This window comes from Gavia stellata, chromosome 21, assembly GCF_030936135.1.
Source record: "Gavia stellata isolate bGavSte3 chromosome 21, bGavSte3.hap2, whole genome shotgun sequence".
Taxonomy (NCBI): Eukaryota; Metazoa; Chordata; class Aves; order Gaviiformes; family Gaviidae; genus Gavia; species Gavia stellata.
Genome location: NC_082614.1, coordinates 15890879 through 16022754, shown reverse-complemented (window position 1 = coordinate 16022754; position 131876 = coordinate 15890879). Strand labels below are relative to the sequence as shown.

General features: G+C 58.9%; 8 protein-coding genes across 8 annotated transcripts; 4 read left to right on the top strand and 4 right to left on the bottom strand.

Annotated features, from left to right (window-relative positions):
* Positions 1 to 32034: 32034 nt before the first annotated feature.
* Positions 32035 to 33291, bottom strand: CRYBA4 (crystallin beta A4). The gene is made up of 5 exons (XM_059827848.1): positions 33253 to 33291; positions 33008 to 33126; positions 32641 to 32782; positions 32355 to 32497; positions 32035 to 32182 (listed from the first exon to the last, which is right to left on the bottom strand). The coding sequence occupies exons 1-5, from the start codon at positions 33289 to 33291 to the stop codon at positions 32035 to 32037; spliced, it is 591 nt and encodes a 196-aa protein (XP_059683831.1).
* A 4973-nt stretch (positions 33292 to 38264) lies between these two features.
* CRYBB1 (crystallin beta B1) lies at positions 38265 to 42127 on the top strand. Its single transcript, XM_059827746.1, has 5 exons — positions 38265 to 38405; positions 39334 to 39452; positions 41259 to 41391; positions 41524 to 41666; positions 41947 to 42127. Exons 1-5 carry the CDS (start codon positions 38265 to 38267, stop codon positions 42125 to 42127), a joined length of 717 nt encoding a protein of 238 aa, XP_059683729.1.
* An 11050-nt stretch (positions 42128 to 53177) lies between these two features.
* On the top strand, positions 53178 to 62988 carry TPST2 (tyrosylprotein sulfotransferase 2). Its single transcript, XM_059827770.1, has 6 exons — positions 53178 to 53201; positions 56226 to 57133; positions 58742 to 58940; positions 60346 to 60396; positions 61482 to 61530; positions 62557 to 62988. The coding sequence occupies exons 2-5, from the start codon at positions 56298 to 56300 to the stop codon at positions 61509 to 61511; spliced, it is 1116 nt and encodes a 371-aa protein (XP_059683753.1). The 5' UTR covers positions 53178 to 53201; positions 56226 to 56297; the 3' UTR covers positions 61512 to 61530; positions 62557 to 62988.
* Positions 62989 to 63336: 348 nt separating this feature from the next.
* Positions 63337 to 72124, top strand: TFIP11 (tuftelin interacting protein 11). The gene is made up of 12 exons (XM_059827728.1): positions 63337 to 63533; positions 63983 to 64136; positions 64819 to 64975; positions 65494 to 65621; positions 66099 to 66251; positions 67065 to 67574; positions 68299 to 68405; positions 68633 to 68801; positions 69006 to 69249; positions 69905 to 70047; positions 70327 to 70492; positions 71709 to 72124. The coding sequence occupies exons 1-12, from the start codon at positions 63337 to 63339 to the stop codon at positions 72062 to 72064; spliced, it is 2484 nt and encodes an 827-aa protein (XP_059683711.1). The 3' UTR covers positions 72065 to 72124.
* An 899-nt stretch (positions 72125 to 73023) lies between these two features.
* On the bottom strand, positions 73024 to 74882 carry SRRD (SRR1 domain containing). The gene is made up of 7 exons (XM_059827491.1): positions 74755 to 74882; positions 74638 to 74678; positions 74415 to 74551; positions 74241 to 74339; positions 73980 to 74134; positions 73707 to 73752; positions 73024 to 73410 (listed from the first exon to the last, which is right to left on the bottom strand). The coding sequence occupies exons 1-7, from the start codon at positions 74880 to 74882 to the stop codon at positions 73204 to 73206; spliced, it is 813 nt and encodes a 270-aa protein (XP_059683474.1). The 3' UTR covers positions 73024 to 73203.
* A 182-nt stretch (positions 74883 to 75064) lies between these two features.
* HPS4 (HPS4 biogenesis of lysosomal organelles complex 3 subunit 2) lies at positions 75065 to 90381 on the top strand. Its single transcript, XM_059827490.1, has 13 exons — positions 75065 to 75105; positions 76095 to 76185; positions 76729 to 76872; positions 77891 to 77998; positions 78390 to 78506; positions 78635 to 78729; positions 80378 to 80450; positions 81162 to 81195; positions 81831 to 81927; positions 82410 to 83340; positions 86483 to 86615; positions 87531 to 87639; positions 89125 to 90381. The coding sequence occupies exons 1-13, from the start codon at positions 75065 to 75067 to the stop codon at positions 89294 to 89296; spliced, it is 2145 nt and encodes a 714-aa protein (XP_059683473.1). The 3' UTR covers positions 89297 to 90381.
* Positions 90382 to 94181: 3800 nt separating this feature from the next.
* On the bottom strand, positions 94182 to 99189 carry ASPHD2 (aspartate beta-hydroxylase domain containing 2). Its single transcript, XM_059827869.1, has 3 exons — positions 98304 to 99189; positions 95516 to 95629; positions 94182 to 94291 (listed from the first exon to the last, which is right to left on the bottom strand). The coding sequence occupies exons 1-3, from the start codon at positions 99187 to 99189 to the stop codon at positions 94182 to 94184; spliced, it is 1110 nt and encodes a 369-aa protein (XP_059683852.1).
* A 10843-nt stretch (positions 99190 to 110032) lies between these two features.
* On the bottom strand, positions 110033 to 128138 carry SEZ6L (seizure related 6 homolog like). The gene is given in 16 exon segments (XM_059827615.1): positions 110033 to 110062; positions 110391 to 110493; positions 110752 to 110866; positions 111006 to 111038; positions 111762 to 111956; positions 112195 to 112386; positions 112511 to 112705; positions 113995 to 114191; positions 116336 to 116474; positions 116566 to 116760; positions 117829 to 117995; positions 118895 to 119060; positions 119500 to 119685; positions 120261 to 120453; positions 126861 to 126994; positions 127265 to 128138. Coding segments are annotated over 16 exon segments (3114 nt in total).
* Between the last annotated feature and the right edge of the window lie 3738 nt (positions 128139 to 131876).

Below are 131876 nucleotides of genomic sequence, written 5' to 3'. Positions count from 1 at the left end.
TCATGTCCTCGGGCAGTGGCGGTGCCAGCCAGCAGCGTGCCAGTAACCATCCCTCGCCCTGCGCTGCCACTCTGCCCCGCTTCCCACGGCAGCCGCGGGTTCTCTGCTCCGGCAGCAGGGCTGTCCCACCGAGCACAGCCTGTGCCATCACAGCCTGTGCCATCACAGCTCTGGAGCTCAACAGGGGCAACATGCTGTTGTGGTGCTGAGCAAGGCACCGCGCCACCGGGGCTGGCCCTCAGGTGGGATCCTGCACAGACCAGATGCCAGTACCCGGGGCCCAGGCTGGAGCATCCTCTTTGGAAAGTGGCTGTGCACTCTCCCCAGCGTGCGGTGGGCTTTGGCCCCACCTTTGTACCAGGAGGTTGTGCCAGGGCCCCTTAGAAACCGCCCTGCCATCGCTCAGCCGTGCTCCTGCCAGACCTGGCAGCAAGGGTCTCCTTTCAGCTGCCCTTGCCCCCTCTCGCTGGCACTCATCATCCTCTCGGCCCCGAGACTCCCCTGGGAGCAGACAAGAGATGGGGAAGAAACCCTGTGGAGAGCTGCCCGTGCCGCTGCCGTGCCCTTGCACGGGAGGAGGGTTCGATGAGCAGAGCTGGGAGGGATCCTGCAACACAGGCATCACATTTGGTGTGGTTTTGCGGCCAAAAGGAGATGCAGGGTTTGTGTTAGACCCCACCAGCTCTGGAGAAGAGGAGCCGTGGGCACAGCCAGCTGCTCGTGCAAGCACTGACCGGAGGGGAGAGAGGCGTGACATTGCTGGTAACGGTTTTTTCTCCATCTGAATTTGTGCGGCCTGTCCTCTAATCATTTGTACGTTATCCATCATCCTCTGCCTCCCCATCCCTGCTGTCGCACAGCTCCAGGCAATCTATCTTACAGTTAAAAAATTGTCTCTCTTACACAGGGGCTTTCAAACAAGACAAATAGAAAGAATAAGATCTGGTATTGAGATGCTGTGTACAGGGTGTGATACATAAAGCGTCGGGTAAAAGATCCCATCTGATTGCTGGAAGCAGATCTACGGCGCTGTCAGCATGGCACAGTCCCTCCGGAGGGGGACGAGCAGGATTCGGCCCCAGCTGAGCGGCAGCATCTCCTCTCCGCCGCAGCTCTGGGGGCCCGAAGAGCCCAGCTGGACCCGGCGCAGGCACCGCACAGCCAGACCAGCCATCCTCGGCGGCTTTCCGACACCCGAGGACAGAGTCTGGCAGCCCAGCGCAGAGCCCTCCTGCACGGTCTACCTGTGGTTCCCAGTCTGCTGGGACTGACCCTATTGCTGTAGCTGCTGTTGTTATTCAGCCTGTGAAACCACTCACGTCTCGGGGGTTTTGAACTTTGTTAGCGGCTGGTCCAGGCCGTGGTGGGTGGGAGAGGCAGGGAGGGCAGCAGCACCGCCGGCTGAGCCCACTGCAGCTGCTCCAGGAGTCGGAGGGAAATCTGAACACAGAGAACAGCTCAGAGCTGACAGTCGGGGTAAAACTACGTGTTTCTGGTACCAGCAGAGATGTACCTGGTCTGCGTTAGACTCTGTTCCTGCAGCGGCTGGGTGCTGCCTTATAGGATTTCCCTTCTTTCTGTCACGAAGTTACTTTCATCCCTGTGCTCTTCCTCTTCCCTGGGCAGAGCTGTCCAGGGGTGGTGATGCCACGGGGAGCGGTGCCCTCAGTGCAGCGGCTGTACCAGGGCTCCGGTGTGCAAAGCTGATGGCGACCAGTGCAAAGGCTGGGTGTGACCCCAGGGAGCCGGCCTGGGGCATCGAGCTCCCTCGCCGCTAACTCCATCGTCGACAGGCCGTGGCAGGTAAGAGGGGTGCCTGCCGAGCACCCCGCCTACCCCGAAGGTTTTCTGCTAAAACACACCTGCTTGTGAGGCGGAGTGAATAAATGTATGCTGAGAGCTGTCTGTCTGCGCAGGCTCCGAATAGCTAAGGAATCAGGATGAAACACTACGTGTTCCCCTTCCGGCCTGGTTCCTGGGGGTGCAGAGAGCCCGGGGACCCACGGCTGCCAGCGGGAGCCGTGCCGGTGCCGGGCTGTGCGGGCGCTTCCCGAGTTGGCGGGGAGCAGGGAACACTGCAGCTCGGTTGCGATGCAGAACCTCGCTTTTTCCTTGCTCCCTAATGAGACAAAATAAATTCACGTGGTGCCGGATTCCCCCCCTTCCCTCCTCTCGCACTAAAGCAAAGGCAGTTTTACGCTAGTTTAGACAACCTCCGCTCTCGCCTGAGCCGCGAAGCTCGCAAGCTGCCTGCATTTTTATGAGCTGACTTGTTATATGCGGTGGAAGTATGCAAAATATGTCAAGCCCAAGCAGAGATTTGAATCGAAATGACTCTAATTACTTGTAATAATTTTTGCATTCCAACATAAAACAATGTTAAAAAAATTCCATTACAATAGTTAAAAGACAAATCATTTAGCGAGTCCCTTACTTTATTGCTTTATTAGACAATTTACTTTGCAACATTTTGAACATGCGATTGGGTGATCGCCCAGAGCTATTCCACTGTAAGCTGCATTAGCAGAGTGTTCATCCCTTGTCATTAGTCAAACAGTCAACCACCATCACTGGAGGACCAACGGCCTTGTCAAATTAGCCACCACCTCCGGTTGTTAGCGTGGCACCAAACTGGGAGAAAAGCTGGCTCCTCTTCCTCCTCTCCTCCCTTTCTTCATCTCTAAAATAAGCCAGGCTGATTCCCCTTTTGGCAAGACCGGCTGACGAGGACCACGGCCACAGGAGCTGCCCGGCCCTCGGTGAGCTCCCAGCGCTGCACAGCCCCAGCGCAGGACGTGTGAGCTGGGATGTTGTCCCTAAATCAGGGTTCCTCGCCCGGTGTGCAAAATGCCAATCAACACACTGAGTCGAGATCTTTGTCTTTATCTCCAGTCTGCAGAGAGGGGTGCCGGGCATTTAACATCAGCCAGTGCACCTCTTGGAAACACACAGGGTCTTTTATACCAAACAATAACAAAGAATCACATTGCAATAACTGACTGGTCACTCACACTAAAGTCTATCTGCACATGTCTTAATTTTAATGGAACTCATTATACTAAGCTGGACTTATATTTGCATCTAAAATCTCCTCCCAGGGGTGCATTTTTTACTATTAAAATCACCTGAGGTTAGTTTAGGATACAAGTCTTGATTAAATTCCAGACTACCTCTCTACAGCAAATCATGTATCACTACACACCGTTACACACACTAAATAGGTTATTGTCTACTCGAAGGCCCTTGTACAGTAGCGTTGTCTTGACCAGGACACATATCCTAGTGACCAGGGGGAGTCTCCATCCCCGTCCTCAGGGATACCTGAATTCCTTGCTATAATCTGATTCCATATACAGCAGGGATGGACCACATTTATTTTAGCTGGTACGAATATTCCTGGGGGATTGATTGCAGCCTTCAGCTGGAAGCTGACGTGGGCGATACCCGGAGCCCCAGCTGGAGAGCGGGGTGAGCGAGGTCAGGCGTCCCTCACCGAGGCTCACCGGTGGCCCAAAATTTTACTTTTTCTCAGTGGGAAACTTCTCTGAGCTGGTCCTGCTGGCTACGCGATGGGTTTGCAAAATCTCATAATGATGCTAAAGCAGAAGGTGTCTCATTATCTGGAATAGTGCAGTGTTTTAGCAGCAAGAGAAAGTAAATAATGTCTCGTTGCTGCAATGAAACTGTGTCCCCTCCAGTCATTAGTGTTTGGGAGTAACCGGGGCTACCGGGGATGACTAATTCGGCTGTAAGCACCAGCTGATGGCCCTTAGCTGGTTTTTAGCACTTTTGGGTAAATGATGCCGTAAAAATAAAGCGCTGCCTGTTTTCTTTTTCTTCCTTTTTTTCCTTCTCTTTTTAAATTTCTATCAGGGCACTGGGAAGGCTGTTAAGTCTTCCAAAGCCCAGCACTAATCTCTTTCTCGCTCACCTTGCCTGAACTAGGCAGTTTAGAGCGCAGCTTTTCCCTGTTCCCGCAGGCACCAGTGCCTACAAGTCCAGCACCCGCTGCAGAGAGCCCAAGCGCTATTACCTTCGCATTCTGGCAAATGTTTTCCATGTTGCTGCTAAGTGTGGGGTGCGTGGCCGGGGCAGGGGCACCCTCTCCTCGCCCAGAGCGATGCTGAGGTGGAGGCAGGAGGGAGGCAGCGGGGCTGGCTGGGTGCAGCAGTGACCCCCGGACCCTCCGAACCGGGGCGTGGGGAAAGGCTCAGACCTCCCCGCGCTGCCAGGCAGAGACGTCCTCTGCCCGGCTGCCGCTGCCTCTCCTGCACACGTGGGGTTTCACCTGCTTGGATGGCGCAGAAGGCCTTCATTTAGTCCTGGCACACCTGGAAGCCCTTCCCCACGCCTGCTCAGGCTTGGAGCCGCTCTAACAAGGCGAGGCTGCCCGAGCGCCGTCTGTGCGACCGACCCGCCGCAGGGACCGTCCCCTCAGGAGGGCAAGAGCGGGGAGCAGTGTGGTTCAGGGTAAGCAGCCGGACTTTGGAAACCCCCTCTCCTAAGAATCTTATTAATTGTAAGCTTGCGTTCTCTCTAAATATTAATAAACACAAAAGAAGACACAGAACAAAGAGAAATAAACACACATCAGGAATGCCCATTATCACTAGTATTTAGGAAAATTTAGCATAAACCACAAGTGCGATATGAAGAATTTACATAAATATGAATTATATCGTGCATCTCTTTTCCTTATACATGTAGTTTCCTAACTTCTTGCAACTGCGACTGCAATTCGACACTGTTATGATGGTTTCAGTGTTCAGGTCCTCGTTAATCTGCATTCTGCACGCGGTGCAATGCACAGCTGTGGCACACGTGGCCCCCACGCACCCCGGGGCTGGAGCTTCAGCAGCTCCATCGCTGCGTCCTGGCCTCATCATGTCTTGCTCCACAGCTTCTCCAGACAGAGCTTGCTGTCCTTTGGTATGTCTTTGCACAGCACCTAGTTCTTCAGGGAACTGGTCCCTTCCTGGGCCTTGGCACTGGGATTGTGGAAACAGTCCGTGGAGAACCTGCTCCCAGTCCCAGCAGTGGCCGGCAGTAGTGCAGTGTCACACCTGGCACAGCCGGGCAGGGACGCAGCCTCCTGCGTGCCCCGGATGAACCTGGGATTTGCAGCTCCCACGTCCAGACCTTGTTCCTCTGCAGCCTCCCATTCCCCCCAGTCCCTGTACTGCCACTGGAAACCACTGACTGGGGACGCTTCTCGCTGGGCTGCTCCGCACACGCTGGCCGGGGACGCCCAGGGATCCTCAGCCACGAGTGGGAGACCCCTGCTCTGTGCCTGCTGCAGGGCCAGAGCAAGCCGTGGTTCGGCACGGCCACTCATGCCACCGAGGAGCATTCGAGCCCGCATCTCATCTTGTGTTTGTACAGCGAGGGAGCTAGCACGTGTGACCCGTCCCACCGCTTGCCCCTGCGCCAGTGACACAGTGCGGCTCTGCGCGCGGTGGCGGGGAAGCTTGCTCCGGCAGCAAGCTCCGGCTGCTGCTCTCACCGAACCGTGCCATGGAAAAAACACCTTGTGCTGTGCTGCTGGTGGGTTTCGCACCGAGAGAGGACTTGTGTGTGAGGGGAACACCCGCACTCGCCTTGGCAGAGGGTCTGGCTGGCCCTTGGAGCTCACACACACAGGAGCAAGCCAAGCCCGGGCGTCTCCCCTGGCTCTGCCGGCCAGAGCAGCTGGTGTGGACGGTGGAGAGGTGCAAGGTGTTTGCTGCTGGTGAGATCTGCCCCCGGACTTTGCATTCAGAGCCTTGGTGCAGGCAGCTGCTGAGCTGGAGATGCAGCCTCTGGGTGCATGCAAAACTGCAGGCGGCTCTCTGCGTGCCGGAGCCAGGGCAGGAGCACTGCACACCGCACGCCTGCCCGTACCCGCGTCCGTGTCGGCAGCACCCACCCCGGGGGCTGGCACCCACCCTGCACCCCGGGAGCCGGTCCAGCGGATGTGACTGCAGCCGCCCCGCTGCAAGGTGCTGCTGTGGGGCGGCTGGGCAGGAAGCCCTTACACCCGGGGGAGTTTGGCCCCGGCACGGCACGGCGCCGTGCGGACAGGGGCTGTCGTCGGGCCGTGCTGCCGGTGATCGTGAGGAAGGGAGCGTTAAGCACGTGTCAGCAGCAGCCAACCCGGCCCTTCATTTAGACAGATTAAGCAAGTTGCTTATTGCCTGTGACATAATTTAGATGAATGGTGCGGGTAATCCATCAGGCAGACCCCTGCGCAGGCCCTGCGAGCAGCCGGTGGGGATCCCATTACCTTACATGTGTTAACAGCCGAACTCCTTTGTATAAACAACAAAGTGGCTCTCCTGAAAAGGCCGATTTTTCCCTCATTGTCTGGGAGAGGACCGGCGGGTCGGCAGTGATGGATGGCAGCCGCTGGCAGGGCAGGATGCAGCCGTGCCGCGGGTGAAGAGGGACATCGTGTGGGGATGCGCCGATGCACCGCGCCGTGCCACCGCACTGCCGCACGCCGCACCGCTGCATGCTGCACCGCTGCATGCTGCACCCCCTCACACTGCACGGCTGCGTCACTGCACGCCGCATGCTGCACACTGCATGTAGCACTGTGCCGCCGCATGCTGCACGGCTGCACACTGCGTCACTGCACACCTCATGCAGCACACTGCACACAGCACCACTGCCCTGGCACCCTTGAGCACCCCAGCAACGCCCTGCCCAGGCTGTGCCAGCAGCGCCCGCGTCGCTGCCGGGCTCCCCGGGGAGCAGCGGCTGCACCAGCCCCTGCTGCCAGCACCTGGCTGATGGAAGCCGCACCTGAGGGAAGCTCAGCTGCTCCGTGGGGTGTTTCCCCCCCCTCACTGTTGTTGCTGGGGTACAACTGGGCGAGTTGTGCCCTCGTTCCCTTCTGCAGTGGCACATCAACAGATTTCTAGCTGCTTAAGCACAGTGACTTGGGGAGAACTTTTCTGGCTTGCTCTTCATAAATTCCGAGGTGAGACCTGACCAGTGCAGTGCTGCGGGTGGGGAATCAAGAGCCGAGAAGTCACAAACCCGGCACATTGGGGTGTCCCCAGAAAAATTAGCTGGGCTGCGGGACACCCCTTGCTTGCTCTGCTCTCTGCAGGGTGCAGCGAGCGCTGAGACCAACGCGTCAAGACACGCAGGTGATATGGGAAAACACGAGCTGTAGTGCTGGTGGGGAAAAACTGCAGGAGAAGTGGCAGCTTTCCCTCTCCCGTCCCCTCGGGTGTTCGGTTTGACAGCCCCACGGCTGCGTGCCCCGGGGAGGCTCGGCGGGGGGTCCCGCAGCCTGGCTGCTGCAGCCTCTCCTCCTCCCGCTCAATGGTCCCACGGAGGCTGAGGTGTCCCCGGGCTGCAGCCACCCTCGCATTAGTTAAACGAGGTTTGGGGGGGGGGGTCAAACCCCACAACTGGAGCTGGCTCAGTCCCCTGGCAACAATCAACATTAAAAATCTCATTAGGCTTTTATTAGAGGCACAGAAAAGAAGGAAAGCAGTCAGAGCATCTTAAACATTGAGTATTAAGCAAAGCTTTCAATTAACAAATCGTTTATTTCCTTTCCCCTTGGCAAGAATGAGGCTTTAAAAAGGGGAAAACCAAAATCTTTCAGCCAGCACTGGAGTTGGTGACTCCGCTCTTGGGGCATTAGCTGAGACTGGCTGGCGGTGCCGCCGCTGCTGCCGCTATTGTTGGAGCTGATCTCTCTTCCTTGGAGACAAAGTAAGAAAAACACACACAAAGGGGAGACAAACAGCAAACAGAGAAACTGCTGTTTCGGTGTGTGGCACCAGCCCTGCTCGCTGCCTTGGCGAGCGCGGAGGGAGCAGCACGGGGACCCTGGCCCGGGGCTGCCACAGGAGGCAGTGGGGAGAGGAGCAGGGGCGCTGGGTGGCAGGGGACGAGCCACGGCCACAGGAGCCATCGGACTGGTCCCCCGAGAGCCAGCGGTGCCAGGGAGGCATCCCTGGGCACCCCTGTTCACAGGCACCCCCCTGGACAGGCACCCCCCTGCCCACAGGCATCGCCCTGGACCCGCATCCCTGCTCGAACCACCCCACCTCCAGGAGCTGGGGTCTCTTTGGGGTCTCGGGGCAGTGTGATCACCATGCCAGAGACCCAACGAGGAGGCTTCCCCGTACCGAGCCCTCATCCCCTGGCACAGCTGGCAGAACCAGCACAAAGTGCCAGAGTGCACCCAGCAGTTGAGCCACCAAAGGTCTTCTCCATCAGGGAAGTCCCTGCCTTACTCCAGCCTTAAAACCAGCCACCAAAGTCATTTCTTGCTCCTCAGCTCCCCACCAGGAACATTATCCCTTAATTGCTGCATTTATTCAGACTTATTCTGTATATCTAACAATAATGAGGATATTAGATATGTAATTATTACTGTCATAAATGTAATAGTGACAAAACAATAATTGAAATAGTGTCTATGAGGATAATTCACCATTGCAATTAATACTGCCCTGCTTAGTTAATATGTCACAGTTTAAAATAAATGCTGTCATTACTTCATTACTAATACTGTGTTATAATAATTATTGCGGTAATAATTAAGTGTCTATAGTGATCATGGATTGCCATAGATTGGAATAAAAATCACTGTAAATAACGCAGGAGAAATAGCCACCAGAGGAAGAAGTGAGTTTTAGCAGAGAGCTTGACGTGGGGATGCTCTTTGTCTGCACCGGCGCGATGAAATTCATGAGCAGCGGCTCTGCTCACTGACCCCTGCCCGCCCCGGCATGTCAGCCGCCTCGCCGTGCCGCTCCGGCAATCCAGAGGCAGCCCGGCGCCTGTCGGCATCATCCCCCAAAGAGCTTGAGCATCCTTGCGCGGCATGGTGCTGGGGAGACGGGGGGATTTGCTGGGTGGGATGTGCATCTCATGGGGTTGTGCTGGGTGGGAGGATGCACAATGCCCTCAGCATCTTCGCTTTCCGGATGCCTGGGGGGCAGACGGACAGCCGAGGCATCCCAGGAAAGCATCAGCCATGCAAAGCTAACACCAACCCTTGCTAACTCCCCCCCGTCTATGCTGCATGGGGTCCCTCTCCTCAGAGGGGTCACCCACAGCCAGATCTCTGCCATGTCCCTCCTGTTGCCAAAGCATCTGGGACGGGCACATGTCTCCAGGGAAATGTCACCCAAGCAGCAGCTCTTGTGCAGAGGAGGCTCCTGCATCGTGGCTTTGTGACTTTTTGCCCCATTGCAAAAGATGGGAGGATGAAAGACCACCAGCAACAGCAATAAAAGGCAGATTGCCTAAGCGCTGGCGAGCAGGAGCGAGGCGCAGATTCTCGTGAGCATCTCCCGGCTGCAGCACCTACACTCGTGCACCCGAGATGCCCGCAGGCAGCAGCAAGCCTCCGCAGGGATGCCCTGCCCATTGGGAAGAGTTGGGTGAGACTGGGTTAGCTGCCAGCTTGGCAGGTTGCTCCCAGCACCTGCGAGGAGGCTCTAAAGCGCCTGGTGCTGCCGGCATCATCGGTTGCTGCACTTCAACCTTTCTCTTTGGTCCAGAAACTTTTGCAGTGCAAACTCTCCTGGCCAGTTTGCAGCAGGGCAGGGTTGCTGGAGCCCCACAGCGGGGTCCCCTTCCCTGCTTTAGCCCCCTGCCCATGCTTCCCTCCCGCGCCTTTGTCGAGTGCATTTTCTACCCAATGCAGGTACTTCACGATAACTCAACTTTACTGGAGTTCAACTCAATTTTCTCAGATTAAATAAAATTTCAAAGTGTCACTCACTAGCAAACTATCAGTTGGAAGGTGGTTGATTTTTCTAACCCTATCTCTGGTCCAATTACAATTTTTAATCTATATGTAGATAATGGTGAACAAAACCCCTGTAGAAATGTCAAGAGTGAGGAGGTTATTAGTTTAGTTTTAATTACTGTCTATCATTCTTAGAAAACTGCAGTAACCTGATAAATTAGGTGACAGCTCCGGTTGTAGGAGTTTAGGTGGGCTTTAAAGGCAGATGATTGTTTTAACCAGAGGTATTTGGGGCTGGGCTGTCCTTCCAGGCGGGCAGCGTTAATGTTAACAGATTTTGCCGGGTCTCCTGCCATCTCCCTGTCCCCGGAGCGATCACCCGTCCTCCTGCAGCACCCTCCCCGGACACAGCACCCAGCCCCGACGGCTGGGAAATCCCCCACGTCTTCCGCTGGGAAGAGGCTGGCAAGACGACTTGTTTGTTCAAACCATCATTTGAGGTGAGTTTTGTTTCTAAATGAGCAGGGGACAGCACCCAGAGCTTGTCTCATTGACAAACAGTGTGTCCATCGCTTTTAAGGAGACAAGCTGCCATTTCGCTCCCCTGAAAAGCACATAATATGACAGGTGAAATGTCAGAAATGAGACTAAAGGCTTGGGGAAAACATTCTTCAGCTGTGAAGTATTCCCGCTAGGAATGTTAAACCGTAGATTAAACGTAAATGTCTCTAAAAGCCTGGAACGCCACACACTTCATCAGCCGTGGCCCCTGACGTGTACACACACACATTGCCATGCGTGCGCACGCGGGGCTGTTTGGAGTTGGACTCAGCGCCCACGGAGCTCCCGAGATGGGCCCTGGCCGAGGGCAGGGCAGGGGATGGGGAAACGGCATCGACATCTGCCTCCACGCTCAGGGCAGGGGCAGGTTTCGGGCAGGACAGGGCTGATCCCCCCCCCCAGCTGTGGCCAGCACGCTGCCCCCAGGGTCTGCTCTGGAGGGTTTCCCAAACCTTCCTCTCCAAAGATGCTGCCGGGCGCACCGCACAGCTTGGAGACGGGCTGGGGCCGGGCTGCTGCACTGCTGCGGGATGCCGGGGGGATGCTCCAGCCACGGCGAGGGCCCCCCGCACTCCCGTCCCCGCCCAGGGACTCCGCGGGCTCGCAGGTCTGCGGGGATCGCCCTGCGTGACAGGGCTGTATCCATCAGCCAATAAACAGTTCATTGCACTGAAAGAATTATCTTTGCTGGCATTAAGGTCGGCTGTAACACAGACATTATTACTAGCGGGAGGCATATAAGTAGAGCCTGTGGCAGATAGCAGCCTGTAACTCTTTATTATTTATACCGAAGCTCCCGGGAGGCGGAGGCGCGGGTCCCCAGAGCCCGCAGGGACGGCTGCGTTCACCCTGTGCTTCGTGGGGACACCAGGGACAGGGCACCTGCCAGCCACAGCGCCTCCCGCGTGCTCCTGGCGATGGGGTCCTGCCCCCGCCAGGTCTGTGCACCGCCCGGAGCCCTGCTTCAGCCGTGAATAAGGTGGGAGCGCATAAAACCTGGAGGACATTTAGGGACCCGGTGGGGTTTTGGCTGCGTGCTCGGCTGTGCCAGCCACGTGTCGGTTCTGCTCGCCGCGGCCCGCCGCTCACGATGCTGCCGGTGCTGCCGCGCAGTAAAAAGCATCCCGGGGGCAAAGCACACCGCTGGCAGCTCGGGCAGCCGGCGCGGGTGTCTCGGCTCGTGCTCAGTGAGCTGAGAGCCCTTCAGGAATTCACTAGCCACATCCTTTGTGGCATTAAGCTCAATTTTTCTCTAAGTAAAACTCCAAGGAACGCGTGCATGCTTACCTGCAGCACGCTGCCCGGGCTCCGGCAGCTCCCGCCAAGCCCCGGGGCGATGTTAAATGCCAACGCGGCTCAAAAAACCACCGCCGGCCCAGCCACCTGACATTGTCATGGAAATCCTGGTGCCCTTCCGCACTTCCCGAAATTAAAATGTGCCTCCGCTATAAGTTGTTGTCAAAAATAGAAGCATTTTGTCTGTCTTTAGTGCAGAACACAGATTGCATGGAGACATTCAATTTGGAGTCAATTTAAATTTCAATTGTCTGTGAAATCTAAATCAATAGGCTATAGTTCAATGGCGCTTTAATAAAACAGGACATAACAGAGAAATCATTAGGGATTACATATGATAAGAGATTGAAAACAGTGTCTGTGTAATGGTGGAGGAGCCATTAGAGAATTACCTCAAGCATTTGCAAGTAAACCAACAACCTCCTTCTCCTCCTGAGACTAACAAGAAGACTTAATTGTGCTGCAGCGGCTAAAAATACATCTCTGTCAGCCCTTGGATTGGGAGACGATTTACAGGGACATAAAACCATCAGGGTGCTCTGCGGCTCCTCGGCACGGGTCGGCTGGCTCTGCTCCCCGGCCACCTCTCATCCCCCACTGCCGTCCCTCGTCCCTCTGCCCGGCAGCGCGCCGGGAGCTGCTGTGCATGGGGGTGCGGCAGAGCTGCAGCTCCCCTTCACATCCCCAGCAGTGTAACCCCTGTCCCCAGTTAACAGGAAGGTAATTGAGGGTCTGGGCAGCACTGGACACGCAGCCAGGTATTAAGAGGCGGTAACTACCTGCGGTGATATATTACCCCGGGTTAAACCTCCCCCTGATTTATGGGGATGGTGCGACATAGAACAGCTCCCAAACAGCATTATTTAACTTTTATTTGCATTTAATAATAATTCAGTTTTCCTTAGCTCGTTGCAAATTATCACAATCAGGCTGAAGATGAGATTGGATTTCATCAGCCTTGGTTTCTCACTCCTAGATCAGAGAATCATCTGCATAGAAATGGCATTCTCGGGGTGGGAGGGGAGGACGGCGATCACTCATCCGCTGTGCAAGCAGCGTGGCCCTGACCTGGCTGTGCCAGGTCTCCCTGCGAGGCACAGGAGCGGGGGCGGCCGTCCCGGTACCGCATGGGTGGGTGACCCTCGGGGACATCAGCCGAGGGGCTGGCCGGGGAGAAAGAGCTAATGCTGAGCGCAGGGAAGGGGCATGCCACGGCTGTGCCGGTCCCAGCTGCTGTAAGAGAGGTGGTGGCAGCGAGGGGGGAGGAAGAGAGGAGATTGGATGGGATGGGATGGGATGGGATGGGATGGGATTGGATTCAATTCGATTGGATTGAATTGGATTGGATGGGATGGGATGGGATTGGATTGGATTCGATTCGATTCGATGGGATTGGATGGGATGGTACTGCACAGCATTGCATCGCATTGCACAGCATTGCACATCACTGCATTGCACAGCGCAGCACTGCATTGCACAGCATCGCACAGCATCAGATGTGGTTGCACGCACTGCACAGGCAGCTGGAGGTGAGAGCGGGCCCTCCCCGGGCCGGAGGATCGTGTCCCTGCTGCTGGCAGGGAGATGCTCCGGTGCCAGTCCCCGGGGCTGGTGCTGTGCGTGGCTTTGCGAGGGGACATCCCCATTGGCAATTAAACTAAAAGTAGTTTTAATTGCTGCGAATCCCATTTGCACCAGTCTAGGGGGGAACCGAGGCAGCAGAAGACATTGACATAATCGTGAGAGTTTTGCAAGGTTGTCAGAAAAGCCTCAACGGCCAAACCCAAAGTGTCCCCGGCCACCGCAGTGGGACACAGCCAGGGCAGAGAGGTGTGTGCGTGCGTGTGTGGCTGCACGGAGGAGTTTGCTAGACAGAAATTAAACACGGAAGTGCAAGGACTGAATTGACACGGCAATCTCCATCCCTCCTGGGCGGTGCGGAGCGGCTGCATGGCCCCGGCACTGCCCGGGAAGGCACTGAGCTGCTGCTCGAGCCGCTGCCGGGGGGCAGAAAGCTCGGCAGTGCCGGAGAAGGGCTGGTTTTGCCTATTTTATACCAGCACGACAGGGAAAAAAACCTAAACTCAAGATTAACAATTTCAATAACAAACCAAGTGAAGTTAAGGACATTTGAAAAATGTTTTTACAACCTTTGGTTAACCTGCAGTAACAGCTGTTTGAGTGCGTATAAATAAGACTATTCTGTGGAGGAGACAGGAAAAATTGGTTTTATTTTAAAGGACACTGTTTGGCTCCTGCGGTGCAGTGGCATCTGAGGAAATATTGTGTAGCAGCGACTGCGCGTCATGTTTAATACTCAGAAATGCAGCCATGGAGAGCAATACATTTGCTGGCTCCTGACAGCTGGAAAGCTGGGGTGTATTTTAAAAGCAGCTTCTCTCTCGGAAGGAAAATTTTGAGAGGGATGCAGATGAAAAAAACCTTCAAAATAGCCAGGATGCTTTCCGGCTGTGAGGCGCCCAGCCCAGGGAGGCGAGGGTCATGGCTTGGGGATGCTCGGGGGGCGCAGAGGCGGCTCGGCGGGGGCTGTCCAGCTCTGCCTTGCCGGCAGCGCTGTGGCCGTGTCCCCAGAGCATCCCTGCCACCCATGCCTCGGCTCAGGAGCGAGGTGCCCCAGCCCTGGGTGCTGCCACCCACCCTCCCGTCACTGCAGGGACAGGGTCTGCCACCTGCCACGGCCCTGGGAAATACATCCCCTGGAATAACAGCCATAAAATACAAATAATCCCCACTGCCCCTTTTGTTAGAAAAAATCATGGCTTGACTTGGAACCAGAGACGTTCTTTTCTCCACCTGAAAATAAAAGTGTCACGCTGCTTGCCACTTCAAACCCTGCCAGAAAGGACTCGGGAGTCCACTAAAGAGTGAGACTTTAAGCCTCGCCGTTAAGAATTACAAGAGATCCGCTGGGCAGCGTGGAAATACAAGAAATACTACAATGCCAGTGCTAAAACCTAATGAGAAATGGAACAAGCTGAGACAGAAGCTTAACAAGAAATACTGGACAAGTCCCCCAAGAAAAACTACAGGCAGCAGTGGAGAGGAGCTGCCAGCCGGCTCTGCAGCCGTATTGATCAGGGCCGGAGAAATAAGAGGAGGCCTTTGGAAAGTAGATAAACAGGGAGATATACAGCGGGAGAGGTCCAAAACTGATGAAAACAGGAGAAAACGCAGCTTAAATCAAAGGGCAAATACACAGAAAGAGAAAAGGTAATAGGATTTGTGTTTATGGCTAAAGAGGAGAGTTGTGGGGAGGTGATCAGACATGGTGGTAATTGAAAAGAAATGGAAAATGGAGCTCAGTATAAATATTTTCTTGGGAGAAAGTGGGCTGAAAACTTGAAATAAGCCATTATTAATATCAGTTCTAGCCTGAATCTGGGAAGAATACTCAGGGAGGTGGGAGGTAGGGGGGTGTGGGCAAGGGATGGAGAGCGACAGTAAGCGATTACAGTGCAGAACGGCTTCTACCTGCCTGAGGTGGCCCATCTCTCAGCTGTGCCGGGGGTCAGGTGAGGAAGATCTCCTCCGGCTGGGCAGAAGGCTGAGGATCTCCCTTCCTCGCCTGCTCAAAAGCCGGTGGCGATGTCCCCCTGCCCCAGCCTGGGGCCTCCCCGGCCCCTCCTGCCTGCCCTGCAGCGAAGCAATGCTGCTGCAGCCCTGGGGCTCCTCCATGGGGAGTGGGGCTGCGATGAGCTCCTGGGCCAGGGACGGCATAGTGCTGGGATGGTGTGGGGCAGGGATGGTGTGGGGCAGGAGATGGGCACGCAGCGTGGTCCACAACCGCACTGCCTGTGCAGGGGGACACTGCTGACTCCAGGGACAGCACGGCGTTAACCCCAAAGTCATGGGGGTCCAAGGCTCAGGACCAAGCGGAGGCTCCCTGTCCCTCACGGCCTCGGATCGAGGGGTCTGGGACATGCGGCGTGGCCATGCGGGGCCAGGGGACCACGTGCTGCCAGCTGCTGCCTGCCGCCACCTCCCCGACTCCAGTGCCATAAAGCAGGGAGCCGATACACAAATTCTCCACCTCCTGCCTACTAAATCTCGCCTGTCTCTGACTTGCTGCAAGACGCACTCACCAGCATGCAGAAAATATGTGCTGGGTGCAGGAATTTGCAGCCGCCTTGCTCGTTCCGTCAGCACAGGGCAGGGGCTGGAGGCTCCCACGCCGAGGGGCCGGGGCGCAGGGCAGGGGGACGGGGGCTCAGCCTCCCGCGTGTGCACCTTGCACACCCGGGGTCTTTCCCAGGCGAGGGCAGGAGCAGCCAGCTCTGCCCACTGTTCGGGGGGGATGAGCCCCACTGCATGGGGGAGAGCTGGGGCTGGATCTCTGCATCCCACCCGGCTGCAGCGGGTCTGGATGTGTGCACGGGGCCCTGAGCCCCAGGCAGGGTGGGGACCGGAGGGGGTCTGGGTGACATCCCACCGGGTGCAGCCCATCCCTCCCTCTCCCAGCGGCGGATTTTGGGGGTGGCTTCGCAGCCGCCCCAGCCGGGGGGCTATTTACAGGAGGGATGCAGCCCCCCCGCGCCCCTCGCAACTCTCCAGCCGCTCCACCACGGTTGCCATGGCAATGAGAGAGGAAGGTTCCCCTTCGCCTCCCGTGATGCTCGGCGCCAGCATTCCTCCGCATGGCCATGGCCGCGCTGCCGGGCCGCCGCTGAAATATTAATCAGGGCTAATTGCCAGGAAGCGACCCCATCCTCTGTGCTGAGCATGGCAGCTGCTGGCACAGCATTGTCCCCAGCCCACGGCTTGCCCTCCATGGCACTGCGCCGTGGAAGGAGTCCTGGTGTCCCCAAACCTGGCCCGGACCAGGGCCAGCCGTCCCTGCAACAGCAGAGCATCATCAGGCTGGTCCCCCACTCCTCCTAAATGCCGCCAAACCTCCTCACACCGCACTGCTGGAAAGCCAATCTATTCCCCACATCTAAAAAAAGTAATTAAATGGAAAGGTCGTTCTTATTTATTCTTTTGTTAAGCAAGCCCCAAGCTATCGAATAGTCAAATTAAGTCTCGGAAGGGTTTAATGAAGGCTCGGGGATGGAGGCAGGGGCTGGGCGGGGAGCGGCATGGGGCTGCCCCGGGGCTGGGCAGATGCTGTGGAGACCCTTCCCAGGGCGAGGGGAGGGTGGGAGGGTGGGGGGCGGCAGCCCCTCTGCTCTCCCCGGCCGGGGGTTTAGCGGCTGCTGCTGCTCAGAAAGAAACTTTTGTCTTATCCGGAGGCAGATTTGGGAAAAGCAAAGCAGGGGCAGCGGGTAGGCTCTCAGGAAAACAGCACATTGGTTCAAACAGCTGTTTGCATTGCAAAGACACCCACATACGACGGGGCTGCCCCAGTGATGGCAGCGTGGGGTGCACCCTCCGCGCTGCACCCGGCAGTCACTGGTGCTGCCGGGCAGGGACGGGGCGGCAGCAGCACCGCAGCTGCAGCCCGATGCGTTACCCGCGCAAGAGCGCAATATTCACAGGGGAAGAATTTTTTTTAATAGGGCCCCATGGAGACATCAGAGCAATTTTCAAGGAGGTTTGAAGCCACCGGGAAGCTTATTAGATACGTTCTGCAGAGTTAATTTGATGTTGGTAATCAGTGAGCAAGTTAAGCAGTTAAGGAGATGGTGGCTGCTGAACGGTTTGGCTGTTTAGCCTGCTTGTAAGCAGTGGTTACTAATGAGTGGTTCATGAATATGAATGAGAGATGATTACAGTGTGGAAAGGGCAGTCAGCAAACCATAAACTTAATTTTAATCTTTTTATTATCAAAGTCACGTTATTAATAATAGACTTTACATTAAGACCAAGCTTCACCAGCCAATTACGGCGCTCCCTTGCATCCCCCAGCAGCGCTCAGCACCGGGCTCCGCAGGGGGCAGAGGACGGGACCCGCTGCGCTGTGACGTGCCCATCACCAGGGCATCTGGTCTCTTCCATCAGCGCAAGCCAGACCACTGGCGACCCTCACCCGCCCCCCTCCCCGGGGCTGATGCTTGTAGAGTGGTACAAGGAGCCAGGCGCTGAGTCCCTCTCCTCCCCAGGGAGCACAGCAGCCCTGTCCCGCCAGCCACGAGCATCCCGGTCACTGCTGCCGCCACGGGGGTGGCACATTGCAACTGAACACTGTCCCTCGCTCCCCGAAAAAGGACGGTCCTATTGTCTCCGTGTCTGATTAATTATAATTATTTTCTCATGGCACTATCGATATGGGCTGCTGGTGTAATGAGGCAGCAGTTCCTGTGTGAAATGCTGAAGCAAGGAATGTAGAACATGTTAAAAAATATTAATCTACAAATGAAAATGATTTTAATTGGATTCTGCCTTTGGGGTCGGGTCACTGTTACATTTTCAATCAGAGTTGTCCAGTCAGCAAAGCAGCTGCACAGCCCTTTCAAATGGAAACGGCGAGTGGCTCGCAGAGGTTAATAGGAATGTTGGAAAATAAATAGGTTATTGATTGATAATAACAATAAGCTGACTCCAGTCCTACCTTGGTGACCTTCCCTCACCCAACTTAGAGAAAACTCAGTTAGCATCTAATTATGGATCGCCTTACAATCCCGCGTATTAATGAGAGCACGTGGCGGAGCGGAGAGCCCGAGTGCAGCCGGCTGGTGCAGCCACGGCCGCTCCCGAAGGCACCGTGCCCCAGGAAGACGGCGCCAGGAACCCCACGGCTCGGCCAAGCCTGTTCACCAGAAATCACCCTGATCCCTGACCCTCCCCAACCCTCCCCGCCGCTCCGCAGGCACCGCTGCTGCCAGGGCCACCCGTATCTGCTGGGCGGGTGGGAACTGGGTTTTTGTCTAGTGGGCTTCTCACCCGGGAACAGCCAGACTGATCTATCAGCACACCGCTCACCCGGCTGGGCGGCCGGGAGGCTTTTCCTTTATAAAGCATCCCTGCCTGCCGGGAAGGCGAGTCCCCACGAGGTGCCGCGGGGTGATGCTCGCCCGGCTGGGGCTGCTGCCGGCGCAGCCATGGTGCGCTTTGCTCTAGGCAGGACTTAAATATTTACCCTGGTGCCCAACCAAGTCGCAGCCACTGCCTTGTTCTGCGAAGGTGGAAGAAGAAAGGATGGTGGCTTTGCACCCGCGGAAGTTTGTAACTGATTATTAATTGCTTCAAGATGTGCCAGGATCTCCTGTCTTAAGCTGCGGCTTTACTCGTTATTCTACACATGGCTTTTGGCTCTGTTTGCTTCAAGATATGAAATAGTCATAACCAAAGTGGAAACAAGTGGATTCCAGCCGGTCAGCATGGCTCTTCCTTGCCCGGAGGCGAGCAGCCACGCCGACCGCCCCGGACAGCAAGGCACCCACTTAAACCCTCCCCACGGGGAGATGCCATCGCTGCCTGCACAGCAGCGTGCGGCAGCAGGGTGATGCCTGCGGCTAACAACATTTCCCCTTTCAGGTGCGTCAGCCGTTCCCTGCTTTCCCCGGGTTTGTAGGGCTATTTCAGTGCAGACCCTCCCCATACGGCGAGCAGGGCGACCCGGCTGTCCCAGCACAGCTCCCAGTGGTGCACGGCTCCTGGCAGTGCGTGGGTCTCTGCAGGGCTCACTCTGAAATGGGGCTTGGCGGTACAGGAGGCAGAGCATTAGCTGAGGCAAATGTGGTTCCCTGGCTGGCACTACCACAGCCCTGGGTGTAAATGCCATTAAAAGGCACCCAGAAAGTCCCTGAAACATGGTTCAGTTTGCACTGCCCATCTTTTTATCATTTTCAAAATATTAACTCAGTGGAGCATTAGTTGTGGGAATGCGAAGTGGACAGAAATAAATTAAACCAGGAGAGAAGCGCAGTTTGGGACTTCATGATTTTAATTAGTGTTACTTCCACCTTCCTAATGAGGTTAGGTCAAGAGGCCGCATGTGCAGCCGCATTTCAATCCACACTGCAACACTCGGGCCAGACACAATCCCCCCACGGTGTCCCTGTGAGGAGCTGGGGACGCCAAACACTCGACACTTCCCAGGATCAAGCTCCAGGACTTGGGGAAAAGCCTCCCTGAGGGTCAGTGTGATGGGTGCGCTGCACGGTTACAGCTCTGGCATTGCCAGCCGCCTCCAGCGCCCGCGGGGTGAGCACGGCTCCGTCTGCTTCCCGGAGTGAAGGTAGGGAGGGGGAAATGGAAAATCAGTCATTTTTTTTAATGTTTTTGCAGATGTGGGAGCAGAGGCACTAAACCTCTTCATGCAGCGCGGTGCAGCTGGGACTTGGGCAGAGCTGTGGGCACTGGGATGTTTCACAGCTCCTGAGCTACATCCACCCCCAGCGAGCATCCCGTGACCCCTCCGGCTCTCTGTGCACCCGCTCAAGGGATCAGTGCCAGTGCAGGCCAAGCCGGCCAGGGTGAAGAGGGAGAGACCTGGGGGTGGGGGTGTCTGGCAGGGCTGAGCCTCCCCCCGCGGCAGCAGCAGCCTCCCGCACTCTCGAAGCTCCGGACACGGCCGCTTTGCCCCGTGCTGCCCCAGGACCTGCTCACCGGGCTGGCACCCTGCCCGCCGCCCCACGTCCCTCGGCAGCTCCCCGGCCAGCGCTGGGAAAGGCGGTGGTGCTCGGGGCGTTCACAATCCCGCTGGCGAAGCCCTTCGCGCCGGGACCCTCCGCGGCTCCCCGCCTGCGGTGGCAGAGGCACCCACGCCACTCGCAACGCTGGTGGAAATGCCACGTATGGATTCCACAGAACGGCTTCGCAATCTGGCGCAAACGAAGGACGAAGGACACTTCTCTCGCCGGTCCGCGTGTTCTGTCAGCGCGTGGCTGAGAGGCGGGCTGCGACGTGTCAGGACGCTGCTGTCGCGGGGGGGGACCCACGGGGGCTGGCTGCGGCCTTCCCGACCCGCACGCAGGGGCACGGCGGGGCAGGGCCGGAGCTGGGCCCCCTCCCCGCGGCCGCGGGATCTCCACCCCCCCGGGCAGCAGCCCGCAGGCGCGGCTGGCGGCGGCGGGGCCGGCGGGGCACGGGCCGTCAGCCCCTTCCCCGGGGGGCTGGGGGTGCCCCGCAGCACCCGGCATCAGCGGCCCCGCTCCGCCCGGGGCTGGGCTGGGCCCTCTGCCCTCGCTGCTGCCGCCGGCTGCCGGGGCAGCGCTCGGGCAGGGCACCGCCGAGGTGCGGGCAGGGGTGCGGGCAGGGATGCGGGCAGGGCACCGCCGAGGTGCGGGCAGGGCTCGGGCAGGGGTGCGGGCAGGGCACCGCCGAGGTGCGGGCAGGGGTGCGGGCAGGGGTGCGGGCAGGGGTGCGGACAGGGCACCGCCGAGGTGCGGGCAGGGGTGCGGGCAGGGCACCGGCGAGGTGCGGGCAGGGCTCGGGCAGGGGTGCGGGCAGGGCACCGCCGAGGTGCGGGCAGGGGTGCGGGCAGCGCTTTCCTGGAGCACGAGCTCCACCTGCCGCCGCCCTCCCGGGCCGGGCCCGGCGGCCGCCCAGCGCCCCACAGGCGGGGCCGGGCCGGGCAGGCAGCACCCCGCACCCCGGGCCGGCCCCCCCCGTCGGGAGACGCGGCCCCGCGGGGGGGAGGCGCTCCCCCAGCCCCGGCCCCGCGCTGCCCGCGGCTCCGCTCCGCCGAACCCCCCCGGGACCCCGGGCACGTCCCCGCCGCGGTGGGTCCCGCGTGTCCGCGCAGTGCGGGGACGGTGCCCGCCGGCGGCTCCAGCACCGCACCCCGCGCTGCCCGGGCGCGCTGCCGGCGCTGGGTGATGCCACCTCCCCGCCCCAGGGCCGTCCTCCGGCAGTGCCCGGGGAGCTGACACCCCTCCTGCCCCGGCGGCCGCGGGACGAAGCCCCTTCCCCGGGCCGGGCACCCAGGGACGGTGGCATCTCTGTCCTCTCCTGCCCTGACACCCCGTCGGGCGGTCCTGGCTGCTCAGTGGGATGCCAAGGCGGCCTGAGGCGAGAAGCACCTGTCCTGGCCCCCACATGCCCCACACTGTGCCCCACGGCATGATGCACATGGGAGCTGGGGCACCCCCAGCCCACCCTCGCCCGGCTCCCCCAGCCCCCCGCGCCCCACAAAGACACCAGACTGCGGGGTGGTTGCACACTTGCCATGTTCACAGCAGACATTACAGGCAGTAGGGACATCCTCGGGGCCGCGGGGACCCACGGGACTCCCACTCGCACTGGCTGAGGCAGCCCCAGGCCCCCCTTCCCCAGAGCATCCTCCCCCCGTGCCAGCGCTCAGCCCCGCTCCTGCACCAGCCCCACCGCGGCCGTGCCTGCTCCCACCGCGCCGGGCGAAGGGCAGCAGCGGGGTCCCGGCAGAGCAGGGACAGCCCCGGCCAGCTCGGGCCGGTGTGCCCTGGGCAGGATGGTGCACCCCAGGGCTGAGCGCCATCCCTGGACCTCTGCCATCACTGCTGGGGTGACCTGGCCCCACGCCCGCCGTCGCTGCAGCTGGTAAAGGGGGATCTGCACATCACATCCCGCTTGCGCTGCCACCTCCCCTCTTCAGACAGCTCTGGGGCGCAGACAGACAGGCTGACCCCTCTCCCAGCCAAGGGAAACGGGGGGCAGGGGCGGGGAGCCCTGATGTGCTGGGGCAGAGGGAAGGAGCAATCCGGCTGTTTTGTGAAGCCTCTTTCAGCCCCCGGCCCTCCTCTCTGTTCAGAAGGGGTGGCCCTGCAGGGGGGAGCAGCCACCCGGCGGGTGCCGGTGGCCTGTCCCCACCAAGGGGTCCGTGGGCAGCACTTGCTGCCTGAGGGGGCTGCACTCGCCCAGTCTATCCTCTGGGCCATCTGGGTGACTCGTGGTCCCATCACTCGCCCCCGTGACCAGCCTGGGGAGGTGACCCCTGGGCGACAGGCTGGCTGGAAGGCTGCTCTGGAGCTGAAAGGGGGGGCCATGGGAGCAGGGAGGACAGCCCCTTGCAACGGGTGGGCTCCAACAACGCCAGCCCAATGCTCATGGTGCTCCTGACCTGGGCAGGAGCCCTGAACCTGCCTGCCCCAATGGGCACCCGCCTGCCCTGTGCCCAACCCAGCTTGTCCTCCCACCCCCGGCTCCCTCCCATCCCCACACCTCTGCTTGACCCTCTGCCCCCAGCCCGCAGCAGGGCCCTGCCTCCCCCTTCAGTCAAACACAGGAGCATCAGCCCAAAAATCCCCCCTGGTCCCAGCCCTGCGAGGAAAGGGAGTCGCGTGGTTAGGGGGTTAAGGCGGAGGTCGGGCAGCCATGGAGCTGGGTGGGGAGGGGAGCCCCGTCAGCGTCACAGCCCGGCAAGACCCCCGTCCCAGCTGAAGGACCAGGCTGTGGTCGGTGCGGACCAGGGATGCCAAGGGGAGGCAGGCAGGGGTTCTGCATGAACCTGGGCACCTGGGACACCCTGCTCCGGCTCTGCCTTCCAACAGCAGGCAGGAGAGCTGCTGTCGGGTAAAACTGAAGCCGGCCAGCGACACTGGGTTATTGGGGAGGTCCTTGCCATGGGGTTAGTGAGCACAAGCCAAAGCCATCGAGGACAGAGGAAGAGAGAGCAGCTCGAGCTGGATGCTGGCCAGATCCATACACCCCCCTGGACACAGCTGCCCTGACCCCTGGTTGAGGCAGCCCCCCCAAGCCACCCCACTGCTGTGTTCCCCAGCAGCCACGGTCTGGGATGCTCTCATGACCAAGCCCCTGTCCCGGCCAGCAGCACGGGGCCACCATCCTCTCCTGGCGCGCAGAGCTTGGTTCTGCCGTGCTGGGCATCGCAGCACTGCTGCTGGTACAGCCAGCACTTACTGCTGATGGTGTCTTACCACGAATCGCTAGCCTGCACGCCAAACCCATACAGATGGGCCACATCCTGGAGCCTTAACCCCGGCAGAATCCCTGCAGAGGCAGGGGACGTTTATCTGGCCATGAGACGGACAGAAAGCAAAGCATGGGCTGTGGCCCCGTCCCAGCCTTACGGCACCCTGGCTCTGCCAGGCAGCCGGCAGCAGAGCCACCCTCCACCACACGCTGCCCACTCCTGCCCGTTCGGCTCGTGGCCAGGGGGGACCCTGCGAGTACCAACCCAGCGGTTAGTGTTAGACGCAGCCCTCGGCGCCGTGCAGTTAGTCAGGACCACGCTGCCAGCAATGGCTTCCACATGCATCAGGGGTCACAAGATAAACTGTGGAGAGACAAAGGGAGTGAAGAGAGGAGCCCCGGAGCACCCTGCAGCTGCCCCGGCATCCATGTGCCGATGTGGGGAGCAGCACCAGACCATTCCCCATGACGGGTGAACTGGGGCCCCAGGAGAGTCCCAAGCTCAGGCTCCGGTGGGGCTCATGGCAATAGCATCGCTTTTTGGCTGAATCTCTTTGCAAACTGGGTTTGCTGGACCTTTACGGCCATTACTGATTGTTATTAACAGTTTCCACATTGTCCTATTTCCACTCAGCCTCTTTTCTTCATTTAGCCACATGAAATTTCTTGGAAAACACAAGGCCAATAGGGAAATTTTCAGAGCCCCCCAGCCTAGGCATTTCCTTTCCATCGTACCAAATGGGAGACAAAGATGCTCAGCAGCACTGAAGATCAGGCTGCTGCAGGTTAATAACCAAGAGTCCAAGAGGAGGCCACCGTTCATTTGTCATGGTGAATAGCGTCCGAGAGTTAAAGTGCAAAGAGAATTTGTTAGTAGCAATAGAGAAACAAGTCAGGAACGATTAGTACAGGTGGTTAGTAACAGAAGCACGGCACAATTGGTCTGACTTAGAGGACATAGATACTGGAAGAGAAACGAAGAGAAAAGCAGCAACGGTTAGTTTGTTTAATTCAGTTCAGGAATGTGTTAGTAACAGAGATCTACTGGCTTAAAAAGGAACTGAAAAGCTTCTGCTGATAAAACCATTTTAGGCTCCTAGTCAGCAGCAGGCTCCACAGGCAGACCCGGGCACGGCGTGCCGGGAGAAACCCTCTCCTCGTGCTGGCGAGGGCTGCCTGCGTGGGGCAGGGGCTACCGGCTGCCCCTCCTGCCCGCTGCGGGGGCTCGGGCTGCCCGGCCCTGCCTGTGCAGCCTGTCACCGACGCAGCAACACCGGCACTTACAAACGCACTTACCCAGCTTTTCCGTTCCCCTTTAAGGACAGCGCTGGCTGCCCGCGGTTAGTGGGAGGCGAGACAAGGCCGGTTAGTAGGGCATGCGCTGGAGCTGGTTAGTGGGTTAGTCCGTTTGCCAGGGGCTTCGGCACCCCTCGCAGAGGGGGCGGCCGGGGTCCCGCCAGGTTAGTAGGTTAATATCGGAGCACAGCGGCAGCATGCAGAGCCGGTCCCGGTCAGCCCCGCCGCCGGCGGAGGAGCGCTTTCCCAGGGAAGTCTGCCTGGCTCTCACAGAAGCAGCGGGGCTCCGGCTCGTGAGAGCAGGAGGCGTTTTTGGGCTTTGCCACTGGATTGAGATTTGGAAATGTGTTAGCAGAGGGTTTAGCCTGCGTAATATAACCTACTCTCTGAATTAAATGCTTTGCAGGGATCTGCCCCTATCATCCATGCTGGAGAGATACAAAATGTCCCGAGCAGCATATGCCCCCACACAACACATTGTTTCCCAGCCCCGGTACCGGTGACGACAAGATACAGGCTGCATGGAGGAGACAACCCTGGCAGTGCCGGACTGTGAGTCGGCATTGCGAGGCTCTGGGGTATGGGCACTAAAGGAGTGGAAGAAGCAGACAGCGGGAAGGGGTGAAAGCATCGCTGGCGGTGCCTGGGGCAAGGCTACAGGCAGCTCTGCAAGAGCAGGGCTTCTGCCGAGACAGCAACGCCTGCTCCAGGCCTCCACCGAGCTCCCGCTGCCCGTGGAGGGAGGACCAGCAGGGAAAACCAAGACGTGGAGCAGAGGAAAGGTGCCCAATAGCTTATCCCCTCCCCACCAGAAGCTGCCTCTCCACAGGGCTGCCCGCAGGAGCGGGCGGCTGAGCAGGGCTGATGGCCGAGGGGCGTCAGGAGCAGCGGCTCTGCACCGTGCCCCGAGAAATAAGGCTGGGAAGGGGCACCCAGGCCACCCTCTGCCCCGTGTTCCTCTGGGTCACCTCCTCCTGCAGCACTAGCTGCCTCTGGTCCCCACGAGGATGCTTCTCCATTTTGGACTTCAAGGGGCTGTAACGCCTGCCATGAGCTGTGTCTATCCTCAGCCCCCAGCCCGCTGCATGCCCAGCCCTCCTGCCTGCTTGGGGGACGCTTGCTAGAGCTGGCAGTGGGGTGATGGTCACACCCAGTTATGGGGCCACTGTCAGCCCCACACAGCCCCACGGGGCCATGCTACAGGCTTCTCGGGAGGAGGACACGCTGCCCATGTCCCGCCCTGTGCTCTAGGCTGCTCCACAAACCAGGTGTTTTCTCAAAGCAGAGTAGAGGCAAGGTCCCACCGGGACATGGCACCAGCAGTGCAGGGCACTTCCAGAGCAGAAAGCACCGGGCCTTTGCCGCCAGACAGAGGGATAGGCAGGATCAGTGGGGACAACCAGGATCCCTTTGGACTCTGGCCATCATGTCTCCTTGAGGAGCTGGCACGGCTCCACTCCTGTCCCCTTCCCCTTCTCCCTCCTCCTACATTGCATTCAGTGAAGGGGACAGGTCTCATCCTGCCCGTGCCCTGCCTGTCGCTAGAAACGGCACAGGGGGAGACCCACGCGCTGGGTCTGGCTGGGATGGAGCGGCAAGAGGGAAGAGGACCCCAGCACCCTGCAGGAAAACCGCACGCACAGGCAGACCCGTGTCCTCAGGCATCACCACCACGTCTCTTCGGCCGTGTCCCCCGCAGTGGCCAGGCTCGTGGCTCCGGCCCATGGCAGCCAGCACCGGGTCACTCTGCTGGGGCTGGCCCAGCTCTGGCATCCATGCGCGGGTGGCAGTGGCAGCTCCCGAGCCCGGCTCCCCTCTGGGCACAGCCAGTCTGGCTGGGCAGGAGCTGGGGCTGTGCCCTGGGGCTGGTGGCACTGGGGAGTAGAGATGCTGTGAGACCCCGGGCAGAGCGGTGGCCACCCCCTCCCCACCACTGTGCACATGCAAGGGACACGCTCCCTCATGCAGGTGGCCCTGGGGACGGTGTGACCCTGCGGACCCAGCTGGAGCCTGGGGAGAGCCCAGAGGGGATGAGACCCTGGGGAGGAAGGCTGGCTCCCAGCTGCCCAGAGCCCTCCCAGGTTGCGAGCGGTGGGGAGAGCATGGGGCTGGCACCACCCACATCGCCCTCCCCGGGGGTCCTACCTGTGGTCACCGGCTACGAGAGTGCCGTGCAATGTCCCCTTGTCCCGTCTGGCTGCTCCGCCGCCACGGCTGCGCAGGGGACTGTGTGTGAACAGACCTCAGGTCAGTCATTAGCAGCTGCAAAAGAAAGCAACCAACGCAGCAAAGGAGAGCAACGCAGCGCCGTCACCCCTGGGCAGAGCCGAGCCGAGCTGGTGGGGGATGCATCGTGCTGCTGGGAGCCTGGCAGGAGGGCCAGGCAGGGCAGGGCAGGCAGGAACGCAAGCAGAGCCTCCCTCGGCTCCCCTGACATCCCTGCTGCTCCCCCGACACCGCTGCAGGATTAAACCCCTGAGGTGACATCCTCTGCTCAGAACCCCACCACTGCTGGCATCGCTCCTTGTCCACACAGGGTGGCTGAGCACTGCCCAAAGCTGGGGGCAAAGGAAGGGCCAGATCCTGCGGGACTGGGATGTAAGACCTCTGCAGAGGTAGGTGCCATGCCAGCAGCTGAACCTGCCTTGCATGGCTTCCCCATCCCACGCGCGGCTGTCCCGGTGAGCGGGGACCGGCCCAGGCGTCCTCCCAGCTCAGGCAAACTAACACCCCTGTCCCGGCACTGCCTAAGGGCACCATGGCAATGCCCAGCTGCCTCCTGCAGCGGGTGCTCCCCGCGCCCCATGGGTGCCCACCAAAGGCAGCGCTGCCCCTCAGCACCCAGGTGCTCACAGCAGCTCGCGTGGCTGCGGGCAGCTGGTGCTGAGCTCGGCTGTGGGCAGCAGTGGGGCAGAGGCAGGCAGGGCAGAGGTGGAGGAGCTCCAGGCCACGCTCCCCGTGGGGACCCGCACTCGCCCCCTGTGCGGGTCCGCTCAGCAGCCCACCGCTTGCTCAGGGGCACCCACTGCCCAAGGAAATGCCACCTCTCCCTCCTGTGCCTGTCCCCGTGCAGAGAGAGCGGGACAGAGCCGGACCTGCCACCAGGCACGGGGGGCACTGGGAAAGGACCACGCCAGAAATGGTGGCAATGCCCAAAACTGTCTGTCCCTGTCTGCTGCTGGAACTGCCTGCACTGGGGGCTGGGACTGCCTGCCGCTGCAACCGCCTCTCCACTGCCACTGCTGCTGCCCCGTGGTTAACTGGGTCAGTCATTCCTGTGCGTGCCACAGGCGCTGGCTGTAGCGGAGCTGCAGGCGGTCACCGCCGCGCTGCGGTGGGTGCCGCTCCACCTCTGCAGGGGTGCGGGTGCACACGGCCAGCAGCAGCAGCCAGCCTGTGCCTGCAGCCAGCCTGCACTGCCGGCCCTCCTCCTGCCCTGCTCGTGTGGAAAAGCCACGATGGCAACAGGTCTCGGGGGAGCTGGACCGTGATGACTCTGCAGTTCAGCTGCCAAGCCGCTATCGCTTCCCGCAGTTCATTGCCACCGCATGTCGTAGGCTCTGCCTGCAGGACAGTCCCTCCCATGGGGACAGCGTGTCCAGGCAGCATTTGCAAACCAGCTGCCATGGGGCCGGGCAGCGGGAGCCAGGCTCAGCTCGGCGGGAGCTTGGGCAGCGGCCGGCACCCAAGATGCCATCAAGCATCTAGCGAGTGGATTCCCCGCCTGGATCGGAGCAGGAGGTGCCTGTGGTGGGGCAGGCGGGACATGTCCGCATGGGGTGACCGCTGCAGGACGGCCTCTCTCTCGCCCAGCAATGAAGCACATCCCAGGAGACACGGGGGCAAAAAACAACTCTGTGCGAGCAACACTTAACCGAACACTTGTCTTGTGCACGGCAGCTGTGAGCTCGAGCTGCCTCCTGCCACAGGGGGTTGGTGTCACCTACCTACGGTGACTGAGCACCCAGGTGCAGCGTTTGGGTTAAGCGGGGGCTAAAACCCCCCTCAGGCAAAGAGGAGGCTGGAGGGGAGTGCAAGCTCCGCCGCAGGCAGGAGCAGGGAGGTGAGGGCAGCAGGCAAGCTGCCCGCGCACAGCCGGCACGCCACCGCCGCGAGCTGCCCGTGTGCTGCCGCCACGCCGCAGGCGCAGCGCTGGCTGCTCTGCTGCCGGTGCCCAGAGAGGCGATCGCGGTGCGGCGTCTGGGCACCCCCGACCCCCCGGCTCCCATCAGGGGGGCCCACGCGCCCCTGCCCTCGGCCCAGCCAGCGCTGCCCGTCCCTCGCTGCCAGCCGGCAGAGCCCAGGCTCCCGCACAGCCCGGGCTCTGGTGCTGCCGCGGCGCGCCGGGCGCTGCCTCCCTTTACCTGCAGCTCCCGGGGCTGGGCAGCCCGGGCAGCCCTGGCAGAAGGAGGGGGAGAAAGGCTCCCTGCAGGGCCGGCCGCCACCGAAAACCTGGTTATTTCTGGGCTCCTCCTGGCTCCCCGGGGCGGGATGCAACTGCGCACACAAAAGGCGGCGAGACAATGGGGGAGAGAAAATGGCTCCCCAAAAGGAGCCCGAGGAGCGCCTGCCAGGTTAGCTCTCTGCAGGGGGAGGGCTGTGCTGAGGCACCCGGAGGGGTGCCGGCCCCCGCCTCTCCTTAACCCCCTACCTAAGATCTCCGGGTTTAGGAGAAAATGGTGGTTTCAAGACAAAGAAGTAAGCCCGCGATTTGGCTACGTCTCCTTCCAGGAGCACTGAAAATCAGGCAAGGATCCGTTTACCTGTCTCGAGCCCTATTCTGGATGAAGTTTCTGGAAGAAAAATACAGACAAGCGGTGCATGGGTTAATGTTAATTTTGGCGGGGGGGCTGCAGACGGTGCCGGCGGGGGCCAGGCTGCCGGGTCCGCCCCGGGCATCGCCCCCCGCCCCGCGCCGCGCCGCGGCTGCCGCCCCCAGCAAAGGGGGAGAAGGTGGTGGCTCCCGCCATTGCGGGGGGCTTCGCGGGGGAATGACCTGTAACCAGGGAACAGGAATATGCGGGGGGGGGGGGGGCAGTTTTTGGAGACGGAGCGGGCGGAGCAGCCGCGCCCGCCGGCCCCGCAGCCTCCCGGGGCGATGCCCGCAGGACCCGCCGAGTCCCGGGGCAGCTCCTCTCCCCGCTCCTGCCCGCGCATCGCGGCCGGGGCGGGGGGGGGCGGCCCCCGGGGCTGCGCCGGAGGCCCCTGCGCCCCCAGCCCCGCCAGCGCCGCACCGCCCTCCGGCAGGCAGCGGGGAGAAACGCGAGCGCGGCTTTACCTGCTTCCCGCGGCAGGGCTGGGCTCGGGGGCCGCCGGCTCCGCTCGCCCCGGGCCGCCGCGCAGCCTCCCCGTGCCGGAGCTCACCGGAGCGCGTCCCCGCGCCCGCCGCCGCCGCCAACTCCGCCTCCCCGCAGCCCGCCCGGCCCCGCCGCCGGCGCGGGAGGGCGCCGCAGCCCCCGCCGGTCCTTAGCGCCGCCGCGGCGCCCGGGCCCCTTCCCCTCCCCTCCGCCCCGCCCCGCGCCCCCCCCGCCGCCGCTGCGGGGTCCGCCGCCCCCCCCGCCGCGTGCCGTCTGGGGTGGCGCGGGGGACGTGGGGTGGGGGCTCGGGGCGGGGGACGCTGCGGGCAGACCCCTCGGGGACACGGGGCGCGGGATCCGGCCGCGCTCGGGGGGGGGACGGGACGGCAGAGAGAGCAGCCCAGCCCGGGGGGGGGGCCGGGGGCGCAGTGCCAGCACGCGGGGGGGGGGGGGCGGCAGACCTCCATCCGGGGGGCCGGCGGGGCCCCTCCGCAGCGCTCTGCAGCTGCCGGGCTCTTGCATTGTTCTCCGGGTCCCCGCCGGGTCCCCGGGGACCCCCCCCGTCCCGCCGCCAGCTGCCCGCCGCGCCTGGCTGCGCGCTGGCCCCGCTCCCGGCCCCCCGCGGCCCCCCGGGGCCCTGGGGCTGGGCAGGGGCGGGGGGGGCTGGCCAGGACCGGGCTCCCCAGCAGATGTGGCCGCGGAGGGGCCGGGAAGCTCCGCTCCTCCGGCTCTCGCTGACTGGTGGCCCCAGATGCGTTTGTCCTGGGGCAGCAGGAGGGTTTCACTCAGCCCGTCCCACAACTTTTTGTTCCTTCTTCTGTTCTGCATTTTTAATTATGATTTGCTGCGGAGAGAACCCCGTCCTGGGCAGCATCGCCTCCGACGGTGGTCCTCCTGCTGCAAATGTCAGGAATGGGACATTTTCATCACATCAAACCTTTTCTCCAGAGCTCTGCTGAAATGAGAAATTTTTCCAAACCAGCCTTTCCCTGTCACATTTTCAGCTTCAGTTAACTGCCGCTTTCTCACGAGCTGAAAAAGATGGTTTATCAGCACCAGCTCCTGACAGCTTCTTACTGCCCCAGGTTTCCTGCAGCAACAGCCCAGGGCCAGGCAGGGAGGAGCAGGCCCTGCCTGTGCCCACTGCGCTGCCGGGGCAAACGCCGAGCCACGAGCCCGCGGCATCACCTCGCTGCTCCCGGGCCAGCCCACGGCTTGGCCTGGTCCTCCGCACTGCTGCGGGCAGAGGGGCTCGCCTGCCTCTGCCCTGGGCTGCCCGCTCTGCTCTGGGCATGGGAGGTGCTGCAAGGCCGGCGGGTGCTGCAAGCTGGTGTGGGTGCAGGGGTGTGTGCATGAACGCAGGGGTGTGTGCACAGGTGTGTGCATGGGTGCAGGGGTGTGCACGGCGTGCAGCTGCAGCTTGCTGGATCCTGCAGCTCCTTCCTGCTCCCAGGCAAGGCTGAGGCTCAGCAGCGGCTGCGTGGTTTCTTCCTCAGCCTTCCTCAGCCTTCCTCAGCTGCAGCCGGAGCTGCAGCGTGGCCCCGGGCAGGTGCTGGCAAAGCCGATGGGGTCTGCGGGACGGCGGGGATGTGTGGGTCCTGCAGAGCCCCTGAGCTGGCAGCCGGGCTGGCGCAGGGACGGGACAGACAGACAGTCCTTGCCAGTGGGCTGTGCAGCTCTGTGCAAGGGCTGCACTGCTGCTCCCGCTGGCTCAGCACCCGGCTCCTCACCCCTGCACTGGGCCTGACCACCGTGCCCCGGCCCCCGGCCCCACAGCTCCTCGGGGGCTGGCAGGGGGGCCGAGGGCAGGCCATCGCACCGCATTGCTGCTCCATGTGTGAGCTGGGCCGGGGCTTCGCCTGCCTGCAACAGGGATATGTGGATGCCTGCGCTGGCTGCAGGGACAGAAAAGGACAGTCGTCCACCCCATCCTTGACCCTGCAGAGCCCCCGCCCTGCCCTCAGGCACAGCATCGCTCCCGGCCATGCACCCCCGTGGCACCCCCTCCCCAACTGCCAGCGCGCCGCCTTGGACAACTGAGCCTTTATTGAGCTTTGCCCCCGCCGCCCCGCGGGAGAGGACGGTGCCCAGGACGCACAGCCGGCGGCACGGCGGCTCCGGCACCGGCGGTTACTGCTGGACCCTGCGGATGGACTGGACCTGGCCCGTCTGCGCGTGGGAGCCCCACTCCCGCACGTGTTTGTACTCGCCCGCGCGGTTGTCGCTCTCCAGGAGGTACTGGAAGCCCCGGTACCCCGGGTACTGCGAGCAGACCCACCTGCGACAGAGCAGAGCGTGGCGGCGGCTCAGGGCTGGCAGCACCATGAAGCACCCTGTGCTGTGGGCGCTGGGCAGGGGGCAGGGTGCCAGCAGCTGCCAGAGCATCCTCAGCTCCGGTGTGTGCCCCTGGTGCCGGGTCCTGGCAGGGTGCAAGCCCCTGGGGTACTCACGCGCCAGAGCGGACGAGGAAGGAGCCCACAGTGCTGCTGCCCCAGCCCAGGGCAGGCAGCGAGGGGCAGTCGTCGCTCAGCTCCCCCCGCCTGCCCTGGAAGTTCTCCTGCTCAAAGAGCATCAGCCTGCTGCGCCCGTGGTCCTGCCGCCGAGAGGGGCACAGCGTTGGCACGGCTGCCCTGCCCAGCCCCCCGGCCGGCAGCCGGCAGTGGGCTCCAGGGACCAGCCCGGCGGTGGGCTCCGGGGGCCGGCCCCGCAGCGGGGAGCTGGGGCGGGGGCACTCACGGCGCAGGCGATGGGGCGGAAGGAGCACATCCTCTCCACATGGTAGGCGTTGCTGCCGCTCCACGCCTCCCAGCACGGGTACTCGCCACGCTCCAGCACGAACTGCTGCCCCTGGAAGCCACAGTGCTCGAAGCCTGCCCACCTGCCAGGGGCGGGAGGGGGGGTGAGACCCCCGCGGCGCCCACCACCCCACTCACACCCAGGGCTGTGCCTGCTGCGCCCCGTGGGGACAGGGTCATTTTCCAGAGGAGGCAGCCCTGTGGCTCGGGTGGCAAAAGGCACTGGAGACCTCCATCCTCCACCCCCCCTTCCATCCGTGGGGTCCCACAGCACCGTGGGGTGGCAGCTCCCTGTGACCCCCACTCACGCCCCGCTCTCGATCTTGCAGGAGCGGACGGTGCTGAAGCCATGCTCCGGGGTGCTGTAGCAGTCGGCAGTGAACTCGTGCTTCTTGCCCTGGAAGAAAGCCTCGTCCCACACCACGATCTGGGGAGAACAGAGCAGGTCAGGGGGCTCTGTGGGTGCAGAGGCCCCCAAGAGGACGCTGCAGGCCCATGCCTGGGCGTTCACGGGGCTCAGGCTGAGTCGCTGGTCCTCCCCAGGCTCCCGTACCTTCCAGAGACCAGAGGATCTCCTGCAGCGGTGGGTCATGGTGACTCTGCCGGGGCACAGGGGAACGGGACCGTTAAAGCCTTCCCTGGGGCTGGTGCGTCGCTGGCCCCCGCGAGCCTGGTCTCACCGCTGCAGCCTGGCCAGACCCACCAGCCCTGTGCTGGGGGCCTGGCCCTTCCCTGGGGCCCCCACGGCCCGGGACCGGGCTTTGGGCCATGCTTGCACAGGCAGCGCAGGCAGATGGAGGCAAGAGGCTGCAGCCACCCACCCCCTGCTCTGCTCTGTGGGACTTGCTCCAGCCTCAGCCCGGATGAAAATGTCCTTGGGAGCCCACGCACGTCCCTCCACCGGCGCGTGGGAGGCAGCGATGGGGTTGCTCCAGCTGGAGCAGGCGCAGAGCACGGGCTGGGGCTCTCCCTGCCACTCGGTGCTGCTGCCTGGGACGTGCGGAGCCCTGGGTGTCCGGCTGGGCAGCCTTGGCTCTGGCAGCCGTTCTGGCAGCACAGCACAGCACCTCAGCGGCATGAGCATGCTGCTGCCCGAGCACGGGGCTGCCCATGCCCAGAGAGACTCCTCCCGCAGGCAGATCCCTCAGCCAAAGCCCCCCATGCAGGCAGCCCCGGCGCAGGCAGCCCAGCGCAGGTCCCCAGGTGTGCTCACCGTGTGCGGGCAGGGCCAGCTCCCGGGGCTGCAGCCAGGGCAGTGCTGAGCCAGGAGTGCTGCAGAGGTGGCCACATGCCCACGCCGAGCAGCAGCAGCCTGCCCCGCTGCCACGGCCAGCGATGCCCCCTGAACCCCCGCCACCATCCCCCCGGGACCCAGCCGTGCAGGGCAGGGGCAGCTGCCGCCAGACTCCCACGCTTACCTGGGGTGAGGTGCTGGTGCCCGGGGAGGTGACATGTCCGGCAGCCCTCCGGATGGGTTTTTATAGCCTCCAGATAGAGACAGAGCCCAGGAGAGCATTACTGAAACCCCTAACTCAGCACATGGCTGGGAGGAGGGACCGGGCAGAACAAAGACTATGCTGCAGAGAAGCTGATGAGCCGGGACACCATGGCTCCCGCTCCCCCGGCCCACCGGGCACGGGCTCTGACCCCCGGTCCCGCAGCTCCGGAGCTGGGGCATCACCCCTGCGGTCTGCTGGCACTCCTGCCACGTGCCCTGCCCCAGCGTGCGGCTGGGCTGGGACCATGCTCCCCAGCTCTGGCAGCGTTCCTCCTGCCTGCGGGCAGCACTGCCTGCCCCGTGCCTTGGCTGGGGGTGCGGGGAGGTTTTCTCACTCACATTTCTGGGAAGTAGGAGGAAAGATGCATCTCCGTTTGCGGCAGCGTTTGCTCTCCCTGCTAGGGCAGAGCAGCTCTCCCCAAAAGCTGGGTCAGCTCTTATGCAGGTTGAGCACACAGCAACTGTGAAGCACGTAACAAGTGGGGACCAGGGGCACGGGAAAGCAAGGGGCAGGTTTGCAAAGGCATTCGAGGGACTAAAGATGCAGATCAAGACTTAGGGAGTGCTGCAGCAGCCTCCTGCCTCTGTGCACAGGGACCTGGGAAGAGCCTGCTGCAGTCACATTTTGTACCTAAATACCTTCAAGCTTTGCTCACGGTGACCCACACACACACCAAATCATCCCGGGATCATGCTGGGAGCATGCAGGGCTCCGAGGGCTGGGCACCTTGCAGAGGCACCCACACAGCCTGCCCCTTGGGGTGGTGAGCAGTGGGGCAGCAGCGAAAGGAGGCTGTTGGGCTGGGTGGCAAAACCCGTGTCCCTAGGTAGTGCTGTGTTTTGGGACAGCATTTGCCAAGAAACTGCTGGGTGGCTGAGCTGGAGCACCCTCCTCCGTGCAGCCGCAGCCCTGGCAGCCCCAGCAGCCCCGGGGCAGCGTGGGGGAGGCAGAGCAGGCGCGCACAGCAGTGGGGGGGCTCACACGCAACCAGCCGCTCCTGGGTCTCTCTCCCCGACATCTGCAGCCCCCAGGAAATGTGCATTTGGCACAAGTTGCCCCCAGCCTCTCGCTGTGGCCTGAGCTACACTCAGCTTGCTGCCAGTCACCAGCGCGGTGACCACAGCTCGCTCGCTCTCCGCAATGTGCCCCGGCACCAGGATGCGGTCGTGCAGAGCCTGGGCTGCGGCTTGGTGCACCCACGGTGCCACTCAGCACCGGGCAGGGGACGCAGCAGTGGGAGCTCCGTGTGCAGCAGGACTAACCAGGGCGGAACAGACCCCTCGCCCTGGGCATGTCCCCCTGCCTGTGCCTGCCGGGGCCAAGCTGGGTCAGCTCCAGCCATCCGCACCCGCGGTGAGGCTTGGGCACCTCTTCGTTGTGTTTGAGCTGTGCATCCCACGTGCCCCTCCGCGCTGGGGCAGGACGGTGCAGCGAGGGGATGGTGCAGGACAGGACGGTGCAGCAAGAGGCTTTCCAAAGCGCCTGCAGCTAGAGGCCGGGATGCTCAGTGGGGAGGGCAGAGACCCTGTGTCCGTGGGGCTCAGGAACCACCGAGGACAGACCCCTGCTGTCAGCCCTTCCACTGCACTGTCTCAGGGAAAAACACCGACTGCCGAGTCCTCAAATTAACAGCTAAAGCAGCGTGGAGCAGCTGTCAGGAGCAGAGCTCAGACCTTCTGAGCGCGGTTTTCCAATGTTCAAGTCTAAAGGTGCTGGGAGGGAAAGCGGAGCCAGGAGCAGGGCAGCAGAAGCTGGGGGGTGGCTGAGATGCCCAGGAGGCACAGGTGACGCAGCGTGGTTAAAAAACCTACCCTGGCTCTGAGAGGAAGAGAATGCAGCTTAAAATAGAAATCTGTCTAGCAAACATGAAAATAAATGCAAATTGAAAGCCATGAATCATAAAAAGCTGCCCAGTGGTCAAGGTGAGAGACCAGACTGCAGGGAGCGCCCAGGGGAAACGGGGCAGCAGCACCCGCACCCGGCCATGCCTGCGGTGCAGCACAGCCTGCCATAAAACCGCTGGAAAAGAAGAAGGGAATAAATGCTTTTTGTTTGGGATTTTGGGCAACAGCCCAGAGGTGCAGCCAGATCCCACTGCTGCCAGCTGACACTTCACACTCGAGGAGAATGGAAGATGTTGGCAAAACTAAGGGCTCTGAGCTTTCTGAAGGTGAAACCTTGGGTGATGTTATTGCTGCTGGTGATGAAGAGCCAGCCCAGGAGTGCTGGTGCTGGGTGCTGTGGGAGGCTGGGGGTGTTGGAAAGGATCGGGAGGAAACAAGTGTGCAGGTACTTACACAATCAACAGGATCACAGCGGGCAAACAGAGAGAGCAGCTGATCGGAAGCTCGGTGGGAGTCAGGGGAGGGCCCCCCCAGGGTGCCTCCCACTGCGGAGAGTGGCCGTGGGGTGCAGGAGACGCGGCACCACAGGCTGAGCCACCGCAGGGATCGGTGCCCAGCGTGTCCCCTGCCAGCCACCCCACAGCCCCCTCCGCCTGCGTCAGTCAGAGGCAGCACTGATGCACTGAAACCCCACGTGGGATTTGGTACCGTGCAGTGTGGTGATGGCAAAGCTAGGGATGGTATAGAATGAGCAGAGCATAGGTTAAATGGGGTAAAAACTAGCTAACGTCCACGCCAGTGGATGCAGTGAGCAGGGACATCCTCAAAGGAGAACACCATTTTCAGGGACTGAGATGGTTTGGAAAGTGTCAGCTTCGATTACATGTCATTTGGAAAAAAAAAACAACTCTTGAAGCATTTCAAAACACTTCGGTCTTGCACCCTGGCATCTTCAGGGCAGTGCACTCAGGCGTTTGCGGGCATGGAGCGATGTTTAAACAAGAGATTTAGTGTTTAGAGCAAAGACATGAGCACAGTGCAGCCATGGGGCTGGGCATCATGCAGCCACGGGGCACGGGGCTGGTGCACCCTCCCAGGCTGCAGCAGCACTGGAGCTGGGTGCCCGTGCGGGTCTGGCACCAGGGGCGGTGGGCAGGGGAGGGCGGTGGGCAGGGGAGGGCGGCGTGCCAGCGCCGGCCGGGCCACGCGAGGGCTATATATGCCCTGCCGGGGTGGCCGCACACGGGGCAGCGGGTGCCGCCGCGCGCTGCAAAGTGGCACGGTCAGGTCTTCTGTTGTGCCACGGGCACAAAGGAAAGTGCTGGGTTCAGCGGCTGGGCATGGGGCCGGGGAGAGGCTTCCAGCTCGCCCAGCGCTTTGCAGGATGTGATGACTGGGCGGCCGCGCAGACACTGATGAGCTGGCAGTTCCTTTGTGTGCCCGCCTGGGGGTCTGCCCTTGCCAGGCTATAAAGTGGGGGCCTCACTGCACCCCAAAACACAAGCCCGCTCACTCCAACAAGAAGCAGCAGCTGCCCAGGTAAGAGGACAAAGTCCCCAGGCACCAGTCTGCAGCCGGACCCGAGGGGGGGAGAGGGAAATGCAGGGTCTCAGCCGTGACCACCGCTGTGGCCACCATGTCCGGGAGCACCCCGATGCTCAGTATCCCTCTGCCCTCTGCTCCCCCCGCAGCCGCTGGTGACACCCACCTGTGGGGCCACCTGCAGGGTGTCCACTGGAGGACTTCATGCAAACTGGGCTGTCCCCTTCCCACGCCCTCACACACTGCCTCGGTGCCCAGCCAGGCTCCCAGGCACACCCTGTGCGGCCCCAGCACCCGGTGCAGTGCCGGGCCCCAGCCCGGCTGGGGACAGCAGGGAGCGGCTGGGCACCGGTGTTCGGGACTGCCCTGGGCACCCCTGCAGTGGTGGGACCATGCTCAGGGCTCTCTTGACCACAGAAGGAGAGTGTGGGCAGCTGGGACCTCCCGCGGTCCTCCTGGTGAAGACAGGACCCTGCTGACTGTGCCTGCCTGGAGAACCTCCCGGCAGCTCCTCTCCCGGCCCCAGCCGCCCACCCCGTTGCTGAGCCCCCCATCCCAATGCAACTGTCCCCGGGGCAGAGCGAGGGCGGGTGGTGGGGGCTCATGGCCATGCATCCCCTCTAACCTACTGCTGGTATCTCTGCCTGGTGCCCTGTCCCAGACTTCAGCCCAACACTGCGATGTCTGAGACCATAAAACCCGCTGCTCCCAGCCAAGCTGCGGAGGAGAAGGAGAAGGCGGCCCCAGCGCCAACTCCATCCTTTGACCCTGCTCCCATCGCAAACAGCAAGGGCGAGGAGCCCTCCACAGAAGCCTTCAGGGTAAGCCCTGCTGCTCCCCAAACGCAGGGACGCGGTCCAGGGGTGAGGGACGGTGTCAGCATCTCTGGGGCAGTCAGTCAGCAGAAGGAGATCGCAGGCATCCCAGGGGGAAGGACCCTTCTCCGAGAGCAGGAGGAGAGCGCAGACGATGCTGTCCCTCCCTGCTGTGTCCCTCCTGGGCAGCAGCTTTCTAGGTGCAGGATTTGGGCAGCTGCTTGCAGGGCGGCTGCGGGAGGGATGCTCCGGGTACCCCTTGGCTGGGACAGCTTGTTGGGGACCACAGGCTTTGGAAATGCTCTCCCCCGGGTCATGGCATCAGGGCTGGGTGCTGCCACCCGCTCCCTCTGGTTGCCCTCTGCATGCGGGGGTCCTGCAGTGCTGCAGGGGGGTGGAGGAGGAGGAGGAGGAGGCTGTGGGTGACAGAGCCAGCACCGAAACACCATGGTGACGCTGGGGCAGCGTGCCACTGAGGTGCTGCAGCAGGGCTGGGGACAAGGAGCGAGCGATGAGAGGGCTCCAGCAACACTTCTGCACATGCCAGGCAGCGAAGGCCACAGCACGGATGCAGCTCCCGGAAAAGCAGCTCCTTCCCAGCCCGGCTAGGGCCCAATGTGGGCACCAGCACAGGGACATGCGGCTTTGCAGCAGCAAAACCGGGGGCAGGATGAGGCCGTCTTGGTGCAGGGGTGGCTGTCATGGGGGGACCTTCCTGTGCTCAGCCCGTGTTGGGACACGGCTACTCATGCGCAGAGCCTAGCTCAGCTTGCCCAGGCATCAGACCTGAAAAACTGCAGGAAACATTGGAGAGCCGAGGGGGACGCGTGGGACAGTGGGCTCCCATGTGCGGGGTCTGTGCAGGGACACGCAGCGCCGCCCTGTCCTCCCTGAGCGTGCCTGTCCCCATCCGACGCTTTCCCTCTGCCCCCAGATCATCGTCTTCGACCAGGAGAACTTCCAGGGCAGGCAGATGGAGTTCACCAGCGAGTGCCTGAACCTGGCGGACCGCGGCTTCGACCGGGTACGCAGCGTCATTGTCACCTCTGGACCGTAAGTGACCCCAGCCACGGAGGGGACTGTGTCCCTGGGGATGACCTGGGGCGGTGGGGCTGCGGTCCTGGGGAGCAGCCCCGGGCGCAGCATGACGTGCGGGGGCATTTCCCTGCAGCCCGGGCAGAGAGCGGTGCAGGGCCAGCGCAGGAGCAGAGCTGCGGACCCCCGGTCTCCTTCGAGGAGGGCAGGAGGGCCCGGGCAGGTGGGGAGGCTGCCAGGGCCAACTGTAAAGCAAAGGGCACTAGAGGCAAAGCCGAAGGCCAAGGAAAGGTCTCCACCAGAGCTGCTACCTGAAGCTGTCCATGAAACGCAAGAGACCTGTAGATTTTAGGGAAGCCAAGGTGAAATGAAGCGGGTGCCTTGGACCAGGCGCCTTGGACCGGGCCGGTGGCCAGGGCCAACGCAGAGACAAGGCTGGAGCGGGCAGGGGAAGGCAGGCAGGCAGCACCGCACGCCTGCCCGCGCCCAGGCAGCTGAGCAGCCATAAAGGCACTGGGAAGGTCTGAAAGCCATGGGAACAGTCGACACAGGCAGGGACAAAAACCATCACCAAACTAGATGATAACTGCACAGACAGATGATCTTTGTGTTGAAAGGGCATCTCACCGCGGCCATGACTGGCTGGAAACGCCGTGCCCGGGAAGGCGCCTTGGCAGCAGCAGCGGGACAGCCGTGGGGGGGGGGACTGGCAGTGCTGCAAGGAGGATGCACGGGACACGGCTTGCCTTGACAGCAGCCTTAAGGGACCGGGCAAGGTGACCTGTGATCACCTTCTATGACACCACGTTGCACCGATGACAACTTTTTTATTAGGAACCCAGAATATCCAACTCTTCTCAACATGAAAGGGGGATGGAGCAGCCCCAAAGCAGCTCAGGTGTGATGCCTGGGAAGCTGCACTAGGTATAGAAAGGGTGAAACTTGGAGAATAGAGTATTTAAGTGCCATTGGGGTCCTAAATCCTCAGAGTCTTCTTAAGAGTCACTGGTGAGACTCTGTGCCCAAGAATTTACCTAGGGAAAGACAAAAGCAAAATCAACCAAGCTCAGCCTTAGAAGTCAGTGTAAGGTCACACTGCCTGTGGTACTCGAACATGCCTCCTGCCATTAGGAAAATACCTGTTGGCATCTGCAGAAACAGCCCCGTTCTGCAGGGAAATGGGAAGCAGCAAATGCAGGGCTGTTCTGGTGTCGAGGGCTTTTGGAGCCCTGAGCCTGTGACATTCACAGCACAGCAGCACCTCGCGGCATTGTTAAAGAGGTGACATTGCAGCTGAATAAGCCCTGAGCACCCGCAGCCTGGTAATGGGACGAATGCCAGAGCTGGCCGAAGCTGGTGCAACGAAGCGTGCAAGCGCGCCAGGGTTAGACAGCCTCGGCAGCCCTGGCCTGGCATCAGTGTTGCAAGAGGGAAACAGTCAAAGTCCCAAGATAACGCACGGACGAGTCTCTGGTGCGCAGTGTGCAGGGCTCGCCAGCTGCCTCGGGGTCCCGCGGCTCCCCGGGCTGAGGAAGGGGAGCACTGTGAGCATGCTGGTGTCTGCTGCAGGCCTTGGACGCATGCACCAGCAAGCACTCAGCTGAGAGCCTGCGGGCTCAGTGCTTCATGGCAGCTGCCGGCTCTGCGCATGCTGTAGTGCCTGTGCTCCGAGAAAGGTGGGAGCAGGATGGTGGGGCCAGTCCTGATACCCGCAGCCTTTCTGGGTGCTGGGAGCCCGGCTCTGGCACCCCGCAGGCTGCCAGAGCAGGAGAGGAGCTGCTGGGTGGCATCTGACCTGCTGTCTTGTCCTACCGCTCTTCCCAGCTGGGTGGCCTACGAGCAGGCCAACATGCGCGGGGAGATGTTCATCCTGGAGAAGGGCGAGTACCCTCGCTGGGACACCTGGTCTAGCAGCTACCGGAGCGACTGCTTCATGTCCATGCGTCCCATCAAAATGGTGAGTGGTCCAGGAGCAGAAAGCACCCAGCAGGATCTGGCCAGGGCCGGATCCGTGCTGCTCGATGCCTCGCCGCAGCTAGCTCTGGGGCTTCGCCCACACGACCCAGCTCCTTCCCTCTGTCTTCCCCAGGAGGCTGAGGACCACAAAATCTCCCTGTACGAGTCTGCTGACTTCAAGGGCAACAAGATGGAAATCCAGGAGGATGACGTGCCCAGCCTCTGGGCTTACGGCTTCCGCGACCGCGTGGGCAGCGTGCAGGTGCCCAGTGGAACGTAAGCTGGGCCGCGGCGGCGGCTGCCTCCTGCCAGGCTCCCCGTCCTCCCCTGCACCCCGGCTCGCTGCCCGCTGATCCCGAGCACCCGCACGGGGCTCTCAGGCAGCCAGAAAGTGCCGCATGGCTGTTTTCGGTGGTGTAGCCCATCACCCAGGGGGTTGCACCCAGCGCACGGGAGGCAGGGGGCTCTGCCAGCTTCCCAAGAGCGTGCCGGCCATGTCACTGCTGCCTGCAGTGGCCAACGCCGCTCAGGTGCCCTCTGTTTGCTTTCCCTGCAGCTGGGTCGGGTACCAGTACCCTGGCTACAGAGGCTACCAGTACCTCTTTGAGACCGGAGACTTCCGACACTGGAACGAGTGGTCTGCCTTCCAGCCCCAGATCCAGTCCATCCGCCGCATCCGGGACATGCAGTGGGACCAGAAGGGCACCTTCATCGCCCCCGACGCGCCCTCCGACTGAGCGTGCCGCCCGCTAGCTACGAGTCCCGGGCCCCGTGGGGCACCCCCGCCTCCCCTCGCGCTCGCCTGCTCAGCACTTTCCTTGTACATTGCACATTCCCTGGATGTACTCTACCTTGTGAGGCAAATTAAAAAACCAGAAGACTAGAGCTGCTCTGGAGCCTGCGGCGCACGAGCGCGGCCGTGGGACGCGCTGCGTTGGCCCTGCGTTTCCGCCCTGCTCCAGGCCGGGCGTGCGGGGGACGAGGCGAGGGCGGTTTTCCCGGGGGAATCGCTCTCAGGCAGGACCCCCGCGCTGGGGCTGCGGCGGGAACACGGGAACGGGGGTGGCCGGAGGCTCCTCGGCCTGGCCCGGCCAGCCGGGGCGGCTCGGGGCGCCCCGGGGGCGGCTGCAGCACAGGGGGGTCCCCGACTCCCTCCGTGCCTGCGGGGCGGGGGGCAGCGGGGGCTCCCGGGCCGCGCTGGCGGGCGGGCGAGCGGCCGCGCGGCCGCGTTCCCCGGCGGGTCGATCACTAACGGCGGCAAGGGCGGCCCAGCCGCGACCGCCTCCCCGCCGCGGCCCGTCCCCGCGGGCCTCGCTGCCCCTGCCCAGCCCCATACACCTTCGGGGGCGGCTTCCCGCGCTCCCGCCTCGCTAAGGGCGGCCGCGAGGGCGGCGGCGCTGCCGGGCACGGCGCGAGCGGCTCCCGCGGCTCGCGGGGCCCGGGGGCGGTCGGTGCCGGGGCGGGCAGCGCGCGCGCCGCAGCTCCCCCGCCCCGGGGCGCGGCGGGGAGCGGGGCCGCGTCCCGGCGCCGGCACGGGCTGCCGCGTGCTGCCCGCGGGGGGCACGCGCGCCCCCGCTCCCCACCCCGGTGCGGGCACGCGCGTGTCGCGTGACATCCCGCTCCCCCCCGCCCCGCTTCGCCGCCGCCCGCGCGCGCCCGGTGCCGCCCGCCGGCCACGGAGCGCATGCGCAGTGGGGCGGCGCGGGGATCCCGGCCCTTCGTGCGCGTGACGTCGCCGCGTCTCGCGCCGCTCCGGGCCGGCGGCGGCGGCCCCGGTGAGTGGAGGGGGGGTCGGCTCGGCTCGGCACGGCACGGCACGGCACGGCACGGCGGGGCCGCCAGCGCCGCCCGGCACCGGCCTCGGCACGGTGCCCCCCCCCCCGTGGTGCCTCCCCGTGGCGGCGCCGGCCGGCAGGTGACAGCGGCGGGTCCGCGCGGCGGGCGGTGGGAGCGCGGCGGGCAGCGCTCGGCGCAAGGTGCGCGGCGAGCGGCGCGCGGTGCAGAGCGGACGGTGCGCGGAGCGGCGTGGGATGGTCGGTGCGTGGGGGATGCGGGGCGCTCGGTGCACGGAGCGGCGCAGGCTGCGTACCGTGCAGCGCACGGCGTGCGGAGGGTAGTGCGTGGTGCAGAGCAGGCGGTGCAGGGCGCAGGGTGCTCGGCGCAGGGTGCTCGGCGCAGGGTGCTCAGTGCAGGGTGCTCAGCACAGGGCGCAGGGTGCTCAGCACAGGGTGCTCGGCGCAGGATGCAGGATGCTCGGCGCAGGGCGCAGGGTGCTCGGCGCAGGATGCTCGGCACAGGGTGCTCAGCACAGGACGCAGGGTGCTCAGTGCAGGGTGCTCAGCGCAGGGTGCTCGGCGCAGGATGCAGGATGCTTGGTGCTCGGCACAGGGTGCTCAGCACAGGGCGCAGGGTGCTCGGCGCAGGGTGCTTGGCGCAGGGTGCTTGGCGCAGGGTGCAGGATGCTCGGCGCAGGGCGCAGGGTGCTCGGCGCAGGGTGCTCAGCACAGGGCGCAGGGTGCTCAGTTCAGGGTGCTCGGGGCAGGGTGCTCGGGGCAGGGTGCTCAGCGCAGGGCGCTGGGTGCTCAGCGCAGGGTGCTCAGCACAGGGCACAGGGTGCTCAGCGCAGGGTGCTCAGCACAGTGTGCTCCGTGTACCTTTTTTCCCCTCGTTCCTGCCTTCCGACATGCTCCCCTCGCTCCCGGTCTCCCCGGCACCCCTTTGGGAGCCCAGCACCGGGCTGTGCCCTCCATCACCCCTGCGTCACCGCACAGGACGGTACTGTGGGGACTGGACTCGGGCACGGCACCCGTCAGGAGGCACCGGTGGGCCGGGGCTGTCTGGGCACCCGGGGCTGAGCCCGGGGCTCAGGGCTGCCCTCCTCTGCTGGGGCGAGCGTGGCAGCCTGCGTCGCGGTGGCCGGGGCAAGCGAGTGCTCAGTGAGAGGCTGCGCCCGCGGGTCTCACTTGGCGTTAACCTCAACTTTTGGGACAAAAGGTTTGGGAGCAGCTGAGGGGTCTGGGCGGCTGCAGCTTCTGCTGGGCGGCCACGGGGTGCGGGTCCCTTGCAGGGGGGTTGCAGAAAGGCTCCCGCGCAGCTGCGTTGGTGCCCCGCAGCCCACCCAAACATGGATGCTCTCCCTTCTGTGCCTGTCTGTCACCAGGTCGCTGCCCTGCGGTGCTGCGTGGTAGGGATGCGAGATCCACGCTGTTTCTGTAGCAAGCTCCAGTTCCTTGGGACTCGTGGCCAGAGTCGCAGTCCCTGGTGCCACTGGCAGCGTGTTCCCACTGCCGGCAGCATGAGCTGGGCCGCGATCTTCCCCGGGAAGGGTATGGTTTGCATTGCGCGGGCCTTTGTTCTGTCCCTCAATGTGTCTGTTTGCATGCTCGGTCTCTGTCCAAAAAACATCTCGCAGCTTGAAACCCCTTCACACGTCTTCCCCTGCAAGTCAGAGCCCGGCCCCGCCAGCTGCTTGTACTTAATACCCGGGCGGTGGGTCCCCCCTTCGCACGGCTGCGCTGCTCTCTCACGCTCGGGTACCGAGCAAGGGTGAGCGGGGAGATTAAAATTATTTGTGCTAACGGGCTTCCAAATTTGATGTTGCTTTTCTGGGAATGCTGCAGCGTGCTCGTGGGGAGCTTGTCAAGTGCCAACGCAGGTTCAAATGTTTCCTCTCCGAGCGGGGTTTTGTAACGGCACGCCTGACTGCAGCTTGTGCTTGGTGGCTGCCTGCATGTGGCCATCAGCAGGAACAGACGTGCTGTGCTGCCCGCAGAGAGAGCCGAGGGTCTGCAGGGTGCTCACGCAGCGGGGGAGCCCCTGAAATTGGGGGGTGATTTCCTTCGTAACTGCCCCACAGTCTGCGCACGAACCCGTGGGGGTGGAGTTCGAGGAGGGGGCTGGTGGATCTTGCTGGTGCGCCGACGAACGCCGTCCCGGCAGCCTGGTGTTTCAGCCCAGAGCGCTGGGCTTTCTCCATTCCTGCGAGTTGCCACTGTACCTGCGCGTGCGCTCGGGGGGCAATGCCGCTCGCCGGGGGAGCAGCGGCTGACTGCTGCCCGCGGCTCCACATTTCCCAGAAGACTGGAGCATCGCTGCTAGGACCCAGCCTGAGAGCCAGTTTCCATGCCTCGATACTTGGTGGCATGTCTGCTGAGATGGGGCAGCCTCCACCGTAATCCGGGTCCCCTCTGCCAAGCTGAAAGCCCCTCGCCTGGGGCGAGCAGCCCCGTGTCCTGCGGCAGCGGCTGAGCCAAGCACGGTGCCACACGGGTCCTTCCCAGCATTGCTCGGAGCCAGTGCTGCAGCCAGCGGTGAGGGGAATTGCTGCACGGGGGATACGGGCAGGGTTGTGCCCTCCACGCTGGCGAGATGCCCCAGGCTGGGGGCACGGAGGCGGGAGCTGCCGTGGGGTCTCTCCGGGATGTGGTTCGCTGGTGTGCTCACCAGAAGGATGGGCAGGCTCGTGCTGCTGCCGTTCTCTGCCTGTAGGTTTTAAAAACCATGTTAGTAATTTCTGTCGCTATTTTAGGAAGATACTTCCAAAGGCAGTTTGCATTACAGATACGCTGCGCCTTCAGGGGATGTGCGGGATGGCAGGAGTGCTATCAAATGCGGTGACTATGAGAACATTTTTGGAGAGAGAAAACAAACACCCAGCAGGTGGTTTTATTTGGCACTGTACAGATGCGTCTTCTGATGAATTTGTGATGCGCTTAGGAAGCCTCAGCCTCGTGCCTCAGCAAAGCACATTTCACTTTGGATTTTGCAGCCCTCCGAGCGCAGGCAGCGAGCGTGCGGGCCGGCAGGAGAAGCTTGCCTTGTCCTCTGCCTGCTTTGTTTCATACTATTTTGCAAGCCTTTCGTCTGTGCAGTTCTCCTAAACCCCTGTCTGCCTCCAGCAATGCAGGGATTCTCCTCAAAGAAGTCCTGTCTAATGGTGAACGATGCTTTTTTCCCCCCTTTTCATTCCCAGTCCATCCTTTTGTGCTGGCTTCGCAGTGAGGGTGCAGGCAGGAGCGTGGGCTGGCAATGCTGCGTGGGGCTGGCCCTGCCCGTAGGAGCCGTGCAGCGTGCGGCAGGTCCTGCCGAGGAGCCGCCCGGAGCCCCCTCGCCGGGTCTGTGAACAAGAACTGCTGATAGCAGCAGAGGGTTTGCTCAATCCGCAGCACTCGGAAGTTAAGCAAGCGGCTGGTTCCCATCGTGCGTTCCTGGGCGGGCGACCCCAAACTGAGACCGGGGAATCCGCAAGTGGCTGTGGCATCGAAGTGCTTCTCCATGGAGAAATGACTGCCGGCTCGTCGGCTCCGGAGCCGCTGCAATCGCAGACCGCTGTAGTGGGGCAGGGAGAGGCAGCTGGGGTTTTTCCAGTGCTCCTGTTCCTGCTCGGTTCTGGGGGTGGGTCCTACAGCGTGAGCGGCTGTTTCTGGCAGTGGCTGTGCTGGGACACGCTGTAAGGGGGGTGGGAGAGCACCCGTCCCCCCTCCCGCTACCCTGGGCAGCTGTGCTCACAGCTTCCCGCGGGCCAGCGCAGCTGCAGAGGTGGCACGTGGAGGAAGGACAGCACGCAGAGGAAGGACGGCACGCAGAGGCAGCCCTCGGTGACCCAGCCTTTGCAGATCTAAGTGGCAGCAGAGGACCCAGGGCTCACAGCTGGGCTTTGAAGGCAGGAACCAAGCCGTCAAGCGCTCGGATGTGCTCTTCAGGGTAATTTGTCTCAGGGGTCAGCCATGCCACACACAAAGCAGCACGTCTCGGAAGGACCCCTTTCCTTTCTTCCATCCACAGTTTCGCAATAGAGCTTCTCTTGCGCCGGGGCTTGGTGGGAGGTTGTTGCACGTCCTCGCTGGGCGCTGTGCAGGCACACGGGCTTTGCCATATCGAGTGGGAGGCCACGTATTCACACGCTGCTGAAGTCGGTGCTGGGCAGCGCTCTGTGCCCATCCCAAAATTACTGGCTTTGTGAAAATGCCAAACACTCTCCCTTGTGGCAGCCAATGCACTGAGCCCGGCTGGGCCGCGGTGGAGATCCCAGGGCCGGTCTGTGCTCAGGACCATGTACCCGCAGGGCTGCACCGCACCGGGAGCCGCAGGAAACGGGGGAGGGATGAGCAGAGAGGGGCTGCAGGGAGATGGGTACAGCAGCGTTTCCTCCTTACCTCGCTGCCCACCGGGTGTGCAGCGTGTCCCTCTGTCCGCGTTACTCTCTCCTCAGCCAGCGCCTTCAGCTCTGGAGACGCCTGGTGTTGCTGCATGGGGAAATAAAATATTTTGATTTTGTTTCTTAAGCAAATTTGAGGTTTTGGGGTTTCTCTTGCAGAAACAACCTTTTATTTGCAAATCCTGGTCTTTGGGCCTGCAAGAATGGAGCTTGTTGAGACTTACGGTTTGGCACACGGATTTGGAAAATAGTTTTTTGAAGATACTTAGTATTTTTTCTAGCAGTTCCTCTGACTTCTTTTTCTCCCTGTTGTATGGCGGGCTCTGACCGCCCACGTTCGCATGGGGAATCTTTGTTCAGTTTTGGGAGGGAAGAGTCATGTTTGCACCAGCCTGGTGAGTTAACGCGGAGGCTGCAAACTCCGGCTCCCCTCACCCTGCAGCGCTCCCTGTGCCCCTCTCCAGTGGGGTTCCCCGGGACCGACCCTGGGCCAGGGGTGGGAGTTGGAGGGACCCCGGTCAGAGGTGCGGGGAGGAGCGGGGGAACAGCTCCGTGCTTCCCAAGAGCCCCCTCACCCAGCTCTGGGGGGGGAGCGGGACAACGGGGCCGCTGGTCAGGGTACAAGGGCAGCGAGCGTGGGACTGTGTGTGTCTGTCACCATTCCTACAGCGGCACTTGCTCTGGCTTTGCCTTTGTCCCCCTGAGGCAACGACTGCAGAGTAATTAAGAAAAGGTAAAGCTCTGTGAATTGGAGCCGAGGGTTGATTAAAAGTCAGAAGCATCCCTTGGAAGCACAGAGCTCCTGTCCCGTTTCAGCGCAAGCGCTTCCAAAGTGAAGACCAAGCCGATCTGCTGGGTGGCCCCATCCGTCGCTGGGGGTCACAGACACCCCTCCTGCTCCGGCGCCCGTCCCTCGCAGCCCGCTGCACAGGGTGGCGGGTGGGTCTCCCTTCCCCACCTGTATCCCCTCACTCGGCTCAGTCCTGCCAGCAGCAGCTGCGCCTCCTGATCCTGCTCCTTGAGCCAAGGGGGGACGTGGTGAGCCCCTTCCCTCCTGGCTTTGCCGGAGCTTTGCTGGGATGCGGTGGGAACAGTGCCAGGTCGCTGGGGTGGGTACCTCCATCACCGCCTTCTGCCAGCAGCTTTCACTTCAGGCGTTTCATAATTAATAAACCAGTTTGAGAGAAAGGCTGTTGCCTTACGGAGAGGTTGGCAGAAGTGGATACTGTGGTTTCCGTCGCTGGACCATAAAATGCCATTGCTGTGCTTGGAATGAGAGGCGGGCAGAGTGAAGATGCTGTAAACTGGTGGGATTTTTATTATTTTGGGAACATTGTAGCATTGAGCAGGATAATAAAATGTTTTTCTAATCATAACAGCCTTGAGGCAATAAACAAACAGTACATTTGTGCTGTGAAATGTCTGTCGATTCTTTGTTGATGTGATTTAAAGCCTGTTAAAGCAGGCTGGCGTGCTGTGCATGCATCCCTGGGCAGGCTCTCCAGGGATGGTGTGCCGGGGTGCTCGGCTGGGAACGCGCTGCGTGGCTCGGGGCTTCCATGTCGCAGGCTTTTCTGAGTGAGGAAGCCGGCGTTTGAAGCTGGTGCGTGCTGCCTTAGTCCTGGGGCATCAGATTCTGCTAGGTTATTTTTCTAGGTACTCAGCAGCGAGAATAAATTCTCCCGTGTCCCCCCTCGGGAGGAGGGCTTTGGGAGAGAAACAGTCTTTTGTGAAACCCCCTTGTCCCCGCAGGTCCAAGCCAGCGACCTCCGGGCTGCAGGAACGTGGCAGTTGTGGTGGTGCCAGGGAGCGGGAGCTGCGCTGCGGTGGTGGGCTGTGCCGCCGGACCCTCGTGCCCAGCCGCTGGGGTGGCCTCAGCAGCTGAGCAGAGCTGCCAGAGCAACAGCGGGCGCCTTTTGCAGTGGAAGGCGAAGAGGGGATGTTCGGGAGCCGGCGTCGTTGCGGGGACTCTGGCTGGTGCATTGCACTGAGAGCACTCAACTGAAAGGAAACGGGGCAGGACCTACGAGTGCGGCAGTGTCGGCGTGCCCTGCGGCTGTTGTGGAGGTGAGCTGAGCCGGTTGGGTGCTAAGATGGCAGCTTAAACACCCTCCTTGTGGTTTGGGTGCTAAGATGTGTGCTTAAACGCTCATTCTTGCAGTCTTCTGACTATTTCTTCCAGTTTTACTTGGGATGATGTCGGCGGTGCAAATGCAAACCACGGTGCAGTTTGTTCTATTTGGGGATTGTCAAAGGGACACATAACCCTGAAGTGCTCTAAAAGCCGTGTATTTTTACTGGGATTGGCTTCTGATTCCTGTAGACGCGCCTGGGTTTGTGGCCTGCAGTGCATCTTCAGCTTTACTAAGCAAAAGCTGTTCCGCTGTCCATGTTGCTGTTCTCACCACTTGGTGGCCTGAAAGCAACTTCTTTTTTTTTTTTTTTTGAGCACTGTAGGTGCCGTTCAACAGCTTAATTTCATGCAGGTAGAAGCGGGCTCTTCTCTCACCGCCCAGAGCCTCAGGCTGCTGCTCACCTCCGGCACAGGTTTGTACAAAGCTCCTGTTCCGCTGCGAGCGGCAGCAGTATCGATTGGGGTGGGCAGCAAACCGCAGCGTAGGTTGGACCCTGCTCCCGCGGGCTGGCCGTCCCCACGGGGATCGATCCTCGCTGCGCTGGGGGCGGCCGAGCACGAGCCATGGGTTGTGCAATGGGGCTGACGCCGCGCTTGGGTGAACCTCAGCCTCTGCCGTCACCTCGGCTGCCTCCGTGGGCATGCAGCAGCAGGCAGAGATTGGTGCTTGCTCCGTGCTCGCTGCTTCCCAGGACCGCTCATTGACCTCTTGGTGAATGGTTTAAAATTCGTTGATCAGCTTTCGCTCGGGCTGCTTTGAAACTGGGATGGAGAAACACCCCATGTGTCTGTGTGCCAGCAGCCCATCCCTTCCCGCTCCTTGCCCTCAGCTGCCGGCAGCTCTTCCCGGCTTTCCTCTCCCGGGGCTCATTTGACCCCTCTCCTGTTTGCTGCTGCCTCCTCAGGACGTGAGCATCTCTGTCCTGCTAAGGGAGGTGCCTTGGAGTCATCGGGCGTTTTGAAACACGCGTCGCGAGTTGCCGCATCGCGAGTTGCCGCCCGGAGAGCCCAGGAGAAGCACGTCTGCCTTCGGCGGCGACAGCGCTTCTGGGCGCGTCCTTTGTCTGAGCTGGGGTTGGGACGGCAGCGGTCGCCTCCAGGCAAGCTGTGTTTATTTTTGTGTTGCGTGCCGTGTGTGAATTAACTGGAGACTATCAATTAAGTAATTAAATTTTGCTGATTTGTAAAGATGTGAGCTAGATACGTTAGGATATTTCTTGCTGACCACAGCTTCTGCTGCTGTTCTGCCACAAGGACATCTGCAGTTCCTCATCCTTTTATTAAGCACCAATGATTTGAGCTAAAATTTTCCAGGCCACACCTATGTCTTTTGGGGAAGTTGCAGTTAATAGCAATCATTTCTGGGAATGGTTTAAAGAAAAACGCGTTTTTTGATGGTATTGAGCTTCTCGTAGAAACTGGGTTTGTTGTTTGTTTGTAACACTTTGCTGCTTTAAAAAAATGGACTTGAGACATTGCTTCATCACTACAGATGGTGCACGGCTCCCTCGCTCCGGCAGCCCCGGCTGCACTGAAACCGCGCTGTGTCAGCACGCGGGGCTGCTCTCCGGCAGTGGTGGTGGTTTGCCCGTTTCACAGCAGCAGGTGAAGGAGGACGTGGAGGCTGCAGTCAGTTGGTGCTCACTGTTGGTCCTCGCTCAGCTGCGGCGTCCGCCCGGCCAGCACAGCAGCCGCACAGTGGCACGCTGCACAGCCCCGTGCTGCGGTGGGAGGCATCAGGAAGGAAGTCTGCAAGCGCGTGTGTGTCTCTGTGTCTGTCTGTGTGTGCACGGGCAAAAGCCGGAGCCGTTTCCGGAGCAGGGTGTCTTGGGGCTGGGCTGTTAAACCACCACCGCTCCATGCACCAGATCACTTGTGGCACTGCAGAAGTGCATCCAGGGATGCAGCTGCTGCTCCACGGACCTGCAGCCTTGTCCGGACCTGAAATCCCGTGGTTGATGGAGGCCAGGCCAGGGTCGAGCACAAAGCCTTGTAGGGAAGGAGGGCGATGTTTGGACTGTGGATAAGCTCTTGTAGAGTTCATGTTGGGTGGAGTTTCCCTCTGGTTTCTGATTAGTGCTAAAGTGGAGGGGCCGCGTGACGTTCAATGGCAGCTGGGCAGGAGAGGAGGAGACTCTTGGGTGCCTGGAATAACAATTAGTATCCGTACTTGAAATGTTCTCAAAAACATCCTCCGAGGCTAGGACGCCATCATGCATCAAGGGGGAGCTGGCTGCGGAAAGGGCCCGGCTGCAGCGGCCCTGCAACAAGCCGCTGGTCCCGTGCACATGCTGTGAGCCTCGGAGCAAAGTGCCATCCTGCCTGCCCGCTGGGTCCTGACCCCTCGGGGTGCTCCACTGCAGCACAGTCCCCGGACGGTGGCTTTGCTTGGAAACCTGCAGCCCTGCTGGGACAGGTCCCCTCTGCCGCTGCCTTCCCGTGCCTGGAGGAGCATGTTCTGCAGGGACACTGCTGCTGCACTGCCGGCGGGACGCGGGCAGGACCCCTGCACCGGCGTTCTGTCACTGGGATGCTCTGTGCTTGCAGGACAGCTTCAGCCAAGGCAGTGTGGGCGACTGCTGGGCTCCCCAGGATGGGTGCAGTACTCGTGGTCGCGGGTGTCGTATCCTTGTGGGATACCTGGTGTTTGGGCCGACGTGCGGGTTTTGGTTCCCTACCTGGTGGGAGTTTGTGTTCTGCGAGGGGCCGACGCTGCTGCCTCGGCGGGTGGTGAGGCTGGAGAGGGCTGTGTTCCTTGGGTTGGAGCTGGGGAGATCCCGGCAGCGTCGGAGCTCCTAAAGCAGAGGTTGGCATCCCCGTGACCCACCTGGAGGCATGAGCGTGACCTGCCAGACCTGGGGAGTCCTCTGGGCCCCATCTTTTGCTGTTACTGGTTTGGGGACTGTAACTATAGTTTGACTTGGGCCTGATTTCAGCATTTGTTCCAAAGCCTGCGGCAGGCGAGTCTGCAGCTGCTCCCTCTGGGACGGGCTGCTGCGCCAGTTGCTTGTGTGCAATGGAAGTGTGCCGTGTTCGGACTGCTGTCTCCTGGGTTTTAAACATCCTGTCCCCCGAGGCTGCTCCCTTCCAGGAGGCTTCATTTCCTAAAAGAGCAGCCACCTTCCCGCTTCCCTCGGTTTCTCCTTCTGGCTCAGCCCTGTGAACGCTACCGCGGTGGAGCAGTGCTGGTGCCTCGGGGTGGATGGCCGAGTTGCAGGCGTGCTGCATCTGGCTGCCAGCGCTGACCGTGAGCCGGGACTGCCGGCTCTGTTGGGAACATCTTTCCCCTGAGCTAGGAACATCTTTCCCTTGAGCTCGGAGGGAGGCTGTGGGCAGGAGGGGTGCGTGCGGCAGGGGAAGGTGCCGAGGAGGAGAGCATCGCTCATCACCGCGCGCGCAGTTGTCTGTGATAAATAAACAAATGGACATTATGGCTTTTCCTTCCCGTTAGGTATTTTCACGACCACCTGTGTTTCAGCATGAAGCTCGGCTAGCAGGAAAATGAACTTACGGGTGGAAGGTAAGTACATACGGATGTCAGTGCCGGAGCTGTTGATTCCCCTGTGATGCTGGGTGTGGGCTGGTGAATATTTCATACGTCTGTGCGCACCGCCACTGATGCCCCGTTAATATTGTATTACCTTCACAAGCTGACAAGAAACAGTTTAAGCCTTGTTTATACTAATGTCCGATCATGCAAAATAAGGAAGAGTTTCTCCCTGGAGGACTTCTCGTGTCCTTGTTTGTCGCTGCTCTGCTGTCACTTCCCCACCAGCTCCCATCCTCCCCCATGCTCTCTGCTCTCGGGACCAGCCTTGCCCTGATGGCAGTCGGGGACGGAGTGTGGGTCACAGCAGTGTCCAAGCTGCACTTGGGGGCTTCAGCCCAGGATCGGCTGCTGGCACTTTGATTTCTGCTCCCCGTCACCAGCTGCAGTGGTTTTCAGTCCCTGCTGTGGTGCGCCAGAGAAGCCCCTGAGAGCTCCCTAATTCCTGCTGGAGTGGAAAGCTCTCAGAGCCAGCCTGGGCATCTGAAGGACTAGGTCGTCTCTGATCAGACAGCTGTGCTGCCTAATTATGCCATCACATTTTCCACCAGGTACCTGCTGTGGAGGAAATTATCCATCCCTCTTCTCTCGTAGACTAATAAGCTCCATAAATTTTGGGAAACTCTTAGTGGAGAATTGCACAAAAGAGTTGAAAATAAGCTGGATTGGTTGGCCGTTGCTCAGCAGAGCACGCTCATGAATGCTCCTTCAGCCCACCCAGGTACCCTGGGGTAATCCCGCTGGAGAAGTTCTGTTTCAGCCCTCCCGGTGCCCGTGGCTGCCATGCAGGACTCAGAGCGGGGCTGCTCTGCTGGCGGGAGCAGTGGTGTGCTGCAGCAGCGGGGAAGAGTCCCGAGCACAGCAGGAGGGGAGAAGCCGTGCTGCCCAGACGGCAGCCTCTCTGCCTTTCCTGTTGCCCCGCGGCGGAGCGAAAGCTTCCCTGTGCTGATGGTGTTGGATGGGCAGCGGTGGGGGCTGTGTGTCTGCCCTGGCCGGGGCAGCAGGATGATCCCCAGGGACACGGCACTTTGTCCCACCGGGTGCTGCCGGAGCAGGACTGGTACCGCAGGCTCCCAGCCAGCCTCCCGCTTCGCACAGCCAAATGAGTGAGTCCCTTTGTTCCTCTCCAGCAGCACTCCGACCCGGAGCTGCTGGGAGCATCTCGGTGGGAAACGCTCACGGTAAGCCGTTTTTGCAAAGAACAGAGCACTTCTGTGCTCCCAGCCTCCTTTTTAAACTGCAGGTCTTTCTTGCTAATTAGCCTGTCTTGGTCTGCACAGCCGTAATTATTCCAGTTGGCCTTAAATCCTGACTGCTCCAGCTACAATGAATTGAAATGGGTCTGGCGGCATTTGCAATTATTTTTATGGTGAACATTTGAATATATTTACATGACTGAAACAGATCAAGATAGCAGGAAGGAGCAGATGAGCACTTGTCTTTTTAATGGGTCTGACTCTGCTCTTGGTGCTGCATAAATGCCAGAGCTGTTTTTTGTTCCCTCTGGTTTCCATCTAAACAAATGGACCAGCATTTGACTTTTATATAGTATATGGGCATGCATTTGAAACTCTTTAACCTTGGCACATTAACCAAGCAGTTGGCCAGGATGTTAGCCATGGTGCTAAAGAGCCACAAAAGTAATTTTGGTGGCGATGTGATGTTACTTCGCTGCTGGGCTGGGAAAACTGCCTGGGTGGGCAGAGAGGCACTGCTTCCTTCTGTCGTGGTAATCCCGTGGTTTGAGCAGAGGTGGACAAAAGCAGAGCGGGTGGGTGGCGAGCAGCTGACGGCTTCACCGGTGCAGGTAGGTGGAGCGGGATGACGGGGCTTGGAAGGGGAACGGAGCGAGCCCTCGAGCGCCCGAGTCCTCACGTGCCCGGCCGGTTCTGGGGCCGCCTGTGCTGGCAGTGGGGCAGGGGCAGGCAGGCTGCCTGGCTCCGGGGCGGCTCTCCCGCCTGCGCCCCGCTGCAAAGGGGCTTTGCACCGGCCGCTGCTAAATGTGCTCTTTCATGGAGAGAGCCGAGAGGAGAAAACGTTTTTCTGAAGCAGTTCTTTGGATTGTCAGCCAAACAAAACGCATGGACGTCCCGTTCCTTCCACTCCATTCAGCTCCCGCCCCAGCCACAGAGAACTTGAAATCCCTGGGTGAGCGCAGGGGAGGATTGCAAAACCTGCGTCGCAAATGGAGCAGACGGGGGGAGGGTGTGGGACGCGGTGCCAGCAGTCCCTCCCGGGTAGGCAGCAGAGCAGGGGACCTGCAGAAACTGCAGGCTTCCTGCTGGATATCCTACTGAAAGGCAGAAAGCCCAGAAAGCCTTAATGCCAGATGAAGTCTTCAAGGATTTTTATGTAAGGTCAGTCCCCGGAGGAAGGGCATTTAACGCTGTTGTGTTGCTGTTAGCCTTCAGGTGGTTTAATTTCTGAAAGTGTTTCATTCCAATGGGTAACTGCTTTTCCTGACTCAGCCTCTGAAAATTTGCATGAGATGCTTTTGGTTTTCTCTTCTTTCAGCTTTTCCCCCTCCCTGGTGACAGCACGCTGAAACTAAAGAAAATGTAGGAAGGAGACAGGTGGCGGGAGAAGTGAGAAGACAGTGGTGTGCTGAGCTCGGTTTTGGAGGAAGGAGAACTGCAGGGAGGGTTTGGGCTTCATCTGGGATGGAACAGACTGTAAAGATTTTTTTTTTTTTAAAGGACTGACTGGGTACGCGTGGCCCCTCCTCTCCGGAATGTTCCTGGAGCTTTGTTTCAGCTGTAAACCTGTGATTCTGGGTACACAAACAGTCCAGACATAATCTCTTTGGGTGTGCTCTGAGGCAGACTTTAATTACCTCCTGGGTGGAAGGCACCTAGCCTGGAAGTTGCTGATAAATGAAAGAGATGATGAAAGCCTGGGATGGTGTCAGCGTCCTGAAGGAGCCAGGCTGGACGCTGAGGTGCCGCCAGGCTGGATTGCGGCTCCTGCTCCTTTGACCGTGCTGTGTTTCTCTTGCAGATGCCCGTTGGGTTGAACACTCGCTAGCTGAAAGCTGAAGCGTGGTCGCCAGCCTGTGCGGAGGAGAACAGGATGCGGGTCACCATGAGGAGGGTGTTGCTGGTGGTGGGCTCAGTGGTCGCCCTGATGGTGACTCTGCACCTCGGCCAGCAGGTCCTGGAGTGCCAGCAGGTCCTGAGCGAGAGGAGACACAGGCTGATGAGACCTGAGAACGAGGAGCTGGTCATGATGGACTCCAACCACGTCGAGTACCGTTACAGCAAGGAGATGCCCCTGATATTCATTGGCGGGGTCCCACGGAGCGGCACGACGCTGATGAGGGCCATGCTCGATGCACACCCTGAGGTGCGCTGCGGAGAGGAGACCCGCATCATCCCCCGCGTGCTGGCGATGCGGCAGGCCTGGTCCAAATCGGGGCGAGAGAAGATGCGCCTGGACGAGGCGGGGGTGACAGACCAAGTTTTGGATGCCGCTATGCAGGCCTTTATACTGGAAGTGATCGCCAAGCACGGTGAGCCAGCCAGGTATTTGTGTAACAAGGACCCCTTCACGCTGAAGTCCTCTGTCTACCTGTCCAGGCTGTTCCCCAATTCCAAATTCCTCCTGATGGTTCGAGATGGCCGGGCTTCGGTCCACTCCATGATCACGCGGAAAGTGACGATCGCGGGCTTCGACCTGAACAGCTACCGAGACTGCCTGACCAAGTGGAACAAAGCCATCGAGGTGATGTACTCCCAGTGCTTGGAGATCGGGCGGTCCCGCTGCCTGCCCGTCTACTATGAGCAGCTGGTGCTGCACCCCGAGCAGTCCATGCACGCCATCATGAAGTTCCTGGACATCTCCTGGAGTGACACGGTGCTGCACCACGAGGAGCTGATAGGGAAGCCCGGCGGGGTGTCGCTTTCCAAGTGAGTGTCTCGGCTCCTGCCTCGGCTTTTTGAGGAGCATTTTTGTTGCACGAAGCAGGTCAAGGCTAAAACTGGGGGGAAAAGACATGTGGCTTGTGTGTATGCATACCTTTCAGGGGCAGAAGTGGCAGCACATCCAGTTTTGCTGCAGTAGGTTTTGTGTTCCTGAGTAGAAAATGGCTTGAACACTAGCAATCTGTTGTACCCAACGGAGCAGCTTGTCAGTCAAGGATTTTGGGAGCAGGTGACTGTTTTATTCATCTCTCTTGACAGTGCAGAAATGATTTGGTCTCTAATTTGGAAAGAACCGCTTGCTTGGAAATGTGAGCTCTTTAATGCCTCTTTTTCTCCACCCATCCTCAAATACCTCCTTACTGTGATTAGTTTTGCTGCTATTGAATGGCTTTCAGTGGTAAGCAGCAATTCTTGCCAGGTTTGGTGCTGGTATTGCAGGATAAAAGAAATACCTGCTCTGTGGAGACGCACCCCAGCACTCCCTCCTTGCTGGCTGGCTGTCTCTGGCTGCTAGGGGGGTGCTTGCCTTCTCCCACCTTCTTCTTCTCTTTCAATGCTCTTTATTTCCTAAACAGAGGCTTAAGTCTAGCTTAGCAAAATTTAATCAGTGGTGTAAGGGAACCACACAAGCAGTCTTTGTATAAACTGCTCAAGCCCGAGTGGTGAGGGCAGCTGTGGAGACGCAGCTGCTCTGTTTCTCAGGGATGGCCGCGAGTGTGCGGCCAGGCTCCGCTTCCCTGCGCCCTGAGACACTCTTCCATACGAGGCTGTGCGGCGTTGCCTGTGCCTTAGCAGTCAGTAACTGGGAGGCTCTCATGAGGCTCAGCATCACAGCCTCTGTGTGCTTTCATCCCTCTTAGGACGCCACAACGCCTGTGCCGCGCAGGCTGTGATTTCCTCTGGATGGAGTCGAGCAGGTGGCTGCCCTGGGCCAGCGTCCCGCCGAGCACAGGGTGCAGGGGGGGCTGTACCTGCAAGGGGCTCGCTTCTCGGGGTTTGGAGGGCAGGGAGCGTGGCTGGTGGGGAGCACGTCCCACTGCCCTTACCGCAGGCGGGCCAGGAAGGCAGCTGTGGTGTAGGATAGAGAGATGCACCTTGCATGGCTGAAGCAATGATTGCTCCAGGGCTTTCAGCACTATTTGTTCAAAGTAAATTTTGCTGAGGTTGGTTAAACAGATAAATATTTGGATTTTCAGTGGGGTCATGTGGCGTATCTGTGCTACAGACCACACTTCTTTCATTATATTCCTGTGGTAAGCAGAGGTGCCCCACTAACACCCTGATGCTGGTGCAGGATGGATCCCCCTGTACAGGGGTACCCAACTACTGGGGCTGTGGAAACCCTGGCCAGGATCCACTCCCCCAGAGCAGGGCTGTGAGCGGGAAGGGGCTGCCCCGCTGTGCCTTGCGCCAGCTGTGCCCCAGGCAGACCCGGTGGGTGCTGAGCATCTGCGCTGTGTGCGTGTCTTGGGCGTTGGGAGCAAAATGTTAAGGTGTCAGTGAACCTCACTGAAGGCTGTTCTGTCTGAGCCCAGCATGTGTGTGAAATCCGACTTTAGTATCTTGTTTTATTTCTTTATTATTTTTCCCCAGGATAGAAAGATCAACAGACCAGGTTATCAAGCCGGTGAACATGGAGGCGTTATCTAAGTGGATCGGGCACATCCCGGGGGATGTGCTGCAGGACATGGCCCACATCGCACCGATGCTCGCCAGGCTCGGCTACGACCCCTATGCCAACCCACCCAACTACGGCCACCCCGACCCCTTAGTTGTCAACAACACACACAGAGTGAGTGTCGCTGCCATCTCCCTGCGGCGCTGCCACGGGGAGGGAGTGCTGGCATGGGGCCGTGGGTCTCTGCGCCCACAGAGCCCGCTGGAGTGGAAGAGGCTGCTGAACCGAATCAGAAGACAGCAGGGGAGAAACAAATGCTCTCTTCCTTTTGGGAGACTGGGAACGACAGACAGGCAGTTACACTGAGATGACTTCAAAACAGATGTGTTCGGTAGATTGAGTCTGGTGTGGCTCTAACTGATGACATTCCCTATGATTTTGTGGTGGCGTTTGTTTCTTCTGTTGTGGCAGATACAGACCTGTCCCTCCCTGACCCAGCCCCGCTGTCGAACCCAGACGTGGGAGTTACTGGTGTGTGCTGATGTTATCTAGCTGCACAGCTGTAGGCACTAGACACGCTGGTCTGGCCCCAGGAGGACGCCCAGACTGTGCTGTGTCCGTGGGTAGCTCACCAGCCACTCCCACAGTCCCATGAGGAATGCGAGTGGACGCTCGTAATGCCTTTGTGCAAAACCAGAAGATTTTTTTTTTTTAGAATATTGACTCATGTCCCTGGGGAACAACTGGAAGGAAGAAGCTGCAGAGCCACAGACAGCAGTTACTAAGCAGAGGGAGTTTCTCATGCTTTGGCGTGGACTGGTTCCTCCCCGCCTGAGGCTGGACTCTGCAGCACACCCAGCTTTGCACGTGCTCCCCGTGATGGTTCCCTTGGACGAGCTGTCCTTTGTCACGCTGGTGGGAGCAGGGGAACGCCTGCAGGTGGGACCAGTCCCCGTCATGCCATGTGCAGGTCGTGGGCAGGCGGGCAAGTAGCAGCACTGACTTGGAAGGTCGGAGGAGCTTCCCTGGAGCTGGTCCGTGCTCTGAGTGTGCTGGTCTGTTATAGCTCCTCCTTGCTCTCTCTGCTTACTGAGAGCTGTTCTAGGACACAAGTGATGTGGGTGAACATCTGCCCTGAGCAGGGTTAGGGACTCTGGGTCCCTAGGACAGGGACCTTTCTGTACTTCTTGGGTCCCTAGGACAGGGACCTTTCCGTACTTCTTGGGTCCCTAGGACAGGGATCTTTCTGTATTTCTTGGGATGAATTTGGAGGACTGGCACAATGGTGAAGGCCAAAATACTCTCCCCTCCCAGACAAAGGGGGGAACCAGAGAATTCCTTGTGTCGCTTTCCTGCCCCAGCAGGGTGCCGCTCCCTGTCTTTGCTTACAGTCAAGAAGGAGGAAACCTCCCACTTTTGCCCCAGTACAGCACCACGATGTAGAACAAACACCCATCAGGGTATTTCTGCTGGTTCAGGTATTATACTGGGACATAGGACGTGGTTAATGAGATGGACTTGATGATGTTCACAGAGCCACTACCCCAGAAGGGTCACGCCAGTTTTCTCTTTTTCATAGGTTTTAAAGGGGGATTATAAAACGCCAGCCAATTTGAAAGGTCATCTGCAGGTAAGAGTCTGATGTTGCTTTGAGGGCTTTGCCCTGTTTGGTTCATCCTGGGTGCCTGGTCCCTTACTCCCTCTTACGGGCATTTGCAGGCTGGGCACCCAGCTGCGGGAAGTGCTCCATCCCCGCTCTCTTGCCTCCATCCGTGGGGACAACGTGCCTGTCCTTCCTGCTGCGCACCGCTCCCACCCTCCGCACTTTCATTGTTGATGTCGTGTGTATTCTGTGCTCCTCAGACCCTGCTTGTTCATCTCTGCCACCTCCTTCCTGGTCTGCTCATGTGTGTGGCTTTGTGCTGTGGAGCTCTGTGTTCACTGATCGGAAACTTGTGCTCTTCATTCTCTGTCTTTAAGACACTTCCCACCGTGCTCGCTGTTCCAAAACTCTTAAAAGTTTTTGTTGTCCTGGGTCTTGCCTGCCTTAGGGAGGGGTGGCTTGTCTGATTTACAGGTTACAGTTGAGGTCTTCTAGTTCTTTTATTTGTGTGATTGTGTTCAGGTGTCAAATATACACTATGGGGCTCCCTCCCTAAAGAGCAGGGCTTGCAAACAGTTAATAACCGTCTTTTGTAATGCAGAGCGGTCCACAGCCATTGCATATACAGAATTAAAAAAAAAAAAAAAAAAGACTTCTTGACTCTCCAGAAAGCGCTACCTGCACAGTAGTATGGCGATGCAGTAGATTGGTGTTGATGTTTCGATCCAAGGTGCCAGGTTTTCCCTGCTCAACCTGTGGCCTCCTAAAGAAAGCTGGGGGGTTGAGCTGCATCGCCGGTGTCGGGCAAGAAGATGCGGAGCCCAGTCCCGGACTGCGGAAGCAGGGCTGCTGGTGCATGTAGTGGCTTTCACTGCGAGAGGTGTCGCTGGTGATTCCCGGATGGTCGCCCAGGGTGGCTCGTGTTGAGTGAACGGTAGCGAAGCAAGAAGCTGCAGCCTTGTGGCAGCGTTTCCTGGCTGCTGGTGCTCTGCCCTCGCGCTGCTTTCTCTGTCCTAAGCATTTCCTTTTCTCGCTGCTGGGAACACAGCGGGAATGTTTTGAGTTGCAGATGGTGGCTTAAAGCTGACCCTTCTGTTTCTGGGTTATTCTAGGTGACTCAGAACACATCATCTTCTCACTAAGAAAATTAATGATTTCCAGGTAAGACCTTGTACTTCATTTTTGGACTCTGGGCAAATCTGCCTGCATTGCTCTAGGGTTAGCATTTTGCTTGTGTAACAGCTTGTGCCTGTGGATTAGCTGGGCTGCTCCAGGCACGCTCGTTATGCAAATGATCTCCTTCACGGTTGCTTTAGGTTTTCAGAACAATACTGTTATGTGAGATGATTTGTCAGAAGTTCTTTTTCTGAGCTCTGGAAAGAGGCTTACTTCAGCAAATTCGACATCAGCCACTTGGGAGGGTTATTACTGACTGTCCCCACGGGGAGCATTGAAACGGGATGTGGAAATGTGTGGATGAGCTGAGCTGCTCCCCAGCTGTCTTCTAGGACGTGCCGTGGACCCATGGAAGGGAAGATAAAGCAGTCGCATCTGCTGTCAGTTTGGAAAAACAAAGCTGCTACCCTGGGTTTCTGCTCTAGATACAACTGTTGATATGTTGGATGTTTTTCCATCTCTCTTTTCAGCTAGCCTCTACACTAAAACATAAAATGTCATTTTTCTTACTAAAAATGACCCTTTAAAAACCACTTTTTATGTAAAAGCAGTATATTGTGCTAAAAAAAACAATCCGAAGCACTGAGTGAGAGTAGAAGTTGTGTGCCCATCATCCTGGGGCTGGGACTTGGTCTCTGTCACAGAATCGTGGAATCACTACGGTTGGAAAAGACCTGTCAGATCATCAAGTCCAACCACCAACCCAACCCCACCATGGCCACTAAACCATGTCCCGCAGTGCCACGTCCACACGTCCCTTGAACACCTCCAGGGATGGTGACTCCACCACCTCCCTGGGCAGCCTCTTCCAATGCTTCACTGCTCTTTCCGTAAAGAAATTTTCCCTAATATCCAGCCTGAACTTCCCCTGGCGCAACTTGAGGCCGTTTCCTCTTGTCCTATCACTTGTCTAACCATTTTTTGTAGCGCGGCTGCTTTAAAACGGTTCGTCGGGCACCTGCTGTGCTGGCGTGGCCGGATCCTGCTCCTGCCTCTGTTTCTCTCTTCCAGAATGCTGCAAATGGCCTTTTGTTGTCCAACAAAGAAGAGTTTGCAACGGCACCAGTGGAAATCGGTTATCCAAGCATATTGCTTGCTAATACTATTGCCAAAACGACTGCTGTACGAGGAATGTATTTGCATTTATTTGCAAAGGCCAAACACCTTCCCCCTGGGACACCCGCCGGCTGCCTTTTCCGAGCGCTCCGTGGTGGAAGCACCTGTGGACGTCCGCACTCGCCGGGGCCGTCGGCGTGCCTCGGGAGGAGGTTTTGTGTGCCGTGGCCGGAGGACTCGTCAAATCGCGTCTAAGTGTCTCGTCACGCTGTTCTCTAATTGCGGGTCGGAGGCCCTGTCCTGACCTCGCAGAGCCTTCGTCGTGCGAGTGACCCCCCGCGCCCCCGCCCTTCACTGTGACTTACAGAGGCTATTGCAGAGTTAATATATGAGCCCCCCCCGCCTCCTTCCTTCGTGGCACACCATTAAAGTATGTTTTAATAGCGCCGGCTCTGCCCCCCCTCTCTGCCCCGGGGGCCGGGCCCGGGGCGGTGCAGGCCGCGGGGCGCCCTGGGCCGGGCCGCCAGACCACAGAGGCGCCGCTGCCCGCGAGGCCCCGGCGTGGCCGCGCCTGCCAGCTCTATGGTTGTGGGCGTGGCTCAAGCGGTGCCCGGGTGCGTCACCGGAAGGAGACGGTTCAGTTCCGGGCGGCGGCGGCGCAGTGGGGCCGGGCGGGAGGCGCGGAGCCGGGCCGGGCCCGGCGGGGTGTTCGTGTGGGGACCGCCCGCGGGCGCCATGTCGATGTCGCACCTGTACGGCACGGACGGGGAGGATGGCGTGGAGATGGAGAACTTCGAGGTGTCGGACTGGGACCTGCAGAACGAGTTCAACCCGCACCGGCAGCGCCACCGGCAGAGCAAGGAGGAGGCCACCTACGGCGTGTGGGCCGAGCGCGACTCGGACGAGGAGCGGCCCAGCTTCGGCGGCAAGCGGTACGGGCCGGGGACGGGGGGGAAGGGGCCCCCGGGCCGAGCCGGACCCTCCCGCCCAGGGCCGCGCGTCTGGCGGCCGCCGGTTGTGCCCCCCGGGTGGGTCTGCGGAGCCGCGTGGGCAGGGCTCGGGTGGGTGCCCGTTTCGTGGGGGTTTTCGGGCTGTAAACGCCCTCTGAACAGCCCAGCCTGGGGCAGGGTCCGCCCTCGGGGCGGCCGTGGGGCGCAAGGAGCGGCCTGTGGGGACTTCGCCTGTGCAAGCGTGCCCCCCTGCCCAGGGGGCAAGAGCGGTTATTTACTGGCCAAACCAGCGTGAAGCTGCTCGTCAGTCTGTAATGTTTCATTTTAAGGGGGGGGTTGTGTGACTAAGGCATAATAGCCTCCAGGGTTGTGTAGGAATGCGCAATGGTCCGCTGGAACAGAATTCACTCACAGGTCTCGTTTCGGTGCAGCTCCAGGGATTACTCGGCCCCCGTGAACTTCATCAGCGCCGGGCTGAAAAAGTCGGCAGCTGAGGATATGTCAGAAGAAGACTCTGATGAAGATGAAAAGCCTGTTAAGCAGGAAGAAATCCCTAAAGAATTTGTGCCAAAGAAGTTAAAAACAGTGAGTTATCCAGGAAGTTTTCAGTTCTGTGTAACGTATTTTTGACTACAGCCTAAGTTTCATAGGTGCTGAAACAATAATAGAGCACTAAAGAAAGAGAGAAATAATTAAAACCAGAGAACTACATATGACAGCATGCTGTTAAGGGAGGTGTTTCCTCTGTCTGTTGGAGCTATTCTGAAGTATTGTGTGTCCTTGGGAACATCAGGCCTTTTGGGCCCTTTTATTTTCCTTAATATTCCTTTTGGTCAGTTGAGGTTACAATAAAAGAATGCCTGTGGTTTACTGCCTTTCAAAGACTTTTCTTTTTAGTCTCACAGACCAGTGTGACAAATCTAGGCATGTTATAGATTAAAACTCAAACTCTTATTTTCTTACCAAACGCAGAAAGAATCAGGAAGCAGCTTCAGCTGAAGTCGGTGGTGGAGCCTAATAACTGGCAGCTTGTCACTCTAAGCTGGTCAGGGCTTTTCCTTTTCCATCTAAGGAATTTCAGGAAACTCCTTAGATATCAGGCAGCTTACATGGATGCACAAGTCATGACATAGTGAGCTGTGCAGCAGTGTCGTGACAGCTGAATTGCTTCTGGGAAGAACCTTCCTTTTGAGTGAAATTATACTGAGCCTGGTTATTATGATGCCTTAAGGCTGTGTGGTTTTTGTTTCTTTATTTGTTTTAACAGGGTGGTAATTTCAAGCCTAGTCAGAAAGGCTTTGTAGGGGGGACAAAATCTTTTGTGGATTTTGGCAGCTGGGAGAGACACACTAAGGGAATTGGGCAGAAGCTTCTCCAGAAAATGGGTTATGTCCCCGGAAGAGGTCTCGGGAAGAATGCTCAAGGTACTGTGATTGTGTGTGTGGCTATTTGTTGTTAACTAGTACTTTGGAGAAGAGATTGGATTCTTTAAAGAACTGATCTCTCCAGGTGGCTTCCAACTTCATCCTTGTTTTCTTGCATCTCTTGCAAGTGATCTGGGTCCTCATGATGAGATTCAATTGTGTTTAAATTACCATAGGCTGATTTTATGCTCTTGTTATTTTGCAAGAGAAAAAGAAACAAAAAAGGGAGATAAATACTGAAGGCAGTCAGCTCACAGAAAAAGAGATGTTATTGTACGTGGTTGAAATGCAGATGTGAATAATACCCCGCTTTGGTTTTTTTGTGTGTGTGCTGGAATTAAGGAATTTTATAGGCACTAAGAAATAGTGAGGTGGTAGAAGATACTGTAGCGATAGAGGCAGAATACCAGGCTGGATGTTTGTGCTGAGTCGATAACTTCGGGTACTGTAGGGAAAACGCTCACTGTTCTCTCTCAGTAAGTAAACTGTTCTTTCTGATCTAACGCTTGTCCTCCTAGGTATTATCAATCCAATTGAGGCCAAACAAAGAAAAGGCAAAGGAGCTGTGGGGGCATACGGCTCTGAAAGAACCAGCCAGTCTTTGCAAGACTTCCCTGTTGTGGACTCAGAAGAAGAAGCTGAGGAGGTATTTGTTGTATATCTTAGTATATCTGTTTTCCCTGTTGTGTTGTATGTACAAAATACAGTTCTGGTATCAGCTTCTGTGTCAGAGAAAACTGTATGAGCTCATTTTAGATAAGAAGCTAAAGACATAGCAGATGAATTTAATTTAGATGTACTGTTCTTATCACTGTAATGTTCTTTGCTCACTTTATTCCAGTAGTCTTGCTAGAACCTTTAAAGAGTCCCCACAGGTAAATAGTCTTTATCTTCTGTTTAAATTAAAAAAAAGAAAAAAATCAGAAACGTACTGCTAGCATTGCGAATAGGGTTGTTGACTGGACCAGTCGGAGCCAGTTTGTCACTGAGCTTTACCACTTTCCTAGTTACTTTGCTGTACAACATTCTTCATGGATCTGATGGTTATTTTCCTGTAGAAAATAGAGGCAATTTGAGGCATGAAAGAGAGTAGCAACCACAACTCCTCTTTGTTTTCGTTTAGGAATTTCAAAAAGAGCTCAGTCAGTGGCGGAAGGATCCAAATGGAGGCAAGAAAAAGCCCAAATACAGCTATAAGACAGTAGAAGAACTGAAAGCCAAGGGTAGGATCAACAAGAAGCTTTCAGCCCCTCAGAAGGAGCTGTCTCAAGTCAAGGTAAGGTTGCTAACCCAAGCCGTGGCATCTTTGGGAAACAATTTGTCCACGTTGGTATTGTGAGTGCTTTTTAGCCATCGGTACCTGTAATAGAAGCCAGTTCTAAGAACTGGCTGGCTGTAGCCTCATGAAAATCAAGGCCTCAGTCTCATCACTGAATCATGTAATAATGTAATCATGTCACCAAGGACATTGGATTTGTTTTTAAGCAAGTTCTTTGGTCTCAGAAAAATGCAAATTAGCTTAAATGTGGGGTTTTTTTTAATTGCAAGTTAAGTTTAATTGTTTCACATTAGTCATATATAAAACAGTCATCCACTTCTGGAAGCACAGGTGTCCATATTCGGATTGTGCAACTAAACACATAGTTTGAACCATCTTCCACCTAAAAGGGACAGTAAGGGATTTGTCTTTTATGCGCTTAATAAAATTATTCATCTGCAATTAACGTGTCTTTAAAAACATATAAAAGTACCTAAGGCTTCCATGCAGTAACAAATAGTATACTACTTGCATCATAACCGCTTGTAGAATTACTCAGCGAAATGGTAAAACTGAGATCAGAAGAGGATATTTTTCCAGCCCTGATTCCAAATTGTTTCTTATTCATTCTAACTCTTCGTGTCTGGAGTAGGCCTTTTTGGAGGCAATCTCCAGTTGCCTCATTCAGAATACCAGTTGTATTAGTAGCCTCCTGGAGTAATTAAGGTACTTGGAAATTTCCAGTTTTCAATTTGGAGTAAGAGATTTCCTCCTTATTTAAACAGGAAATACAGGGTTTTTTAAGACGTGTTTGTTCTTGTTTGTTGGAAGGTTATAGACATGACGGGTCGGGAGCAAAAGGTTTATTACAGCTACAGTCAAATCAGCCACAAGCACAACATCCCAGATGACAGTCCTCAGCAGCCACTGGGCAAAGACTCCAAGCCCCAGGGATTTGCCTTGCCTGAGCTGGAGCACAACTTACAACTTCTCATTGACATCACAGAGCAGGAGATCATCCAGAACGACCGGCAGCTGCAGTATGAGAGGGACATGGTTGTCAACCTGACCCACGAGATACAGAAGATGTCTGAAGTTCTCTCGCATGAGGAGACAGCAATTAGCAATCTCAGCAAGGTGCTGGAGATGGTGGAAGAGTGTGAGAGACGGATGCAGCCCAGTTGTGAAAATCCCTTAACCTTGGATGAGTGTGCAAAGATTTTTGAGACGCTTCAAGACAAGTACTACGAAGAGTACAGGATGTCTGATAGGGTAGACCTGGCAGTAGCAATAGTCTATCCTCTCATGAAAGATTACTTCAAGAACTGGGATCCCTTCAAGGTGTGTATTAGTTTGATTTATCTGCAGTTCTTACTTGACGGCTTAAGTCGTCATTGTTATCTTGACACACACCCCCCTACACTCCTTGTCCCAAATTCCTATCAGCCTGGAGAGAAGGAGGGGAAAAAGCACCTTCCTCTTGCCGGGCAGGAGAGAGGAAGGTTCCAGAGAAAACTCCCGCTGTTCATGGCGGAGCAAGATAAGCATGTGCAAAAAGATGGACCCACTCTGCACCTGCTCTCGGACACTTGCTACGGCTGAAGGCTACTGTTCTGTAAAGTGGCCAACGACTTTAGGAGCTTGAAGACTAAAATCAATCCCTTTCATGGGTGTTGGGAAGAAAAAGTAGATGAAAGTTAAGTCTCTAGTCCTTGTTTTTTAGCAAAAGCGGGAGAGGTCTGTCTTTCAGGTAGTCAGGTATGCGCTGTCTATTCTTAATGCCATTTCGGCTGTGGTAGGTAAGAGTCTGAATTCTCTCTGTACACCTGCAAAAGTTCAGACTATCCTCTTTCCCCACCCCACCCCCCCCCAAGATACGTTAAATCCATGAAGTGGGGTTTTCCTCTTGTGGAACCTTACTAATCACAGCTGCAAGCTCCTAGCTTGCCTTTTGAGCAGGTGAGAAAGCTGTCTGTAGCAGAGCGTACCATCAGCCTGCTCTTTGTAGATCCCAGCTGAAATTAATGAAAAAGGATAAAGGCCGCTCATACCTTATCATTTCCAGGACTGTACATATGGCACAGAGATCATAGCCAAGTGGAAGAGCCTTTTGGAAAACGATCAGCTGTTATCACACAGTGGGCAGGACCTGTCAACAGATGCTTTTCACAGGTAAAGAGCAAATGAGTTGTACTTTGTGCAGCATCTTCAAGTGCTGCTTCCTCGGGGATGGAGAAGAACAGATACAAATGTGCTTTCCAGATGATTTTCTCGATGTATCTGTTAAAATCCAGCTGTCAACTATATAAAAAGAAGTAGCTTTTAAATAACAGTTACCATTTGGTTTATTTAGGCCTGGGGCTATAGCTTTAAGCTTAACTTTGATTCCTCCCCCGCAGACTGATGTGGGAAATCTGGATGCCATATGTCAGAAACATAGTAGCACAGTGGCAACCAAGGAACTGTGGATCGATGGTGGATTTCTTGGATAGCTGGGTAAACGTTGTTCCTGTCTGGATACTGGATAATATTCTGGACCAGCTCATCTTCCCCAAGCTACAGAAAGAGGTAAGATGAGAGGGCTGTGTTAGAATGAAGCCATGCTCTGAACCAGTATTTGGATTTCAGTCAACAAGAACTTCCAAAATACTGGTTTGCTGCCTCTGCTGACGCATTTCAGAGTTAGGGGGTTGTGTTGTGGCTCCTTTTGCATCTGGCAAGACTTACTTCTAATGGATGGACTTACTTTAATCTTTTCTGTTTTGCCTCAAGGTCGAAAGCTGGAATCCTTTGACAGACACAGTCCCAATCCATTCGTGGATCCACCCCTGGCTTCCCTTGATGCAGGCACGATTAGAGCCGCTGTATTCTCCCATCCGTAACAAGCTGGCAAATGCGCTGCAGAAGTGGCATCCCAGTGACTCCTCCGCCAAACTTATCCTTCAGCCCTGGAAAGATGTGTTCACACCTGGATCATGGGAGGCTTTCATGGTCAAAAACATTGTGCCTAAACTAGGTGAGACAAGCCAGACAGCGCTGAGTTTCTGGAATCTGTTGGTTGCCGCCTTCCCCCTTAGACCTGGGAAAGATACTTGTTAACGTGGTTGCTAGTGTTACTTCAAAGAGTATTATTAGTAAGTTTAGACCAAGCTTGCATCTTCATTTCTGCTACTAGTACTGTGCATTTTTTTTCAGAGGTGGACATTTTAGGAAATATGGGGAAGTGCTCTGATTATTCTCAGTGTTTTCTGTCTTATTTTTCTACATCATCTGATTCCTCTCTTCAGCTGACAGGAATATCTCATAGCTGTTGGTAGTACCAAACTATAAAATGTCTCTCTGTTACTCCTGTATTCTTTGGTCTATGCTAATGCTTTCACCATGAGATTTTGTAATTCACCATTCAGCCATGCAAACTGGCTAAAAGGCGCTGTAGTCTAAAAAACAGTTGAACGTTTCGAGTTTCTCAGTTCTGGCAGCAGATTGTAATCGCTGGAAATGGACACACTGTTTTGGTGGCAGGGATCGGCTAAACAGTTTAAAGACCCTGAATGTCCCTTAGGGTAATATGCAGTGCAGGTGCTGTGTAAATCATGAGTGTTGCTAGTGAAGTAGGTCAGGGCCCTCATAAAACCGTGAGTCTTTTCTAACTCTTCTCCCCCTTTTCCCAGGGATGTGTTTGAACGAACTCATCATAAACCCTCACCAGCAGCACATGGATGCCTTCTACTGGGTGATTGACTGGGAGGGGATGATTTCTGTCTCCAGTCTTGTTGGGCTGCTGGAGAAACACTTCTTCCCAAAGTGGCTGCAGGTGAGAAACTATGAAGGCTGAGTAAACCGGCCTGATTTCACCGTGAAGTGTTCTAGTGACTCCTGCCAAGAAACTGCTGCTCCAGCACTGAAATGGTTTAACTGCCAAATGGGGTGGTTGCCACTCGTAGCTCCATACACATCAGAACAGACTATTTCCTGATAACTGCCACAGTCCTTTCTTTTACAAAAAGCTCAGTAATAAACTAAGTGGTAATATGGCCTCTCCTCCATAAATGTACCTGTCCTGCTACATTTGATCTGTCCTGTTGTTTTGCAGGTGCTGTGCTCTTGGCTTAGTAACAGCCCCAATTATGAAGAGATTACAAAGTGGTACTTGGGTTGGAAGTCCATGTTCTCAGACCAAGTGTTAGCACATCCGTCGATCAAAGACAAATTTAATGAAGCTCTTGATATCATGAACCGGGCTGTGTCTTCCAGTGTTGGTAGGTGGCTTTTGGTGATGGCTCTGCTCACTGTGATGGCAGTACAGCAATGCTTGGTTGTTGTGAGCCTGTATTTAGGCATGGCCCTGCTAATTGGCATTGTAGCAGCTCCCATGAGCAGTGAAATTCAAAGTCTGTTTTTACCTTGCTGTGTCCGTAAATAACACCTGTAAGGCGCTACTTAATAATTGTCCGTGCTTCACTGAAGCAGAAACAGATTTTTGGTGACTGGCTGCCTGTGCCGTTAAGCAACAAGAAGGCTGATTCTCTTCCAGCCTTGCCTGATTATAGTGTATTTTACGTCAGTCACTGAGAGACCATCGTTTAAAGATGTTGACTTCCAAAGCTATAATTTATTGGGTTTTTTTTCTTTACGGTGAGATACTGTTTCTTCTCCTTAGCTTTAGAGCAGTGCCCTTTCCTTTCACATGGCTCTCCCTGTGACCTGAAAGAGATTGTTAGTAATTTGCTGGGAGTTAAACTGTATAAAACACAAGCCCATGCCTGAGGGAGCAGCACCTGAGATTTGCCCTGTCCTCCAAGATGAGAACTCTTTTCCTGCATTCCTCTTGCCTGCTTGCTGTACAATGGGATGGAGAATCTGCATCAGAAACATGGAGGATTCCTTGAGGTCTATTTTAAATGTTACGCTTATTTCTGTGGTAAAATGATACAACTACGGGCATGCGTTGCACAAAGAGGAATTCACCTATTGAGAAATTCCTGGCACGGTACTCATGCAGCCACAGAGTGAACTGGGGCTGATAGCGAAAGCACTCCTGATGCAATGCCGCTTCCTGCAATGTGGTGCTGCTCCATCCTTAGCCTGATGTTGCAATAGTCACTGTTTGTAACCCAGCAGTGGCACGTGGAGACCACCGGCCAGGTTTTGGCTTTGAGGAGTATTTTTTTGTTGTTGTTGTTTGCATTTTCCCTTTGCCAGGAGCAGTGCAGCATTCTCCTCTCCTGTGTGTGCTCAGGTACAATTTGGGATTGTGTCAAATCCTGTTGCTTCTGCTGCAGTTCTCAAATTCACCTCCCTAGTCTATGTTGCGTTAGGAATAACAGCATAAAACTTAAGCAATTAGAATGTGTAAGGAAGAATTCAGAACATTGTGGATTGACTTTACTGTGTCTTGGACTGGAGTTTACCCATCAGCCTTGCGCTAGGAACAGACTGGGACCTTGTTTTCACGTGTTTTGTCTTTCCAAACAGGTGGGTACATGCAGCCAGGGGCTCGAGAGAACATCGCCTACCTTACTCACACTGAGCGGAGGAAAGACTTTCAGTACGAAGCCATGCAGGAGCGTCGGGAGGCTGAGAACATGGCCCAGCGCGGCATTGGCATGGCCGCCAGCTCCGTGCCGATGAACTTTAAGGACCTAATTCAGACAAAAGCAGAGGAGCACAACATTGTTTTCATGCCTGTGATTGGAAAGCGGCATGAAGGGAAACAGTTGTATACGTTTGGACGGATTGTCATTTACATTGACAGAGGCGTTGTGTTTGTACAAGGAGAAAAGACTTGGGTGCCAACCTCTCTCCAGAGTCTCATTGACATGGCTAAGTGAGGCCCCCGCTTTGAGCCGTGAAGACCATCTTGCTAACATTTTTAGCGTAACTGTCTTGGAATAAAGAAGCTACAGATTTGTAAATAGAGTGAAACTGTAGCTGCGTGCCAGGATTTTTTTCTTAGAAGAGCTGTTTGGACAGTGTCAAGAGATGAAATTACACGTGGAAGTCGGTGCCAAGGTGCAGTTCTGACATTTGTGTAATTGCCACCTGTGACAGAGGTTTATCAGCAGGTTAGAAGGGACTGCGGGAGGTGATTCTCTGCTCCAACAGCAGATGACCGAGGGCTGTTCTAGCCGAGCCCTGAAGGTCCCCAGCCACAGAGGTGTCACAGCTTCTCCTTGCCTGCTGCGCTGCTCTGGCAGTGAGTCACTGTCCTGACAACGTCCCTCGTGCAGCGGGCTCCTCTACTGTGTGCAGCTGGGACTCGTCCCAGCTCACTCCGGGTGTGCTGGTGGCTCCTTCAGCCTGGTGCCTGCCCGCGGCCATCAGCCGCTCCGGTGCCCTCTCTGCCCTGTTAGCGCAGAGCTGGAAGGGCGGGAGGGGGGATTTTCCCAGCAAATTCACAGAACGTGTGTTGTGGGACCGCAGCAGTTCAGGGCAGAGGTGAGGGAGGGAAACTGAGGCTTTTCTTCCCTAGAGGGAGATGACCTGATTCTTCACAGAGGAACAGATAATGAGCTGATTGCGGTAACACTGGACAGCTGAAGGCCCCTGCCTGTGAGAAAGCTTTTCTAAGCCTGCATTTGGAACTAGACACCAATACCTTCAACTACAAACCCCTCTCAAATAATTCCCCCTTCCTGATGCTTGGAAATGTGCGCAGTACATGCAAAGGCTTTGAGTTGCTCATGAAAGGGGAGGGGATCAAAAGAGTAATCATTATGCAGTACAGATGGCTTAAAAGGCAGATTTAAGTAAAATTTGGTCGCTGTAGTTCAGTGAGTATAAGTCAAAGCACAGCTCTAGCTTTTATTAAATAATTAAGATACAAAAACATTCCATCACCTTCAGTGTTCGGGTGCTGCTGTTTTTGGCAGAGCACGACGACACTGTTGGTGCTTGAGCTTCATCTCGGCTGCACAGAAGCTGCCGTGGGAAGGGACGGAGCCCCGAGCCCCCCTGCCCCAGAGAGCGGTCAGGGCTCCACGGCAGCTCTGTCCTCCTTTCTGATGATTTCCAAGTCGTCACAGTCTTGGTACGTCGGCTCCTCCACAAAGTCCCAGACCTCAGGGGAGAGTTCCTTCAGTTTTTGCAAGGGAAACCAGTGTACGGAGGTGTCGTTAAAGGTGTCCAGGTACCGAGGGTGAGCAGGGAGTGCCGCTTCCTCTGTCCCTTTCAAGACCTAAGGAGCATTTGGGGAAAAAGTTATGTGCGATGCAGAAGAACTCTTCTGCAAAGTTCAGCTAAGAGTGGGGGAAGATGAGGATGATCTTACGTTAACCTCCACCCCTGTGTGCAGCGTGTTCTGCAGATAATGTGGAATGATCCTAAAGTGATTCATTTTCATATTGTAGTGGCCGGGAAAAAAGGCTTTGAAGATAACCACCCTGTTCCTTCCAACTGCAGTTAATTTCCTTTCTCATTAAAAGGTGCTTTGTCGAGGCAAAACAATAATGTTTAAAAACTAGCAACTCCTACCTTTGCTATGTAAGAATAATCTCTCTCCAGTATTCTTGACAGCAATCTAGAATAATGCAAGGTAACCAGTGTTAGACACGACACTCCTGTGCATTTAGACAACTTTTCTAAACAGGTGTGTGGGACGAAAAAGGCAAGAGAAGGCTGATGACTGCAAATGTGACAGCAAGTGGAAAAGGAGAAAAATCTGGAAATCGTCATCAGAAGCAACAGGAAAAAAGGAGCAGAGGCAGCGAAGAGGCACCCGAGCCCCTCCCGGGGGGCTGCACGCACCTTTCCTCCATCCCCCTAAAGCTGTTCCCGATGATGACCATTTTGGACAGGGCCCCCGCGGACCAGTTCCTCCAGAGGAGGTTGTTGTAGAGGGCTTTCCCGCAGTGCACCATGTAGAACAGCGTGGCCGGTCCCTCAACGCCGTGTTTCCCTTCCTGCGCGTAAACCAACGGCCCCCGTTACAGCCGAGCCCCGGGTGCCGGGCGCCCTGGCCCCCCGCAGCACCGGGGACCGGGGGTCGGCCCTGCGGGCGCCGCTCGCCTCGTTCTCCGGGAGGAGCCGCAGCCCCAGCTGCTCCAGCGCGGCCGCCTCCTGGGCGGAGAAGGCGGGGTCGAAGAGGGAGCACCGGCCGGGCGGCACCTGCGGGGCGAGGGGCGGCCGTGGGGCGGGGGCCGGGCCGGCGGGGCCCCCCCGCCCCCCCGGCCCCGTGCTCACCCCCAGCTCCTCCAGCAGCAGCAGCAGGAAGGCCAGCTGGTGCCGGGCGGCCGGGCAGCCGCCGAACCGCCCCAGGCCGTAGCAGACGCAGCGGGCGGGCGGCTCCGCGCTGCCGCCCAGCGGGGCCCGCACGGCTCCTGCGGGCAGGGAGAGCGGCGTCAGGCCCGGCGGGGCGGCGGGGGGCGGCCCGCTCCCCCCCCGCCCCGCTCCTCCCCGCACGCACCGGCGCTCGCCGCCCAGAAGCCGGAGCTCAGCAGATCGTCCCTGCGGGGAGAGCGCGGCGTCAGCGGGGCCCGGCAGCGCGGGGCGGGGGGACACACGGAGGGGGCCGGGCACTCACCGCGCCTCCCGCAGCCGCCGCAGCACCGCGCCGGCCTCGGCCTCGGCCTCCGCCGCCGCCTCCCCGCCCGCCCGGCCCCGCCGCCGCCGCCGCCCGCCCGCCGCGCGCCACCCGCCCGCCGCCGCCATGCGCCGCCCGCCCGGCCGCCGTAGCCCCCGCCGTCACGTGCCGCTGTCATGGGACCGGCGGGCCGCCTCCCGGAAGCGGCGGCGGGAGGCCGGGCCGCTCAGCCCCGCTGGCGGCGGGCCCCGCCGGAGCGACGGCCCCGCTCTCGGCTCGTCCCGGCGCGGCCGCCGGCAGCCCGGCACCGATGGCCCGCCCCGCCGCGCCGGAGCCCGGCTCGGCGCCGTGGTGAGCGCCTTCCCCCGGGCTCTCCCGGTCCCTGCCCCCGCCGCCGGCTCGGCGCTGTGGGCGCGGCGCGGGCGCTGCTCCTGCCCGGCCGGGGCTGCGGGCGGTCACGCGTGGCGGGTGGCCGGTGGCGCGGCCGCGCTGCTGCCCCGGCAGCGCGCGTGTCCCCTCGCGGGCCGGGGCCGCCCACCCTCCCCGCCGGGCCGGCGGAGGGGCCGCCGAGGCGGGCGGCACTCGCCGGGCGGCGCTCGCCGGGGCTCTGGCGAGGCCGGTGGCGGGACCCGCGCTGCGGGCGGCCAACGCGGGGCCTCGGCAGCTCCGTCTCTCGGCCGTGGAGCGTCCCGGGAGCGCGGGGAGGGAGGCTGCGGGCGCGTGGGCCGGCTTCCCCGGGCCCCGCAGCAGCTTCGCCTTTGGAGCCGCCTTTTGCTTTTGTTCCAGAGCGCGCGTTCCCGCCGGAAGGCTCCGGTGTGCGGGGCTTGGAACCAGCTGCGGCTGGCTGCTCGCTAGCGGGAGCGGAAAAAAGGCGTTACTAAGTGGGTACATCCTCGAAGTTACGAGCCGAGGGCAGTACCGCGTAGGCCGGCTTCAGAAGGACACCTCCGCCTTGGGCTCCTCGCGGCCTGGCGCGTACAGTCGGCAACCGCGCTGAGAGCAGCCGGTTGTGGGAGCTGCTCGGGCTGCCCGTGGTTAAAGCTTAATGACAGTTATGTCCTCAGGACAGGAGAGTATCTTGCCAGTCCGTATTTCCTTCCTCCCGTCTTAGCTGCAGAGTCACAGAATCTATCCTAACCCACAAAAGCGGTGAAGTGGAACAGCGTGGGACCCTTCTAGTGCTGCTTTCGCGTCTCAGCTCAGTGTGGTTATGTTGGAACAACGTTCCCTTCATTTGTAACAACCTCTGTGTTGCTCTACCTGAAATAATAGAAAGGAGAGGGAGAAGCCTAACGGTTTTCAAACATACAGTCATTTCTGTCAATGCTTTGCTTTTTTAGGTGGAATTACTTTTTCCTTTATGATGGCTCGAAGGTTAAGGAGGAAGGAGATCCTACAAGTGCCGGGATTTGTTATTTTTATCCTTCTCAGGTAATGTCTGCTTTTATCTCACTGCCTGTAAAGGAGTGCATGTGTTGTGAGTCAGTGCTGGTGATTCTGGTTTGGGCACGGCCGGGCTTCCAGGCGGAGCTTTGGATTAATTCTTATTCAGTGTTCACAAAAGTCTGAAGAAAACTGGTGCGACTAGAACCGGCTGGGGTGGTGCCCCGCCAGGCTCGGCGCACGGGAGGCCTCGGGCTTCTGAGGCTGGGCACGGGGCTGTTGCTCTCTGCTCCCTCGCTGTGGCTTCTGGTCAGTGGAGTCCTCCAGCAGAGTCCAGGTCTGTTCTGGTGATGTGAATAAATACACGCGAGGGATGGAAGTGCCCCTAAATAAGCTCTAGGCCGTTGTGCTGCCTGAAAAAAGCAGCCCAATTATTTTTTCCCCAGAAATTTGCCTCTGCTACTGCATTTGATTTATAATTGAATTGAACTTTTAATTAATTTTTATTTATACCTGAATACAGTAGTGATTTTTTTTTTTCCCAAGTCCTTTTAAAAGGAAAAAGTCTTTCTTCCTTGCCTTCCTCGACAGACTCTCCCCGACCAGCAGGAACTGCTGTGCGGACAGATTGCCGGAGTGGTGCGCTGCATGACTGAGATTTCTGGAGTTCCTCCAAGTCTCATTCGCCTGAGGAAGCTCAAGTTTGCAGTTGCAGTGGATGGAGACTATCTGTGGGTGAGCTCAGGAGATCTGGAGGCAGTCACAGAGCTAGAACTGCGAGAGAGCCTGCACTACTGTATCAAACAAAGAGGGCTTTTTTTTTTCCCAGGATATGGGCCTCACACAGATAGACCTGGGGAGAGCTAGGGTGGGAACTTGCAATGCGCAACTTTTCATTGCAAGGTAACTTAAATTTGTTTCCCACAGCCTACAGCCATGTGTTGTGGCAATCACTTCAGCTGTTCTGTGAAAAGCTTCACATACCTCATTTGTGTGTCCACACCCAATGTGTTTTCTTAAGATGTGCCTGGCGATGGCTGTACAATGTTGAGCTCTACGTCGTTATGTGTATCCATGGGTTACTGACGATGATGGGAAACAGGATTCTGTGTGCTGCAGTTTTATTATAAGGCCTCAGGCTTATCAGACTATTTGATAGTCTGATTGTTCCTTCCTTCTAACCCTCAGTATTCCCTGCTGCAGAGCGTTGTCAGTGTCAACAGGCATTTAGTATATAAAGAGCGGTGTGCAGCAGAGTCCTGACAAAAATGCCCCAGACGGTCCCCTGGAAACTGGGCTCAGACCCATTTAATTGGCAGTGCTGTTCAGGCTCACTGGGCTCTCTCTGAGGCAGAAGGCCTGACGCTTCTGTTTCTCTCGGCAACTCAAAAACTAAATGAAGCATCTTCATCGCTGTAAATAACAAGTGAATTGGAATATTTTTAAGTACTTAGCTTCAGGAAAACGCTCTTGGCTATTAGAGCACCAAGCTAGGTCGTCTAACGTGGGAAGAGAGTGTGTCTAAAATGCTGGATTTCTGATACCACTTATTTATGCTGTCTGTGCCAGGGCTCTTCTGTGGGTATTTTTGAATTTCCTTTTCATATGACTTGTGAATCCGGGGGATGTTTGCCTACCACAGAACTGCTTGTATGCCTTTGATACTCGTTTGAAAGCGCTAAGAGTTGTTCTCACCTGCTGTGCCTGGGTTTTGTCAGTAAACATTCTTCATTCATGGCTTTCTGTGTTAAAGGTTCTGGGCTGTGCTGTTGAGCTCCCTGATGTCAGCTGTAGACAGTTTCTGGAGCAGCTGATCAGCCTCTTCACCTTCTACAATGGACCTGTGCATCGTGCATACATGGTAATTAAAGATTGGCAGCCGTGATGTTTCTGCATAGGAGGAGATCTTAAACACCTCCCATATTGGCTGAGCTCTGCCCAGGCACATACGTGCTGGCATGTTCCCTTGCGCTGTCTTCCTGCTTGCAAGGGTCAGAGCAAGCTCATGTGTCAAAGAATCAGGACCCGGGAAAGTGTACAGGCCCATCCTCCTTACTGCACCGAGGTAGTGTGGCTGTCTGCTAGAAGTTTCCTAGATGTTGTTTAAAGCAGCTTCCTCTCTATATCATCTTCCTCCTTATCCTCACAAGATTTGCTACTTATAGGTACAGTCCCAGATAAATTGCATCTAACCATCCTGAATGCATTACGGCCTATGCAGTGACAACCGTGTGGATTTTTGTTGTGCGCAGGCATTTTCTCAGGAGGAACTGAGCAGGCAGTGGGACAGATATATTGAGCATATCCAAAGAAACACCAGTGACCTCCACAAGATTTTCAATTCTCTCTGGAATCTGGACAAAACCAAGGTAAAAGCCTGTCCTCTGCAGCGTCTGGCTCTAGGGCTGCCTTAACGCTAATGCTTTTGTGTTCATTTGCTGCTTTGAGCATTTCCCAGGATTCTCTGGCCTAATTTCTTGTGGTTTTCCCTGTCTAGGTGGACCCCCTGCTTTTACTGAAAGCAGCTCTCATCTTGCAAACTTGCCAGCGGTCTCCCTGTGTCTTGGCAGGCTGCATTCTCTACAAAGGCTTGTGAGTGACCAGGCATTACCCAAAGGGTTAACTTGCATGTTAAATCTGCCCCTTCCCAGGGCTGTGATCCCGGAGTGAGCAGGGGCAGTAGCTGTACACACAGGGCTGCTCTTTGCTATTGGCAGGAATGTTAATGCTTCAGGCAAGGTAATCCCTGTCTGCTGGTGTATTTCACAGAGGATGAATGGTTATTTGTGTTTATCAGTGGGAGAAATGGAAGCATGAAGAAATTGAAGGTTTGGGTTTTAGCAGTAATCTGCTGTCTTTGATATTCAGCAGGATGTGAAGACTGAACTTCTTAGGCTTTTTAGGTGGAAGTCACCAAGAAAAAGAAAGATGTGTGAATATTATTCTTTCCCCTTAGTGTTCTCTTTGCAGTCTTGCAAATACAGTGCACGTGTGGCTCTGTATGTATGTATTTTTGACTGACTTGTTGGCCAGGACCACTGTCTATACAGTTAGAAAGTGTGCAGAAGAACGAGCCAGAATTTCCCATGAGAAATGCTGGCTTCTTTCAACCGAAGGTTACTCAGAGCTGAAGGTGCTGCAGATGTAGCACTGAATGACATCAAGGAAAGCCTCAAAGGTGGCCTTGAAAGACAGGAGGTGGGAGATGCTGAGAATTTCTTGGCAATAGCACTTAAGCATCTTTTTCCTTTGGCATAAACTGTTCCTGTAACACCTTTTACGAGCACTGGAAATATGCCACAATGCGTGCATCTTTCCAGGTCTGAGAGAGGCAGGCCGGGCATTTTTAAGGGAATGATCTCATACGTGCAAACAGGACACTGAGCATGAGTCACTGCAGCACCTTAAAGGCAGCATGTTGCAGCGGAAGTGGACATCTGACTTGAGAACCGAGTCTTGTCCTGCGTCTGCCCATCACTGATGTGTCTCTCGTATTGCTGGTCTGTCTGGTAGAGATTTTTTTTTTTTTTTCACCAAATGTCATCAGAGTTCTCTGAACTCTGAATCTTACTGCAGCACTGCAAAGGGCTTCGTACTTGAGTTGAACTTCCCCTTCTTTAGAGTCTTTGGAGAATCTCCAGAATGTGGATCTCGACAGGATGTGAATGGAAAGACCAAGAATACCTTTGGAAGCCCTGTCCAGGGGGCCTCTGCTGCAGTACTTTGAGTGCTAGTCTTCCCGAATCTTCTCCAGTGCCCACAGCTCTTCATGGGGTGGCAGGAAGCCTGTGTGGATTGGTCTGTCTTAGGTCTTGACTCAGCAAAACCAGATTTGTTGGCCCAAAGTAAATGCCAGCAGGCGGTTTACCTGCGTTTGGAGTGGAACTGACCCAAAGAAAAGAAGAAAACGAGAGTCCTGGTGGCCACTCAGCTTGTGTTCCTCTTGTGTGGGGATGTGTTACCTCCAGCCCGTGTCTGGGGCTGGCCCTGCAACCCTTGCGGAGTGTCTGGCAGGACCAGGAGAGATGGGTGCGGTGGAACCCTAGAGACTCCCCCAGAGGTCTCCCAGCTGTGACATGGGGCCCTGCAGCACCGTCGCTTTTGCTCAGAGTACAAGTAGAAGTCTGGTGTGGCATTACTGCTGGCTCTGCCTGTCCTGATGCGCTGAGTGACAGGAGTCTGTGGCTGAGCTTCAGGAAATGACACTCTGCTCATGGATGACTTTGTTTTGTCCTTTTAGGATTGTGAGCACCCAGCTGCCACCTCCTCTCACTGCCAAAGTTCTCCTCCAAGGCAATGAGTCTCCAGGCCAGGTATGTTGCTAAACGCGTTCCCTGCAGGCAGATACCCACTTGCAAGGATGCGGTGCGGGAGCTCTTGTCACATAGATCTTACGTGTGCTGTTACTGGGAAGGACAAATATTGATGCTGATGCTAAAAGCTTTTATTAGTTATGACTGAGGAAGGTTTCAAGACTTCTGCACTAGGAATTTGCTTTTTTTTCCCGGTCTTTTAAGTTACTGAATTCATGAGTTCTCATCTATGTGATGTTTTGATTAGCTTTTTACCCAAGTTTAGGTATTTAGTGCTAAATATAGACACGATGAATGTCTGAAAGTGACAAATAAATGAATTTTCCTTGCCACTAAAACTTGTCAAAAGTAATTATTTACGTGGTTCAAGATCTTCTACTAAAAAGTCATCAAGATCCAGATATGAAGAAGGCCTCTGCTCTTACTCTGGTTGAGTGAACCAAGTTTTTGTGCCCTGAGCAGGCAGTAATGGCGAATTGTGGTATTTGTCCTTGCTTTCAGGTGTATTTTGGTTCTTGGGAAGTCCCCTTGACTTTGAGGGCTACCTGAGGAACAAATCACTGCCTGGCATGGTAAACCAGTCGCAGCATTTGCTGAAGGGGATGGTCTGGGATCTGCTGTAGTCACAGGGAGGCTGAGGAGGCTGGAAGAGGTGTCCTGGTGGCAAGTGTTGAGTCATGCCACAGAGCTGATTCTTGACTTTTCTTTCAGAGTGAGCCTGGAGGTGAGGAGCAGCGGGAGCCTGGTGAGCATCCAGCTGCAGAGTACTGGTTGCCAAGCGCACAGCAGCAGCACATGGGCAACCCTCTGGGGCTGCATTCTCTGCAGTGAGAGCATGAGCTGGTTCTCTGGGATTCATGTCAAAGCTCTTGCTGGATGCAGGAGTACATCCCCGAGGCGTTGCTGCCTCTAGTCAGCACATGCCAGTGGGTGTTGTGTCATCAGGACTAGTTCCTTCCTTTGGCTAGGCAAAGGAGTTTGCTCTTTTGGGTTTAATTGTCAGTTCTGCAGATTCCCAACATGCCTGCTTTAATTCCAGTTACCCATGTGCCTACTTGGCCACTGACGGAGCCCTGAAAACAGATGGCTGATGCTTTCAGTCCAAACCTTCAGTCATCGTTTCTGAGCATCAGTTTATAGATATTCTGCCAGGACGGTTAGTTAAAAAACATAAGGGAAAATTTAACTGTCTCAGGCATTAAGTGTATGAGGAGGATGGGAAAATGCTGCCTAGTCAGACGTGGTCAGTTTGTGGTGACCCAGGGTACAGGATGATAGCATGCCTTCTCCTGCAGAAGCCTTTGGGCTGATGGTGTCTGGCTTCTGTTCTTTATGCTGGGGCATGTTAATTTAATCCTCAAACCTCCATTGCTCTTGCAGATTCTCCATTGCCGCAGGGTGTCCGTATCATCCCCGTATTCCTAACAGAAGATGAAGTCTCAGTGCTCCGAGACTTTCCAGTGGAGTGGATGACTAGGTAGGAAATCAATATGACACTTAGAGAGGCTTTTGCAGCAAGGGAGCTAATATGTGGCGCTGTGTCCTCGCTAGTTACTCTGATACAAACTCAAACTCTGTCATCTGGCTGTTAAAGCTGCCGGAGGTCTTTCAGGCTGGACGGAATTTGTGCTGTCCATCTCTCTGTTGTGAAGCAGCCTAAAGCAGAACTGTTTCCCAAAACCAACTGCAATCTTCTGCTGTTTCTCAGCTCACAGTGCTGCTTAAAGCCTTTGTGCTTTGTGAACAAGGGAGTGACGTTCCCAGGAGTCTGCAGTGTAAGAGGCCCATGCTTTTCACCTGTCTTAGACCTTAGCCCATCCTTTTCTGAGGTAGATGCTCTTTGTAGCAGAGAATAGATCAGCTGTTGAACACTACCAGGAGGTGGAAGTGTTACTGGGTATGTAATAACTCCAAACAGATCCTACTCAATAGTTTAATCAACTTGTCATCTCCCGCTAGGTCATCCGTGTCCCCAGCAAGCCCTAGAGGAGAGAAGAATGCTCTCTGCTCCAAGGCAGTTTCAAAGTTAACAGGAGTTCGTGAAAACCAAGACCTGAATAATATCTCTGTGCGGGAGGCCCCTGAGCAAGCTTCAAGCACAGCTGCACCAGAAGATGCTGTGCAGTCAGGCAGCCTTGCAAACACCGGTCCTTTGAAGGGCTTCCCCAAGATGGAAGCCAGTACAAAGAATTCTCCAAGTGCAAAACTGAGCAGCCCAGAAAGCAAAAGCTCAGGGCTCAGTCGAAAAGCATCCTTCCCATCAGAGAGAGACACGGAGCAGCTGCCAAGCCCTTCCACACTCCATACTGCTGAATACGCTCAAACTACAGGTCCACGTCTGGAAGGCTTTTCCTTTCCAAACCCTTACGCCCCGGAGCAGGAGGGTTGGAACGTGGGGAAATCCCTTGTGGACTCTGGTGTTGAGCAACATAGTTTCCAAAGTTACCCTGCAGCCAGTGGCAGTCCAGCTATTTGCTCTCCTGCCCAAGAGTTGAGCAGAAGGAAATCAAGCAAACAAGATGAGCAAGGGACTATGAGCCAAAATAGTGTCTCTGGAGAAAGCAGCAGTGCAGCTGGTGGCAATGTGCGAGGTTTGGATTGTCCAGTCACTGCTGTACACTCAGAGCTCCAAAGCGGGAGTCAGCTGCCAGCTGTAGAGGTTCAGGAGAGTCTGCCCGGTGACCCAGCAGAGAACACGCACCGTCCCAGGAGCGGGGAGAGTGGCTGGCCACCTCAGGTGGACAGTCTGGGAGCGCAGGCCGGTGTGGAGCCAGGCAAACAGTGCAAACCGGTTAAAATGAGCTTGTATGTTCACTGTATTAAGGGGCTTGTGCTCTCCTTGCTGGCTGAAGATCACCTCCGAGAGGACCAGAGTTCCATTGAAGATGTGGTAAGTGGGAAAGCTCTTCCACGTCTGCAGATGCACTCACTGCTGCTTGTCTGGTGGTGGTGGTGGGGACAGGGGTTACAACTGAAGAGCGAGTGTTGTATCGTGCTTCCCATCTCTTTCCTCACCTGCTCTGTGTTGTGCAAGGCAAAGCCTTTTGGCTTAGGGTTCCTCACTGCAACCAAAGCTACGTGGGAGGTTGTTCCGAACGTCAGGCAGCGAGCCTGAGAGGTGAGAGCGTTATCTCACAGGCGACTCCTGTTGCCTGCTGTCTGTCGGTGCCAGCGCCGGAGCAGAACGTGTAGGTGTGACCGTCAGACAGCCCTGCGGGCTGCCAAAGGCCTGTGCTGGATTTGGGATTTGTTGGGAAACCCCATCAATTTTGTAGTGCTTTTTGGAAAGCAAGATTTGTTCTCTGTTTAACCTCCACTTTGCATGTCACAGCTTTTCACTCTGGAAGCACCAGAGAGACGTGTCTGGCAGCAAATCCCCGAAGCGTTTCCTTTCTACGTGAAAGTCTGGCTGTCTGTGTTGCCAGCCTGCTCTCCTTGTCGCTGCTGTCCGGGGGCCGGAGCGAAGGGTGCCGTTTGGGCACTGCACATAGGTGCTGTAGCAGAGCAATCCCAAATTACTCTGCTGCAGGATTTGCTTCGGTGCACAGGCTTTCCTGCCAAGCGTTGCAGTGCAGCTAATGGGGCTGCGGGGGAAGGACGTGCCGGCCCCCGGCGTTTCCCGGTGAAGCATTAGTCTGCAGAGCTGCCGCCTGGCCTCTGCTTCCCTACCAGGGAGCTGAGTCAAAGCTGCAGAGGCCTATTTGATATGCCAGTTGCCATAGGAACAACCTAATTTCTTGTCAGACTGGAAGGTGGAGGGAAGCTCAGACTGACGCTGGCTCCCAGCATTAGCAGAGCCTCCAGGTTCCTCCTCTTAATTCCGAGCTCTGGGACTCGGAGGCTGTGGCTGCGACCCCCCCTGTAAGCAGGGGGATGCCACCTCCGCACAGCACGTGGGGATTGGCGTGCCCGGGGAGGGATTGCTGCAAAATCAGCAGAAGCCAGGAGGTGCAGCCTTGGCCCTTTGCACCAGACATGGCATGTTGCTCTGTCCCCTTTCTGCTCATTTCAAACAGGCAGCTGCACGATGGCTCCCGCTCTACCATGTCTTTCTCCAGTTGCGGGGAGAGAGGGGGATGCAGGCAGGTGGGAACTGAAGCTCTGGAGAGCTGAAGGTTGTCCTCATTGCACAGGTACCCTCAGCTTCTCTGGGTTTCCTCCGGTTGCAGCTCTGGTCTGGCTGCTGGCAGCGCAGCTCTGCTGCGCTCGGAGGCGGTGTGGCACCCGGCAGCCCCTGCGGCACCCGTGGCTGGAAACCGGCCTCTGCTTCATGTCTGACCTGCCATGAGAGGGAGTGTCGGAAGGATGTAGCTAGCGTGTGAAATGCCTTGTTGTGGGGGTTAGCGCTGCTGGTGACGCTTTGCATGTCCTCCCCCCATCAAATGCCTGGTCAGGGCCAGCACTGGGCCCGGCCTGGATCAATTTGTCATTCAGTTCATTACGTCTCAAATCAACTGCCTGACACTGGTGCATCGCTTTTCAGTCGATCTTCCTTTGTGTATTGCCGCAGGGCTGACAAAGCCCTGTTCCATTCAGGTTCCTCTTTTCCCAGGCATGCTGCTTCCATCTCACGTACTCTTGCTTTGGATCTCACCTTCGCAAAACTGTACTTTCGCACAGCTTGGATTTTGACTGTGGTTGGGTTCTTCGGACTACACCCTTCCTCTGGGTGCAGGTGTTTGTTACCTCTGAGGAGAGATGCACTGCGTGTCCCATCATCCCAGGAGGAAGAGTGTCGTTCGAGGAGGTGGAGCTGGGCTCTGCTGCTGGCGTCATGGTGGATTTGAGGCGTAACCCCAGCCTGTCTGTTCCTTTGTTTATCTGTAGATTAAAAATGACCCTCAGCTCTCAGGGATGTCAAAGCTTAGTTATAATTAATGTTTGTCGAATGCTTTGAGGCCCCTGAATAACACCAAAGAAGGGTAAAATATGCTACTTGTGCAGCTGAGAACAGCAGGCACTACTGATCATCCCTTTTGGGAGGGTGGTTTCCAATACAGGCTTTCCCTGCAGAGCCGGAGGCTTTGGAGGCTTTCAGGCTTGCTTCCTGCCTGCCTTCAGGTCTTATCCCTTCATTTTGCTGCACAGAAAAGAAAATCTGTTCCGTGACCAGGGGGGTCAAGGGTAGGCCAGGCGCTGCCGTCCTGCCGAATGGAGGCTTGATCCTCTGCGTGGTGGAGGAAAGCACACGGGCATGCTGGAGGATTATGGAGTTAATCTTCCCAGCACTGCCGGAGGGCCCCTCAGCCCTGCCTGAGCCCTGCCTGCTGCCTGGGAGCCGCAGCATGGCCAGGGCAGCTGGGCTGCTGAAAGCCCAGTTGCAAAAGCAGCTTGGCTTTCATGTTAATACATTGTTGTGCAAATCGACTGCTCTATGTTGGGCCTGTCATTATGCCACAGGTGAGGCTGTTTCCTTGGCTTTCTAGGTTGGTTTTTTGTGGTTTTTTTTCCTTCTGGTGACAGCCCAGTGCCTGCAGTCTGCAGCTGGCCAGAAGCTCAGCGCGGAGGCTGGGTGCCCATTAGAAGATTTACTCGTGTGTTGAGAGGGTGCTGCGGGAAACACTGCAGGCAATTAAATCCAGCCCAAGCGTGTAAAGTTGCATGGTGTGTTGTACTATCTGTCTGGTGTAATAGGGCCTGGTAAGCAAAGGAATATTCCTTGCTGCAGCTGAAAGTCATGGCCAGGTTGTGAAAATGAGCCCTGGAGAGTAATGTTTGATGGTAAATTAATGGAGTCTTGCATTTTCCTGTAATTAATAGCATCAGGTGGTTTAATGGCTTATTTTCAGGTTAGAGTGCCCTTTTCTGAGTCCCTGTGTCACTGACTTGTAAGCTGTGAGACTCATCTGCTTTCCTCTGTGCCCAGGTTTCCCAGCTGTTCCTGGGTGAGAGCCTGGGCAGCGGCAGCGTGGAGGGGTCCAGTCCCTTTGTCACTGACATCGGTCACCCAAGTTCCCTCCGGTATCTCCTTGGAAGTCTCGGCAAAGCAGGGCTTCTGCTCTAACACTTGCCTTTTTTTGCCCTGTCTGCAGTACCACAGCAGTCTGGCTTCTCTAAACGGCCTCGAGGTTCATCTGAGGGAGACTCTGCCCAAAGACTCCTCTTCCTCAGCCAAGACAACCTACAGCTTCACTCACTATGACTGTGTTCAGAACGTACTCACGGGTAAGCCTTTGTCTTCTGGAACAATAGCCGCTTCGGAGGAGGGAATAAGGAGGAGAACAGGGTTTATGGTAACCTTTTCTCATGCTTCAGACAACTTCTCAGAAACACTGCTCGCTATAACTCTTACAAAATAGCCTGGATATAAGGCCCTATTGAGGAAGCTTTGTCTTTTGTGAGTTTATAACCTGCTGAAGGCGTCTTGATCGCTTTGTTTGGATGAGAGGCAGAGGCCGCTGGGAGGTGGAGCAGCTGCCACTGGCGCTTTGCTCAGAACGATGTTGCTTGGGGTTCTGCTAAGGGCTAGGTCCGAGGATGGGACTCGACATCCTCTTCAAGCCCAACCTCTCTCCCCCTGACTTCATTCATCCCTGGTGTGATGCCTTTTGTCCTGCTGTGCAACACAGTGTTTGTCAGTCATTTCTGGCTATGAGAAGCAGGAACTGGGAACAGGTAGTAGCCAGCAGTTTGGAGTCTGCTGCCCTGGATCGACAGGTAGACAATCGACATGCAGAAAGCCCTGTGCACGTATTGCTCCAGTTCATTCTAATGTTTTCGCTTTTTCTGGCAGCCTCACAGGCAGCGTCCCACTGTCTCTCCAGCTTAGAACTGCTTTAGGGAAAGACAGAAACCCCAGCGATTCTAGGTGACCCAGGTCTCAGGCCTTCTTGTCACCCCTCTGATGTGTGGGGTGGAAGGGTACCCCGGGCTTTTTGTTAGTGCGTGGCTGAGCACAATGTGCGCCGCTGACTGATTTTGTTGAGGTCACACCTGGGCTTAGCGTGTCACCCAGTCTCTGTTCTGTAGATATCCAGGGTCTGTGGGAGAGGTCCACAGCCTTTTCCTGCTCAGTAAACGGGGGCACGCTCCTCTACAGAGTGGGCTTTTAACACCCCCCCCCTTACTCCTATTCTGCAGCTAACCTGCCCCATACACCTGGCCCTCTGGATCGGCACTTCCTGAGAGCTGCTGCGCTGATCCACTCCGACTTCAACCAGCTTCCGACTGCTTCAGAGATGATAATTAGGTAAGGTGTGCTTATAACTCCCTCCTCTTCCAGGCACAGGAGTGCTGCGTGGCACACAGAATAGGCAGAAGGGGGGAACACCTTTTCTAAGGCTGGCTGAGGTTTGGCACGCATTGTAATCACACCGGTGTCTCTTGCCAAGGGCCAGTCATGTCACCGTATTCCCTGAAGCTTGCTCTTTAGATGTGGGCTACTTAATATTCTGCCTGCGGTGTGATCTGGGTGTTGAGAGGCTGGGATGGCACCAAGGCGAGTGAACTGAAGGCACAGTTGAGTTGTGCCACGGGTTTGGATTAAGATACAATGCTAGAATATTGCCAGTTCCTGGCACCATAAGGACGCAGTTTTAAATATAGCTGTTCCTAATAAATTTGTGTCTCGGCTGGGAGCCAAAGGCGCCCGGAATTGGCAACCTAGATTTTGTTTTCTTGCACGCCCTGTTGGGTTGGAAACACACTGTAATGTGCGTGGCAAACTCAATTGTAATGCGCCAGGCAAGATGGTCTTATCACAGCCAGAGCCCTTCCACACAGCCGCGGCTAAAGCTGATCTTGTGCTACATAACTCCCCCTGTTCTGTAGCTGATCTCGGGGAGGATGGTTGTGTTGTAAGCGTGCATGGATTCTACTTGCCTGGCCATGCTTGTTTGTCCAAAACATGATGAAATAAAGATGCTTCTGGGAATTACACTGTTTCACTTCTCTGACACAGCTTGCCAAGGATGTGAATCATACACTTCAGTGCTGGAGAACTCCTTGTTTAGCATTAGTTTGACTGGTGCCTTAAATCCTGTACCGGCTAAGCTGGCGTATTCTGTGTTGCCCCAAAAAAAGCAACTCCATGTGTGAATCAGACTGAGTAACAAGATGACTAAAACTGCTTTCTTTTATGGAGACTTGTCACAGAAGGGTGTCGGCAAACATATCAGTTGTTGCTTTCCTCTGTCAAGGACGAATGCAGAGTCCTTTGCTTTGCTCCCTGCAAGTCCTCTTGCAGGTAAATACTGAGTGGTGGCTTTTAATCAACAACTGGAGCTTTCGTGGTTACGGTATCTGACTATTTTCTAAGCTTCATCACACGTGTGACTAAACAACAGCAGCAGTGAGCTAGGTTCCTCCAGGAAAGAAGGGGTATTAGACATGAGAAGTATTTAACTGCCAGCTGGTCTGCCAGCAAGGGAAATATTCAGAAGATGGCCATATGTGTGGGTGTTAATGCTGCTGAGAAGGTCCCAGAGGATGTGACATATGATGCTTTCTCTTTCAGGATGCCAGGACCCTTGAGAAGGAGGGTCTGGTTCCCTGTGGCCTTCTGGTAATACACCGCAGGGTTTTGGTGCCCATTTTAGCTCTGTGTTCCTAAAAGTCCCTCTTAATAGCTGAGAGTCCAGTGCCACAAGCATCCCAATGCCTAACCTGCTGCGTTGAAGGGGATCTTGCGTAAAGCTGTAAATCCTGACCACTGCCTTCCCTCCTGCCCTGCTAGGAACGCCTCCACGGCTGTGTACGCCTGCCGGAATCCTGTCCAGGAAACCTACTTCCAGCAGCTGGGTGCTCCACTCCGCAACTCGGGTGTTCCCAACCCTCATGACAGTGCATTCAGCTTGCCGAGCAAGGCCAAGCAAAAGCTGCTGAAGCATGGAGTGAACCTGCTTTGAACTGATCCACTCAGCCCATGATGGAAGTTAGTTCATCTCCAATAAGTGAAATCTCAAAGCCATTTATTCTGTAGGAGGCACGAGGCTCTGTGCTATGTCTGTGGGGTCTCCAGCCTGCCTTGCCCTGAGGAAGGGGCACTCTTATTGCCCTGTTCCTGCAGCACGTTTTGTGCTAGTGCAGAGTATCGCTGACGTTAGCATTTACCAAAGACTGCAGGTAGAAAATAGCTGTGTTGGGGTGCTTGGTTTACATTGGCTCTAGGACTGTTCATGGTGCTCTGCCGCCACAGGCCGAGACTCCTGGGGTGCCTTGACCTAAAGTAAAACCTCTTCTTGCTCTAAGCTACGCAGACACCAGGCCCCTGGGCAGTACTGGCTTTCAGAGATATCGGTCAGACACTGCATCTGCCTGCGGTTCTGTGCCTACACTTGCCCTGGTCAGACTTGGGCTTTATTTATATCTCTTAATCTATAGAAATGATCCCCTGCCACAACATAATGCCTTACCTTGATTAACAGAACCTGCATGTTCTCAGACTAACTGGAATAGAATGAGTGCTGCAAAACTCATAATCCTCCTACGGGCTCTGTCAGGAGGTTTTTATACTGTAGCTGAATCCTCGCGTGCCTGATCGGTGATTGTGTGGCACAGCACTGCCTTCCCCGCTGCCCACCAAGGCAGCTGTAACCTGCCAGCCTCCCACCAGGGCCGTGGCGATGGTGGTGGTATGAATGCACTACACCTCCCGCCTGCTCCTCGGCCTTCTGCTTCCTCCCCTCCCTCCTCTTGGAGGACCTTGTTTCACCTCCTCGCTCTTGCTGCTGTATTTGCCTATGCTCTGTTGACAGAAAAGGCAAGTGGGAGCCCCTTAAGTTAATGGGACCAAAGAGGTTTTGTAGCTCCTCGGCAGCTGTTCTCTTGCTGCTCAGACAGCGGCGTGTCCCCTCTCGGGGCTTGCTGGGGGGGATTGGCGGGGACGGCTGCTTAGCCCTCAGTGGTGGAACCTGCGTCTGACTGTGCTGTATGTTTCAAAGCTTGCTGCCTGTTTTCACTGTGACTGTGAAAATAAAAGAGTCTTCAAGGCTCATCTAAGCGCCATGTGTCAGCGGCCAGAGTCCCACTTACTGCTTGGTTGTCGCATTTGTGATTCCTGGTGTGCGGGTTTGGGGTTGGGTGACCCGTTACCCCTAGTTAGCTCCCTGCTGAGGGCGAGTTCCTGCACTGGCGGGGTAGAACAGACAGTGCCTGTTGCTTCGATCACTCCTATGAAGTAGCTACTTGTCAGGGTCTTAGAAGATTGCTAAAGGTAGGTGTGTTACTGGCTTTACTGTGAAATGGTGAGCAGACTTAGTGGCACCCCCAGGAGCTGGACACGGTAAAGTCACCATTGTCACAGCTTCTTCCACTGAGGTTCGTGATTCCCGAGGCAGCTCTGCCGTTGCAGGGCTCCTCTGCAGACCTTGGCTGGGAAGTTCAGTGGCCTCCAGGGGAAGAGTTGGCTGCTGGCCCAGGGGGTGGCTGGGCACGGATTGCCATCTGCCTTCCAGCTCTGGCAGCGGAGGAGGCATTTCAGCAGCTGGAGAGCTGTGGGGCACTGCTCCCTGCTCCTGCCGTCCTCCTTGTGGGGGCTGTAGCGGTGGAAGCGCTCTGCACTAAAGCGCTATCGGTTGCCTGTCGGCTAACAGCAGTGTAGATGTGAAACCTCATTGGAGAGCCTGAGCTACAGCTGTGCAGGAGCCCTCCTGCCTCGGTTATACCCACGTGAAAGGGGGCACAGAGTGAGGTGCTGCTTCCCTGAGCTATGGACAAGCTGCTTTGGTTCTGGAGTGCAGCACGGAGAGGCACTGTGTGGGTGAGGGATGAGGTGGTGGGAGAAGGCAGGAGGAAAGGCGGTCGTGTGCTCCAGCCCTCTTGTGATGCTCTGGGCTCCTCTGACACACTGAGCCAAGAGGCTCCCTCTGTTAGATGCTGCTCTGTCTCTCTCCTCTCAGCAGGCCTGACGCAGGTTCCCTCTGCGACGCTCAGGAGGCAAGGAAGCCTCGGACTGCCAGAAGGAGCTGTGAGACAGCAGGCAGGGCTGCGAGGCAGCTCCAGACTGCTCTGCTTCCCCGAGGGAGATCCTGCTGTCTCCTAGCTGGGTGTTTTGGGAAGTGCTTGTGTGCTCTATCAGGAAACATGAAGAAGTTGAAGAAAAAGCCTGAGAGGGACAGGAGGGAGTTTTGGCACAGCAGCAAAGCACAAAATAGATGCTTTTGCCTGCTGTTGTCAGGAATCTTGGGCTACAATCTGCTGTGCCGTCTGTCGGCAGTGGAACAGCTGGGGCAGCTTCATTCCCTTTTCCTTCCTGAACTGCATCTGGCCACCAAGACCCATCTCTGTCCTTTGATTGTTAAGAGGGAAGTTGTCTGGGGGTAGTACAGCGAAGAGCTCCAGGCCCTTGACTTAATGGTTGCGTTGTAGAGAGGATGTTTAAAAATTGGTCATTTCAAGTATAACAAGATGAGGAGCAGCTGCTGTGCTGGCTGTGCCCTGTCGGAGCGTGCGGGAGTGCTGCTAACGAGGGCCAAGGGCCTCGCGCTGAGCGATGTCTTGCGTGGCCAAGCTGGCCCTGTGCTCGGGGCGAGGTCGGGCACTGGCTTTCGGGCAGGTGGGGAGGAGCGGAGTGTCAGCCCAGCACCCTCCGCCCGAGAGCTGCTCCCAGTGAAGCTGACTTTGATGTGTCAGTGCAGGCAGCTGGAAGCATTTTCCAAAATGGTTTCTTTGAAGATTCTCCGGCAGCTGGTGGCCCTGCTGCGGAGCCTGGAGAGCGTGCCGAGCCGGGGGGCGGGCGGGTCCGCGGCTGTTGCTGTGCTGACTGGTGACGGTCTCCGCTGCCTTGGGCGCAGGCAGCACTGCTGTAAGCTGCGGCTCTGCAGGCTGCCTGGCTCCGCAGTGCCTGGACCGGAGGGGTACCGCAGGGCGATGCAAAGCAGATACTCCCTGTGCTCCTTGGCAGCGTGGGCTGCGGGTGAAATCCGGGCCAGGGAGGCTGTATCTGGTCAGGACAGAAGTGCCACGGGGCTGGGTATTTTAAAGCAATGCCTTCGCTCACCGCATCGCTTGCAAACTCAGCCCCGTTTCCCTCCTCCCACGCTGGAGCTCCTGCTTTTCCAGCGCGTTTCTCCCCAGCAGCGGGCTGAGCGGCTGGGGCAAGCAGGACCCAACCCCTTAGTGCTTTGCTTGACCCTGGAGTAGTTACACCAGCAGGCAGAGCCCGTTCTGTTTTCAGCACAACTGTTTATTGATAATCTTTGCTCATCCACTGTATGAATGTTACCAAACTGTAAGACAGTTACCAAGCCAGCCTGCTTCCTCAGGGTCTGGTTCCAGGTAGTCAATGCGTGTAGAAATCATGCACTTCAGATATTCTGTAACAAGACAGGTGTAAAAAATATCTCGGATGTATTTGAAATCTCTGCCTTATCTTGCAATCTAATCACTGAAAAATCTGTAAAGAAATCGTAGGGGCGTGGGGCTGCGTTCCCTCCCAGGCAGGACGCGGAGGCGAGCGGTCCCCAGGGCTGTGCCGAGGCCACCGAGCCCCGCGCAGCCGCTTCCCAACCAGAGGTGCAGGGACAGCGGTGAGCATCCATGACATGCTGTGCTGTGCGTAGCATGTTACAAACCGTACAGTAGCTCTGTACCCCAAAAGCCCCAAACAAACCCTGGATGCTGGGTGACTTCAGGAGAAGCGTGTTGGTTGCTGGGTGGGCAGGACTCCTGGGGGTGGAGGGCTCGTTCCTTGGGCTGCAGAATTGAACACCCCTGCCTTTGGAAACCTTTCCTTTGCTGTCAGGTACAGTGAGCTGCCTCTGTACGCTCACCCTGGCTCTAGGAAAGGGGAAGATGGAGCCACAGAAGGAAGTGTGACCTTCTTTCATCCCTGGCCTTTGTCTATGGACAAACAAAAGCCCTGCGCTGCATTCCCCGTGTCCCTGCCGCTGCAGGGGCTTCCCAGCTTGAGCTGTGAAAACTGGAGGCTGCAGATAAAGCAAGGAGGGGATTTAGGCAATTGGTAACGCCCTCGGTCAGATTAAAGAGCCGGGCTTGATGTGTGCTGTCCCCTCAAGGTTGTACATGGGGGTGCTCCTGGGCTCGCTGCCTTGCTGGGGCTGGGGGCACCTGCAGCTGCGAGGGCAGTCGGGGAGCTGGCGTCGTGCTCTTCTCCCTGCCTGTGTGGCAGAAAGGTTTCCCAAGGAGGAGAGCCAGGGAGCCGCGGCACTGCTGGCATGCGAGGGAGGAAGCAGGAGCCCCCGGGGCTCCTGGTGCAGGAGCTCTTTGCGGGCAGAGCATTGCCCTGGCTGCCCCAGCCGGAGCAGCCCCTGCCCCGGGGGTGCTTTGTGTCTGCTGCAGCCCCCCGCGTCCGTCTGTCCATCCGGGGACTGCAACCCGGACAGGGGCAGGCTGAGCGCAGCGCTCAGCTGTTTGGCTGGTTTGCTGTTTTGGGGGATGTGTGTGTGTTGTTCTTTTGATGACCACGAGAAGTTTTACATTATTACATTCAAACAAACACCCTTGGTTTTGTTACTCTACTTCTGAACACCACAAAACACAGTAGCAACATAACACGTACGAGAGTGGTGCTGCAGCTAACCACGGAGGGAGGGCAATGCGCTGTCATGTCGGAAAATAATCCCTGAAGCCAACGATGGAAGGAAAGAGATGGGTGTTGAGACACGTCGCAGTTTCCATTTACAAGAGCCCCCGGGAGGGAGGACCCCGAGGCCACGTGCTGGGAGGAAGCTTCCAGTGCGGCAGGCATCCGCATGCAGCGCTGGACACGCGGCGGAGCCGAGCCGGCACGGCCGCCGGCTGCCCTCGAACCCACGACACTGGGCAGCACCGTCATCGTCCTGGGGCAAAGATGAAGTCGAGGGCTTGGCGCTCCGCGGCGGCAACGTTGGGGTGCCACAGGTCCACCATGAAGACCACGCGGGGACCCTCCTCCGGGGCACCTGGGTGGGATGCAAGCACAGGGTGAGGCTGCGCTCCCGCCCTGCTCCCACGGGAGAGGCCGGTGCTCGCCCCGGTGCGCGGTGATGGGCTCCACCCCGGGAGGCTGCTGCCTGCACCCCGAGCAGAGCGTGCACCCAGCGGCAGGGCCAGCCTGCAGCTGCACCAGGCAGAGGGGAGGCGTCTGCCCAGTGCAACCCCAGTAAACAACACCCGCTTACTGGGAGTCCAGTGCTTCCAGCAGCCGGCGTGGGTCAGGGTCCTCCCTGCCAGGGCTCCAGGGTTGCTTTGGGCAATCAGACCCGAAGGTTTCCCATCGCAGGGCAGCAGGCACGATGCTGAGCGTGCCCTCCTTGCAGCTGCGTCTCAGAGCTGTGCAGGCAGCTGCTGCTGCGCTATTCCAGCCTTCCCGGCCCGGTGGCTCTGCACTGAGCCGCGCCTCCCAATCCCGCAGCAGGGTTGATGTGGGAGCAACAGCTTTTGTTCTCCCCCTCTCTTCACACGCTCCTCTACATGAAACAGCTCTGCTTGACGCTTTTATGCCATCAGCGGCTAATGCCGGTTAATCCGGGAGAGCTGAAGCGGAATAGCCTCTGTCAGTGACAGAGAGAGGCAACAAAACAGGTCGGCGTGAAGCGTTTCTCCCTGCACGGGAGACAAAGGCGCCGCTGGCACGTCAGTGCTGAGCTGTTGCCTTGCAACAGGGCCGCTGCAGCCGGCAGCGCTGCCGCGAGCAAGGGCGAGAGGATGCCGAGGCTGTCAGCATCGGAGCCTGCAGAGCCCTGGGGGACAAGGGAAGCCTTTCCGCGCTGGCTGCCACGGCAGGGAGAGAATCACAGGGCCCCGTGCCGGGCTGGCAGTGCTGCGGCAGCGCGGCAAGCAAATCAGGACAGGAGCGAGCCCTGTGGCAGGCTGAGGAGGGGGCTCCGGGGGCTCCACTGGGCAAGGGGCACCGGGCTGCCCCACCACCCTGAAGCAGCAGGGAGCATTTGTGATGGGTGAGCCCCACCACGCCAGGAACGGGGCTACTGCCCTCCCCGGTGCAAGCCAAGGGCAGCGGCGGTGTAACCCCCACGGGATGCAGGTGCCTCCAGCCCTGCAGATGCCTTGGCAGGAGAAGGGACTGGGCGCAGTCGCCCTGCCTGCCCGCTCCTCCCCAGCCCCCAGACGCTGGCGTCAGTGTGAGATGAGGCTGCAAGGCCCCGCGAGCTGCACGTTGGGCTTACCTTCGTGAAACGCCGTGTGCAGGAAGGAGTCGTCGAAGAGCAGGCAGCGGCCCTCAGCCCAGCACTGAGGCTCGCCTCCCACCACCAGCTCGCAGTTGCTGGGTGTCTTCAGACCTTCAGGCACAAAGAGAGAGGACAGGGAGGGTCAGGCGGTGCTGCACTCCCTGCGACAAGGGAGCAGCCCTGAAATGCGAATGGCAAGCTCCACGCTGCTGCCGAGGGGTTGCTTCCCTGCAGACAGCAGCAGCGCATGCTGCGCTGAACTCAGCACACGGCAGAGTCCAGGGTTCAAAACATGCCCAAAGCTGGCACTGCATTTGCAAGCTGAACTCTGAGCCTGATGCAGCGCAGCCCCTGCCTGCTCCTCTGCCTGCTCCCCTGCCTGCTCCCTCCCGCACCTCCTGTCCCCAGCTGCGGCAGGGCACCCCCCTGCAGTTGCTCGCTGGACCCCAATGAGCTCAGCGTCGTGGGCGCTCTCTTTTACACCCGGAATGGCCGTCAAGTCCCCGGAGCCCACAAACACGGGGTGTATGTAGGAAGCCAGTTTCCTGGTGCATTTTTCTAGCTTCAGGACCAAAGGCAGAGCCTGTCCTCTCCTTCCTCCAGCTCTGCGGCGATTACCCTGCCCGCTGCGAGGCTGGGGTGGGAGGAAATGCTGCCCTGGGACCCGAGCGAGGGGCTCAATTCCTGGCTCTGCCACAAGCTCCACGTTTGACCTTGTCTCGCTCAGCAGCTGCCTTGTCACTCGGTTCCCCCACCCGAGATGCTGCAAATTGGTCCCCCACCAGGCAGCTGCAAAGACAGAAATTGAGGGGAGGGTCACAAAACCCTCATAAGGAAGAGGCTCTGTGAAGGCCACATAAAGAAGGACAATCCTAGAAATGAAATGGGTCTTTTCCTAAAATACTAGTGCAAGTCAGGCCACTTTGACGAGGGTTGATCCCATCACCCCCTGCATCAGGAATGTCACCCCCGGCAGTGCCGGGGTCCGCTGGAGCTGGTGCAGAGTCAGCCTGCCCCGAGGATGCAGCTGTGGAGGAGAAAGGGGTCAGGGCTCACGTGGCCTGCAAACGGTAACGATGCAGCAAACGAGCAGGAAGGGATCTCACAGCGATGCCAAAACCAAGCGAGCGCAGCAGGGACTTCCAGCTGCCCAGGAGAGCTGGGAGCGCAAAAAGCTGCTCTGCTTTTCTAACGGGTGTTTCAAAGCCTACAAAACCCAAAGCCTTTTCCCTGCACAACGGGCTCAGCTGGAGACGCTCCAGCTGGAAAGGGGGAGCTGGGCAGCCGGGGGAGGTGGCGGCCAGCAGCGCGCAGCCTTTCCATCGCACCCGCACCCCGGGGGACGCTGCCCTGTCCCTTGGAGGGGCAGAGCCGGTGCCTGTGCTTGGCCCTGTGCGTTCAGCAGAGCGGTAGCGGGGTTGGGGCAGATCCTAGAGAGCGACTCAGCTGTGCTGATGGCTGTTCTGGCTTTTCAGAGCAAGCTGGCCTGAAAGGGCTGGTTGTCTCTTAAATGCATCCGTGCCCTGGGCACAGCGAGAGCCGAGTCCCCGGCACCGAGGTGGGGATGTGGGCGAGTGCACGAGCAGCCCCCCAGCATGACCCAGGCACAGTGCTGTGTCCCGGCTGGAGGGCAGCAGCCCCGGAGCAGATGGAGCTGGAAAACGTGGAAGGACGAGGGAATGACCTGCATCGCTCATCTCCCTGGGGCGCGCATGCTCCAGCCGGAGGGCTGGCCCAGCTCCACGCTGCCGGGGCAGGGTGCATTTGTCTGAGCCAGCCTGGCCCTCGCCTCACTGGCCCCCTCCCAGGAACCGCTCTCAGCCCCTTGCAAGGAGAGCACATCCCAGAGAGAGGGGAGAGCCGGCGGCCGGGCGGTGGGCTGCCTCCTGGCACCAGCAAGGGCAGGTCCCAGCTCCCCAGAGGCTCCCCAGGCCTGGAGAGCTCCTCGGATCAGCTCTGAAGACTGATTCCCATTCTAAATAAATGGCCAGTCACTGCCTGAGTGTGTTTACCCAAGGAGTTGGCTGAACAAGCGTGTTCGGTGTTTGCCAGCAGGGCCTGTGCGGTGCCTCCCCCAGCACGATCTGCGCCGCTTCCAGCGCGGCAGAGTCCCGACCATCTGTGCCGCGTGGGCTCTCCCCATCCCGGGCGCCCGGGGGGTGGGGAGCACCGTGCCGCCAGCCCAGCGCTCGCCCCGCCAGAGGGGTTACCCCGGGACCCCCCGCCCCAATCTGCACCAAAGCAGCGTCTTTGCTCGCATCTACCTGTGTCACGCGCAGAGCACCCGAAATCGCAGGAGAGGGGGAGCTGCCGGAGGGGCGGCGCTGGGAGACAGCTCGGACGCTGGAGCAGCACCCCAGGCTGCCCCACATCCCGCGATGGGAGGTGGGAGTGCCTGCAGAGCGGGGGTTGTTCAGAGACCCCTGCACAAAATCAGCCCTGTATCTTGCACCGGGAGGAGCCCACACCTCCAGGTCTGGAGGAGCAGGAGGAGAAACGCTCCTGCTGCTGAGCTGGGGACCCCGGGGAGGTCGGGCACCCGGGGGTGACTGAGCACCGGCCCCTCCTGGGGAGGCTGCTGCCACCAAAGCCCCAAAACCTCCCTCAGGCCAAAGCAGAGCAGGTGCCCGAGCCGGCCCCGGGGCTGCAGTTACTGGCTGAACTCGGAGAGCACGGGGTGCAAGAGGCCTTTTCTGGGCTCCTGCATCCAGGCACGGCTGCAGCCCCCCACATCACCCGTGGTGGGGACACCCAGCCAGGATGAACCACCCCCCCGGGCGCTTACCTAGATGGCAGCGGATGCGGATGTTGGTGGGTCCATAGTGCTCGGCGATGACAGTGCCCGGGCTCAGCATGGAGATGCACGCGTTCCCAAAGACATTGTTGCCAATGCAGGTGCGAAGGCTCCCGAGCAAGCGGTACGTCCGTGGGCATCTCCTGCAGTTCCTGGGCACGCACATGCCTTGGTTCACCAGGTAGAAGGTGAACCACTCCCCGCTGGGCGTGCTGTTCATTTTCCATCCTTGCGGGAGGCTGCAGTTTGAGAAAGCTTTGTAGAGCGTCTCAAACTCACACAGGATGGTCTGGAAGTTGCGCTCCAGCAACTCCACGTCGTGCTTTTGAGCGTCCCGGGAGAAATAGGGCATGGTCGGCAAGTCCGGCAAGAAGAAGACTTCTGGCTTCTGGATGGATGGCCGGCTGTTGAGGTAGCGGCCCTGCTCGCGGATGCCCTTGTGGATCCTGCCCATGCCGGACCAGGAGTAGCGCTTGGCGTACTCCTGCAGGTTGTGGTAGAGTTTCTGGTTGAGCCCGTCGTGGTGTGTGCAGCGCACGCACTCGGGCGAGTGGCAGTAGACGTACCCGTTCTGCACGCCGTTGGCCTCGGCGCTCTGCATCAGGGCGTTGACGGTGGCGTAGGCGCGGGGCTGCTCCCGCCCCACGTGGTAGCAGTACCACACGAAGAGGACCAGGAGGCAGGCGACGGCGGCGAGGGCGGTGGCGTCGCAGTCCCGGAAAGACTGGATGCCAGTGGCGATGAAATCCCGGAGTCCGTCCAGGGACCAGCTCCAGTCCATCAGCCACTCCAAAGACATGGTGGTGCAGCGGGTGGTGGGTGTGCGCAGGGGGGCCCGGCGGTCAGTCCTCGTGGTCCTCAGGGGCACCCACACCATGCAGCTGGGCCGGGGCGCGGGGGGAAGGGGCTGCCATGGGGAAGCGGAGTTGCGGCTCTCCCCTGCACGCTCAGGGCCTGTGCATCAGCAGCAGCAGCCAGCAGCTCCCAGGCAGGCGGGCGGCCAGACTGCCCAGGGGTCCCAGTGCCGTGGGTCAGCACCGCCGTGCCCAGAGGGTCCCCGCTGGCACTCCTGGGCGGATCATCCTGAAAGGCAGCACTGGAGGGAGGCTCTGGGGAAAGAAACACGGAGGCGTTAGGGAGGCACTTTCCCCTGGGGGTCCCTGCGGGGGCTCAGTGCATGGGGTGCAGCCGGGGCCATGTGCCGGGGCTCTGTGGGGCACTGGCTCCTCACAGGGGGATGATGGACGAGGAGCCCTCCTCTCTGCCCAGGAGCCCAACATCGTCCCATGCGGAGAAAAGCCCTCACCCCACCCAACAGCATCTTCCACAAATACCCAAATGGAAGGTAGGGGGAGAGCCAGGCCCCTTGGCTCCCACTGCCTCGGGGCGTCCGTCTCTCCTCCTGCTCTTCCCCCCCATTTCTCTCCTCCATTGCTGCCTTATCATATCTGAAATCTGTTTGATAAGGCTGCCGAGGCAAAGCTGGGAATAGTCACTTAACAGTCCTATCTCACAGCACATCGGTTTATCCCCTCCATCTAAATGCTCTGAAATGACTCTCCCTCCAGAGACTGAGCTGACAGCCCCGAGCCCGTGCGTGGCTCTGCCCTCCGGGGACGCGGGAGCCTGGCGCTCAGCCAGCCTGGCGAGGGCACCGCGGCAATGGTGGCAGGTCAGGCTTGGCTTGTTTGATTTCACCAACCAGAGGTTACTGGCTCGCAGGTCACAGGAGCCGAACGGCTCCCGGAACCGTCACAGCTCTTGGGAAAGCGGCTGGGCGAAGACAAGATGCTCCAACTCCTCATAACCGTGAGCGACATTTGCTCGCCCCAAACTCCATCCCTGGGCACCTCCGAGCAGTGGGGGCAGAGGGGCAGCCAAGGCAACGGGTGAGAAATGGAGGGGAAACACAAATCAGGTTGGGAAGCACACCGAGAGCTACCCCAGCCTAAGGCACGGCGCTAGCACCGAAGGAGAGCCTCGTAATTACCAATGTGTGGCATTTAAAGCAGCTGGAGTGTCCGCAGGTCAGGTCTCCACACCAAGCAGATGCTCAGGCTGGGGCACGTGTGGAGGGTCACAGCCCACCCCAGAGCACCGAAAGCGGGGTGAAGGATACAGGCTCTCACCTGTGCTCGCGTGCGCCCAGGCTGCACCTCCCAGATGTGTCAACCGCTGCGCAGCCCCGGGCAGGGCAGGGGAGGGGATGCAGGCTGCAGGAGCTGCAGGGCAAACAGCTCTCCGTCTGGGAGGAGTGCAACAAGGAGGATACAGGTAAGGGGGAGGGAGGAAGACGCCGTGGGAGCTTGTCTGTAAGAGCATTGACTTGAAGGAGTAGGATGGGTTTATTAGCCAGGGAAGCCATCCAAATGCTTCCCAGCCCTCCCTGCCAAGGTCCTGCAGCCTGTTAAAGATGTGTATTTCCCTACTGATTGCAATGGTGATGCACTTCAGCTGGCGGGGCTTTGGCTGGGACCTGACCCTGCAGCTGTGGACCTTGCGCAGGGCTGGGGACGCAGCTCCGGCACTTTTACAGCCTGGGGAGGGACACCCGCACAGCCGACCTCCCTCCATCCTACTTCCTCGTAGCACGTTGCCTGTGTGCCCCATCCCGGGATTTGCAATCCACGTGGCACATCACAGCCTCGTGGGAATTTTAAGATAACTTTCCTCCATTCCCACCGGCTGGCATCCCTCCAGGATCCCACGCCGACTTCCCCAGCCCAGGCCTCAGCTCCTGGGGCGCAGCCACAGAGCCGGTCCCGGGGGTGTTCCCCGAGGCCGGCACAATCCCCCCGCACTCCTCCATGGTGCCGGAGCGTGCCTGGGAAGGCATGATTTGTATTCAGGGTGGCTCTCACCCTGCCAGGCGAGCAGGGAGCTGCCTCAGCGCAGCAGCCAGGCTCGTTCAGAAGCTGACTGACAAAGCGAGTGCACGGGGTTGGGGGGCAGAGCTGGGGGGTCCGACAGCCTTGGGATCCCCAAGCTGCTCACACCCCTGCAAGGGCAGCACGGCACAAACATGGCCCCACTGCCGTCAACACCACAAAGGGGAAAAATCAGGGGGAAACCGTCAGAGCAGCAAGAGATGAAAGCCCCCGTGCCCACGTGCAGCCTGCCTGGCCCCAGAGCCTGGCAGCCAGGGAGCCTTCGGGCTGCTGAGCCTCGGGCTGCACGGGGGTGCCTCGGGCAGAGCCTCCCGCGGGGATGCAGCCCAGCAGCTGCCTCGTGCGCTGGCACGGGCAGCCCCGATGCAAACCTGCCCAAACCTGCCTTCCGTGGGGGATTTGCTGGCGGCAGCAGCACAGGGCCCCAAACGTCGGCGCTGCTCCTGGCTGATGCTGCGTGGCCGGGACCTGCTGTTGGGCCGGTCGGTGCCATCACCCTTCCAGCCCAGCGGCACGCAGCACCGCGGCCCTGCGCAGAGATGGGCAGTCGCATCAAGCACCCCTGGCCTGAGATCCAAGAAAAGGCTCGTCAGCTAATAATAAACGGCGGAGCCAGTCCGGAAGAGTGGAAATCAATTCCACATCGCACTGAAGTTGTGCAGGACGTGGAGGCGAGCACCGTGCCAGGCAGCAGCGGCATTACATAATGAAGGCAGAGAGGCTTCGATGCAGCAGAAAGTTGCATCTTGGCGGCTCCGCGGGGGCCCCGGCATCTCCCGGAGGAGGCAGGTTTCGCTCGGCCCGGCCGGGACTCCCAGGCCGTGGGCCCCACGGCGACGAGGACGCGTGGCGGGGGGACGCGTGGCGGGGCTGTCCCCGGCTCGGCACCGGCGGCGTCGCCTTTGGGAGCGGCACGAGGAGCCTCCCGGCCGCAGGAGCGTTGGGGTGAGGCCGGGTGCCGGCTGCTACTACGGAGCTGGAGCAGGGCCAGGCAGCCGCGGGCGCTCGCCTCGCCCTCTCCTCCGGCGTGCCGCCCCGGCGGTGTCACCCGGCGCGCGGGTCTCACCCAGTGTGACGGTGTCACCCGGCGTGGTGGCACCAGCCGGCGTCAGCGCTGGGGCTGCATCCCCCGCTGTGGCAGCGCTGCCCGCCCTGCCGGTGGCACGTCGCCCGGCGTGGCGGTGGCACCTGCGGCCGCGGGGTCACCCGGCGCGGCCGTACCGCCGAGCCCCGCTGCCCCGGCCGTGCGGAGCCGGGCTGCGCTCCCCGCCGGGGGCACCGCTCCGCGCCCCGCCGCCCCCCGCGCTCGCCCCCCCGCCATGCGCTGCGCTGCGCTGCGGTGTGACGCGGCGGTACCGACCTGCTGCCCGGGCCGTGCGGGGCCGCCCCGCCGCTCCGCTCCGCTCCGCTCCGCTCGCCGCCGCCGCCGCGGACCACAACTCCCAGCAGCCCGGGCAGGAGGGGCCCGCACCGCCCCCGCCGGGACCGCGCCGGGGCGGCAGCCTGCGGGCCCCGGGCGAGGCACCGCCCGCCCTCCGCTGCGGGCCGGCCCCCGCGCCCGCCCCTCGCCGCGGCCTCGGGGCGGCGCGGCGCGCCCCCGCACCGCGCCCCCGCAGCGCGCAGCCGGGCGGGGCGGGGCTGCGGCACCGGGCTGGGGGTCCTGGGGACGGGGAGGCGGGGGTGCCGGGCCCCGAGGGAGCACCCGTCCCGGCTGCGGGCACCCCGGGCGGGGGCACGGGCCCCGGGGACACAGGCAGCTGGGGTGCGGGAGGTGCGGAGGCACCGGGGGATGCGGGAGGACATGCAGGGAAGAGCGGCTCCAAGGGTGGCGGCACTGGGGGCTGCAGCAGTCAGCGTGCGGGGGATGCCGGCCCCGGGGTTGCTGGCCCCAGGGGTGGGAGCACCCGGGGGTGCAGGCACCCAGGAGACAGGAGGCTGGCTCCGGGGACACAGACTATTAGGGATGCAGCAGTTGGGATGTGCGGGATGCTGGCTCCAGGGTGCAGGCGCCCAGGGACACAGGGATACAGGCACCTGGGGATGCAGCACCCAGGACGCAGGGGCTGCTGGTGCCCGAGGATGCGTGCGTCTGGTATGCAGGGGACAGGAACACCCAGGGAGGCAATGCCCCAGACGCAGGCAGCCAGGGGATGCCTCAGCGAGGATGTGAGGGTGTGCTGCAGCACCTGGGATGCGGGGAGGCTCTTCCCAGGGGTGCTGCCTGCCAGAGTGCAGCAGATGCTGGCCTGGGGGGTTGGGGGCACCCGGGATGCAGCACCATGGGTGCAGACGCCTGGGGAGGCAGCCCCCAGGGACGTGGGCATTCTCAGGGGTGGCAGAAGTGTGTGGGCCCCCCCTGCTCACAGCCAGTTCCCGCCCCTCCAGTTAGCAGGGTCCCTCCGTTGGTGAATGACAACCTGTCTGCTGGCGCCCCAGGTTCCCATTCCCGCTGCTCCGAGGCGCTTCGTCCCTCAGCTGTGGGCAGCGTCAGGACCGGGGTTCCCGGGCCGTGGCAGCTTCAGCTCCTGGCAGCGCCCTTTGAGAGCCCGTCGGCAGCGGGTGCAGGAGCCGCAGAGCCCCAGCAGACCACAGCCATGTCCAACAGCAGCCGCCCGGCACCCGGGGCAGACAGACTCGAAGTGCAGCCTCCCCGCACACACTGGGCTCCAGCTAGCTCAGCCAGCCCAAGGGGCTTGACAAAATGTTCCCTTTCTAAGCTGACCTTGCATGCGTCCAGGCTTTGGCCCTGTGGAAAAGAGGAGACCACCTTTGCAGGCTGGCTGTAGACGAAGTAAAATTTTTACCAATTTGGGGTGTCCCCTAACTATGCTGCTCGAGAAACAGTTTGTCTTGAGCATTTCTGCTTCCTGCTTCTTGGTTTTTTCCTCCCCAACCCATTTCCCATTCCCCTCAGCAAAATCTGTCAAACCCAGGGGACCCAGGAGCCCCAAAGGTCCAACCCTCCCTCCACCGTTCCCCCTGGTGCCAGAGGAGCTGCCGGGCCGAGCCGGGTGCAGGCAGAGCCCGGGCGCAGGCAGAGCCTGGGTGCAGGCAGGGCCCCGGCAGCGCTGCCCTGCCCTGTGGCAGAGTGCCACGTGGAGCTGTGTGGGAGACGTGTCACCGCTCCCAGCGCGGGGGAAGCCCTGCCTTGTTTCGCAGGTTTTGCCGTCCGGTGCCTGCGCGCTGCAGGTAGCCAGCCTGCGCGTCCTCCCCCGTCACGGCTCGAGCTGGGTTTTAGAAGTGAAATAGGGGCTGCTCTGCTCAGCCCCTCAGGTGCGTGTACTTGCTCCGGAGCAACCTCATCCCCGGCTACTGCAGACCTAAGCTGCACCTTGTTTTCTGTCCTGGCACATTTTTGCGTCCTGGCACATTTTTGCCTCCTGTCCGCTCCTGCTGTTGCCTGTGCTCCCAGGAGCACATTCCCCACCCCAGGTCCCCCCCAGTTTGCTCCTGCAGGGCCCTGGCAGCGTTGGGTGTTGCAGGGTGAGTTTAGTCCTTCCTGCTCTTTCCTAGACCCCTCTCAGCCTCAGCCCGCACCTCCTGCCTGCTCTTGGCAGATGGCACGTCCTGCTGTCAGCAGCCACAGAGCCTGCTCGCCCTCGGCGCTGGGCTCTGGACTCTCCCATCCTTTCTCCCCTCTCCCTGCCTTCGGCTCCCTGCTCCCCGTGGGGCCCTTCCAGGCCCTGCTCCTCAGCTCTGCCGCTCTTCTCTGCGGGATGAGCTGCCCCTCTCTTTCCTTTGCCTTTAGGATGTCTCCTGGTGCTCTTCACCCTCCAGTGCAGCAACCCCCTGCTCAACACTGCACCCGCTCCAGCAACAGGTCTGCTGTACAGCTTTCCCACAGCTCTGGGGAGAGGAGGGGGAATTGGAGATCTGAAGGACTGGGGTCTCATCCTGACTCCCTGGTGTGCATTTCCCCACTAATACTAAGCCCACAGCATGCAGCACAGAGGTTTCTTGCAACATGTCCTGCACCACCCGTGCCTGCCCCACACTGAGGGTGCCGGCACCCGATGCCTCTGCCCTGTGCTCTTCCGAGGGGCTGGCAGGGATGCGGTGAGGGTTAATCCTGCTGCCAGCCTCCTCTTGGGTTTGTGCTCCGCAGGTCCCTCCTCCGCCCCATCAACTCCTCTCCTCTCCTCTGGCCTGAGTGATTCACCCAGCCTGGGGAGCCCAGGGGAGATGTCATTCCTGTGAGGAAGGCAGCAGGTCCTGGGGCTGGGATGGCTCAGCTGGGAACCCCTGGAGCGCTGCAGGCATGACCCCAGCCTGTGAGGAGCACCCCAAGCCCCCACCCCGCAGCCCTCTCCAGCCCCCACCTCGCCTGTGCCTACAGCCATGGGGCAGCCGGGGACAGAGGCGTGAGCCCAGCCCCACTGCCAGCACCCGGGCACCGGGGAGGGTCACTGGGCTCCCGGCATGGACAGCAAGGGTCTGGCAGGGGCCAAGCGGGCAGCAAGAGCAGGCACAGGAACCGTCCCACGGCAGAAGGGCTGGGAGCAGCCCTGGGATGTGCTTGGCACAGCTCTGCCAGCGACGCCCTGGCAGGAGCCCTGTCTGTGTGGCAGCCTCCTGGCTCCAGGGATTCCTTCTCCCTCTTCCCGAGATGTGCTCCTGGGTCAGACACCGCCCCGTGTCCTCCCTGAGCCGCTGCCAGGACGTGGCTGCAGCCAAAACTGCCCTTGTGTTCTGCCAGGCCAGGATTTCCCGGAGTGTTTAGGCTGGAGCTGGGAAGGTGCTCTGGAGGGGCCCTCCCTGTGCTCCCCGACCCGAGGAGACCTGCACCGCACAGGCTCCTGTTCCTCGAGCCCCCTCCAGACCAGCTTCTGCCCAGGCAACGTGCAGGATCCTCTGAGCATGGCTTTGTCACTCAGCCCTGTGTCCATTTCTGCCTCTGGGTGCTGCCGGCTGCCAGCCCCCTCTGCCAGCCCAGCCCTGAGCCCCCTGCTCTTTGCTCTTCAGTCACATTCCACCCTGCTCCTGGTTTCCAGCTCTGCACTGAAGGGTGCCAGCGCCGGCCCCAGGGCTCTGTCACCGCTGACACCAGTGACTGTGGGCACCCCGCCACTGGTTCCTGCCTCCCGGTGCTGAGCAAAGCCCTGAGCGGAGCCGGGGGGCTGGGGGCTGGCTGCTGCCCCAGCCCTCCATCCTCAGCACGGCTCCCCCCAAACCGCTTTTGGCTCCTGCTGAGAAATAACCCCACGAGGGGGGAAGGTGCAGGAATGCGGTCAGTGAACGGCCGCGTGAAATCCTGCCGGGGACCGTGAGCCCCCACTCTGGGGCAAAGCATCCCCGGGGCTGGGCAGGGATGCTCTGCCTCGCCGCCCTGTGACGCGGCTGGAAAGGAGGAGAGGGGTCCCCACTGCTCCGTCCCCACCAGCTTGGGTGGGTGGGCGCGGGGGACCCTCAGCTATGTGACTGCCAGGGGACGAGCATGTGTCCTCCCGCTCGCGCCCGCTGCAGGGGAGAGGCGGGTAATGGCTGTGGCTGCTGCGCCCAGACAAAGCTTAATCCTCGGCGCAAAACGCGAGGCCGGAGATTGGCTCCTGCTTTACGTCACTGAGGAGGAACGGCAGCATCAAGATTTTTTTTTTTCCCCCTTCATTTTAATTCTCTTGCAATCTCTGTCCAAAAATAACCCAAGCTTCCTCCCCTGGGAATGCTCTGCATCAGAGCCTTGGCTCCTTCGCCCCCCTGTGCATTAGCCTGACAGCTGCTAAACGAAGCTATTATCATATGTCACATCATAACCTTTTTTAAAAGTGCATTTTCAGAGTGCAGGATTATTTTATTGTTTTGTGTGGGGAGGTGCAGGGATGCACAGGAGGCCCTGGGTTTCCTGGCAGGGCAGTGGGTGCCCCTGGAGAGGGCATTTCCCAGGGCACTGGGTGGGCTGTGCATCCCCGTTCCTCCCCGCCGGCCATCGCCACTGCCAAGGAAACCGGGGACTCCGCAGGCGTCGGGAAATGGTATTTGCCCTGGGACTCCCCAGCGCCCACAGCACGTCGCCTGCCCCGATCCTGCTCCTTCGTGAGGCGGTGACACCCACCACGGTCCCGGAGCAGGGCCATGCTCGGGGCTGTCTTGCAGGCACCCGGGGTCCCCCAGGCTCCTGATGCTTTTTATACTCCCCCCTCCCCGGGGATGTGGTGGGACCCGGCTGGCTCCCAGAGGGCTGCTTGGGGGGGAAACCTCTGCGGGTGGGGGGCAGGGGGCAGAGACGAGCCCCCACCGGAGCAGCTCAGCCCGGAGAAGCTCCCAGAGAGCAGTGGGGTTTTTTTTCCCACCCAGCCCCAAGGTCTTCCCTGAGCGGAGCCGTGCCCGTCTGCTGTGCATTGTAGCAGCACAGGATGGGGCTGGTGTGGAGCTGTACGGGGGGCAGAAGAAGCAGCCCCCCGCCGTGTTCTCCCTCTGGTTTCGGGGAGCTGCCCTGCCCCAGGCGGCACGTGTCCCATGGGAGCTGCTGGGTGATGGCCAGGGGTCATCAGGGAGAGCAGGGCATGGGCAGGATGGGTCCCCGAAGGCCCCCTGCCCTGCGGGGCTGTGCTAACAGGCTCCCCCAAACCTTCTGCACGTCCCCTGTGACATGGCCACGGGTCTTCAGTGGGGTCCCAGTGCCTTGGGGCAGGACCCAGACCCCCACCCACCCCACGAGGCATCGCTGCTGCCGGGCTGGCACAGGCGATGCCCAGGGAAGGGGTGAGGCTGGGTTCGGGAGGCTGCGGGGGGAGCCAGCGCTGGCTCCCGTGGGGCATCCCACGGAGGAGAGATGTCCCCAGGGCCGTGCCAGCTCACCCCGTGTCCTGGCAGTGCTTGGCCTGCTCCATCCCACCAGAGCAGGGGGACACCGTGGGGTTGCACCAGGGCAGGATCTGTCCCCTGGAAACGGTGCTCAGCGCCAAGCCAGAGGCATTGGGCCACCATCCCGCAGTGAGGCATGCAGCGTGCCCGGCCCTCACCCTCTCCTGCACCGCGGCAGCCCCCGTGCCTGTGCAGCATGCCAGACCAGGGGCCTGCCTGCGGCCCAAGTCTCTGCAAACTTATTTCAGACATTTGAAAATACAGAACAATTTGTATTGAGGTTATACTGAACGCTAGAGCTTCCCACGGAAGTACTTTATCATGTTCAAAAATATTTAATCCCAGCAATTTTCACATTGTTCTTATAAAAACAGACATATATGAAGGGAAATGAAATGCTTAGTACATTTTTGGCACATTTTTTTCTTTTTTTTTCTTTTTTTTTGTAACCTTTACAAATTACAAACACACATTCATTGTTTTTAAAGGAAAAATCCTAAGTCTCAGCTGTACGCTGCAGAGATGCACTAACCATCCCGAAACTAAACCAGCCTCCCGTAGTTACAATTGCTGTTCTACAAGGACAAAAGACACCAGTAGCCAAGGACACATCGGTGGCGTCGCTGCTCTCCCTAGGGCCTGGCTGGGGGGCCGGTCGCGTGGGGCACCCAGGGAGGAGATGGCCCTTTGGGGTCCATGTCCCTGTGGATGGGGAGTAGCCCCACCAGTGTCCGGCTCTGGCAGGGGTGAAGGCAGCGAAGGAGCGCAGGGGATGCTGAGGCTCAAACTGGGGTTCACCTGCGGTGGGACCAGCTTCGATGGGCTGATTTCTGCCCGTTCTGCTCCCCACAGGCTGGTCTCCCGTGCCGGAGCCTGGCCGCACTGCCTGCCTGCCTTTCCTTCTGCAACAAACCACCGCCTTCACCCCCTGCCCCTCTCCGTCTCCTGCCTGGCTGCGAGCACCACCAAGGTGCCAACCCTGGGGGCTTCGGGTGGGATCTGCAGACCCGTGGGCATCTGGGCAGGAGGCGCCGGGTGGGCTGTGCTGCCCCAACCACTGCCCGGTGCCGTGTCAGCGTGGCTGCCCACACACCGGGGTAGGCAGCGGACCCTCCTGCAGCGAAGGGGAGCTCTGCAGCTTGCGGGAGCGGTGGCAGGGTGCCCAGTCCGTCCTGCTTACCCTGAGATGCTACCGCGGGGCAAGGGTCCCGTTAGCGGGACGGGGTTTTTCCTGGCAAGGGTCACAGTAAGCATTACTAATGAGGAACAACTGGCGTGAGCAAAGAGGTGCTGGCTGCTCCACTCCCGGTGCCCAGGGAGGTTTCCCCCGGCTCCCGGGCAGTGGGCTGCCGGGGGGTCGATGGTTAATGCGTCTCAGTAGAGCTGTGAGTCCTGGCTCGCCGCCTCTCCAGCACCCAAAGCAACGCGGCATGTACCTCGTGCGTGCCAGGCCGTCCACTGCTCCCCGGTGCTTCCACACAGCGAGGACGGTCCCTGCGCCGGTGGCACACAAGCCCCCGAGCCCCCGGCTGCAGCTCCCGCTCTGGGCGAGGGGAGCGGAGAGCTGCGGGATGAGGAGGTCTGGCAGCGCCGGCAGGACCCTGCGGCAAACCCTGCGCCTACCTCAGCTCCAGCAATCAACTGCAGGCTCTTGCAATGGAGACATTTTTAATTTTTAACAACATCAGAACCGCAGAAGTTCCCCTGCGTGTGTGTGGGCAGTGCCGGGGGACGCGCCGTCGTTTGGGGGGGGACAGCGGGTGCCCCCGCGCCGCCCCGGCCTCACCGGGACCCAGCTCTGGCCCGGCTCCCGCTGCTGCCTGCGCCCGGGACTCTGCAGCACACCTATCGCAGTTTAAATAGAATAAATACAGTGAAGAAAACAGTAAAATCTTCAATAAAGAGGCAAAAGGAAAGACAACAGCAGGTCCAGGGGTCCAACCAAACTCCACGTGGTCTCTGGATTAGTTACTGAGGAAGTTCTATGAGAGCACATTAAGTTCACAGCCGGAGACTCTCTTACCGCTGTCCTTATATTGAAACTTCGTATTCTCTTGTTTCCTGAAAAGAAGAAGCCAGTTGAGGGCAGCAGCTGCGTTTCAGAAGAATCCCCCCGTTCCCGGGCGGCAAGCGAGGCCCCGGCTGTCGTTTTGCTACTGGGAAAGGGGTGCCCTCCCTGCCCGGAGCCCGCAGCCCCCTCTGCCCCTTCCCGCCTGCCGGAGCCCACCGGGTCCCTCGGGAGCCACCGACAGGGACGGAGCCTCCTGCCCCGCTACTCAGCGCTCCTGCATCAGGATGGCTGGATTCATCCTATTGCTGCACGCCCGGCAAAAGCCACGCTTCCCCGTCAGGATGGTCCCCAGGGAGGAACGGGTGCAGCAGGACTCACCCCTGTCTCATAAATCGGGTTGTCGAACTCTGTTTCTACCGTGATCTGGCTGTAGGGGTGGGAGTACATGAGGGGCAGGCGGAGGCTGGAGTAGTACCGACACCTGCGGGAGAGACACAGGGGTCACCGGGGTGCACGGCACGACCCCAGCACAAAGCATGACCAGCCCCGTCCTCCCACGTCCCCCCCATCCCAGCTCCCCGCCAGCGCCCCAGGGACCCCAGAGCGGGAGCTCGGTGCCCGGCTCCCCAGGACTGTGCCCGGGGTGTGCGGCTGGCCAGGGCACAGCGATGCTGAGCCAGCCCTGGCCACGTCCCCACGGGGCTCTGCCGCTGGCCCCCAGCCCGACTGCATGCCCCACCTTGTGAGATAGATGTACGCTCCTCCCAGCAGCAAGGAGATGATCAGCACCGGGATGAATATGGCCAAGGCCATATTTCCCCCCTCGAGCGATGTCTCTGCAGCAGCTTCTGCTACTAAAAGGACAAGACCTATTATGTTGGCATTTGTGATCCCCTCTCTGTCTCTGACTCTGCCTCTCCCCTCCCTCCTCCCGGGCTCCACACAGGCTCTGGCTGAGGGCCAAGGCTCATCCAGCAAATGCATGTCACTCACCTTCCAGAGCGTGTTCAAAGCTGTCTTGATTCACTGGAAGAGAAATGGAGAGTTACTGGGATGTAACTGGGTTTAACTGGGTGCTGGCAGCTGTTGGCTGCGTGGGGAGCCCAGGCCCGGGGTCTCCCTGCCCCATTGGGTCCCAAGCCACGCTGTGAACTTTCAGTTTTTAGTAAGCTCTCGGTCTCTGTAAGCGTGTGCATTGGACTGAGCGGGCTGGGCAAGCAAGACACCGGCAGGACGGCCCTGGCTGGGGCGGTGGTACCCTGCAGAGAGCCCCGCTGCCCAAGAGACAAGGTCTCCACTTATTCTCATTAAGTAGTAATTAAGAACAATTCATCCTTGCATCCTCCTGTGTCCAGAGAGCGCACTAAACCCAGACCTTATTTAGACCAGCGCCTAGGGGGTTTCCTGGGGCTGAGCTCTCCCACCTCAGCGGGTACCCAAGGAGAGCATCCCTGCTGAGCCCGGTGAAACTGCTACGCGAAGTCACAAAGAAGAGCAGGTGACTGGCCAGGCCCGCCCCGCACGCCCCACACCGCCAGCACGGTGGCCAGAGGGTTTGCTCCCCCTCCCCGGGGCAGCAGAGCCTGCTCAGCACAAACCCAGAAAAGCACCCAGGTCTCAGATGAGTTTAGCTCCCAGCTAGAAAACTGCTGGGGGTCTGCAACCAGACGCAGGTCCCCAGGCTGCCCCGGGTCGGGGACGGAGGCGTTGGCTGTCCCCGCGCCCCCCCAGCCACCCCCCCGCCGTTACCTTTGCAGATGGGCAGGGGTCCGCTCCAGTGGGACGGCTGGCCCAGGATGCATTTGATGGTAACCTCCCCCATGAGTTCAAAGCCCTCATAGCACATGAAGGTCAGGGACTCTCCCGGCAAGTAGAGGCGCTTATAAAGTATTTGGTAGCCATTTTCTGGCAGTCCTGGATTATCGCAGGCCAGTGACTCCTCAGCTGAAAGGGAACACATCCCGGGGTGAGCCCCAGGGCTTGGGCTGCCAAGGGAGAGAAGGAGCCTGGGAGGCAGTGGGGAAGCACCCTAGATCTCACCCCATCCCGCTTTCAGGTAGCTCAAAGCTCTGCACCACCCTGCGTGGCTGGGGAAGGTCTCGGCCGCAGGAAAGGGCTTCCCAGGAGCCCCCGAGCAGAGGAGCCGAGCTGCGGGAGAGCAGGAGAAACTGCCCGAACTTACAGACGCAGTGTGGGAGCCGCGAGGTCCAGATGGGCGTCCCCGTCTCGCGGCTGTAGCAGGTCAGCAGCGAGCTGCCCTCCAGCACGAAACCGGGGTTGCACGTGTACTGAATGGTGGTCCCCACCAGCAGCACCGGGTCGGAGATGAGGCGGGTCGAGTGCTCCACCTCGCCCGGGTCCGTGCAGTACATAACTGGGGAAAAGAGGCCGTCTGAGCGGGCAGCCCCAGCACGGCAGTGGGGACCAGCAGCCGTTACAAAGCGGTGTGGGTCACGGGGATGCGATGGGGACAGCAGGACGTTGCTCGGGGCACTTACTCTTTTCGCAGAAGGGGGGGTCGCTGCTCCAGCTGAGGTCCCACTGGCAGGTGAGGGTGTCGCTCCCCACGATGTCGTAGCCCGGGTCGCACTGGTAGGTGATCTTGGCCCCTCTCACCAGCTCTGTGTGCGACGTGGTCTTCCAGCCATTCTGGATCTCGGGCAGGTCGGAGCAGGAGTCGTTGCGGGACACCTCTGCAGCCCAGAGAGATGCTGGCGGTCACCCACGGAGCGAGATCCCACGGCACAGCCCTCCTTGGAGCTGCTGCACGTGGACACGCAGCTCTTCGCCAAGTGCCCGTCCCTCCCTGAGAGCTCTCCAGCCCCGTGCACCCGCAAACTGCATGGCCACAGCCGGCAGCCCAGCCCACGGGTGGCATGCCCTGGGCAGAGGGAAGGGGCAGCAGGGCAGCAGTGGGTAATGAGGACTCCTTGAAGCCTCCGCAGCCCTGACCCTAAAAGCAGGTGGAGGGCTGTGCTAATGAAAACAGGGCAGTGTCTTTGCTGGAGTCAGGACAAAAAGAGCAACCTGGGAACACTAGGCTCAGCTCTGGCTGCAGGCGCAGGAGAGGAGCGGTGCAAGTGCTGTGGTCACAACACGGCTGGTTTGCTCTGGAGCGGGGTTTCTGCCATGCTCTGCTCAGCCCCGTGCCCACAGAGCACTGTGCCCACGGCTGAGCCCGGCCGCGTGTGCTGCAGTGCACCAAGGAGGGGACCTGCAGCCTCGCAGGTGATCTGCATTGCAGCTTGCTCTCTGTTTGTCGTAACCAGAGCCATCAGCAGTGGAAAGAAAACAGGCTTGGAAGAAGTCTGCCAGGGGAAGACATGTGGGGGGAGAGGCAGGCAGCGAGACCGCATGCCGCCGTGGGGAAGAAGTGCCCTTCCCAATCCTTGTCCCTTCCTTGGGCATCAGCCGCCCCGGCCTGGCAGCCATGGCTGAACCAAAGGACGATGCAAACAAACAGCTCCAGGTGCAGTCTAAGCCCCTCTGGAGCAAGGAGCTGTGAGCTGGGAACATCCATCCCAGGAGCCCACCCGGGGACTGGCTTCAGAGACCTCTCCTAGGAGGACACCTCGCTGCAGTGCCTCAGTACCATCAGCTTCATGCCTGACAGAGTGTGTGTGTGGGGGGAATCCTGCACACCTGCTTCCAGCCATTTTTCTCTCCCTGTTCTGCTCTGCAGGTATACTGGGCCAGACGAGTGCTAATAGGGACCAAAAATTCTGCTGCCCTCCTGCAGAACCAGCCTGGAAGAGGGGAGACATAAAGGGACACCCCAGAACTGACTGACCCAGAGACCTGCAGTGGGGCTGGGGGTTTCTGCAGGAGCTCGGTGGGATGTGGAGAGGAGCGCTGGTGTCACAGCGATTCTCCCCGCTTCCAAACCCGGCACCTGGACAACCTGGTCCGGCTGCGTGTCCCGGTCCCCACCTGCACTGCAGCGGCAGGGCAGGGAATGCACCCAGCACCCCGCTCTCCCTACCTATGTAGTTCATGATGAATCCTTGCCCCTTCCCAAAGATGAGCCCGGCAGGGTCCGAGTGGAACTGGATGGTGAGGTCGGGGCTGGAGGAGTAGAGCTTCTGGGGACCGCTGCTGCCGACGTACTGCCCCAGGATGCGGGCGGTGAGCTCGTCCCCGTCGTAAATGGTGAGGATGTCGCTGTTGGTGAGGTTCAGGCTGGAAAGCAGAGCGTGGCTGGGGAGCGGCGTGGGCAGGGCCCGGGCGGGACGCGGCGGTGCCGGGCTCAAGGGGCAGCGAGACGACCGCCCCCGGCCTCTCCCAGCCCGGCCCCGGGCCCCGGGCCCCGGGCGGCTGCGGTGCCGGCCCGGCCCCGGCGGGGCTGGTTTGCGGACGGCAGCCCCGCAGCTCCCCCCGCCTCCACCACCCCGCGGGGAGCCCGGGGCGGCTCGGGGACAGCGAGCCCTCCCCACCGGCCCGAGGGCTCCCCGGGGCAGCGCGGCCCGGAGCCCCGGGACGGGTGACGCCAGCTGCCGCGGACCCTGCCCCAGGGCGAGGGGAGGGCCGGGGCCCCGGCGGCGGCCCCCCCCCCCGCTGCAGCTCCCGGGCGGCGGCGGGACGGACCCCCGAGGCCGGGAGCGGCCCGGCCCAGCGCCCCGCGGCCGGCAGAGAGCAGTGGCGGCCCGCGGCGCGGCGGAGCGGAGCGGCTCCGCCGGGGTGCCCGGCACCCACCGGGCGCAGGGCCGGCAGCAAGCCCGGCTCCGGCGCCGGCAGCAGCCTCCCTCCGCGCGGCCTGCGGCGGGGACGGGGCTGCCCCGGGCGGGGGGGGGCGGGCGCGGGGCCTCCCCTCTCCCCTTGCTCCCGAGCACCGGGCGGGCGGCGGCTGCGCATCCCCCGGGGAAAGGTCGCTGCAGCCCGGCCGCCTCTCCTGCCCGGCAGCCCCTCGGGGGGCCGCCCAAGGGCGGGCACAGGAGTCACCTTCCCCCGCTCGCCGCCCTGCCTCGTCCTGCGTGCCAGCAAGGCAGGCCAGCGCCGGGGAGCACGGCCAGCGCCCAGCGCCCCAGACCGGGCAGCGCGGGGGGGCCGGGGCAGGGAGGCCACGTCTCCCCCTCCCCGCGGGGGAGAGCTCCAGGGTGCTCCCAGCCCCGCAGGAGGAGCCCCCATCAGCTCTGGGGCTGAAGTAACGTTCCCAGCGAAGCCTGGACTCCCGCACAGGGCGGGATCCGTCCGGCTGTGCCCGCACCGTACCTGTGGGCTGGGGCTCTGCCACTGCGGGACCCCTGCCCTGTGCGTTGGCCCGTCTCAGTCAGCCTTGCTTGGAGACGCCTGAGCCGATCCCCAAACATTTCGTTAAGGATGTTCTTGGAAGGCGCCCAGCTAATCCCCATGGCAAGCTGACATTTGTGGTAAATCTCTGCTCTCCGTCAAACATGATCTTCTCGGTGACATTTATGTCTGATGACTTCAGATCGCTTGGCCTCCAGTTCTGCTCAGCCCAAGCACCCACAAAGCTGGGAGAGGTGCACTGGGAGCTCCGACTTGCGATTTTGCAGAAAGCTTTAAAATCTTTATGACTCTAAGCCTCTACTTGAAACACATCCTCCTCTTGAAAACCCAGAATAGCATCGAAGGAGATCCCCTTTGCATCAGCAGCATTATCATGCCAAGGGCGCCCAGCCTGGCATCGAATCCTGAACCCCTCTGACCCCTGGTATGTGCAGCGAGCGCTGCCGTGCCTGGACAGCGCACCCGGGCCTTGCTGGGCAGCTCTGCTCTGCTCCCCACAGCTTTCTGAGCCACCTCACTGAACGGCACAGGAACGAGCTGGCAGTCAGGAGGGGAACCGATGCATTTTGTGAAGACATGTTGGTCCCGCAAGAGGAAGAAGGCAGGGCACAGGAGCGAGGGCTGGGCAGAGCCTCCCCCTGACCCTCACCCTCCCTGTATCCCATTCAGCCCAAAGACTAAGCTGAGGTTTCCAGCTCATGGATGTCCCCAGGCTCTCCTAGCCCTGTATGAACCAGCTCGTGATGATGCTGCCTGTTACTCTGAGCTGCACGTGGCCGCATGCTCCTGCAGCGCTGCTCCCTGCGGCTTTGCTCCAGAGGAGCTCAGAAGCTGTCTCGGGAGCAATTAACTACTGCAATGGATGGTGTATCAGCGCTTTGAACTCAGGGAGCAGCACTGGTACTGCCCTGGACCTCCCCCTGGGTGCCAAGTACATCATAGGGGATTAGGAAAGCTCCGAGGGGGAGAACAGGGAAACGGTGCAGGTCCTTGTGGCGGGGGGAGCCAGGATACTGCAGCAAAGTGGGCTGAGTACCAGCGGGGCAGAGGCATGCACTGAGGTCTGGACTACTCACAGCTGGATGTCCAGGAAGAGACGCTTCTCCTCACCGACATGGACCCTCCAGATGCAGTCCTCTCCCTCCGCATAGGGCTCCGGCCAGTTGGGAGACAGGATCACCCCAGCCACGGCAGTCAGCTCCCCCCCGCACATGGCTGCGGGAGCGAGAGGCAGGCGGGACTCAACTGGGGTCCTGGGGGCATTCACGCCCGCCACCCAGCATTGCCCCATGGCATGGGGACTGACCTCGGCACAGCGGCTCCGTGTCGTTCCAGTATGGGTCCCGCATGTTGACGCACTCGATGACGGCGGGGCCCTGCTCCAGGGAGTGCCCGGGGTCACACGTGAACTCCACGGTGGTGCCCAGGTTGTAGGTGGGGTCGGAGGTGGTGAAGTTCCCGTTCTGGATGTAGGGCTCGTAGCAGTGGCCCCGCTCGAAGGCTGGAAGAGAAACCCCCCATTAGCCACAGGGGCACGGGGCCAGCTGGGGGGAACACTGCCTTCCCCTGCTCCTCACACCCTCAGCTCTGGGGGTTTGCTAGATGAGCCCCAGGCTCTGCTGCCGTCCCCAGCTAGAAACCCTCCCTCCATCCCCACCGGGCACGGATGGCCTCTTCCATGGCGTATTTTACAGGTAACTAGGATTAACAACAGTTTATCTGTCCTGAGACATGCAGGCTTAACCAAACCCTACTTCCATTGTGTATCAGCATCAGTAACACACTCGCTGTGTTGCCAGTTGCTGTATTTGCTGAGCAATCTCCCCTGGGATTACTGCGTGTTATTGAGCTTGCTCAGAGGCGTGGGGCTCCCGTGGGATCCCGGCAGCAGGATGCGCTTAAATGACAACTGGAGCAAATCTGTGTGAGCTGCCTGGGGCTTGCCCAGTGCCCCATCCCCGTAGGAGCCGCTGGCTGGTCCCGAGGAAGGCAGCCCAGTGAGCAAGCGCTGCAGCGAGGGCAGGGGCCGGGGCAGTCCCCGTCCCTGCCGCTGGCGGGGGCTCGGTACCCAGCAGTGCCGTGCTACTGGGACCGAGGGAAGGGGATAGACTGGGCCTTTGGTGGTGACGGTCACAGCAGGCTGTGTAATTCCCACAGCACCGATGGCCTTTTCAACTCGGATTTGGAGGGGCCCCATCCTGGACACAGCACCCACTGCCCCAGGGCTGCCCCGCGGCAGGCACAGGAGATGAGTCCCGTGGACACTCAGCTTACCAACGAACATTTCTGTTTGAATAAATGACATTTAGCTATTTCTTTTCCTATTTCTTGCTAGGCAAATGTATTCCCCAAAGCTACTCCAACCCCAGGCAAGGTTCGGGTTGCCCTGCATGCCTACAGCTACGTGGGGACAGCAGCACAGCAGAGCACCGGGTCTGCCGGTGCCGGGGGCAGCCGAGACCCTTTCTACAGCCATATCTGTGTTAATTGCCCGAATGTCCCGAGGCCCAGGAGTGTTGGCTGAGGCCAGACTGCTGCTCCCAGGGGTACCGAAATGAGAGCATTTCACCTTCAAAGCGTATGTTGAAAGCTGTGGCAGCCGCAGGCTCCTCCGCGAGGAAGTCGATCCTGATGGAGGAGCCGTCGCTGATCACCCCTTCGAAGGGCACACTGTCAGCACGCAGAGAGTCGTAGAGGACGGCGGACTGGTTCGTGTCCCCGCTGTACACCACCATCCTGCACGGGAGGACATGGCATGTTACATGGGAGAAGTGTCCCTGGGCCCCCCCGGAACATCACCCGGCCCCCCTCCTTGCCAGCACCCGCTCTCTGGTGCTCGCAGAATATGGCATTTTAAAGAAATCGTGCAAAGAAAAATCCACCAACCAGATAAGTCTCTTTTACTGTGTCATAAACAGGGGCTTTATTCTTTGATTTTACTACAAGCCATAAACCTGCTTTACTGCCTGCTACCAGACTGAACATTAATGCTGTTTAAACACAAGCATCAGCACCGTAAGTGTGTGCCTTGTGTTACGGATGCGGATAGTGTGGGATTTGCAGCTTCTTGCACCGTGGCGATGAGCAGTGCTGGGCATTGGGTATTCGGGGGGAGGAGAGGACTGGTGTGACACAGCACACTGCATCACGCTGCAGCTAGCGGGATCAGGAGACCAGCAAGATCCTCTGGCACGAAGCGCAGGGCCTCGGGATAGCAGGGGCTGGTGCTCTGCACTTGCTTCTTGCAGCTCTTTTTGCTCAAAGACCTGTCTTGCCTCCTGAGCACTTGAACACCTAAATCAGGAACCTCCTCTTCTGCACCGGGACCCTTCTGTGCCCCCATCCCCACCATCCTCTGGCTGGCGGCCTCCTCCGTGCTGCACCCCGAGCTCAGGGTGGTGCTGCCTCCCGGGACACCCGCAGCCCGGGCACTGGGAGGGCAGGAGGTGCGAGGTGGGGGAGCCGAGACCAGCTGGGCGTTTCCAAGCCTCGGTAGATTTAGCGCCCAGCAAAGCTCCTCGCCCTGGGCAGAACAAAGCTCCCCGCAGTCCCGGGGGTGCAGGGAAACGGGCTCAGCACAGACCTCGCCGCCAGCCAGCGGCACCCGGCCGCACGAGTGGCACCCGGAGCCTCACCTGTCCTTCTCGGTCAGCAGGAGCTTCTCGAAGTGCAGGTGCAGCTTCTGGCCCGGGGGGGCCCCGATGGCCCACACGCAGTACATGCTGCCCGACTGGTTCCCGGTGTAGCTGGGCGAAAGGACGCGGCCGATGGTGGCATTGTGGACGGTCCCGCCGCAGGGCGCTGCTGACACAGAGCACAGCCCCGCTGAGATGGGCAAGGAGACGGGGCAAGGCAAAGGGTACGGGCAGGCGTTTGCACCCGGGGCTTCTGCACAGCAAAGGGGATGAACCCCTCCGCTGACGCCTGCCCAGCTCTTCTCAGCGTTCTTTAATGCATGAACCTCTTGCCTGGCTTTGCTTTCTTTTAGGCATACACGTATATGCTCACACATAAAATCTGTAATTTCCTTTCTCTTACCTGCCTAATTAGGAGGCAGATTTTGCTGCCACTGAAGTGAAAACCTGCAGTACCTCCGGCTGCACTGTGCGCAGAGCTGGGCTTGCTTTCACTCTCTCCCGGGACTGCACTCAACTCACGGCGCGAAGAAAGCAACTCTAATTGTTTTTCTTTGGGGATCCCAGCTTTTCGTAGCACTGAGGCTAACTAACGAGGGGCGTACCTGAGCAGATTGGCTCTGGACTGCTCCAGTGCGGCCTCGATGCGTTGATGCACGTAAGCACCCTGGGACCCTGCAGCTCGTAGCCCAGGTGACAGTGAAAATGAGCAATTCCACCCGAGTGCAAATCCATCACGGTGACGTCTCCAAAGTCAGGTCTCCGTGGAAAGTTGCAGCTCAGCATAAACACTGGAACAAGCAGACACATTTCGGAGCTTAGGGCTTGTCTGCTCTGAGCCACCCCGCAGTCGGAGGGGGGAGTGCTGGGGACATGCTGGATGTGCCCACGGTGCCACAGACAGACCCTGCTGCTGGCTGCAGAGCACTTACAAACCACCACGCTGCCGCTTCTCCACCTGTTACTGCTTTTGCCCAGACCCAGTTTCTATTTTAAAAAGAATTTGCTTGAACTCATCTATTTTTTACAGCTCTTCAAGGAAAAAAATAGACTTGCAGGCTGAGTCTGTGCAGGAAGAGTTGCTGCACAGGGACAGAAATGGGGCAAGGCGGGTGTGAGGAGCACAGCCAGCGCTGGGGTCCGGGACATCAGTGCACATTGAACCCTCTGCCCAGGGCACAACACAGGCTGCTGCTCAACCCGCCCCAGCTGATGCTCTGAGCACAGGCACGCAGCGAAGCAGGAGCCCGGCTGGTCTGCGGGGGCAGAGCCCCGCATCCCTCCACCCCTGCAGTGGGGCCGAGCCCCACGGCACTGATGCCCCGTCCCACCCCTCCTCGCGCACCCGCGTCGGGGAGGCACGCACCCTGGTAGTGGAGCTGGAAGGTCCCCACCACCTCGTCCTGGAAGGTGCGGAAGTAGACGGAGATGGTGTTGGTGGGGCTGCGGATCACCTGGCCCTCCACCAGCAGGGTCTGGTTGGCCAGGACCACCAGGGCATCGCCGTCCACCCCGCGGATGGAGAGCACCTCCCCGTCTGACAGGTTCACACTCTTCACCTGGGTGGGAGCAGAGAGCCATGAGCTGCAGGGGCAAAGGCAGGGATCCCGGCAGGGTGCTGGGTGAGCAGTCACGTCCCAGCCCCAAACACATTCAGCACCCTCAGAGCATTGCGCCGCTGCAGCCTTCCCTCTGCACTGCTCTGAGCACTGGGGGCTCATTGCGGATGGGAGCTGCTTGTTCAGCTGCGATGGAGCCGTCTGTGCCCTGCACGAGTCCAGGGGACCCCCACAACCACTGACGCCTTCTCCCTCCCCTGGGACAGCAGGCGCAGGCAGCTAGAGCCGCTCACTTGAGACACATTGCAAAGCTGGATGCTCCTGGGCAGCACAAGTTGACCCATGTCTACTTCCCTGCTGAAACTGGGGATTTGGGCAGGCGGGTAGAGGTGGTGAGGGTGAGACAGGAGGAAGATGGAGGGCTACCATGAGTCGCTGGTCAGGGTAGTAGTGGGGCCACAACTCCACCTGCATTGGCCCTGGGAGCAGACCTGTATCTGGGGGCACCATGGCACGGAGCATGGCCGTGGCCAAGGCTCATCGGTCTCAGCTGCAGCTGGGCTGTTTGCCACAGGCCCGCAACCAAACTGGGGTATTCCGTAGGGCTTGGTGCTCGTCGTTCACCCTGTGCACCAGGGATCCTCCCCAGGATCCCTCATCCACACCAGGCAGTGGATGGGGAGTCTCACGGCAAATGCATCTAATGAGCAGTCCCAAAAGGCTTTAATTATTATTTGGGAATAGCTGAAAAGTAACCTCACATTTGCATTTCACGTCCATTTAGCTTAATAAATGGGCTCATATTTCAGCAGAAAGATGCTCATCAGATCATTTGTTTCCCTAAGTGTGCGAGGACCAGGGCTCTATATTTAGCACCCACCACAGCCTTAGCCCGTAATTGCGAGCGCTCCCGACAATGTTGTGACTAGAAGGATTTGTTGCTGTTGTCACAACCGTGCCTGTCTCCCCCATCCAGTGCACGGGGTGGGGATCTGCCCAGTTCCAGGGGCTACTGGTACTGGGCACAGAGCCACTCGCAGCACTTGGCATCCTCTGACCTGTTGGAAGAAGTGAGATTTCATCTGGAGAAATGACCCTGACCCTGTCGAGTAACTCCCTGCCTGCCCCGAAGGTCCATAAGCCCTGAACGGTGCTGGGAAAAGCCCGGTCCTCGCTGCGGGGCTGGGCTGAGCAGCCCCCAGGCAGAGCAAGGTCAGAGCATGCCTGGGTTCACCCCAGCCCACGCTTTTAACCCAGGAGGAGCTGATTTTGCCTTGTTTTGCAGCAGGGTGCTGGGTCACTGCAGAGAGTCTCTGGTCCTCACTGCAGGGAAAAGCAGTCCTCGGTCCTCATGGATGCTGCACGGCACGTCGGAAACATGGGGCAAGTGCGTGCCCTGGACCCCAACCTGCCCTGGGTCATTTCTTCTTCTCCAGGTTTTGTCCTGCAAACGTGTCCCCCCAGCACAGCATGCACAGATCGCGTCTGGTGGGGTGGCTCAGATCTAGTTATTAATAAATGGAATTAATTAAATGTTATTGGGGATGAATTATTTGGAGCACGGGATCCAGGGATGCTAAGCGGGCTATGTACAATGCTAACAACTTTCCCCAGCTCCCACTGGGGCAGAGCTTTGCTTCCCGAACCGGGTCTGAATCACTGCAAAGACCTTTCCAGGGTGTTTCTAACACATTTTGTTCTGAAATCACTGAAAGACAAACCCGCTCCACAGCTAGCTCCAGTGATGACTAGCATCAAGCACGCTATCTAGCACCGAATCACTCCGGCAAATTAGAAAGAAAAATGTTCTGGGGTGCCATCTGAGCGGCTGATTGCAGCCGAGCTGCTCTGCTCTCCCTCCCCAGCTCTCCGCTGGGAAGGGGGTTCAGAGGAGCAGCTTGAGCAGGCAGAGCTCTGCAGGAGGGAGGGAGCTGATGAAGGCTGCAGCATCTCCCTGGCCCTTCGCAGGGTGCCATGGGGTGGTGTCACCGCTTGGCTCCACCGCCAGCCTCCCCCTCCTGTAAACCCAGCTCAGAGGAGCCTGGATCAGGGACGTCATTGCGAAGGACCTGCCGTTCCCCGTGCCAGTGCCAGGTAGGCAGGCATCCTCGGAGGACCCCGGCTGCTCTGGAGTAACCGGCGGGTACAGACGGATACAGTGGCCTCGTGCGGGTACAGACGGATGCGGTGGCCTCGCGCCAGGGACCGTCAGCCGCTGCGAGAGGGACCATATGTGAGAGCTCCTGCCAGGGGCTGGGGAGGACAAGTTCTTACTTTAATCAAAGACTGCACCAATGTCAGCTCCTAAAGAGTCTGTTGGGAAGACAGGAGGGATCCTCGATTCAGACTGCCAGCCTTGCTCACCCACTAGAAAAGCTCTTTAGGGAAATTCTATTTCCTGCCAAGAAGATTCAAGAATTTTAAAAATAAATATAATTTAACTAAGCATTTGGAGAGCTGGCTGCTCCACGGCTCCCAGGGCTGCGATGGTGCGACCTGGCTGGCGTGGGGGCCGGCAGGCTGAGGCACAGGTCTCTCCAGGACGCTGCAAGAGGTGCGGGGGGCTGATGGCAGCAAGCTGAGCAGGGACCCTGAGCTCTCACACAGCCCTGGGCAGTCCCCAGCTCCAGGCAGGTTTGCTGGCATCCCTTCCTGAGACCATGCCTGACATCCAGGCTTCACACCCGCTCCTCACCGAAGGCATATTTTCCCTGCAGCGAGCGAGGGTTTGACTCCAAAGGGCTCAAGAGAAGGAAGCGGAAGGGCCTCGTGGCCTCCTGAATGGCTCCAAGCACCCACAGGAGCAGCCCCAGGGCTCTGTGCTCCCTCTCTTTCAGGGCAGGGCTGCAATGCCACGGTCGTTCCTGCCACCACTGGGCTCTCCCACAGTCCCTGCACTGAGGGTCAGCACCTTCCTGTCCCAGGGGCTTCTCTTTTCCCCGGCAGATTAACAGAGGTAAGAAGCAACACTTCACCATCAGTTGCTCTACCCTCCCCATACCACACGCTGAACCCTGGCGAGACCTTCCCCCATGCTTTCCAGGACAACCTTCCTCATGCCCAGCCTCCAGTGGGACCCACTGAGACCACACACTACTCATGACAGGGGAGTGCACCAGCCTGGGCTCCACGCAGAGCCCATCCACCCCAGCTCCCCAGGCCACCCCACCACAGAGCAACACTGAGCCTGCACGGCTCCGCTCCCCAGCCCAGCCTGGCTTCCCCCAAACCAGCATCCCTGAGCAGGTCTGGCCTCCCAAGGACCAGCTCAGCCCCAGCAAACCCACGTGAAAAAAGGAATCCCCCCATGGGTCACTTCTGCATCACACCACCCTGGCAGGAGAGCTCAGCCCCACTCCTCCTCACCCAGCAAGGTCTCCCCTGCTCATCTCCATTACAGGAGCTGTGAATTAAATCCAAATCACTTAAATGTTAACCAATTATCCACATCACGGTGAGGCAGCTGAGGAAGTTGCACTGCGTTACTCCAGCACCTGCCCAATGTAATTAGCCTCGGAGCTACTGAAACTCACAGCGCTTGTACATGTGAAATAATTAAAAAGCAATGCAAGAGACTTCCTCAGCACCAGGCAAAACAAGGGGGAGCAGCGGGGAGGTAAGGGCCGTCCTGCCCAGCTCAGGCATGGGCATTGCCCCCAGCCAGGCTGGCACACTGGGGATGAGCAGTGGTACCTGCTGTCCCTCAGCTGCTCCAGCTAGCGTGTCCCTTACTCCGCTTCCCAACCTGCGAGCTGCTGCCACCCCTGCAGTCACCAGTCCTCCCCTGCCACCTCCAGTCTCAGCCCCCCTGGCAGGAAACAATACAGAATTAGGACTGCCACCTTCCAGCAACCCTGCGCTAATTACTCCCCAAAGCGCAAGCTGGAAAGCAGCACAGAACGAGGCCATTGGTATTGGTTTACAGGTAGGGAAACTGAGGCATGGTGCTGGGGTGGTCCCCGGGGCCCTATCCTCCTCCTGTGCACTGCCATGGGTCCTGGCGCCTGGGCAGGGAGGCAAGGGTTAGAGATAGCCCAAACCCCGCGATTAACAGCCCTTCTGTTGTGCTGTGCCCCATTTCCCCAGCCCTGGGGCGAGGGGCTGGGATGCTGCTGGGGCTGGGACGCTGCCGGGGGCTGGCTGCGTTCGGGGCTGGCTGCGTTCAGGGCTGGCTGCCAGCCGGCTCTTCCCCCCCTGCCAGTGGCAGCTGGTGTGGGGATGCCTCCAGGTTCAGCTCCCTTGGGTGCTGGCCTTCCGTGCTGGTCTTGCAGGCTTGTCCGGAGCAGCCAGATGTGGGTCTTTATGGCAAAGCCTGTTGGTGACGGTGGGGAAAAGTCCCAGCCATGGGAGCAGAGCTTTCAGCACCAGCCCCACTGGGCAGGGGTGATGTCCAGGGTGGACTTGTCATTTTAAAATCAGGTTTCCATGCAAACACGGACAATGTTTCTGCACCGCATTGTCTGTCTCCTCCATGGGCTCATCAGCATGTATCATGTGTGACATCCCCTGCGCGAAGTAAAGAGAGGGGATAAATCTGTTGTCTTGCTTGCCATGAATGCTATTTCTAGCTTCCTTGGGACATAAATCATGTCACTGCTGCTGCCTAAATGGTTAAGAAGCCTTCTGCAGAGCTCGCTGCCTGCAGCAGCAGGTCAGACCCTCACTGATGCTGGCACGCTGGAGCGCATCAGTCCTCGTCCGTGGGCGCCTGCGGAGGGGCCCTGCAGTGGCTGGGGCGGCAGGGCAGGGACTGGCAGCCCCCTTCCCTCCTCCCTAATCTCTGCTGAGCTGCTGCCCACCCAGGGGCAGGGCAGGGGCAGACTTTTTGCTGCACGCAGCTGCAGGCAGCAGCTCCGGGGCACCACTGCCTGCAGCCCCAGGGCCCATCCAGCTCCCGCCGGTGCCCACCCAGCCAGGGCAGCTCAGCCCTGCCCGGATGCCCGCGGGCATCTCGGGCATCCCAGGGGCTGTTGACGGACGGGCTGCACGGTGCGTGCTCAACCAGCTCCAGACGAGGCCGTGCTCAGCCAGTGTGGACCCGCTGTTGTGATTTAATTTGTCTGAAAAGCTCAGAAGCATCAGCAAAGCGAAATGCAAAGCTCGGGGGGTGGAGAGGCTAATTTTATGCTCCATTAAAATCTCAGTTTACAATGGAGTGAGGTCAGGAGTGGTGTCACCTGATGGATTATGGACGGAGGCGAATTTACAGAGGAGCAGCCTGTCTTTAGCACCCTCTGGATTTGGGGAGACAGAGTTACTGCCATGGAAAAGTGTCTGAGACACTCACGCATCCCAGTGCTCACCCCTGCCCGGCTTTGCCGGCTCCGAGGGCAAGCTCCCCATTGGGTTCGCTTCCACAGCGCAGTTGGGCCGTGGAGGTCAGCCCCTGTGCCCGCTGGAGAGACGGCAAGAATAAGCTCTCTGGAACTACTCTTTTTAATGCACATTCTTAATTACACAGATTAAAAGTTAATGGGTTTTAATTGGATGCAAATGTTGACATGGGGAAAACACAAGAACAAGAAAGGATTGCACACCAGAGCGTGGAGACCACGAACTGATGGTGTTTGAAACATGTCAAGCCCCCTGCCCTGCTCCCAGCCTCGCCGGGCTGCAGGACGCAGCATTTCGGGGAGAGTCGACTGAGCACGTCTGCCTGGGCCAGACCCCCTGGCTCTGATGGGTTTGCACAGCGCCGGCACGGCAGCAGCCCTGGCACACGGCGTGCTGCACCCGCACCAACCATGCCCACTGCTCCACGCTCCCGTGCGTGCCAACTCACAGCATTTACAGATGCCTTCCTGCAGAAACTCAGCCCTGGCTCTCTGCCGCGGCATGCATATTTGCTGCTGCTGGGGTTTGCTGTGAAATGCCTGCTTGCCCGTGTGGTTTTTACCGTGCACTTGTCAGGGACGTGGCCTTGCTTCGGTGTAGGAGCCGCTTGTCAAAACTCCTCCAAAGCAAGTGCTGGCTGGAGAGGGGACTTGTGCTGCCCACCCAGACGCCTTGGGGCTGCCCGCACACCTCGGGGCTGCCCGCACACCTCCCAGCAGGCAGGGCAGCCAGGGCAGAGGGCTGGCGGCCGCGCTGGAGACAGCGCTGCTGCTTCACCCCTTCCCACGAAGGCTGAATGCAAATTGCTTGCCAGTGTCTCGTTGTTAAATTAATTGCATGGCATTTTAATGCTTTGATCATCGCTGACATTCAGGATGTACCACTTCCCTCGTACAGTTCATTTATTACACGGCCTAAGAAAAATCTGGTTTTTTTTCCCTGTGAAGGGATTTTTTTAGCAAGTGCCAGTGCCCAGGGCAGCCGTGCCCAAGGCCGCAGGTGCTTTGCATCATTTGCTGCCGTGGTGCAGGGGGGCCGGGCCATGGTGATCCCCCCACCGACGCGCTTCTCACCTGGAGCTCGACGCCGTAGCCCGTGTAGACGGTGACGTTGTAGGTGCACTCCAGGTAGCTGTGCAGGGGCAGCGGGGGGTAGTCCGTGGAGTCGATGTAGCCCTCGGGGTCGTGGAAGCTCATGCTGCAGAGGACTGGGGGGAATGTGGGGGAACGTGTGTCAGCGATTGCCCCGGGGCAACAGCTCACCCGGCAGATCCCTCCCGTGCCTGGGTGCTCCCCCTGCCCTAAAACCCAGCACCCAGGTCCGTGCTCCAGCGGCCGACCCCGATGAAGTGCAGGAGGTTTCAGGCAGCCTCACAAACCCAGGCATTGCTGCTGGCACCGCACGCAGAGCTGCTCCCCATCAGCTGCCATAACCCCAATCCCGAGCTCCCCAGCCCCGTGCAGGCAGCGCGGCTTACCCGGGGTGGGCTCCGTGGTTATGACGGTGGTGGTGATGATGGTGGATGTGGTGGTTTCTTGGCTCTCTTCCGATGTAGAGCCGTGCACCTCGCTCTCCACGCCGTTCGTCTGGTTAATGGCGGTGCTGGTAGGAGCTGCAGTTGGAGCCTCACCGGCATCGCCTGCGCTGTCGGGGAAGGGACGAGGGACCGCTGGTGGCAGGGTGGATGGGGAGATTTGCAGTGCAGGGTGGCTGGTGGTGGCCTGGCTTCCCCAGGCCAGCTCGGGGGGGCTCTGCTCCGCGTCCCCCACCCCGGCCGCTGCCTCTGCCGGTGCGCACGGCTCTTGGGAGGCAGCAGGGAGCCTGGAACCCAGCGGGCTGGTCGGGGAGGCAGCCCTGGGGGGCCCTGGCAGGGTGGGTTTGGGCCTCGGGTGCTTCCTCGCTGTATTTACTTGCTGTAGAGTAGGTGGCTTTTTCTTAACAGGGAAAGTTTGTTTTGCATCAGCATCGGCGGCGGCGGTGGGCGTTGGCAGGACGCGGCTCTGCACCAGCAATGTTGTGTCCTCCACCGCCGAATCGGTGCCGTCCTCCGTGGCTGGCAGCAGGTTGAGGGCAGTGGCGTGCCCCAGCTCCCCGTCTCCACCGGTCGATCCCACGGCGTGCCCAGGCTCCCCGTCCCCACCGATCGTCTTGTCCACCAGCTCATCCGCAGCAAGAGGGTCCAGGCTGGCAGGGACCAGTGCTGCCCCCGATCCACTGTCTGCAAAAAAACGGGGAAAAGTGGGACTTGGGCAATTCTGGGCATGAAATTATAGCTGCGCCGGCAGCGGGAAATCAGCCCCCTGGGGAGCTGCGGCTGATTGAACTCCTGCCTCTCTCCCAAACGGGCTCATTATGGGAAAGCAATAATGAGCCTGCAATAACTCCCTGAAAGTTGGGTTTCTGCTGAAACTCGGTGGCCTTATCTCGCCATTTCAGAGCTGCTATTTGGTCTCTTTATCTAGAGGTCACTTGTTCAGGGAGGTTCACTCGCTCCTGCTGAGTTTGTTGCTCTGGCTCGGTCTCTGTGAAAAGCCTTTATTTCTGCAATTGTCATCAGCAAATACAGCTATGTCAAAGCGCCTGATTAGGCCGCAGCTCTTTCCCATTGTCTTCCCCACGCTGCTGCTTGGCGGGGAACAGACGCCGATTAACCGGCTTCCTCCGGCCTCCCGCGGCAAAACACTGCCCGCTTCTGCAAAGTCTCTCCTTAGGCAGCCACTAACCTTTTGTGTTGGGCAAAGCAACGCGCGGGAAAGAAAGAGTAATCAAAGCCGCACCGCCACCACTTCGGCCAGGGAGTTTAATTGCGTGAAATACAGATTTATTCACCACCAATGGGGCTGACTGGGCTGCGGTCAACGGTGTAAAACAAGCTGTAAGCAGTGCCGCGGCTCTGTGAAACGCTGCAGAAAGCTCCGAGAGGCAGAGAGTCAACGTTTTCCATGGAAACAGCAGTTGCCAGGGAAGGAGCTTAATGCGTGGTACTTAAAGACTGTAATTCCAGCCCCCTCAGCTCCCCCGGGAGGGTTTGGAGCCCGAGTCCCCAAAATGTGGGGTCCCTGCCTTCGGTGTGGGGGGTCTATGAGCCCCCAGACCCACTGCTGGCCCAGGGCTGCCCGGGCACGTGCTCCCACTCTGTGACTGCAAAGAAAGGCACCGACCTGCTCTGAAAAGTGGTTTGACCTGCTGTGACGTGCCCGTGGGGGCAGCCAGGACGTGTGCCTGCCACGGTGCCAGGTCTCCATGGGACGGGGGACCAGAGCGTGGCCAGGGATTCTTTCCCAAGCAGACTCCAGCAAAGCACGGCAAACCACTGGCTCACCCTGGGCAATTCATTACAATCAGCGTTACAGATACTTTAAACAAAAGCACAACGCTTACATTACATTTAACTGGATTTTTTGCATTTCAAATTCTAGTAATTAAGGCAGGACCGGAATGAAAAGGAAGAAAGGAGCTTTTGGATGTGAATCCTGAAACACAAGGACACTGCAGGGTGCTTGCCGCGGGCGAGTACAGTTCCCCCGGAGTCCAACCGCCCTGTACATCACCCTGTGATTTCAACGCCTTTCAACTTCTGCTTCTGATGCCTTAGCACTAGTTTTGCTGCTGCATAGCCGGTGAGCACCGTGCTGGGCACACCACGGTGCAGTCCGGCGCAGCGCTGCTCCGGTGCAGCAGTGGGTTTGCAAGGGCTCCGCTGGTATGGGCTGCTTTAGCTCCTCCGCCCTAAGCACAGAATCGTAATCTCATTGCCACTAATTGTGTGAGCGCCGGGGCAGAATTGGGCAGAGGATGGGGAAGCAGGTGAGCATCGATGAGCTTGCCCGGCTTTGCTCCGCGGCGCTGCCCAGGCTGGGGGAGCCTGTGCTTCTCCTGCCCAGCGTGGGCATGCCAACGCTGCCATCAGCCACGTTCCCCCTACCCTGCCCAAGTATTTTGCACAGAGGACTCCTGACGGAGAAGTTGTAGGGGACCTTAAACCCGCCTTGGCAGTGACGCCACAGAGTGCAGCTGCTTATTATGCTGCTCATGATCTCCGGCCACGCTGCGGCTCCCCCAGCGTGTTTGTGCCATCCAGCTGTTGCCTCTCATTACACATTTAAGCGCTGATCCTGGAAACACTCGGCTACCCGCTCTGCTTTCTGCAGAGGTGCGCACTCACTTGGAGCTGACTTGCATGCCTAACACTCAGCCCCTGCATTATTTGGATCAGGGGCTTTACAGGACTCAGGCTCATACACCGTAAGGTGCGAGCACTAGCCCAGATGGACCAGGGACCCCGGCACCTCCACATGTGCCAGGGAGAAAAGGGACCCACGGTGGCAATGGAGTGGCAGAGTCTGTCCTTGAATGCCCCAGTGGTCCCTGCCAGCTCCCTTTATAACCGAGCAGTTATTCTACAACTTGTGCAAGGATAAGCAGTGGTCACTGCTCCAAATCGTCTGCAGCAAAAGCAGCCCAGCATCACCCTTGGGGAATGCATCGTGCGATGGGGATATCCCCGGCCACTAACAGGGCAGTCAGTGACTGCAGGACAGGAGGGACGGGCACAAGTAGCCTGCTGAAAGTTGACTTTGCTCTGGAGAATTGCAGCAGTTTCTGGTGAGAACCAAAGATAAGGGAACACAACAGGGAAAGGCAAAGGCTGGGAGAGTTAGCCTGAAGGATGGAGTTTCCAAACTCTGCTTGTCCGAGGCTGGAGATGTATTTTTGTCTGGGTCTGTGCAGTGAATGTGCTGCAGGAGTGCGGGAACCTTCCCCTGCGCTGCAGGCGGGCTTGCCTCTCCTCTCGCTGGGCTGTGCCGGGGCTGTCCCTGAGCTGCTCCTGCTCCTTGGTCCCGGAGAGCCCTTGCACATCCTGCTGTTAGCCGGGTTGGTCCTGAGCCCCAGCTCCCTGGGACAGCCGGGGCCGTGCCCGTGCCCTCCCCAAGCCGCTGCTCCCTGCTCTCAGCTGGCCGGGCCATGGACCCAGCTGCAGGCAAGCCAGTCCTGGCTACCAAGGGCTTCCTGACCCCTCCCGTTATGTTTCCCACGACTTAAAAAATTAATTCCTTAATTAGCAGTGGTTCAGCAAATTAATTAGCTGATTCCCTTAGCACATTAGAAAGCATTTCACACACATCGTCTGCAACCACTGACTTGTGTCTGCTCTGAATAATCTCCCCTGGCTCCCCCCGGGGAGGCGGGGTGCCTTGGTGTCCCCACGCATGCTGCTGGTGGGGCAGCCCGGGAGCCCCTGCACCCTCCACTCGTTTCTGAGTGTCTCTGCTTCCCTCTCCACCCGCCCCGGGCTGAGCCTGGCCTCCATGAGCATCCTGCCGTGGGGCCACGGGCATCCTGCTGTGGGGTGATGGGGCGAAATCGGTCCCCAAGGCAGTGCCAGCGTCAGCTCTCCTTCCCTGACGAGTTCTGCAGGGCTTTTGCGTGCTTTAGGCTTCCTCTCCCAGCCCAAGCCCGGGATGGGCGGCCGGCGGCTGCTTTCCCCCTGCCGCTCATCTGGCCGCGGCTCGGCTCATCGGTTGCAGTGCTCTGCAGCAAAACGGTTTCCCCATTATGGGAGAAGATGGGGCTGTCAGAGAAGGAGGAGGGGGCACAGCCCCGGGAAGCGAGGGGAGGGGGCTCCCTGGCTGGTGCGACACGGTGGGACATGGTGGGACAGTCAGGGTGCTCCCATAGTGACATGAGTCCCTAAAGCCGGTGTGCTACCAGATGCAAAACAGCATCCTCAGGTTATTTGTCATGTGAACTCTTAATTCTTAACGGATGTTGCCATTAAACCATGTTTTACGCTTTCAGGAAGTTGACTAATTTCTTATTAGATCCTTTGCCAGGACGCATTTAAACGATTCTGTCTTTAACAAAGCATGAAATAAAACACTCTGTATCGCGACTCTGTAACAAGATAGTTAACATGCTTTAGTTTGTAAAGGGCAAATGCGTATTTCAGGGAAGCGAACACAGCCAGGCTGGAGCGGGGAGATGGAGGCACAGGGGGCCCTGGCATCGGGGATTCATAAGGGCATATTCCACATTACAAGAAAGAGAAGCGATTAACGATCTTAACTCCAGATTGCATCGCCACCCCG

Bases quoted from the DNA above. Each gene is read 5' to 3' on its own strand.
- CRYBA4 (XM_059827848.1), bottom strand. From the start codon at position 33,291: ATGACCCACCGCTGCAGGAGATCCTCTGGTCTCTGGAAG. The intron at 32,783-33,007 runs GTGAGTGGGGGT...CGCCCCTGGCAG, and splicing joins TGCAAGATCGAGAGCGGGGC to GTGGGCAGGCTTCGAGCACT. The intron at 32,498-32,640 runs GTGAGTGCCCCC...TCTCGGCGGCAG, and splicing joins TCCGCCCCATCGCCTGCGCC to GACCACGGGCGCAGCAGGCT.
- CRYBB1 (XM_059827746.1), top strand. From the start codon at position 38,265: ATGTCTGAGACCATAAAACCCGCTGCTCCCAGCCAAGCTGCGGAGGAG. The intron at 39,453-41,258 runs GTAAGTGACCCC...CGCTCTTCCCAG, and splicing joins GTCATTGTCACCTCTGGACC to CTGGGTGGCCTACGAGCAGG. The intron at 41,392-41,523 runs GTGAGTGGTCCA...TGTCTTCCCCAG, and splicing joins CCATGCGTCCCATCAAAATG to GAGGCTGAGGACCACAAAAT.
- TPST2 (XM_059827770.1), top strand. From the start codon at position 56,298: ATGCGGGTCACCATGAGGAGGGTGTTGCTGGTGGTGGGCTCAGTGGTC. The intron at 58,941-60,345 runs GTGAGTGTCGCT...TCTTTTTCATAG, and splicing joins TTGTCAACAACACACACAGA to GTTTTAAAGGGGGATTATAA. The intron at 60,397-61,481 runs GTAAGAGTCTGA...GGGTTATTCTAG, and splicing joins ATTTGAAAGGTCATCTGCAG to GTGACTCAGAACACATCATC.
- TFIP11 (XM_059827728.1), top strand. From the start codon at position 63,337: ATGTCGATGTCGCACCTGTACGGCACGGACGGGGAGGATGGCGTGGAG. The intron at 64,137-64,818 runs GTGAGTTATCCA...TTGTTTTAACAG, and splicing joins TGCCAAAGAAGTTAAAAACA to GGTGGTAATTTCAAGCCTAG. The intron at 66,252-67,064 runs GTAAGGTTGCTA...GTTTGTTGGAAG, and splicing joins AGGAGCTGTCTCAAGTCAAG to GTTATAGACATGACGGGTCG.
- SRRD (XM_059827491.1), bottom strand. From the start codon at position 74,882: ATGGCGGCGGCGGGCGGGTGGCGCGCGGCGGGCGGGCGGCGGCGGCGG. The intron at 74,552-74,637 runs GTGCGTGCGGGG...CCCTGCCCGCAG, and splicing joins CTTCTGGGCGGCGAGCGCCG to GAGCCGTGCGGGCCCCGCTG. The intron at 73,411-73,706 runs GTAGGAGTTGCT...AATGCTCCTTAG, and splicing joins ATTATTCTTACATAGCAAAG to GTCTTGAAAGGGACAGAGGA.
- HPS4 (XM_059827490.1), top strand. From the start codon at position 75,065: ATGGCCCGCCCCGCCGCGCCGGAGCCCGGCTCGGCGCCGTG. The intron at 76,186-76,728 runs GTAATGTCTGCT...CTTCCTCGACAG, and splicing joins GTTATTTTTATCCTTCTCAG to ACTCTCCCCGACCAGCAGGA. The intron at 81,196-81,830 runs GTGAGCATCCAG...TTGCTCTTGCAG, and splicing joins TGAGGAGCAGCGGGAGCCTG to ATTCTCCATTGCCGCAGGGT.
- ASPHD2 (XM_059827869.1), bottom strand. From the start codon at position 99,189: ATGGTGTGGGTGCCCCTGAGGACCACGAGGACTGACCGCCGGGCCCCC. The intron at 95,630-98,303 runs GTAAGCGCCCGG...TTGTGCCTGAAG, and splicing joins CCGCATCCGCTGCCATCTAG to GTCTGAAGACACCCAGCAAC. The intron at 94,292-95,515 runs GTAAGCCCAACG...CATCCCACCCAG, and splicing joins GCACACGGCGTTTCACGAAG to GTGCCCCGGAGGAGGGTCCC.